The sequence below is a fragment of the Tachysurus fulvidraco genome, chromosome 5, assembly GCF_022655615.1.
Source record: "Tachysurus fulvidraco isolate hzauxx_2018 chromosome 5, HZAU_PFXX_2.0, whole genome shotgun sequence".
NCBI lineage: Eukaryota > Metazoa > Chordata > Actinopteri > Siluriformes > Bagridae > Tachysurus > Tachysurus fulvidraco.
The window spans coordinates 10,022,524-10,166,702 of record NC_062522.1 but is presented as its reverse complement, the minus strand read 5'-3'; the positions used below and the strand labels follow the sequence as shown (position 1 = coordinate 10,166,702).

Sequence of the window (144,179 nt, the reverse complement as noted above, 5' to 3'; positions counted from 1 at the left end):
GTGTTAAATTTGGTGTTCTCTCTCTTATACTGGTCACTGAAAGTTCAACATGGCACCTCATGGCAAAGAACTCTCTGAGGATGTGAAAAAATGAAGAGGACTCCAGTGGCAACCTGTGACGCTCTGGTGAACTCCATGCCCATGAGGTTTAATTCAGTGCTAGAAAATAATGGTGGCCACACAAAATATTGAACTTTCCCAAAAAAAAAAAAGGTCCGTACTGAACTAGAGTCTGTAGGTGTGTTGAACTGACAGTAGTGTGAAGTGAGTGGTGAAAACTATTCTGTGCTGTGGGGGCGGTGCTTTGTGTTGGACTACTGCAGAGACAGATCATCATCCATTGGCCTGTAGGCTGCCCACCCAATCAGAAGTTAGAAAACATGCTGGTATTTTCTGTGTTATTTTTCCCTTTGGCTAAAATAAATTAAAAAAAAAATCTACCTTTGATCGAGTGGGCAAGACCTAAATTTGAGTGGCTCACTGCTGCTGATGGCCCAACTTTTGCCTCTCAATTTTGGCTACTTTGGTTTTAGGAGGACGTGGGACAAATACGATGTAGACTTGTACAGACTAGTGATGTGATCATATCAGCAAACATGCAGAGTCAAAATACAAGAAAGCGTGAACACAAACATTACCTGTGAGGTTACACAACAACACAAACAGAAAGCAGTAAAGGCTTATCTCCTCTCATTCACACGAACTGGGATGTATCCTAGAAAAAATTCTTTCCATAACATTGTTTTCTTTTTTATGTCTAGTGTTATGTCCATGTTTCATAACACAACTCAAACTTTCAATCCCTCGTCAAACTCTTGTAAAAATCACTCGAGAAGCCCCTCAATAAAATAAATAAATAAAATGTATGTTTTTGAATGGGAGCATAGTATTGTCTTAGATGAACTGAGCACTCTTGATCATCTAGCTTTCCTGTTCTCACTCTGATTTTGCCCCTGATTCTCTCAGAAAACTTGTATTTTTATTTTCTCTTAAGCTGGTGTGTGTTGTACATTAGTCCTTTCTTTAAACGTGCTATTTAAGAATAATTACAGGTTACTCCTGAGTAATTACACTGTCCTCAATCCACTGTAATTTCATCTACAGCGTTCTCAGCAGTCTCGCTTGTATAGCTCATGTTTCTTGTGCAGCTCCATTTGTCTTACTTTTTTTTTTTTACCACTTGGTAGCCTGTGATCTGGAAAAAGGCACTTTACAAGCCACCTGAAGAAGTTTGCTAATAACCAAATCACGAGGATTCAGGACCACAAATCCTTGTAATAAAAGGTTTCGTCTAGTTTAAATCGCATGATGATTAGGACTATGATTATAAACTGCAGTGCTTGGCTCCATCCTATGCAGTATGAAATTTCAAAGCAAGCAGCTTTCGAGTTCTCAGTGTTCAGTAACTTAACAGCAGTTCTCACGGTTATATTACTGTGTAGTATTTATTTATTCTTTATTCTTTAAGTACTGAATACAGATTGAAAAGATGTTTTTTGACAAAAACAAATCTGTAATTGTGAATCTGATGATGATTGTTAAGGAGATGTAAGAGTCTTTATCGTCAGTGCTTTGTTTTAGTCAGAGATAAAGCTGTAGCTTAGTTTTCTGACACAGAAATGTTTTTACGATGGCAGACATTGCATTTTGTGAAATTTTTAAATTTTTGTTTATCTTTTTCCCCATACTGGTTTCAAGGGCAAGACTGTCTGTTTTACAGCCACTGTAACTGATAATAGGAACTAACCTGTTTTTCCAGACATCCCATAACATGAAATGTAACTAGATGTATAGAGTGCCATTCTTCAGAGGTGGGGTCTTCATTGTTTGAGAAATGCTTCAGAAAACTGCGTTGAGCCGCCAAACAAAACGACCGTGTAGCCAATGAGCAGAAAGGGGCGTGTCTTGTCAATATGCTGCGGAGAGAGTGTTCAGTGCGCATGTGTGACATTAGCAGAAAGCGGTTTTAACATTGACATGGAGGATAAAAACAAAGACAAAATGCGAAGAAAGGCTTACGATAAGGCAAGAAGTAGGACTCGTGTTAATATAGGATCAACTTTCCAGCGCTAGAGAGAACTGAACGTCTTCTGCGTGAAACGGAGATAAATGTTTCACAGTACAACACACAGTACTACAAAAACACATTTGTATTACTCATTGAGTTCATTTATTGATAAAAATATCCCCTCGGTCAGCTGCCCCAACAGGTTCTGCCACAATACTTGTCTGGTTTATACTTGGGTTATACTAGCCTGGTGTATATGTGGGGCAGAGCTATCAAAACAGGGGTGGGACCCATTTGGGTTAGGGGCGTGTTTGTTTTGGTGATTTCAAATGTCAACTTTGGCTTTCAAACAAAGGAGACCCTGCCTTTTAATAAGAAATTACAGAATTGTTGGCAAATTGCTGTAGTATAAGTGGACTAAAGGTCTTCAGGGTTTGAGAAAGATAAACCACATTGGGGTGATAACGGCATAACACTATCCCATATTAATATCAGTGCTTATTGACTGGTCCATTTTAGACAATATTAAGGGAAGTTATTATTATTATTATTATTATTATTATTATTATTATTTATTTATTTATTTTTTTTAAGATATAAGGCTCCATAAAAAGATTCTACCTTTTAGCGTTTAATGTAGTTTTTTTCTCAAAGTAATAGTTTTCTCTCAAACATTTTTGTTTATTTGTTTGTTTACACAAATAGGCTATCGTAGCTCAAAATAACATTTTTCACCAAGCGTCTAAAGTGTGATGTTAACTTCTGCCACAGGTACCATAAGCTGGGTACAGGCTTTAACCCCAACACACTGGACAAGCAGAAGGAGAGGCAAAGGGGTTTACCCAAGCAGGTCTTTGAGTCAGATGAGCTGCCGGACCCCAGCAGCTATCAGGACGATCAGGTAAAACACACACACACACACACACACGCAAATTAGCATACAAATGGGAATAGGGAATTATGAAAAACAAACAAATGTAAGAGGAGATATCTTGGATAATTGATCATTTGTGTATATTTTTACAGGATGATCTGAAGCGCAGGTCCATGTCCATAGATGACACTCCTCGGGGTAGTTGGGCTTGCAGTATATTTGACCTGAAGAACTCCCAGCCCGATGCTCTGCTCCCTCACCTGCTGGACCGAGTCCCGAACGAGGAGATCGACCGGCATAATGAGGAGCAACGTAAAGGCAACCGTCACAGAGAGCTTTTCGCTCTGCACCCGGCCCTCGACGAGGTGTTCTAATGATTTCACTCTTTACACCTGTTCACTGACACACCTTTAACAGCATAGTTAGTGACTAAACCTAGTCTAACTAGCAAGCTAAAATCACACCTGTCACTTGTAGATTGTCTCTTGTAGTCAGACTGTATCAGCTTTATACAATCTCCAGAGGCACTAACGATCTCCGCTACGTCTTTTTTTTTTTTTTTTTAAGAAGTTGTATGAAATTGTAGCTTTACTTCTCTTCCCTCTTTGCTGCTGTTGCTGAAATCGCAGACCTCTGTGACGCATAAAGACCTTTACATGTTGAACAGAAATAATTGGCTTCTGTTTCCTGATCGCACATCACTGATTGAAGGCTATTCCATATTCTGCACATTTTTGCGGAATATTTGGCTGCTTATTTGTTTTACGCTCCCATTTACTCTCTGACTGGGCCCTTACATCAACCGGCTCACCGCAGGGGTGTGTCCTTTCCACCCCCTTATTTATATTCTGTGCACTAACGACAACTGATACTTTGTGAAGTTTGCTGATGATACGGTTATTGTCAGCTTATCGAACAATGAGGAAACTTCACACGGTTCGGTCATTGATCGCTTTGTTACATGGTGTCAGGATGCCTTTCTTGAACTAAATGTCTCTAGGACCAAGGACATGTGTATTGATTTTAGGCACAATGTCTCTAACACTGAGAAAACTAGTATAAATGGTAAAGAAATAGAGGTTGTTACAGAGAGTAAGTACCTAGGATCCATTACTAATGATAAGTTGTGTTTTGACTCAAATACCAGTTTGCTTTGCAAGAAAGGCCAGCAACGCCTGTATAGTTTGAGGAAGCTGGCAAAGTTTAATGTGGCTTTTGTTGAGTCAGTTGTCACCTTCTCCTTAATCTCTGGTATGCGCCCATCACTGTAAAACAAAAAACTCCCTTTCGAGGTTAATTAAGGTGAGCAGCAGCATCACAGGTAATAGACAGAAAGGTCTGGAGGAACTTTAACAGAAGTAGATGTTAAGGAGGGTTGAATCTATCCTGTCAGATAATTCTCATCCCTCATAGGCGGAATTTCAGATGTTGCCGTCGGGGTTACGTTTTAACCTCCCAACATTCAGAAAGAACAGATATACGCACTCTTTTGTGCCTGCAGCCATTCTGCTTCTCAATTCTACAACGAACCATAGATAACTTTACTATTTACTGATTGTTTATTGTTTTTATTATTTTAACTTATGCCTGCATGGTAGACAATTTTTGTATTGGTATTGTGTGTGTGATTTGTTATACTGTCTGTTATACTATCACAACGAATTGCCCCATTGGGGGACAAATAAAGAATGAACTTGAACTTGAACTATTTCTTGATACTTTTTTATTTTTATTTTTCAGGAAGAGCCAATTGAGCGTCACTGTGTTCCTGATGTTCCAAAAGAGCACTTTGGACAGAGACTGCTCGTCAAGTGCTTGTCCCTGAAGTAAGTAAAGGACAGTGTGTTAAAAACATCTCTATTTTTTTACAGCACTATATTATGCTTTCTCCTCTCTGTTCTACCTTTTAAGGTTTGAGATAGAGATCGAGCCAATATTTGCAAGTTTGGCCTTGTATGATGTCAAGGAAAAGAAAAAGGTAAGCTGTGATACCTGTGCTTTTAATGAAAACATTGACCCTGATGCAAAGTTGCTCATACTGGCCTTTACACGTTTTCTAACACTAGGGGGCAGCAGTCATCATTTAAAAGATGTCCTTACAGTGTGCTTCAGGGCCTTACAGTGTGCTTCATTTGTAATTCTATATTGTTTGTTTGTTTCTTTTTTCTTTTCGTTTTTCTTCAGATATCAGAGAACTTTTTCTTTGACCTGAACTCCGAGCAGACCAAAGCAATGCTGCGTCCTCACATCCAGACAGCTGCTATCTCCACCCTGGCCCGCTCTGCCGTCTTCTCCATCACCTACCCCTCCCAAGACGTCTTTCTGGTCATAAGGGTTAGTTTTTCCTCTTCTCTTTTTTGTTATCTTGTCTTTTCATCTTTCTTATTTTGTCTCTTCTTGTCTTTTCTTCTCTCTTATCTTATCTTGTCTCCTCTTCTCGTCTTGTCTCTCTTCTCGTCTTCTACGTTTACATTTGCAGCATTTGGCAGACGCCCTTATCCAGAGCGACTAACATTTATCTCTCTTATTTTTATATGTGTTGAGGGATGTGGTATCTCAGTGGTTAAGGTGTTGGGCTACTGATCGGAAGGTCATGGGTTCGAACCCCAGGTCCATCAAGCTACCACTGCTGGGCCCCTGAGCAAGGCCCTTAACCCTCAGTTGCTCAGTTGTAAGTCACTCTAGATAAGGGTGTCTGCTAAATGCCGTAAATGTAAATGTATAATATGTAAATATGCATATATATTATTCTCTTCTATTGTCTTCTATTGTCTTTTCTTCTCTCTTGTCTTGTCCTCTTTTCTTCTCTTCTTTACCTCAAGTTGTGAGCAGATACAGTTTTTAAACATGTGCACAGTGGCTTTGGATTTATTTATCTCAAAGAACAGAAAATCCCAATTAGAATTGAGTATTCAACTGTAGTATAATACGAGTCTTTGTTTTGTTATAGTTAAAATGATCCATTTCAAGATTTATTTATTTCTTTGCTTACATCAAGGTTTAGTTTCTTTTTAGCCTTCATATTGTCATCTAATTGAATGAAACCGAGCAATAGACGAACTGCTGACATCAACATAGTGTGCAGAAAATGAGACTTGAAATATGCAGCAGGTTTAAGTTTTTAATTTTTATTGTTCTGTGTGTAGCTTGAAAAGGTCCTGCAGCAGGGAGATATAGGAGAATGTGCAGAGCCTTACATGGTCTTCAAGGAGTCGGATGCTGCAAAAGTAAGAATTTTTATTAATAAATCCACCCGCGTCCTCTACCTCTTTGTTTGCAATGATAACTTCATTTGCTACAGCATGATTTGTGATCATTTCTTTGCAGAATAAGGAGAAGCTGGAGAAGCTGCGTGGTCAGTCGGAGCAGTTCTGCCAGAGGCTCGGTCGCTACAGGATGCCCTTCGCTTGGACCGCCATCCATCTGATGAATATCGTCAACAGCGCTGGTAGTCTGGAGAGAGACACAGAGCTGGAAATGGGACTGCCAGGTCAGCCTACTCAACTGCTCAAAATACTTTCTCTGCTGGTGACAACCTCTGGAATTAGAAAGATTCATTTAGATGTAGTTACTTCATGGACATTCACATGCAAGCTTTAAATGTTGTATGAAGGTACAGTTTGTAATGTGTACAAATTTATTCTATACATTCAGTACTCAGTGCTTTATCAGAACTGTGATTGATGATAATGCCATGTGACGTTTTCTTTGATAATTCCATAGACATTTTCAGCCAATTGCATAGTGTTGACTGAGGGCACGGGCCCAGTTTACACCATCAGTTGTAGCCTGAGTAAAAAATGCTTCTTGAATTAGTAAAGCCCTGTGCATATAAATATTAGTTTTGGCACAGCAGGAGCATTCGTGCTTCACACCTCCAGGGTTTCCTCCCTGACCCAAAAAAACATGCCAGTAGGTTACTTTAAACTACAAGTAGGTGTGAATGAGTGTGTGATTTGTGTTTGCAAGGTATCTTGTAATATATCGGCATCCCATCCAAGCTATATTCCTGCCTCACATCCAGTTTTCCTAGGCACTGGATCTTCTGTGACCCTGATTAGGATAAATCACTTGCAGAAGACAAACAGCCTCAGAGATACATTTCTTTTATTAATTTATTTGTTTTTAAATATTTGGAGAATTGTGCTGTTATACTGAATTACCTCTTTGCATTTAGAAAGTATTTTTTTTCTCCTTTTAAAGATCTTAAAGAGACCTATTATCAGTGGCTATGTACTAAATAAGTGGCAAGAGGAATGGAAAGCATGGTCGAATAACAAACTGTTTGAAATACACCCAGAAAATACTAACAGGTCTCTAATACCTATGAAATCAAGGTTCGATCAGGTGACCTTAACCAGATGTAGAATCGGGCATACAAGACTGACACATAAATACTTGCTGAAAGGAGAAGACCCAATCCAGTGCTTGTACTGCAGCATTCCCCTTACTGTCAAGCATATTTTGTTGGACTGTCCGGCGCATAATGACCACAAAAGGTTATTTTATGAGGCCGATTCATTTAAAGGGCTATTTTACAAGGTCTCATCAGGAAAGGTTTTAGAGTTTCTGTCATATATTAATGTAAATAATTTAATTTAAGTCATCTATATTTGTCTATATTTATTTCTTTGTGATTTTAGGTTATTTTAGTTCTTATTAACCGTTCTTGCCAGGAAGATAGCCTCAGTAGCTGACATGGCAGTAAATTATAGCAACTAACTAGCTAAAGGTCTTAAAGACAACAGACAAGAAAGAATGAAATAATGTCGATTCAGTTTTATCTGTATAACATTTTTAACATCGGACATTGTCGAACACAACAGCTTTAGAGGAATATAAAAATTTTGAATGGAAATGGCAATGTTTATGTTATTAAAAATGTTCATTAGGTTTTAAATTTGTGTTAAATGTTCTGGCTTCATACTCAGTAAGGACAAAGTAACTTTGCTCTGTTTTAACGTGTGTATGTGAGTGATTTTGCGCTATGTTAATACAGAGCGGAAGGGTTCCTGGTCTGAGCGGAGGAACTCCAGCATTGTGGGCCGGCGCTCTTTAGAGAGGACCACCAGTGGGGATGAGTACTGCAATCTGACCAGCTTTAGGCCTGCTACACTCACCGTCACCAACTTCTTCAAACAGGTCAGTCTTCCCTGAGGCCAGTCAGCAAAGTGTGCATAAAGAACTTGCTATAACTGAATGACATCAGTAAAGTAAAAAGGTTCAAAATATGCTAAATACGTTAAAGTGCTAATATTTGCTGACCTTGTTTTATTATTTATGTTAACTGTTTCTTTGTTTTGCATTAGGTTTACTTTTAAAATGCTGAGTAGCAAGTGGATGAAACATGTATTCTTCATAAGTCATTACATTTACAGCATTTGGTAGATGCCCTTATCCAGCGCCACATACGTTTTCATCTCATTTTTTTTATACAACTGAGCAATTGAGAGTTAAGGCCTTGCTCAGGGGCCCAGCAATGGCAGCTTGGTGGACCTGGGGGTTGAGCTCGTCAAGTCAAGAAGCTTTTATTGTTATTTCAACCATATATAGCTGACGCAGGACATAGTGAAATGAGACAACTTTTCTCCAGGACCGTGGTGCTACAAGGAACAAAGTCAGAGCTCCATAGAGCAACACAGAGCTAAGGACTTGTCCTAGATACATTAAGTGCAAACAGTGCAAGACAAAATACAGTGCAAACAAACGATACAAAACACTACAAGACAAGTACACAAAAGCAGCACCGACCACCACCTTCCGACCAGTAGTCCAACACCTTAGGGCACCACATCTCATAACATTATAAAGATGTCATCTGTAGCATTAATTTATACTAATTGCATGTTTTTGCTCGTTGTAGGAAGGCGATCGGCTAAGTGACGAGGATCTCTATAAGTTCTTGGCCGACATGAGGCGACCCTCTTCAGTGTTACGCAGACTCAGACCAATTACAGGTGACTACAGTTTAAGACGACTGTACGGATATCCATTTTTATAACAGAGCCAGAGGAGCCAACATGTGTTTGTGAAATGCCAGATAGATTTCCTTAAGCGAGGTCAGGCTACAAAGTCTTTGCAGGATTTATGGCTGTTTTAGCGTATTCTTAATATTATAAATCAAACAGCTAGACTTATAATGAATCATTAACCTTCTGCCTCGCTCTTTAAAAACAAAGGTTTTTATTCTGTTCCATTATTTTCTAGATTCACTTTGTTTTATTTTGTCTCCTATAAGGTTAAAAAAGCAATTTACAGCAAATATTCAACTAACTGAATGAAACTCAGCAACTGTATAATAGTAGGACAGACAGCTGCCACGAATCATAAATAAGTGCCTTCAGAGTATATGAGCTATTATTATATTATCATAGGTCTTCACTTGCGAGTGATGGTTTAAAATTATACCCCAATTAAAAGAAAGCATTAAGGCATAAGCAAATAAAATTAAAGCATTAAAGCTGTGGTAAGCAGGTAAGCAGTGTTGGATGAAGGAATTTATTCCCTTTCCTGCAGTATGTCTCTGTCCATAGAGACACACAGGCAGTGTGCAATGATCTCTCAGGATAACATTCAAATAAATACAATGCAGATTTTAATTTTTTTTCCTTTGCATGCAAGCGCACACCTGATTCCCGATCGAGAAATATGATAGTGATTCCACTGAATATGATCTACATTTCCTTAGACTGCACTATTTGTTCTCTCGAGTCATTGCCATTATTATGTTGGCTTAGTGGAAGCTAACATTCTGTTTTCCTATTTAAGCTTAGACAAATATTTATCAAGAGTAACTCCTCCTAGGGCTTTCGAGCCACATGCACCAAATTCGGATTTGTTGTAGACCCTGGTCTGAAGTTTGTTGCTATTACTTTTCTAAGCGGTCCGAGTACCGGTACTTCGGTAAATTGGCCTTTTTTCCCCATAGACTCCCATTATAAACTTTGGAGGTTTATAACTCGGCAAGCTTTCAAACTGTTTACACCAAACTCGGCCAGCTCTGTTAGGGTGATACTCTGAACAAAGTTTTAAATTGGTGTACCGACTGGCCTTTCGGTTGTCCCACAGCCCTGCCCCCAAAATACGCAAAATCAAAAAACTTTCTACAACATGGACATGACATCAAAACACTCAGAACAATGAGGGGAACTTCCTCACGGGTATTTTGATGTCACGTGACGTCATGCGAAAATAAAAAATTAGCACAACATGGGCATATCATATATCAAAACACTCAGCCCAATGAGGGGAATTACCTCACGTGTATTCTGGTGATGTCACGTGATGTCACGTGAAAATCAAAAATTAGCACAAAATGGACATGTGACATATCAAGACACTCTGCCCAATGTGGGGAACTTCCTCAAGAGTATTCGGATGATGTCACATGCTCATCTCCACTTGCCTCCAAATGTTTTACCACCCTAGCTTTCTGTCCACTTGCCTCCAAATGTAACACTGATCCTTATGTCCACTCGCCTCCAAAAAACACCGGCCTTTGCGGATATTTGCTTTGTCAAAGCCAACAAATCTAGTTATTATTTTTCTCCTTTAATATTAGAGCACAATGCTGTTTAATATACCGCAGCTTTGACACTTTCCCAGCACAAGGTTTATGTTAATGTGATCACGCTAATGTTAGTGTTTATTCAGTAATTACTCTCTTAGTTTCTAAAGTTTTGTCTACACCCACACGTTTATTCTCAGTAATGCATTTGTATTTAATGTATTTATCAGACCACCTTTTCAGAGAGACTCACAGGAGAGCTTTCTGGTTTTCATCCAAAACATACGCTTATGCTTGTACAAAGTCTAAAAATACCATTTAAGTTTTAAGATTTAAAATCTTGAGAGGAATAATAATAATAAAAAAAACAAGTACAATATACTCAATTAATTACATATATTTTCAGGACTGTTTAGCTTATCTAAAGTATTAGTTTTAAGACTTTGTGGTATAATTAATAGTTATCGGTCTCACTAAGTGCATTGTAGGAAATTTCCCAGCATTTGAACCGCTGATATTACACGAGTCAACTAATATCTTTGACTTCCTATAAACCTGCTAACTGGAGGCTGATTATTATTATTATTATTATTATTATTATTATTATTATTTTATTTGTGTTATAGCTCAGCTGAAGATTGACATTTCTCCTGCTCCTGAGAACCCCCACTACTGTCTGACTCCAGAGCTCCTCCAGGTCAAACCTTATCCTGACACTCGGGTACGGCCCACCAGGGAGATCCTGGAGTTCCCTGCCAAGGACATTTATGTGCCCAACACCACGTACAGGTACAACAGCCGAACTCAGATTCTTCCAAATATAGAACGATCACGTAGATTTTGCAATCTGTTTAAAAATATTTACACGGTGTCTGTTAGAAGTGAAGTACCCCTCTGTGGATTAACACTTAAATGTCAAATGATTCCAAGTTCAATCCAAAAGTTGAACAGTACTTTGTGTAAAATTATGTGCAACAAAAGTCAGTACACCTTTTAGTACTGAGATTCAGTGCCTGTATTTATGAAAGTGTTACTCCTAGTGATAAAAGTCTAAGAAAATTCTTAGAAATATGGGCGGTTCTCCTAAAAGTTAAAGAGAAGGTTTTCTTTCTTCAGCATGCTCTGTAACAGTGTTCTAATAATTGCCACCTGATGTGATCCACCTATAGGTAATTTTATAAATTATATATATATATATATATATATATATATATATATATATATATATATATATATATATATATATACACACACACACACACACAGTACAGACCAAAAGTTTGGACACACCTTCTCATTCAAAGAGTTTTCTTTATTTTCACGACTTGTAGATTCACACTGAAGGCATCAAAACTATGAATTAACACATGTGAAATTATATACGTACATAACAAAAAAGTGTGAAACAACTGAAAATATGTCATATTCTAGGTTCTTCGAAGTAGCCACCTTTTGCTTTGATTACTGCTTTGCACACTCGGCATTCTCTTGATGAGCTTCAAGAGGTCGTCACCTGAAATGGTCTTCCAACAGTCTTGAAGGAGTTCCCAGAGATGCTTAGCACTTGTTGGCCCTTTTCCCTTCACTCTGCGGTCCAGCTCACCCCAAACCATCTCGATTAGGTTCAGGTCCGGTGACGTCAGGTCCGGCGACTATAGCATCCTTCATGGTCAAATAGCCCTTACACAGCCTGGAGGTGTGTTTGGGGTCATTGTCCTGTTGAAAAGGTGGTGTGTCCAAACTTTTGGAAGGTGTGTCCAAACTTTTGGTCTGTACTGTGTGTGTGTGTGTGTGTATATATATATATATATATATATATATATATATATATATATAAGAGAGATAGATACAGTCATGTGAATAAATTTGGACACCCCATGAAAAACTGATTTTTTTTTAAATAGCAATGCATATCACCATTTTATGTTTATTTTAACAATATTAGAAGATCCAAGTAAATAAATAAAACCAAAATCTTTTTCAAATGATCTATGAAATTAAAATGTTTTTAATGTGTATATATACACATGCTAACATCTCAGAAAGAGCCAAAATGCCATAGTAGCAGAAATGATGTAATTTAAATCTATGAATTTTCTTGCACACATTTCTGCAGAGCTGTTCTGCCATTTTTCTTATTATCTTTTTCTTTTTTAAGCTGCTCTTTGCTGGAGTGGTTGTGTTTCTTTGCCTTTGTTTTTAAGGCATTCTGTTGGAAGATATACATTGCCAGGCCACTTTATTCTTCTTTGGAAACAGATACATGATTTTTAACACCATGCTTTAGATCATTAACTTGCTGGATTATTCCTCTTTTGCCAAGCTTCTGGAGACTAGAAGCCAGAATTTTTGGTATATCCACTGGCATTCATGGTGCCATCTATAAACATCTTCTCCCCAACTTGTGCACACAATATATACAGATATATAATATATACAGAGTCCCAAGTTAGATAGCTGAGCTACACATTTTGTCTTTCTAAAGCTTGTTTTATTTGTCGTAAGAGAAAATACTCTCCTTGTCCACTTAGAACTATTGCAATTGATGAGAGATGATCATTTTGACTCATTTGTCATTTAAGTGATCTTACACGTGGGTGTACTCGTGTCTGTTTTTTGCTGTATATTATCAATTGTTTAAACTCTAAAGGTTTTATTTATTTTGGACTGAGAGTACAGGATCAGGCACAACATGGCTCAATCAGTGGTCCAGCAGAGGGGCATCCTGGGACTGTGTGGTCATTAGCCCAGAATTGTGACCACTGAGCAATATTTTAATTCATCTTTTCAAATACTGTTACACAACATCATGGCCTTGCTACAGCTTCCAAACTGACTGGTTCAAACTGCTATTTTAGTCAAGGCCTCATATGGGGTTATGTTGACACAGTCATCTGCAATGCTTGTCCTTGTTCGGCGGTAGATAGCAAAGCTGACAGTCCGCTCGCTCGGGCATGCTAAAATTATATAATGTTATATTCATTATGTAATATATAGAGTTACCCAAATATGGCAGATGGTGTATAAATGTAGTATATTAAATGTATATGTAAATAATAATATAGCCATTGATTAAAAGTTATTCAAATAATAAATTATTAACGTTATTGGGGCTAATAGTATATAAGCTTTTATTTTGTCACATATACATTAAAGCACAGTGAAAGTCTTTCTTTGGGGTCAGAGCGCAGGGTTAGTTATGATACAGCACCACTGGAGCAGTGAGAGTTAAGGGCCTTGCTCAAGGACCCAGCAGTGGCAGCTTGGCAGTACTGGGGCATGAACACTGATCATCTGATCAACAACCCAAAGCTTTATAGTTTTTTTTTTTGTTTTTTTTTTGTAAGTATGGAATAAAATATTTCCTGCTGTAAAAGAAATCACTGCTGGGGTGCTGGAATCCAGCCTGACAGAGAGAGTTACCACCCAGAGGTTGATTATTTTAAATTTACAGCAAATCCCAAAGTGTTTCTTTTCTTTTTGTCAAATTATTTTTGAAAAAAACAAAACAAAACAAAAAAAAACTTCTTTGTTCCATAAAGAGCAAAACATTACACTTTATATCCACCTTTACATCCATTTATTATTACACATTTACGGCTGTGGAACATTCATGAAGTCCTGTAATTAGTCCTTAAACAGCTTCAGTTTCAACACTTCAAGACAAAATTTTTGGTGTGGATTCATTTATTTCGTTATGAAAATTGTGCACCTTACTGTTTTTCAGGACAAATCTGTAAACAAACATTTACTGTACAGTTGTGTACATTATGTAACCAGGAGTCAATATGACTCAGTAACGTAAAAAGAGCACCATGTTTCTTGACTAGCACAAAACATAAACATGGCTTAAATATGGTATTAAGTTAAAATGGAGTATAAAAACGAGAACGTGAATTATTTAACACGGATGCTTTGTGAAACTAGTTTGATTGTGCGGGTGTTATATAGAGTTGCAAAGATAGGTTACAAAATTTGGCACGATAAGCGTAAAATGTGTTCATTTTCCTAAAGTATATTCAGCTCTGTTTAAATTCTCCACAAGCAATTTTCTAAATAATTTAAAAAGTAAAAAGCTGTAGCAAAACTACACATGCAATATCTGTACATTGCACCATGCTTGAACGACATGCTCCAGCACCTTTGGACAAAGTGTAGGAGAAAGGCGTAGCTTGTGTCGGCCAAAGTCATTGTTGCTTATGTGATCATTTTGGTTGGTTGAGGGTCGCCTTAAATTAGTCAGGTTCACTGGAACTGGGATGAAGGCCTAATGGAGATCTTTGTGGATTTGATGGTGTAATTGCTTCCCTTGCCAGGTCTCCAGTAGATCCCTTTTCTGCGCAGAGTACGGCTCTTTGTCCGCATCCAGGTGTAGCGGCCGTTTAGATTGGTGCCACCGCATGCGTCAAACCACCAACCACCTGAAAAAGGAAAAATCAAGTTACTTTAATGTTCGACATTGGACTGCTGCACATAACCGGGACACTTTGAAATCCGTAAATCTTCGTGTCGCTACCTGAGTAGTTGCGAGCACAGCTAAACTCCTCAAGATTATCGTTGTCTTTATCTTTGGTTGAGAACATCATGCCAGTGTGGTTGCTCATGGCATCAGGCAGGTTCCCAGACAGATGCGTCAGATGGATAGTGTAATGAGATGCAGGACCTTCCAGAGTGAACATGTACTCAATGAATCTTCTCTCATCCTTCCAGTCCTCCAGCTCAATGCTGAGAATGTATTCTCCCTGTCTGGCAATGGAGTAGATCTTTGCCAAGCCAAGCCAAAATTCATCTGCAGTGCATTAAGAGAATTGCAATCTTGATCCAAAAAAAAAAATGGTTTAACAACAATTACTGATTTGTTCGATTTCTTTCTGTATATCAAGTGGACTACTTACTCTCCAGATTTCCAAAACCAAGCTCATATTTGTCCCAAGTCTGATCAAAGTCTACTGCACCATCCACTCGCCGTTGAATAACCGTGGCTGCTCTTCCTGCAAAAACAGTAATTTAGGGTAAAGTCGTAAAAATCATTTTAGAAAGAAAATGTTTTTACAAAAAAAAGTGTTTTACACTTCTAACCTATTGCTGAAAATGTTTATGGTGCTAACTAAAGATTATTAACCGGTTTCTTTTTTTAGGTAAAGAAGTAAAAGCCTAAATGTAAGCTGTTTAGTTTTGCATGCACAGAAATGAAACCACATGTAAGGACAATAGTATAGAAAAATATTCCTACTAGTGGTGTTGGTTGAAATGTGTTTGTTCTCCTACCCGAGCTGATCTCGCAGTACACATCGAATGGCTCGGACTCATTGGGTTTGATTGGGTAAACTCCACTCTTTCTCTGGCCTGTATGGAACACTTCACTGCAGTCTGCGGGAAGATCTGTAACAAACTCGTTATTAGTACACCATGCCGAACGGCACGAAAGGTGAACCTTCAGTGAGTAGCAGCCCCCGACTTACCATTCGTGTTGGTACTTGTGTTTGTTGAGTTACTTGTCAGATATTTGAGAAGGTTTGGAACCTCTTGGAAGGAATCTGCAATTTTTTCAGTGGTGTCTTGTAGCAAGTCGTAATTGATCTGGAAGAAAGCATAGCAAGATTAAGTAAGCCTCGTTCGCTCAGCGGAAATAAGCTACATCTCTTAGATCAGATTGTTTGGGTTGTTTTATCTTTTCTCTACCTTCTCCTCCAGGCTTTTGATTTTGTTTTGTTGTGAGCTAAGCTGTTCATGCTGTTCTTTTACAGATTTCAGTAGGTCTTTGATGGTTTTTTCTTGAGTATCAATCACATCCTGTGGGGGGAAAAAATCAGTTCTCTTCAATTTACAATTTGGTTCGCATTTATTATTCTTTTTTTCTAGCAACTTGCAAATTATGAAAACAAATGATAGACCTACCTTCAGAGCAGTGATCTCTTGGAGCTGTTCTAAAGGGACTACGCTTTGGCTCAGGCCTTGCAGCTTTTCTTCCAGATTCCCGACTTGGCTCTGAAGCTGCACACGCTCCTGCAGAATGTTGTTGACCTTGGAGTTGATTTCCAGTGACATGTTCCTAATTTCGTCGTTGTTGGCCTTGAGGAACGAGGTTGTTTTTTTGAGCTCTTCTTCCTCCTCTTTGATTTCACTGGTCACGACGGAGAGCTGGTAGAAAGAGCGGTCGAAGATGTTCAGCTTTTGAAAGATGTCGTTGATTTGCGCCTTGGTCTTGTGCACAAACTCTCGCAAGCTTTGCCCCAGTTGGAGGAGACCGTTAGCCAGCAGCCGCACGTCGTCCAGCATAGCAAAGCTCGACTTTGCTTCGGTCGGCTGTGGATTGTGAAGAAACGGCGGCTCTGTGGCTGTTTGTACACGACGAGCCGCATTAATGGTGCACATGCTCCCCAGGAAGAACAAGCAGACAAGCTTCATTTTTGACTATTTGGCACTATCTGATCTACTATCTCTACTTGAGTTCTCTCCCTTGCTTCTTTTGCTTTTCCTCTCTCCAGGAGTGTGCACGACAGAATGCAAAGCCGGGCGACCTTCAATTTATACCCCTAGCCAAGAAGGGGAGGGAGAATTTGTTGATCATTAAACGGATTGTGCAGCTGTATCTGACCCCGACAATCAGAGGAAAAAAACATCCCCAGAGGGATGGAGCAAACAAATTATAGCAGGCATGCACATCCACCCCCCCTTATAGCCCACCAAAACCTGTCACCACACATCCATAATCCATCTCACTGATCCTGAGGCTCCACTGCAGCATCAAGCAGTGCCACAGGAGCACTAATGAATCATCTTGCTGGTCGATCTCATCATCACAGAGATGGAAGTCGGGTGGAAATTAATAATAAAAGTGCACACTTTACATCTCTTTGCTTGATTTAATGGCCTGCTGAATCAGCATTCCACATGCGTGTGAAGATCCTCACCAATGTTGGAGGAGAGAAGTAAAAATAAAAGTGCTGGGGTAGTTTAAGGAACTTCACCAAGGTTCACTGAGAGTTATTACAGTCTTAAAGTAAAAAAGGAATGTTTCAGTGGTGTCTGTGTGTTAAAATGGGCAGACTTTTGGGGAAAGAAAAGTGGTGTCGCTGACTCTCACGGTGTCCTTATATCCAACAAGATTCCAGCAGTCCAAAATATGAAAGAAAAATCCATAGAATAGGGAAAGGATTGGCTGTCACACTAAATATCTTGGTTAACATTAAATTTCTTTGTCTTATTTAGCTTTTCTTTGAATTAGAAGAACGGTCTTCATCTGTCAGACTGTATATTTATAATCACACCTCCCAGTGTCACCCATATGAGGATGAGGTTCCCCTTTGAGTCTGGTTCCTCTCAAGGTTTCTTCCTTCATCATTTAAGGGAGTTTTCCCTCCCCACTGCTGCCTGAGTCACCTCAGACTTGCTCATTGGGGATATATACATACATATTGTGAACTATATCCATCTAATATTAATCTTGAATTTTATATTCTATTAATCTTTATATTGATCTTTATATTAACCTTTTGTTCTATGTTTATGTTCTGTAAATTTGCTTTGAGTATCATATTAGCTCTCAATTTACTCGTCTGTGTGTCTGTCTGTCTGTGTGTCTGTCTGTGCGTGTGTGTGTCTGTCTGTGTGTCTGTCTGTCTCTGTGTGTGTGTCTGTCTGTCTGTGTGTCTGTATGTGTGTCTGTCTGTCTGTGTGTGTGTCTGTCTGTCTGTGTGTGTGTCTGTCTGTCTCTGTGTGTGTCTGTCTGTGTGTGTATCTGTCTGTGTGTCTGTCTGTCTGTCTGTGTGTCTGTATGTGTGTCTGTCTGTCTGTGTGTGTCTGTCTGTCTGTGTGTGTGTCTGTCTGTGTGTGTCTGTCTGTGTGTGTCTGTCTGTGTGTGTCTGTCTGTGTGTGTGTCTGTCTGTGTGTGTATCTGTCTGTGTGTGTATCTGTCTGTGTGTCTGTGTGTGTGTCTGTCTGTCTGTGTGTCTGTCTGTGTGTCTGTCTGTCTGTGTGTGTGTCTGTCTGTCTGTGTGTGTGTCTGTCTGTGTGTGTGTGTGTCTGTCTGTGTGTGTGTGTGTCTGTCTGTCTGTGTGTGTGTGTGTCTGTCTGTGTGTGTGTCTGTCTGTGTGTGTCTGTCTGTCTGTCTGTCTGTCTGTCTGTCGTGTGTGTCTGTCGTGTGTGTCTGTCTGTCGTGTGTGTCTGTCTGTCTGTTTGCGTGTCTGTCTGTGTGTGTGTGTGTGTCTGTCTGTCTGTCTGTCTGCACGCGTGTGTGTCTGTCTCTGTGTGTGTGTCTGTCTCTGTGTGTGTGTCTGTCTCTGTGTGTGTGTCTGTCTGTGTGTGTGTGTCTGTGTGTGTGTCTATCTGCGCTCGTGTGTGTCTGTGTGTGTGTCTGTGTGTGTGTCTGTGTGTGCTTTCTCTGTGGCCTAACTTTGGATAGACTTTTATCTCTGACTAATAAGAATGCGTCTGTCAATAGAGGAGATTAAAGTATAGAAACCTGACCTGCATCTGAGGGCCTTTTTACACCTTTTAACATCTGATCCGATAGCTGTCTAATTTGTTAAAACTGTTCCATTTACATTAGGCCACATAATGCGTGAGGGTTTTTACACCTGGTCACTTCATGCGTTTTCTGTGATCAGATAGCTATCCGATCTTAAAAAGACGGATATAAATCCGATGGTTCAAACCACTTCAGGAGGAGGTCTGGGACGCATTTCAGATGAAACTGGACAGGTGTAAATGCATGTGGATGTTCAAGCCACATACGTCAGCACTTTACTCCTCCCAAACGGAAGTACAGAAACAAATATGTTTTCCCACCAGCGCTGGCTCCGATCTTACACCCAGGCGTCTCGTTGGGTCTTAAAATGCACTGCTGCCGCCAGCGAAAATGCAGCAAACAGTAAATGCTGTTTTTTTGCAGCAACCGCACACACCAAAGCGTGTTACATTTCAGTTACCCCGGAAATGAGGTAAAATATATTTGCATTTTGGGCGGGAGTAGAAAGATCGGATTGATATCCGATTCACCGAGACGCATTTATGTGGCCTAATGTAAATGGAACAGTTTTAACAAATCAGATAGCTATCGGATCAGAGAAAACACATGAAGTGACCAGGTGTAAAAAGGCCCCATCTTATAGCACTGACGTATGTGGCTTGAACAACCACATGCATTTACACCTGTCCAGTTTCATCTGAAATGCGTCCCAGACCACCTCCTGAAGTGGTTTGAACGAGCGGATTTATATCCGTCTCGAAAACGTTTCGGAGGGCATTTACACCTGGTCTTTTTACCATCGGATAGCTATCTGATTAAAGAAAACGCATGAAGTGACCAGGTGTATAAAGCCCCCTGAAAGACTACACAAAGAACAGATTATGATAAATATAGTGTTTGTTTAATTAAATCTAGTCTTGTTTAAACAGCTATAACTATAAACTAACACAAACGTTCCTCTTGCTTTTGGAGCTTCCAGAGCAACAGATCAGGAAGAGCGTGAGATAGACATTGAAGTGGTTAGCAGCATCAGATACAGGGAGAGCGAGAGACAGTGAGTGCATGGGAGACGAGTGCTTTGTGGAGAATGTTTATGACCCTTTTGCTCCCAGAGGGATGAGCTTCATGTCATTGTGGTTTCTGTGACCTGTCACCCAATGTATACATTCCTGTATAGTCTGATCTGAAGCAGTCTTAGGTCCTATGTTCCACTAAACCACAGTCTATTTTGAGTTTTTAGTCACTTTCCATTTCCAAAGCCGCTCCCTCTCTCTTTTTTTTTTTAAAGCCTTTTTCAGGGATTTATCATTGTTACAAATGTCCTGATCATAGAGCAATTTTTGCAATACATTAAAGATCCAGTAAAAGCTTGTGCTAAATATCAAACTCGTGTATATATGAAATTATTCCACAGCATTGTGGAATAAAACAACAGCTCTGACAGGTGTACTGATTTAAATCAAAGCTTCATCTTAATCCGCTTTATCTTAAACTGCTTTTAATACATTAGTGAAGGCTCAACAGTTAAAGCTCTGGGTTACTGCCCCTGTTGGGCCCTTAAGTCAAATAAAAGCCTTTTATTTTATGACATATATAGTACACTACAGTACAGGGAAGTTCTTTCTCTGCATAGCATATACCAACTTTGGTAGCAGTCAGGTAAGGTGTCAGAGCGCAGGGTCAGACATGATGCAGCGCCACCGGATCAGTGAGGTTTAAGGGCCTCGCTCAAGGGCCCAATAGTGGCAGATCCTTGAATCGGCAGCCCAGAGCTTAGCTTGGATATGCTGAGAAATGATTTTCACTGGACAACAATGTGTAGGTGAGAAATAAAAGCTGCTTCCTATTATTCCTATTATTATTATTCCTATGGTAAAAACCCTCCTTCACAGATTGTACAGATTCTGTGGGTTCTTGCTAATAATCTACATATATTGTCTGAGTGATTATAGCTGCATGTGTGTAAGTGATAACCTGGAACTAATAATGCTTCTTGCATATAATGTGGGATCTTTATTTAATAGTAAATTTAAATAAAAAATGATATGATTTGATATAAGTGGAATAAACACTTCAGGACACAGTCATAGTAATTAAGCATCGTTCTCCTTTGTTTTTGTTTTTTGTTGTTCTTATTAGGAACCTGCTGTACATCAACCCACAGAGTCTGAATTTCGCCAACCGCCAAGGCTCTGCTCGTAACATCACAGTGAAGGTGCAGTTTATGAATGGGGAGGACCACAGCAATGCCATGCCTGTAAGTGATGATGCACAAGCTGACTAGATCGTGTACATCTATATTGAGTTGTCTTGTAAGGAGCCTTCGTAAATTATGTCAGGAATAAAAGGCGACATGTCCTGCTGTTATAGGAAAATATTCTGCCAGATGTCAATTACAGCGTGTTTTATTTCTTTTATACCACAGTATTTTGTTAATGATTTTTTTTTTTAATTAAAACATCATACTTTATATCCATTTGTAGTTTCCGAGAAGCATTTAGAAGTTAGTTTTTCTTGTTACACTAGTGATAGTCATTTCCTTGCTGGAATAATTATTATAATTATTAATAAAATAAATAATTACAGCTTTTTACAGAGAAAACTCTAAAGTGCAAAGTTCCCTGTCTGTAGACTTTCCAACGTTCAAACATGTTTCCAGTGAAATCACAGACACCGAAGACTCCTTACCGTAATCATCACCATATCGATGTCTTTTCTCTGTTAAATAACACCACATTTGTATTGCATCATTAACTTTAGATGCGGCGCACGTACTGTACACTCCCTGGGAATGAGTTGTTGCTATAGAAACAATAATGAGCGCGTTAATACAGTATAAACCTGTGCTCTGGATTGTGGTTGAGATACTTTTATAGATAACACTGCGTATTATAACCGTTACATAAAGCACCATTAGTGAATTAATAAAACAAACAAAAATTGAAATTTCATGCTACATTAATCCATACTTACTGCTTTCTTGTTGTGTAGGTAATCTTTGGTAAATCCAGCTGTGGAGAGTTTTCAAAAGAGGCATACACTGCGGTGGTCTATCACAACCGGTGAGTTACAATCAATGAATATCGAGCTGCTGTGGAAAAGAGATTATTTAATGACTGTCCTCGTGTTCTGTGCTGTTCTAGTGAACCCTGTCATCTTTATTTCACAAGACCCAATCACAGAAGATGGCACTAGGTTTTAAACTTTATCAGCTGATATTACACTCAGGAAGCTATTGGAAGTTGTGAGAGCGTAAATATTACAATCTCTCTCACCCCAGCACACACTCTGAACCGCAGTTCATCTGAAACAGTTCATGACTTTTTCATTGCTAAATTCTTTGCATTTATTGATTTACCTACATTCCTTTCCATTACATTATATTACATTGTATTGAACCGAAGCAGCCATTTTGGGAAAAGGTTTTATAGTTAAATATTTCCGGTGAAATTTTTTTATTATTATTATTATTTATTTATTTTTCTGTGTGTGTCTTGAATTTTTTTATTAGCCTTTTTTCCCCTTCTTTTTTTGAAACGTAATGTCACTTGCAAATAAACCAGAGTTGTATATATATATATATATATACAGTAGATATTTGAGGCTTTTCTTTAATTCTTACTTGTTGATATGTCTCTTATACTTTTCCAGCTCTCCAGATTTCCATGATGAAATCAAAATTAAGCTGCCAGCCTCCCTGAACGACCACCATCACATCCTGTTCACATTCTACCACGTCAGCTGTCAGCAGAAACAAAACACTCCTCTCGAGACACCCGTCGGATACACGGTACGCACATCATCACTCACATCTACATGGTTGAAGCATGTTTGACTAAGTTTAATTGTAAAACCCGTTCTGCCGTTACTCCTTTTCTTTTCCAGTGGATTCCTATGCTGCAGAACGGACGACTAAGAACGGGCCACTTCTGCCTGCCGGTGTCACTGGAAAAACCCCCACAGTCTTATTCTGTTCTGTCTCCTGATGTAAGACTCCTTCACATGCTCAGATAGGGCCTTTTTACACCTGGTCACTTCATGTGTTTTCTCTGATCCGATAGCTGTCTGATCTGTTAAAACTGTTCCATTTACATTAGGCCACATAAATGCTTCTTGGCGAATCGGATATCAATCCGATCTTTCTGCTCCCGCCCAAAATGCAAATATATTTTACCTCATTTCCAGGGTAATTGAAATGGAACACGCTTTGGTGTGTGCGGTCTTCCGAATGCAATCAAAAAGAAGACGAAAAAACTTGTTACAACAGTTATTCAATTCAATTCAAGTTTATTTGTATGGCGCTTTTTACAGAACATAAACATAGAACAAAGGGTTATTATAAGTATAATATAAAGATTAATAGAATACAAAATTCAAGATTAAATTAGATAGATTTAGTTCACAATGTGTATGTATTTATCCCCAATGAGCAAGTCTGAGGTGACTCAGGCAGCAGTGGGGAGGGAAAACTCCCTTAGATGGTAAGGAAGAAACCTTGAGAGGAACCAGACTCAAAGGGGAACCTCATCCACATATGGGTGACACTGGAGGGTGTGATTATAAATATACAGTCTAACAAATGTTGTATAGATGCAAAAGATCACATGGAGTTCACATCTTTTTAGTATAGCAGAATCTAACTGTTGCTGGTAGATGTCTGGATGCCTCAGGGTTCGCTGGGTCGGCCTCATCTCAGTGGTCCAAAATCTTCATCGCACGGAAGACGATCAGGGCTGGTATAGTTTCTGGATGCCTCAGGATGGGTAGAACAGAGAAGCAATGGAGAGGGATTAACATATCTGCTGTCTATAAAATTTGCAATTCTGATATAAATTTATGATACAAAAAACAGAATTTACTGTTTGCTGCGTTTTCGCTGGCAGCAGCAGTGCGTTTTAAGACCCGACGAGACACCTGGGTGAAAGATCACCGGCGAGTGACGTACTTCCGTTTGGGAGGAGTATAACGCTGACGTATGTGGCTTGAACATCCACATTCATTTACACCCGTCCAGTTTCATCTGAAATGCGTCCCAGACCACCTCCTGAAGTGGTTTGAACGTTTTGGAGGGCATCTAGACCTGGTCTTTTTACGATCAGATAGCTATCTGATCACAGAAAACGCATGAAGTGACCAGGTGTAAAAAGCCCCTTAGAACAGGCTTCCAAGAGGAACTGATGCTTTTTCTAACCAGCTACTTAGTTCTGCTGTTGTGGCTTCTCTATTCTGAATTATTAACAATCAATGTATAATTAATATCTAAAATGCATTTTTATTGCTACACCTCTAGCAGGTGTTGCAGCTTGTACACCAAAAATGTGTTTTCTTCTTCTTTAAAGTAAATGAATACAAATTTAAAAAACACTTTTTTATATGTCAGGTTTTCACCGATTTTTAGTAACCAGTTTAGTTTTTTTAATTTATGGCAAATAAAATTCATCAGCCAAATACCATGTTCACATCATACTTTTATACCTTCATCTTGATTTGTGTACTATTTATTTATTTATTTATTTATTTATTTGAAGGTTCCTCTCCCTGGTATGAAGTGGGTGGATAACCACAGAGGAGTGTTTAACGTCGAGGTTGTAACCGTGTCCACTGTCCACACACAGGTACTCTTAGTTCTTACATTTTGTTTTCTCTAGTTTGCGTACATGACTAAGAACACAGCTGTACCGACTCTTCTCCACTCAGGACCAGTATCTGGATAAGTTTTTTGCGCTGGTGCATGCCCTGGATGAGCACATGTTCCCAGTGAGGATCGGAGATATGCGCATCATGGAGAACAGCCTGGAAGCGGAGCTGAAGGGCAGCATAGCAGCTTTGAGCTCCTCTCAGCTGGAACCAGTAGTGCGCTTTCTCCACCTGCTGTTCGACAAGCTGGTGCTACTGGTGGTGCGGCCGCCTGTCATCGCCGGACAGATCGGTAACAGCGGTGTACTCCTAATCTTCAAATTTATATCTTCTAGGATTAGCAGACATAGAAATCTACCATTTTCTCTTCCTCTTCTACTCCTTCCTTTATTTCCTTCTTATTGCAGTCAATCTTGGCCAGGCTTCTTTCGAGGCAATGGCATCCATAGTAAACCGTCTGCATAAATATTTGGACACCAGCCAAGACATGCACGGCCGCAACAGCCTTCTCTCTTCCTACATTCACTACGTCTTCCGTCTGCCCAACATGGACCCTAACTCCCCTTCCCCAGGTAAGCCTTCTTTCTGCCCTACGGGAAATTCACCAGTTATTATCAGGGTTTCCCGCCGCACTTTGTAGTTCGGGCGGCCCGCCTAAGCTGGGAAACCCTACCGCCTTAACTAGGTCGTCCAAAAAAAAAAAAAATTCCGCTGCACAAAAGGCCGTCAAGTGCATCTTGGAGAATAGCGCGGACGCGCTTCACACCGCGAGTGGGCATGCGTGCCGCACGGCCGAAATGAGAGAAAAACGTGGTCCGTCACTGTCTGGAGGATAACTAGCCCGTCAATAAAACGCATGTCTATGAGAACTGTAAGTGGACTCATATTTTGGGTTTATTTAAGCCTGTTATTGTATTAGTCAATAATTCTTGCAAATTTAAAGTAAGTTAGCTGTTGATTTTGTTGTTTGAGTTCTTCACCTGCTAGCTAGGTTGCACGTGCCTGTTTTTAATTATTGTTAAACGTAGTACAGAGAACGTGGTCTATCTCACAAAGAAGACCCCCCCCCCCCCCACAAAAAAAAAAAAAAAAACCCTGCCGCCTTAACTAACAAATTTTCTGCGGGTAACCATGATAATCATTTACATTTTCCACTGAATGATATTTTCCATGGTACAAACAGCTTCCGGATGATCTTTTGAAGTGAGTGGACATTCGACCATCATGCCTTATTTCCAGATTTCCTCCTCCCCGGTTATAATAAGCTCCACTTTACTGGGAATGCTTTCCACTAGATTTTGTTGCGTGGTTATGGAGATTTGTGCTCATTCTCACACAAGAGCATTAGAAAAGTCAGGCACTGATGTCAGGAGAAGAGATGTTGGGTTGTCAGTCAGCGTTGCAGTTCATTCTAATAGTGATAAGTGGGTTTGAGGTCAGTGATCTGTGCAGCCACCTTGAGTTTTGTTTTTAAAACCATGTCTTTATAAACCTAACTTTGTCCACAGGTACTTTGAAACCGGTTTGGGTCACTTAGTTCTGGTGAAAGGAAATCATATCTTATTGTATGCCTGCACTGTCTCTTGTCTTGTGCTATTTGGACTAGGTTGCACCCTTAGACACTTTGTCTTTAGTTCTGTGTTCTATGTAGTTCTATGTATTTTATGTAGCACCAAAGTTCTGCAGGGATGATGTTGCATTTCACTGTGTACTGCATCAGCTATATATAGTCAAAATGAAATAAAAGCCACTTGACTTGACATTCAGTTGCAATTCTATGCCTACATATTTGTGGTAACTTTTGTGAAAGAACAAAAGCGCTTTCTGTTGCTTTTCTTCCCTTTTTCACCCGTAATATAAATTCTTTTGGTGCTTTTACTACTTTTTGCCAGTTGTGGATGTTAACAGGTTAAAGGAAAAATAGAAGCTTATATATTTTCGATCTTTTGAAATATTTTCAATTTTTTTCAGCATCACAGACAAAAGCATGTTGAATATATGCAAAGTTTTATAGAAATGGCTGTTGTTAAGATGAGATTCTCCTAACGCTCTTGTTCTCATGTATTCATGCCAACAGGTCCTGGAGGCCTGGGCGGCTCTGTACATTATGCCACTATGGCTCGTTCTGCCATCAGGCCAGCGAGCCTCAACCTCAACCGCTCCCGTAGCCTTAGCAACAGTAACCCCGACATCTCCGGCACTCCCACGTCTCCCGACGATGAAGTTCGTTCCATTATCGGCACGAAGGTAGGAAAGTCTCGCGTGTCCGAACGAGTTAGTTGATCGACTTAACCCAGTATCCCAGTATGCCGCATAATGCACTTTATAACACAGATCCTACTCGACTGTCTGCATTTTTTATTAGCCTTCTAACATCAACTCGTCAGCATCATGTTACCATGATTTACAAATTTCATTTGGTAGGAATTACAGTTCATAACTTAGTCCAGTAGCGTTTTATGGCTGCTGGAGCTGAGTTTATTAATATAGGATTGTTGTGCCGAGGATGAATCACTGCACACGGTATCATTACAGAATGCCGTAGATATTCCTGAAGTGCTGACTAAACTGGCAGCGTTTATCATCGCAGTCACAGTTCAACACTATAGTTCACTTGTATGGCAAACAGTCAGCTGGAACATCTTATCTGTATAACTGCTGTACCGTTAACCTGGAAGAAACCAGGAAATTGTAGACGTCATGTGTGGTGAGGAATAAATGTGATTCATAAAGCCCTTTTACATGCAGAAATCTAGGTTATCTGTGATCAGGGAAATAAGATGAAGTTTTTATTACATGAAACCTTAATATTAGTCTTTGGAATGGCAAGAAATGCTCATCTCATGTTGTGTGATGTCCAGTTACTGCTTATGCATGCTCCACTTTTATCCTCATAGGTTTGTCTGTGATGAAATGGTATTATCTCAATGCTGTTACATGTTTCCAGTTAGCCAAGAATAGCCAAATTCAGCTTGCTTACTGTTTTAAATGGAAACTGTGATCGTACAGCCACAGAAAACAATCTAACTTCTTTTTTTTTCTGCACTGTTGACTTGCAATGTATGAATCTGACCCTGTTTCTTTCCAAACCCAAATCTGTAATCCTGTTTAATCTCTGACATTCTAATCTAACCTACTTTCTGACAAAGCTCGGTGTCGGATGTTTGAAGTGCTGACTTATAAGAGCTGATGACTTATTTGAACTGAGTGACTTTTATCCCTTTTATTTACCCATGGCATTGAACTGTAAATTTTGACCTGTCACTGTTCCCTTGCTTGCTTGCTCCTGCCTGTGACACCTTTGCTTCCCTCCCCTTTGGCTCGCAGGGCTTAGATCGCTCCAACTCCTGGGTGCACACCATGGGCTGCAAGAGTGGCCCTTGGGGGACCAGCCCTGGCTCGGCATCCGATACTGTGCAGGTCATTAAAAAAAATAATCCAATCCCGTTAAAACAAAAAGAAAAATAAATCACCTCACATACCTCTCCAATACACGAAAACATCCCCATTTATTTATTTATTTATTTATTTATTTATTTATTTGTTTTTATGTATTTTTTTTTTAAGGTTTTATGTCCTCATCCTACAACAAAAATCTGTAGATTAAATCCAGCACAGCCCTCAACCAGCAGCCTGGTAGAAAAAGTACGGATCCTCACAAGCCTTTAACTTATTGTGAGCTGCTTATCAGAGAGCCATACACTTATGTAGCAAGCAGTATGTTTTGATGGATTTAATCTTAGCAGGTCATCAAGAAATACAAACTGGAGCTCTAAAAAAAAAAAAAGTCTTTCCAAGAGTGAATGCTTTTGAGGTTCAGAATCTTTTTACCAGGCTACTCCAACTAGTCAGTATGAGTTAATCAGCTTAATAAAGAAAGACTTGTTGAATAGTTTTTCCTGCAAACATACAATATGAGGAATGTCATGGAAGATGGCTGATTTAGTTTGAAATGAAATTTAAATGTAAATCGACCTCCGTCGGTCTAAACCTAAGCAAGTTTAAAACTAACCAGCAGTATGTTATGCCTGGTTTATGCTTCGTCAGAAGTGCTTCCGAGAGCAGCCTTAGGAAGACTTCTCAATACCATGACCATTCATGACCTTACAGGATAGTTAAAGGGTATTTGGTGGAATATTATACAGCAGGTATTATAGGGGAAAAAGCTCAGTTGTCTTTGTTGCCGTTGCTTCAACTGAGATAATGATGTTGCTCAAACATATTTAAAAACCCATCCTAAATCATTAGAAATAATTTGATGGCCTAAAGCCAATTAAATCCCTAATGACATAAAATTCTTTGGTTACAAACAACCAGATGAGCAAAAAAAAAAAACGTAACTGATTGGCCACCCACCAGCCAGATCTCCTCTATCATGCAACAGATAACAGCTAGAGAAGGTGAAAGTTAACTCTTACTTCCTCTGAGACACATGAAGCCAATCAACTACAGTTTTTCCAACTCTACTCTACCTGCCCACTTTCCCAGGTTTGTTCCCTTGACTCATGGATAAATGAGGTGTGAAACATTAACAGGTTATAATTTAAAAAAGGATGTTTTTTGTTAGTGGTGCTTTAAGTTACGTTTTTGTCTCCATAGACCCTTGGAATTTGAACGGAGTAAAGAGGCACATGCTTCGTTTATCTATATAAGTTCTGTTTTGTTGATTTCAGTTAGCTAAATAGTAGCAGCGAGGATAAATATAATAAAAAAAAATCTGTGGGAATTAAGAAAAACCTCTCTCCGCTTTATTCGACGCAATACCTCTAGTTATTTTCTGACAAAACGCTGAATAATTTTACATAAATGTGTGTGATTGCAAAAACCACAACAGAAGATCTGTTACTGAAGTCTGACTGGTTTAAGAAACAGCTTCACTGCGTATCTGAAAGAGAAGAGCGTATTAACCCTAATGAAGAGCAATCCAGGGTAGGTTCATCTATTTTAATGATCGATTAGTGATCTACAGAAATAAAATTATTCTCTTTTCAGATCGTAGTGTACAAGCTGTGTGAATAAAACATCATAAATCTCTTTTAAATACATTTACAACATTTTGGTGTCCGCTAACAGAATTCTTGAGAAATGAAGTGATGATGTGGTAAATCAACTGAAGCTAATAGATGAGTCATTATTACTAAGATGATGACAGCTGCCCAGCGCTGCGCTGCCAAGATAAAAAAAAGAGATTGTCAGAGATACAAGGTCAAGGTTTGTAACATGGGGTCGCTGTAGAGTTTGTATGACGTAATTTTGGAGAGTTTTTTTCCCCCCAGAGCTTTCACAGCACTTCGAAGGCTTCGTCCAACTTGTTCAGAAGGAAGCATAAATCAGGCTTTAATCTGTAGCCGGATATAATTAGCACGATTGGGTTTCTTGGATTTGCGTTAATCGATTGTAACCCAAAGTGGTTGAGCGGTTCATCCATTTCCTGCCGTTCCCTTCATTCATATGTTTTCTATTCTTCTTTCATTTTTTCCACTGCTAAATACTCCCATTTTCTCTCTCTACATTGCCTTCCTCACACTTTGAGCACTGCATGGCCACAAAAGCACTAATCCAACTTTCTCTCTCACTGCGGCATGTCATGAGATGCTGCATGTAAAGTGTGGGTGTGCGTATGTGTGTGCGTGTGCGTGCCTGCCCATGTCTGTGTAAGTGAGGAAATGATAAATACTCTTTTTTATATATATATATATATATATATATATATATATATATATATATATATATATATATATATATATATATATATATATATCATGTGATTGTGATTTTTGTCCTGTGAAATTTAGTTACTTACTCACTTTGTCCTGTGAAATTTAGTTAGTTACTCATAGTTTATTCATATTTCCGTTTGTTTTGTTTTTTTAGTTTTTATTGAATGATTACATAAAGCTAGATTATCTTTACTGCACAGTATAAATCTGAGTGTACTGTCTTACTAGTAAGACAGTACTACTAGAAGGTGTAGTAATTATTTTACTGTTCTTTTTACTTTCAGTGTATTATTATTATTGTTATTATTATTATTATTAGCAATATTACTAATATTATTATCATTATTAATAATAATGATGATAATAATAATACTTTAATTGATTATTATTATTATTATCATTATTATTAATATTATTATTATAGACTTTGCAGTATGTTAGCGTACAGAATTAGTCTGCTTTACCAGGTTCTGTTTTGTCTCTTTGTGCGTGTGTGTGTGTGCGTGTGTGTGTGTACGTGTGTGTATAGTTGTGTCTATCTGACTAGCAGATAGCACCACACTCTCCTGTCCTTCACACTAATGTGTTGTCACCCTTCCATTCATCCCCACCCATAGGCCATGGAGCGCAGTGGCAATCGCATGTCATCGCACACTGAGAGCACCAGTTTCTTGCAAACTTTAACAGGACGCTTGCCGACCAAAAAGGTAGAGACCCGACACAGTGGTGGGAGGAGCCACAGCCGCTTCCTCGACCGCCCCCTCCGCCAGTGTCTTGTCTGTGGCTCTTGATTGGTGTTTGTTGTGGTGGTTGTGGTCTTGTGGGATGCTGATTTTGTGTCTCCTTGTGAATGCTGTATGGTGATGGAATGATGTAACACTCCTGCTGTTTGGTGAAACCAAGTGTGTGAATGTGTATGTTTTTTAATTTTGGTTTGTTATTTTGGTTTGTTTGTTTTTTAATTAATCCACTTTTTTGCAGCAGCCAAAAGGATTATGTCAAAGGCCTGTTTCATTTCCTATAGTAGTGTTCTAACCAAGTAGCGTGTTAATTAGTTGAGGTGATGTTTATGGTGCACGGCTGGTAGCTGATGTTGTTTTGATGCTCTGCTGGTGTTCTTTAGCTCTTTCACGAGGAACTGGCACTGCAGTGGGTGGTGAGCAGTGGCAGTGTGAGAGAAGGAGCTCTTCAACAGGCCTGGTTCTTCTTTGAGCTCATGGTAAGAATGATAATAATTGGTGATCATAATGCGGAAAATAATGATCACATGATTTTGTATAAAAACCATGATGGTTACTAATAATTATTAGTTTTATTGCATTTTATTATTTTAACTTAAGCTTTATATGGATTCTTACAGATTATTCTCTTGCTTAAGAGTAATTTATTTTCACATTAATTGAATGATAAATGAATTGAATCTTTTACATACAAATTCATGAATAACATAGTGTGGAAACGAACCCTTCTGGACACCTCGGGACATTTTCGTCCATTAGGGGACATAGTTTCCCAATTTTTTGCCTATATCTTTCTCTGTGTATATACCATGTACTTTGGAAAGCCGATTTAAAATTTTTCAGCAGGTCTATAATTTTTTGTATTCAAATTTTACACTCTTACGTTTAGTTTGTGGCTGAAAACAGCCACTAAATTAATTTTATATAAAAATATATCAGATTAATTTTTTTTCACATTTTTTGCATAAATCTGTTAAACCTCAGTTCTAATCAAAACTACTAAGTAGTAACAAAAAACTGTTTTTACATTTTAATTACTACTTTAGTTAATGACTAAGTACCACTAATTATGTACTAATGCACAATTATTTATATTAAATGTAACTAGATTTTTTTTTTAAACTTTTATCACAGTCTTGGAGATTTTATATATAATAAAATATTTGGCTTTTATGCATTGTTAGTTTTTGTACATCATCAGATTTAAAACGATTTCTCCCTCATTTACTTTTCACAACCCCGTTGACTGACATTATTTTTACCACATTTTTTCGTTGCATGGCCATGACATGAATAAACCATGCACTCTTGCTTGTTTATGGTTCCCTCAGCTGGGAAGAGGTAAAATTTGTAATTCTTACTGTTGCCCAAAAGGTTGTGTTATTACTGATATACACAGGGCTGTGCAAAAAAAAAAAAAAAGAAGAAGCTTATTTTCAAGCTTTTTACATTGACTTCTATGGAGGATATCAGCTTAATATTGTGTGTGTGGGGGTTTTGTGTGTGTGTTTTTTTGTGTGTGTTTGTGCAGACACAAGCAACACACACACACTAGAATATAGTAATATAAGAATAAATAGTTATCAAGCTGTTCGATAGGTTTATTTTTAAACGCTTGAAATTTCAATGGATTACATACATGTTCTTGGTCTCTGTCTTCATTATGTTGATTATTTAATTATATTTCCATGAGATCAAAGTTCTTGACTTGCCTGTTGTAGAGTCCCTTTTGGGTCATTTAAATCTGTTGCTTTGTCACTTTCAGGTTAAAAGTATCATCCACCATTTGTACTTCACTGACCGTCTGGAGTCTCCCAGGAAGAACCGGTTTCCTGAGCGCTTCATGGACGATATCACCGCTCTAGTTAGCACCATTGCAGGAGACATCGTCTCACGCTTCCAAAAGGTAAGTGGATATGCTATTGCTGTATTTTTTCTTTAGCATATTTGCCTCCACCCTGTGTGCACAGTTTGCATGGTCTCCCTGATTATGTTCCTGTAACAACACATCCTATTGTGTTATATTCTTCACATAATAGTTTTTGCTAAAATCTGAGCACAACAATGTTTTATCTGTTTGAAAGGCCATTCAGGTTAAATACTGAATGGTTCTAAATGAAGTCTTGGGTTGTAGACTTCTTCAGGATGTTTACTGTACAGCATTTCTTTCTGTTTCTGCTGTGCCAGGATCTGGAGTTGGTAGAGAGGCTCAACACAAGTCTGGCCTTCTTCCTTAATGACCTGCTGTCTGTCATGGACAGGGGCTTCGTCTTTTGCCTCATCAAGACGTACTGGAAACAGGTACTTCTTTTTTTTTTAAACTGTTACTGATTCTGGTTAGAGCTTAAATGGAAATGTGTGTGTAATCTTTTGAGGTCACAACCTCCTGTTTAGTAGTTCTAGTTCACAATTTGTAGCATCTTCTATTAATTCACTATTATTCCCTTTCCCACCAGGTGTCCAGCAAGTTATATGCTCTGCAGAACCCCACCCTAGAGTCTCTGAGGCTTGACTTCCTCAGGATCGTGTGTAGCCATGAGCACTACGTCACGCTGAACCTACCTTGCAGTCTGCTCACTCCTCCAGCCTCGCCCTCTCCTTCCGTCTCATCTGCCACCTCACAGGTAACGCAGCCACAGGAAGATTCAGCGGCAAACACAAACACAACATCAACAATGGCGGATGTTGCTTTACTGTTAATGCTCATGGCCTTGTGAACCTACATTGGCATACAAACGTGGCAAATCCAACGTCTACGTGCAGCTCCATGTAATCTGTATAAACGGAGGTTGTAATCGAGAAAATACATAACATTATTTTATGATTAACACAGAAAAAAGTTAGCCTTAGCATGTAGCTACCTACTATCATGTGTGCTGATAATTGATCCTATTGCATTAAATTAAAAGTGTATTAAACATTAGTATACTTAAGGTACATTATCAAAGGTGCTAACAGTAGCCCCGCCCCAGCCCCGCCCACAGCCCCTGACGCAAGCGGTTCTTAAGTCTAGACCAGCAAGGTTTTGGTGCTACTTAAGAACCACTTTTCCTGGTTCAGAGCCGGTGCTTTGGCTGTCGAAAAAGAAAAAAACTGGTTCTAAATTAGGCTTCGAACCTGCACTCAGACTGCCTCGGTGGAAAAGGGGCATCAAATATTCCATCTGAAAGTTGGGTCAAACTAATGATCAGAGAAATAAATCTTTTTTTATTTAGCTTATTTTCCCCCCAACTTTTCTAGATATGAACGACATGGTTAATGTACCAGCCAACAATAATTTAACAGCTACATCTTTTTTCTCTTTTCCCTTCCAAGAGCTCTGGCTTCTCCACCCACGTGCAAGACCAGAAGATTGCGAATATGTTTGAATTGTCGGTACCCTTTAGAGAACAGCACTACCTGGCAGGTTTGGTTCTAACTGAACTTGCCGTTATTCTGGACCCAGAGGCTGATGGGTCAGTACACTGGTGTGTGTCTCGCCTCGTCTCATCTCATTTCATCTCATCTCATCTCACCTCACTTCATCACAGTGCTTTACATCCTGTCTTGTCTGATATGCGTAAATATGTTGTACATGACTTATCACCAGTTTAGTACTAAAGGTTCCGGTTTTTTGTTCTGCTTATGATTGGCCCTAATAGAATCTTAGGGATTGTGGGTTTGGGGATAATATAATTCAGTGCTTAACGGTTGCCTTGTAACTACACACTCACATACACACACAAACACACGCATAGGCTGGTTGATTCACATTGTGCTTGTTCAAAAGCAAAACTGCTGTTTTCCTTTGCATATTTGTATTTGAGGCATAAATTAGAAAAGAGTATATACTATACTTTTTTCTTGGCAGAGAGGCACTGCTTTCAATTTCTATACTGTAGCTTTTGTTCAGTGTTAAAACCACTTTTTGGAAATATTATCAGCATGAAAAGAGTTTATTGTAGCGTGTGTTGTTTACAAGTGTTTGGAAATCAGTGATTATATCCAGCAGGCAAATCATGAGAACTTAATTATTTCTGTAAATTTCCTGTTAATGAAAAGTGTTACAAACTGTAACGAATTACATTATAAAATATAACATTTATTGTATATTAAAATGGACAACTTTGCTTGAAGGATGTTTGGCCTGCATAAGAAGGTGATCAGTGTGGTCCACAACCTACTGTCCAGTCATGACTCGGACCCACGCTACGCTGACCCTGAGGTTAAAGCCAGGGTTGCCATGCTCTACCTACCTCTCATTGGCATTGTCATGGAGACCTTGCCTCAGCTCCATGACTTCACAGGTACGTTTAAAATCCTTTTATTGACTGTTGTATTGTCAGATATCCAAGATGACCTGATTAATCTGACATGACTCAAGCTTCACGATTTCCATGCCACTGCTACTCAACCTGGATTAAACAGCTGAATGTGTAGAACATGGTGCATCGGTTTACAGAGTACTGAATCTGGTCATGTGGTTTTACTCTCTTCTTCTCTTATAGAGTCTCATAACCAGTGGGGTCGTCTTGGAGTAGACGAACAGGAAGCTGAGGGCAACAGCATGATCAGTCAGAGCGTAGCCATGGCAATAGCAGGCACCTCTGTTCCTCAGATGTCACGGCCAAGTAGTTTCCTGCTGAACCCACAGGTAGATAAATATCTGATATCTGCTTGGTTCTAGAATTGTGTTGTCAATCTCAATCACACCACACTTAGAGCACACACATCATTCCTCTTATACTAGTAATTTACCGACGATTACTTTAAAGGATCATGTCATTTATTTTGCTTATAGTATATAGTTGTTTTCTTCTGTTACAAATGCTGATACTGGAGACTTCTTCAAAAAATGTAAATTTTTTTTTTTTTTTTTTACTATTTGAGCAATTACACCTACTTTTGTTTATGTGCAGAGTTTGCTAGATAAGTCCCTGTCAAGTAGCTGTGGCTATAGAAATGATGACCTATTACAACACATGCATTCATACACACCAGTGACTTGCCTCGAAGAGCTGCTGTTATAGAAAATTACTATAACTATAATTACTATAACTATAAAACCAGACAGTAGACTACAGACAAAATACAGTCATCACCAGTTATTTATTTTATTTTTTTTTTAACACGGCCAATATACATAATTAAATAATTAATTAAATTTCAGTCACTATATTTAGAAAAGAAAAAAGGCAGACCATCAACTTTGATGGTTTTCAGCATCCTGCATCACTCTCTGTCTCTTATCACCCAGGCCACCCGTCAGCATGGTACCTTCTCTCCCGAGTCCAGTCGCAGTCTGCTCATCTGTCTGCTGTGGGTGCTGAAGAACGCAGACGAGCTGGTGCTACAGAAGTGGTTCACTGACCTGTCTGTGTCTCAGCTCAACCGCCTGCTGGACATGCTCTACCTCTGTGTCTCCTGCTTTGAGTACAAGGTGAGGTTTCATATCACTAAATCTGGAAATTGCTGCAACAGCATGTTTTATTCAGTCAGAAATGAAGTCGGGTTGTAAATGTGCATTATTTTAATACTCGTAACGAGTAAATGAAATTAACCATGTTTTTTTCCTGTTTATCCATCTCATCAAAAAGGCCCATTTTTTATTCATGCAGGGAAAGAAAGCGTTTGAGCGCATGAACAGTTTAACCTTTAAGAAGTCTAAAGACATGAAGGCCAAGCTGGAGGAAGCCATCCTGGGCAGTATCGGAGCCAGGCAGGAAATGGTGCGACGCAGCAGAGGACAGTTAGGTTCGTGCTGGATGTTTCTCATCACACCAGAGTTAGGAAAATATTGAATAAGGAGTCGATGTAATTGCAAACAGAGTTGGTTGAAATGAATGCATTATCAAGAGGTCTGATTAGGTAATATCCAATCAGATATAGATAGAATATAGAATCATCTATTCTAACTCCCTGTAAAAAAACAAGAGCATTGAAATTTTTCATTTATTTATTTCAGCATTGAGTAATAGAAATAACCAGATGCCTAAAACATCCTATGCTCTTGTTTGCTTTTTTTGGATCTCTGAACCTCGTAGGAATAGGGATTACAATCGTTCTCATCTTAATTCATCATCTTTATGAAACCAAAAAAATCTATAATAATTATAATGTCACATTAAGTGCCTGATGCACAATCACTAGGCAGCTGCATCGTTTGTTCTCATTCGTTACAGTTGTATTTATGTAGTAATTCGGCAGACACAGAGTTTATATTAAATTGTTTCTTTCAGAACGAAGTCCATCAGGCAGTGCGTTTGGTAGTCAAGAGAACCTGCGTTGGAGGAAAGACATGACACACTGGCGCCAGAACAGCGAAAAGATGGACAAGTATGAAGGCTCAAAGCTTTGTTCCTTTTGCTCATTTTACTTTCCATCCCATGTTTAGTCACATTCTATACACACAATACAACCCAAAAAATCAAATCAGATCGAATTTAACAAATATTAGATTAAATTCATCTTGACTCAAACGTATTATTCCACATCACTGCTGAATTCTGGAATTTGATTGGTCAGAAGGTATGAAGACAAATTTAAGGGCAGATAAGTCAGATAAAATTATGAGTCTCCAGACTATTTTTTGAACTTTGATATTATTATAAAATTATTATAAATAAAACATGATCCATCTATAAATTAATTAATCTTGGAATATATATATATATATATATATATATATATATATATATATATATATATATATATATATATATATATATATATATATTAGGCCATCCTTAAAAATATTCTTGTTTGCCGTAACCCGACCGACCCTGTTAATTTAGGACTGACTCAATTTTTAATTTTTTTTTTTGCTTTAAGTTTGTGTTAAGACCGACGTTTTTGTTTTTTTTTATTCTTCAAACAACTAATATGTTTTTTTTTTTTTTTACTGTTACTGCAAACCAAAATATTTTTAAGGATGGCCTCATAGTCATTTATTATTTTCTTTTATTAAAAAAATAAGAGGATGACTACCTGTAGCTATCAAATGATATCAAATATAACTAGAAATGAATCAAATTTTGTTTTTTAGTAAATAAAAGTTCTAATCATTTGTCAGTTTTGCTGACATGAATGAATGAATAGTAACTAATCGTAAAGTTAATCAACTCTGGCACTGATTACTTTTCCTTCACATCATACTCGTCATAATAAGTAAACATTTGTATTACTTGTGTCAGAGTGCTGAACCATGTACTTCTTCTTTACCCTTATTTACTGCAGTTATTTATTATTTTATAATCGTGGTCCACTTGTGTCTATTACACGTTGTACTCCCTTAACTTTTTTTTTTGTGGAATAACCCCTCCATTTGACCTTGTTCTTTCCTGTACTGTGTGTCTAGGAGCCACAGATCAGTCAGGTATTGTACAACTGAAGTGTGATCTAAACAACCTCCCTCTGCTAACCCCCTCGAGTATAAGGACCACCCTCCTCTCTCCCTGCCCCTTGCTCTTCTTGTCTCATGCTGTAGCTGGACTGCTGTGTATTTGTAACTGGTGTGTGCTTGGAAAGGTGAAAGGTGGCTGCTTGTGTGTTGTGATTGTCATTTTTTCCACATTAGAGATGATCCCAATGTTTGAGTTCAAGAACTGAATTTCAGTAAATTTGTGCTTCTAATCCATCATTAGATTACAGCCACTGTTACAGAGTACAAAATCTGAAGCTGTGAATGTAGAAGATTGTTGAAATCAGGAAATATACTGTAGTAGAAACATACTTCATTGGCTGGTGAGAGCTGACTCTCCTTCATTTTATTTGTATAGTGGTTTTGACTAGGGATTTCTTCCAAAAAAAATTAAAGCTTTACAAAACCCAAGGTCAAGATCTTGATCCCTAATGAGCAAACCAGACACTGACTCTAGATGAGGGGAAAACTTTGAGGAAGCAGATATGAAGTTGAAGGTGTCCTCTTCTGAGTGACACTGGATAGAATGATTATATGCTAACATTGATACCATCTGCCAAAATAGCTTTGGCCCATTGAGGCATCATCTCCACAAGACCTCTGATGGCGTCCTGTGGTATCTGGCAGGAAGACATTATCAGATCATATAAGTGCTGTATGTTATGAGGTCTGGCCTCCAGGGATTGGACTTGTTTGTCCAGAACATTCCACAGACGCTTGATCAGAGCGATCTAAAGAGAGAAATCTCTCAGTGGTTGTAATGTTATGGCTGGTTAGTGCAAATCATTACAGTTATAAAAAAACAAAAACACTAATTACAAACAAAAGAATTGATCATAATTTATACCATGGTGGTGTTGAATTCCCGATCCTGATTGGCCAGAAATAGTTAATTCATTTTCTGTAATAAAGTGACGTGACATACGGCTAAGTACAGTGACCCATACTCAGAATTTATTTTCTGCATTTAACCCATCCAAAGTGAACACACACACCCGGAACAGTGGGCAGCCATTTACTGTATGCTGCGGCACCCTGGGAGCAGTTGGGGGGATTTGGTGCCTTGCTCAAGGTCACCTCAGTCGTGGTATTGCCGGCCCGAGACTCGAACCCACAACCTTAGGGTTAGGAGTCAAACTCTCTGACCATTAGGCCACAACCGCCCCCCCCCCCCCCCAAAAAAAAAGCAGCTCTGACTAGTGAAAGCTGATAGGTGACGTATATGTTTTTAATAATGTGCTTGTTCCACACAGTGTTTATTAACACCTACACAATTATTGCAGATACTCTACATAAATCAATTAAGGAATGTGTTGTCAGTGCTACGTAACAGTCTGAGGTAAAGGAACATCAGGTTTTATATGTTAACAAGCTGAATTTTTTTTTTAATCTAGATTACTTCAAGAATGAAAAAGAGGATAATGAGGGAACAAGAGTTTATAACTGCACACAAGTGTGCTGTTCCTTTCATTAATAAATAAAATGTTGTTCTTGGCAAATTGCTGTGGTATAAAGGGAATGAAACACTTATTGGAAAAGTATGACCTTCAGGGTGGCAACAGTAACACTGCATTACTTTCCTCTTCTCTTAACATGTTCCCATGCGTTAAACTAGCTGTAGTCTAGTTGCATCACTAACCCTGGTTTCTTTATTAAACCCAGTGTGAATTGCTGGAATCCAAGTCCAGCTTTCACATGTGCAGAGTATTAGCCTATTGATTTTTCCCCCCTGCAAACCCTACCCTACTCCTGTAACCATGGTCAATCTGTTTGCTTTATATGGATGCCTCCTGTGCTGGGGTGCTTGGTTGGGTGCTGGCTCTGCCCTCGCTGTGTTGCAACCTTTATGCTGTTGGTTTGTGTGTGGCTTGTTTTGAATGAGCGGTGTGCTGTGCAGGTTTAAAGAAAGCCTTCCATGCAGTAGGAGGAGCCAGGATGCCTTATTAGATGTTAGGTGTGTAATCATAGATAAATCCATACAAGTCCTTACAAACCACTCCTTCCCTTTAGGCCCATTGTACACCAACTACAATGAAAGATGCCTGAGCAGGCTTTTGTGCCTGTATTATGTCAGAATGTCTATAGTGTCGTTGGACCTGTATACAGAGTGAAACTTCGTCTATGTCCTTGAATGCTCGTGCAAGATGATATAGCAATCAAGGGGTCCTTTCCTTTTTTTTTTTTCCACATACAGAATAAACTAATTCTTAAATGTGTTATCTGTCTTTTGCAGAACCAGGGCAGAGCTGGAACATGAGGCACTAATAGATGGCAATCTGGCAACCGAGGCCAACCTTATCATTCTTGATACTCTGGAAGTTATAGTGCAGGTATTTAAAGCACAGAAAACTAAATTTAGGCTCTTAATTTATTGGGCTGTAATCTATAAAAGTAACGCTTACCTTCTGAATAGACTGTATCTGTGACCGAGTCGAAGGAGAGCATTCTCGGAGGCGTCCTCAAAGTCCTGCTTCACAGTATGGCGTGCAACCAGAGCGCCCTCTATCTTCAGCACTGCTTTGCGACACAGAGGGCTCTGGTGTCAAAGGTGAGTTCAGGTCTAGTGATACAATGCGTATGATGGCATAAGCACCGTTGTTTATGCTGATATTTCTCTGGTGGGTTTTTAGTTCCCAGAGCTGCTGTTTGAGGAGGAGACGGAGCAGTGTGCTGATCTGTGTCTGCGTCTTCTGAGGAGCTGCAGCAGTAGCATCGGCACTATTAGGTCACACGCCAGCGCCTCGCTTTACCTGCTAATGAGACAGAACTTTGAGATTGGAAACGTGAGTTCAGCAGTTTATTTCATTCATTATTCTAACTTAAGAAATGTATTGAACTTGACTAAATGATGTGAATTTTTATGTCCTGCAGAACTTTGCCAGAGTGAAGATGCAAGTGACCATGTCTCTATCGTCTCTGGTGGGCACATCTCAAAACTTCAACGAGGAGTTTCTGAGACGTTCACTCAAAACCATCCTGACCTACGCTGAGGAGGACCTTGAGCTCCGAGAGACCACATTCCCTGACCAGGTCCGTTCTAAACTATCGTCAAAAGCCAAACTTTAAAGCTTTTGCTAGAGATAGTAGTACTTTGTACTAGTAAGTTTGCAAACATCTGCAAATGGTGTTCAAACATTTTTCTTTGTTGGACATCAATGAACAAAATGTGTTGGTGTGTGATTTCCCATGGAAAAAAAACACTTTAAGATTCTGGAGATTCTTGCTTTGAGATTCTAGCTTGTAGACAGAAAAGTATTTGAAAGTGGAAGCTCGGTGGTTAAAGTGTTGGACACTGATCGGAAGGTTGTGAGTTCGATTCCCCAAGCCACCAAGCTGCCACTCCTGAGCATGTGAGCAAGACCTTTAACCCTCAATTGTTCAGCTGAATAAATAAATTGCTCTGGATAAGGGCATCTGCTAAATGTAGATTTACATAAATGTAAATGTAGTGTATAATGTAAGAATAGATTCTTACAAAAACACCTCTTTGTACTTTTGTTGTAGTATTAGAACAAGCTGCATGACTTGTTTTCACCCTTCAGACTAAGTTCTCCCACCCCCACCCCACTACTACACTCCATCCACCGGTTTCCTGTAGCTACCCCATCAGATATAAAAACACTAATGCTTGCCTATAAAGCAAACCGTGGACCAGCACCCACTTACCTTAAGACTCATATCAGACCCTGCACCATGAATATTCCTGCAACGATTTTCTAGCCTGCTCAACTGATCCCAACATCTCCTAGGGTGCAAGGAAGGCATGCCTTAAGACACTGACTGTTGTGGAGGAAATATAGCAAAAAATGCAGTTTTTAGACTGATGTATTTTTAATCTGTGACCTAGTGGATCAGGATGTATTCATTGAGAATTTAGAGCTATTCTGTAAGTTTGCCGTAAATCTTATAACACGTACATTCTTCTGATTTCACTCCACACTTTTTTCGTTCATAACCTTTATGATGGAACTAGAGAAGTAATCATGTCACCTGATATTAATGAAAATTGTCTCATGCAATAATATGCTGTTGTGCGTTTTAGGTTCAGGACCTGGTGTTTAACCTGCATATGATTTTGTCAGACACGGTAAAGATGAAAGAACATCAAGAGGATCCAGAGATGCTTATTGATCTGATGTACAGGTAGGGGTAACTGGCTTTATTTGTTCAGTTCTCTGGAGAAGCTGTAAATTCTGGGAGGTTTTACTTTGTCGTGCAGTTTGAAATATCTGCAAATAACAACGTTCTTTTAATAATCGAGAGAAAAACTGTCTAACAGAATTGCTAAGGGGTATCAGACATCCCCTGATTTAAGGCTGACCTGGCTACAGAACATGGCAGGGAAGCACTCGGAGAGGACTAACCATGCAGAGGCAGCTCAGTGTCTGGTCCACAGCGCTGCCTTGGTAGCTGAATATCTCAGTATGCTGGAGGATCGCAAATACCTACCTGTTGGCTGTGTCACCTTCCAGGTACTTCATCTAACCCGAGAGGTTTTTCTGCATGCCAGTGTTCTCAAATTCTTTATCAGTGCTGTTCCCTCTGTTCTGCGGCAGAATATCTCGTCCAACGTACTGGAGGAGTCTGCTGTATCTGACGATGTCGTGTCTCCGGATGAGGAGGGCATCTGCTCGGGAAAATACTTCACAGAGGCTGGGCTGGTGGGGCTGTTGGAACAGGCTGCTGCCTCCTTCTCAATGGTGAGGACGTGCACATCACAAAGTGAACCCGCAGCCTGCGTTCGTACTTTCATTCTATGTCCTATGAGAATAAGGTCATTCCGTGGTACAAACAAGACAAATAAATACAAGACTGTTGAGATGAAAATGGTGCTGGTTGTTAAATGATACAGTACACTGACAAAGATCAGGATGCTGTCTAGGAATTTTTTTTACTTACTAACTGACCCTAGCACACAGTATTCTTTATCCTGTGTATTCTAGGTTGTGTGAAATCTGTACTGGATATCAGTTAGTTCAGTGACCTTGTATTCTCTCTGTCTGTCTGCAGGCTGGCATGTACGAGGCAGTGAACGAGGTTTACAAGGTGCTCATCCCCATCCATGAAGCGAACAGGGATGCCAAGAAGCTGGCTACCATTCATGGTAAACTACAAGAGGCCTTTGGGAAAATAGTGCACCAGGTAAATGCTCTCACTGTCTGGTAGCAGCGTGAACCTCCCCTCTAGAAGTCAGGTCATTGTACTCGCTGATCTTTTCAGTTAAATACAACAGGTCTTTGACTTGTTTGTGAGATGTTTTGATGATATTTATAAACAGTGTCAGTGTAGTAGTGCAGTCTTTCTATCGTGTTATCTGTGTGTCCTGTCTTGCAAGGTACAGCTCACAAAAATATTTTTATATTAGCACAGTATAGAGTGTTTAAGTGTCTAGAGGAATAGCATACTTATTGTACACTGTTTAAGCAGGGCAGAGATTTATTCATGCATGAACATGTACTGTAAATGCAGGTTTATATGCCTGTCTGTTCCACCAGTGTGCACACAGCGGGTGTTACCACGTTCAGTGTCAACCTCTGAGTGACTATGCAAGTGGCTTTACATGTGTTGGGACAAAATCACAGTTTCCCACGAGAAGACGGGAAATCTGTTAGGCCCTGCATGCCGTACAGCATCACTTATGGGGTTAATAAAAGAAGTGTACTGTAGCAGGGGTGGACAAATGATACATGTATTAGCTAACCCACTCTGCAAATGGAAACTCCAGATCAATTTGTTTTGGTTGCCCAGAAACCAATTTGATTATTCCAGAAAATATGGTGACTAACATGAAATACATCTGTACAGACCCATGACTATGTAAACCAATCTGGACAAAAAAAAAGTCTGTCAGTGATAGCCTCAGATTCCTGTATTCTTATCTGACAGGAATAAAACCCAACGTGGTCGTCTTCTGCTTCTAGATTAGATGTTTTGTGCGTGCTGAGATGCTTTTTCTTGTCACCACAGTTGTAGAAAGTAATTGTATTTGTTGCTACATGTTTCCTGGCAGCTTGAAGTAATTTTTTCTGACCTCTTATCAACAAAGAGTTTCCACACTATCACACTCTGTAAAATTCCCAGAAGATTGGCAGTTTTTCTGAAATATTAAAAATAGCCCATCTGACATTAACGACCGTGCAACAGTTAAAGTCGGTGTGTACAGATGTTTTCTAATAAAGTGAACAGTGAGCGTATTCTTATTAGAAAGTGAGGTCAGGTCCTATAGTCAACATCACTGCAGTTGTGTCACTGCTCAAATGGTGTAGAGATTATTCAGATGTTATCACACAAGCCTGATGCAAATCATGAAAACTTTGGTCTTGCAAAAGACATTAGGCTGTAGGATGTATTTTCTTTCTGGTCATTAAAAAAAATACTAAGAGAAGGGATCCAAAATCCACTTGTCATTGGAACCCAGGCTAGTGATTTGTCCACCCCTGAATACTGCATGTAATGTTGTGGGGAAAGAATAATGGCTTCCCGTAGTGGTGAGGGAATCCTGCTGAGCTTATAGAGGGTGTGACTGTGACCTGTGTGTGTGTTGATTTGTCCTATATTCTTTCTGTCACACAGAGCACTGGCTGGGAGGTAGGTGGTAAACCTCATGCTTAATGCTTGACCCACATGTGCAAGCGGTGGGCATTGATCCTGGCTCTCTCTGCTGTGAAATCGATCCATTAACCTTTTTATTGACGTGCTGTTTTGTTCGTACTCTTTGTTTAGTCCATCCTTCCATCTCCGTCTGTGGCGTGCAAGCACGCCATGCATTCTGTCTTTTTTTCTCTCTTACTCCTGTATTTTTTCTGAACAGAAGCAGTGTTAACATTGCTTGTTTCAGCAGGCCATATGCATGGGAGCCAGTGTGCGACACTAACGACGAGCTGACAATGAATGCGTCACTTCACATGTCTCACCTTTCTCCCTCATTCTTTCTGTCTTCCATTAGCGCTGGCGTCAGTTTGATTTCATGACAGTCATCCTAAAGCACAGGGTTCGATTTATTACCTGGTTATGCAACACTAAATTTAGGAACAGTGTCAATGAAAAAAAAAATTTTTTTTTTAATTTTCTTTTCATTCTGTGGAAGAATTGGATTTTTCACCGATCGTCATTTATTTTAGAACTAAATCGACCCCTGAGTATTTGTGTGAGTTGCTATGTTAACACATCAGACCCATGGTTCTCTGCATGACCTCTTGACAGTTTGGCACGATACTGTTTCCTCATTTATCAGGATTTTGGACTGTTCCTGAATCCCGTCCCATACTCACCCAGTCTTTCCTGCTTGCTTTGTTCCTCAATCCCTCTCTCTCCATCCTTCATCATGCATGTGTCCTGTTTTTGAGATATTTTGTGTTTTCGAATTTTTTTAAGTATCCGTTATTAGTTAATGTTATGCTTATTTATTTATTTGCTTATTTGCTTATTTATTTATTTTTATTTTTTTTGCCTTTCCAAGAAGTTGATGGTTCCCTGATTAAAATATGTTCTGTTCTCTCCTTTTTTTTTTTTTTTTATCCCCTTCCCCGGTTGCCGATCCCTCCTCTTCCCACTTTAATTATAATGTCTTGTGGTAAGTTCCTGGTTTGAGGCTTTATTTCTATTGCTTTAATAGTGAGGCGATCAGCCGAGGAAATAGATAGCTGACGTTTCATATTTTTATTGCCTGATCTTTTTAAGCAGAATGAATTTATGACGTGTGATATTACAACACTGGAGATATGTGATTGACAGAAGTTCAGTAAGGCTCTCTTTTGCAAAATACTGTTTTTTTTCACCAATGTGTTTGGCTCCTTGCTCATTCAAGTGTATATCAGAGACATTTCCACATAGATTTTGGTGAAATATATTTATTGATTTGTTCTTCACTGCAAATCTGTAACTCCTAAGCATGCTGCTCCACTGCCTTGTTTCTCTGTGTCCGTCCTCTCCAGCATCACTTCCTACACTTGATCTCTCTCCGCTCATTTCTGTCTTCTCTCTCTCTCTCCTCTCTCTTCTCTTTCCTCTCTCTCTCCTTCCTCTCTCCTCTTTCTCTCTCCTCTCATTTCTATCTTCTCTCTCTCTCCTCTCTCTCTCTCTCCTCTCTCTCATTGTTTTCTCTCTCTCTCTTCTCTCTCTCTCTCACTCTCCTCTCTCATTGTTTTTTCTCTCTTCTCCTTCCTCTCTCCTCTTTCTTTCTCTCTCTCTCTCTCTCCTCTCTCTCATTGATTTCTCTCTCTCTCTCTCTCCTCTCTCTCATTGTTTTTTTCTCTCTCTCACTCTCCTCTCTCTCATTGGTTTTTCTCTCTTCTCCTTCCTCTCTCCTCTTTCTCTCTCCTCTCATTTCTATCCTCTCTCTCTCTCTCTCTCTCTCTCTCCTCTCTCTCATTGTTTTTTTTCTCTCTCTCTCCCCTCTTTCACTCTCCTCTCTCTCATTTTCTCTCTCTTCTCCTTACTCTCTCCTCTTTCTCTCTCTCTCTCTCTCTCTCTCTCTCTCTCTCTCTCTCTCTCTCTCTCTCTCTCTCTCTCTCTCTTCTTTCCTCTCTCTCTCCCTCCTCTCTCCACTTTCTCTCTCCTCTCTCTCTCTCTCTCTCCTTCCTCTCTCTCTCCTTCCTCTCTCCTCTTTCTCTCTCCTCTCATTTCTCTCTCTCTCCCCTTCCTCTCTCCTCTCCCCCGCCCCCCCATTCACATGAACTGTATATATTACACGGATGTTCTAAATACAGCCTGGACTCCTAACTGTTTGACTCCTGTCTGTCTCCTTCCTTGTACCGGTGCTCATTACCTACTCTGTATGTATCAGCTTTATAAAACTTCAGGTGTTTTTTTTTTAATAAGTAAATTTCTAGATGAAATAGGAGCATTTCAGTGTTTAGACTGTAATCGAGTTGCTTTAGGCAGCTGGTGGTGAGATAAGTAACTTAATTAAGATCTTCATGTCCATAAAGCTTTTGTATTTACCGTTACTGCATTGCTATTCGTATTTTAATAAAGCACTTAAATGTGCTGTGAAGCTTGTTGGGTAGTTAGTGATTTTAACCGACACGTTACATAACATTCAGTAACTGCAGTTGGCTTAAACAAACAACCATCCATCACCTCTCTTTTTGTACAGCAATGTCAAATCTAATTTTTTTTCTTCATATACATATTGTTATACTTTAACATTTTAATATCAGATGCTTAATTTTTTTTGTGTTTTTATGTTTAGGTGCATGATATTTCTCAATGTAAACCAGCCCCAAACATCAATAGTCAATACCTTTTACGTGCACAATTAGGTTTGGTTAGTGTGTGTTAGTCAAACAGACAGTTCTGAATCCTGTAACTTATGAGTATTTCACTTTTAGGGCCTTTTTACACCTGGTCACTTCATGTGTTTTCTCTGATCCGATAGCTATCTGATTTGTTAAAACTGTTCCATTTACATTAGGCCACATAAATGCGTCTTGGCGAATCGGATATCAATCTGATCTCTCTACTCCCGCCCAAAATGCTAATATATTTTACCTCATTTCTGTTTCTGGCACGACTTGTGAGTCACTTGTAATCACTTGAGGAGTTTAGCGCTGACGTATGTGGCTTGAACAACCACATGCATTTACACCTGTCCAGTTTCATCTGAAATGCGTCCCAGACCTCCTCCCGAAGTGGTTTGAACCATCGGATTTATATCCGTCTCAAACGTTTCGGAGGACATTTAGCCATGGTCTTTTTACCATCGGATAGCTATCTGATCACAGAAAACACATGAAGTGACCAGGTGTAAAAAGCCCCATAGACTGAGTAAAGCATGTCTGTAGAGGGACTAACAGCTGAACCATCAGAGAGCTGAATTTTATTCATTCTAACTTTTCTCCTTCCTTCTGCCTGATACAGTATACAGGTCTATACTGTACTGAATGAGTTGCGGAAGCTTCACCGTGTGCATATGTTTCTGCTCCACATTGCATTCAGTTATTCTAATGAACTGTCTGTAAACATTTTAAATGATTCATTTACCAGACAGCGGTTTATCTTGCATGTTTACCAGGGATGATAACTTGGTGCCAAGTCAACATGAACTTTCCCTCCCTCAATTAAGTTCACTTTACACTGCCCCTGGCCCAGGGGTTACTAGAGTTCAGCTTTTCTCATAGAAATATGACCGTTTAGTTCGATAGACATGCTTAATGTAAGAATATAGATAGATTTGTGCACAGCTCATGTTGTGTTTGCTGAATTTCTTGCAGGACGGAAAGCGCATGTTTGGTACTTACTTCAGAGTCGGATTTTACGGGTCGAAATTTGGTGACTTGGACGAGCAGGAGTTTGTGTACAAAGAGCCCGCCATTACCAAGCTAGCTGAAATCTCTCACCGGCTAGAGGTACAGCATCACTGGAAGCTACTCGGTTCTCTTTTTTGTGGGTGTGTGACTGCTCGAGTTCCATTGGTCCACAATGTCCGGGTTTAGACCTCAGCTGCAGTTGCCAGAGATGTACATGGAAGGGGAAATATTTAACCTGCCATTGTTTATAATATAGATCTCTTTATATAAAATTGATTTATGGAATATTCAGTAATATTTGTGATTGTACAGTATATAGTATTGTTTGTATACAATATTTAGAATACATTCAATTCAAGTTTTATTTGTATAGCGCTTTTTACAATCGACATCGTCACAAAGCAGCTTTACAGAACATAAACATAGGACAAAAGGTTAATATAAAGAATAATATAAAGATTAACAGAATACAAAATTCAAGATTAGATAGATTTAGTTCACAATGTGTATGTATTTATCCCCAATGAGCAAGAGGAAAAACTCCTTTAAGGATTAGTTGTACGTGGGGACGTGGGGGTAAAGTAATAATTACCAGAGCTTCTCGGTGATTTTAGTCCCGTCCAAATGTGCCATCTCGGTAATCATTACGGACAATGTCAGTAAAGATTACGGCGACTTTTACCTTCTGTAAAAAGGTCCGGAAAAATTACATCAGGTAATACTAATCCCGTCCGGATCTACCCGCTGTAAATATGTACGGTAAAATTCCGTCATTTCTATACTAAAATTTGGCGCGTTTTGCAAGCATGGAGGCGCTTGAAACAGGAAGCAACGTCGTACGCTCATAACGACAAGGAGGTTACTGTGGTGCGTAAAGCGAGTTACCCCTCCCACTTCTGCTAGTTTTACTGAGATGTCTTGTCCTGTGCGAATTGGCCAATTAATATTACAGACGTCCTGAGGTAAAATTGTATTACTCCACGTCCCCACGTAAAACTAATCCCGTCCGAATAGGGCTTAGGGCTATAGACGGTAAAGGAAGAAACCTTGAGCGGAACCAGACTCAAAGGGGAACCCGTCCTCATATGGGTGACACTGGAGGGTGTGATTATGTTAAAAATACAGTCAAACAAATGTTGTATTAATGCAAAAGATCACATGGAGTTCACATCTCCTCTTTAGTATCGCAGAGTCTGTCTGGAGCTGGTAGATCTCTAGATGTCTCAGGATTCACTCAATATAACCTTAGTATAGAAAGAATGCTAATGAATGTTCCATGCATCCAGTTGTGTGAAGTCTGTTATGCATTTGGTGTAAAACTTTAGCCAGAGTAACTTGACAAACCCAGACATTTGCTAGGAACTATTTACAGGACACAGGGTACACAGGATACAGTACAAGCTCAGTCCTGTCATTGTATTCTGCACTCGTGGACCTCCTTACACACTATGAGTCTTAGAAACATCGTTAAACGTTAAAACATCCCATGTTCTGTTTTTCCTTTTTGATGTCTAACACCTAAAATCAATTTTAATGTCTAAATAAGAAAGCTAGCTATCATTGTCAGGACTGTGCACTTATTTTTCATTCAAATCTAAAGACAGTTGTTCCTAAACGCCCAGAATCTTTTCATTGAGGTCACTATTTAAAAAGGTTTTCAGTGGCCCTGTGTTCCACTGAAGTTTCATTAGACTTTGTTGTCATGTTTAGGGTTTCTACGGGGAGAGATTTGGGGAGGATCAAGTAGAAGTCATTAAGGACTCGAATCCAGTGGACAAATGTAAACTGGATCCAAATAAGGTACGTGTGTGTTGTGTATCATCAGCTTTATGAGGAAACGGTGGTGTTATTCTACAGTCGAGTGCAGGAGTTTGCATATCCCTAAAGCTTGTGTGTATCCCTCTCCTGATAACATTTACGTAAGTGTGCTACAACACGGCTAGATTTCATCCATTACACAGAGCCTTGACTTTTGCCTCTTTAAACCATTTACTGTTGTGGAATTTATACAATTGTTAAAAGTTCAAAATGTTTTCAGCCAGAGACTTTTGCATTTTAACCATATGCTTGTGTGTGTGTGTGCATGTGCATTTATATAATATGGTGTATATAATATCCTTTATCTTTATTAAAAATGGGCAAATTAATTATCAATATTTTTGGTACATATATTTCTCATGAGTAGTTATTATTATTATTATTATTATTATTATTTAAAAACCCGTTTCTAATTAGAATTCATTTTTGTTGCAACATTTTGTGTTTTATTTATCGCATACACAATTTTGTGAAGGTTATCAATAATTCCAGACTGCACTGTACAGTATATTTACATACTCAAACCAAATTGCGGACGTTACAGGCATTCATTCAGATCACTTATGTGGAGCCGTACTTCGACACATACGAGATGAAGGACCGCATCACGTATTTCGACAAGAACTACAACTTGCGCCGTTTCGTTTACTGCACGCCGTTTACGTTAGATGGCCGCGCACACGGAGACCTGCACGAGCAGTACAAGCGCAAGACCATTCTCACCACCAGCCATGCCTTTCCCTACATCAAAACCCGCATCAACATCATTCACAAGGAGGAGGTAGGACCCGAGTACAGCTCTGCTATTTTAGCTGTTCGAAAAGCCGTGAAAGAGCAAGAAGTGGATTTAGTTCTCACGGCTTAGCGATCCAACTTTTTGTCCAATAGTGATTGTGCGACCGAGGATGTTTGCCCTGTCGAACCCTGTCACCCAGAGGCTCGTGTCTCGTTTCTTTTTATCCCCGTTGTGCTCAGATCATCTCCATGCCTATTGAGGTGGCCATTGAGGACATGCAGAAGAAGACGCAGGAACTGGCCTTCGCCACTCACCAGGATCCAGCTGATGCCAAGATGTTACAGATGGTGCTGCAGGGGTCTGTGGGTACCACAGTCAACCAGGTGATGATCTACACTCAGATCAGCATGGTATCATCCAGTTAAAACTGTTTTTGTTAACTAAGCTCTACATAATCTGTATTATGACTCTATATAAACTTTATCCTCCATTAATCATAACACTGTAAAAGATGATGATTACAAATACTACAGTGCAAGTGCCAATCACTGCAGAGTACAAAGTCCATGCGGTCAAGTTTGACCTGAACTAGCGCCAGGTTGGAGCTGACCCAAAGGTCCAGGGGTAGAGGAAACTCACGTGGTGTTTTGTTTTGTACGGCGTTGTCTAGGTTAGGGATTGGGGGTTAGGTTTATTGAAGCAGATCTAGCTCTGGACTTTTGAACGTGTGGTGAAAGATTGCTTGAACACTGTAGATTACACTTCACTCATGTGCACAATTGGAAATAAAAAAAAATACCCAGCATGGCAGACAAGGTGGCATCATGTCAAACATCATGCTGTGGCATAAGAAGAATTTAACAACATTTTATTGTTGGAAAATAATCCCCTTTATCGTTAACTAATTTTGGTATCAAGTCAAGCATCCCACATAACGTAAGATCTATAATGTACTGACTTTATTTATATTTTCCCCAGGGTCCACTTGAAGTCGCTCAAGTCTTCCTGTCTGAAATTCCAAGTGATCCAAAACTCTACAGACACCACAACAAGCTGAGACTCTGCTTTAAAGACTTCACCAAACGGTATAAAGGCTACATCTCTAATATTCATCAAATGTTATGTTATTGTCTACACAATCCAGAGGTGAAATGCACCTATTAAAGGTGCCCTTCCACACTAAACCGTTTTTACTTGTATTTTTTGATACGTGTTAGGTCCATATGTGTTTGTGTTGTGTTGGGAATGTGAAAATGAGCTGCTACCTCCCTGGTCTGTTCTAGCCACTGAAAAGAAATAAGCAGAGAAATCAGGTGAGTTAGAAAAGCTGCTCAGAGTGACGTAGAAATGATGGAGCTCATTACTATTCATGAGCTCTCCCACTTGAGACCATAGATTCGTGTAGCTCAGCGAGTTTCCTATACAGCAAGGATGGCTGAACATCAATAAACCCTTTAGAAGCCATTCTGCCGCAATTCCAGGTGATTGTAAACAAAGTTCCTCTATCCTAGACTACTTGTTGCGCTGGGTGAATGAATAGTCATGCGCTCATATCCTAGCGGTTAGCCAATCGGAGCCAAGCAAGATATAGCTCATTGGATATTAATGAGAACTGGCGCAAATCGAGCTGAGTCTTCCTGCAGGCTTTCTATACCACACTAGAATGGCTTGAAACAAGGTAACCAAGCCATTTTTTTCCACAAAAATGTTAGAGTCCATGGTAAACTTCAGACATTACCACAAAAGTAATGAAATACGTGTGGCAGGGCACCTTTAATGTTTTTGTTTCTTTCTTGTGTAACGTAACCGAACACCATCGGTTCTGCCTGTTCGTCATTAGGTGCGAAGACGCCCTCCGCAAAAATAAGAGTTTGATAGGTCCTGACCAAAAGGAATATCAGCGGGAGCTAGAGAGGAATTACCACAGGCTGAAGGAGGCTCTTCAGCCGCTCATTAACAGGAAGATCCCGCAGCTCTACAAACCTGTGCTCCAGGTCAACTCTCACAGGTTAGAGACCCGAACCTGGGAATGTTTAAGACTTGTTGAAGAAAAGTGTCATGTTAGATTGTTTTAGAGAGAAGGGCTTTATATAATTCAGGAGATTTGGCAGATGCCATTACCTAGAGCACCTTACCAGAAGTAAAATATGAAAATGCAAATAAACGAAAATGCAAATCTCTGCATCAAACTGTGGCAAAATTGGAATATAATTTTTTTTTTTACTATTTGTGTGTTAATCACAGCTGAGGAATCGGATAGGAAAAGGTGTGGACACTTAATCCGATAGTGTGTCATGGAAAAGTCGGTGCTAGTCAAACTATAGCATGTGGTAGCTTGGGGGAAAAAATAAGCTTTCATAGGGCTACATTTTCTATTGTATATAGTTCGGTACACTGCAGAACTAAAATTAGTTTTAAATTTATGAATTCTACAGTTCACTCCAGAAGTAAAGACCAAATTGCATTTCACTGCATTCAAGACAAATTTTTAGAGAATTCTACATTTCCAACGGGAAATGAGTTCAAAATGAACTGGCAGCGTTTACATGAGCCTCAGATCATTACTGGTTAAATCAGTTCTGTTGGCTACATTTCTTCTTATCGTCTTTGGAGGTCATGTAATGATTTTAATAGTTTCAATACTGTTGTCTGTACAAAGTCCATAAGCACTATTCTTTAATAAGGATATAATCACACATGAGCATGGCTGACATTTTGACAGTCAATATCAGACTAATTTATATCGATTTGGCTTATGTCCAGTTTCACTAGGACCCCAAGCATTCCAAGGAATTAAACGAATCGTGAAATTCACTGTTTGAGGAAATGTTTGAGTTTATATATCTTTAGACCTTTAACTGGATTTGTTAAACTGCCTCCTTACCAGGGTTGCAAAGGGGCGGAAGGTTTCCGGTAAATTTCCGGAAACTTAATCTGGGGAATTTTGGAAATATTCCAAATTGGAAACTTTATGGGAATTATTTGGAAATATAGGGAAATTTATATAAACTATATCATATACAAACATAAATAAACATTTTGTTTGGTCATGAGCAGGTAATACAAATTTAAAAAATGACATCTTGACTGATTTAATTGTAAGTAGAACTTCCCAATCAAAATGTAAAATGAAGCATTTTTTCACAAGTGTGTGTGGGGGAGGGGCATCAAATGATCTGTGCATGTGATAACACTCCTAATTTACTGCTTATTAAGAAGGTAGTTATTAAGTTTAGGTATTGGGTACAATTAAGAATGTAGAATAAGGTAATGCAGAATAAGGCATTAATATGTGCTTAATAAGTACTAATGAATAGCCAATATTCTATTAATATTCATGCTAATAAGCAACTAGTTAAATGCAGGGGGTTTGGCCTCAATGGCCCTCCAGTAAGCATTGTGCTGTGTGCAAGTGACCGAGGAATGAAGGGTACAAATTTAACTTAATTTTTTTTTAATTCCCAGTTAATTACAATATATTCCCGTTAATTCCCATGGAAAGTTTCCAGCCTTGAACATTCCTGGAATTTTGCAACCCTACTCCTTACACAACAAGCCAAGGCAAGGAAGTTATTTTATAGGCAGAAAAAACTCAATTTTTGTCACTGTTGGTCATCCAACTGCCACACACACACACACCACTAGTTAGTCATTCAAGTTTTGACCTGATCTAATAAGTCATTAACATATATGCTGCATTTCTTATCCGTCTTTATTTTGCCAATTTGCCAAGCAGCAAACGGACAGCTTGACAAGGTAGAGCATCCAAATAAACTTTTGTATTTCTTGTAATTTAGGCGGAAATTGAATAAATGGAAAGCAATATTTATTAATGCAAGTCTTCATCATCGAGACTGTACTGAACAGATTTGTCCTAATCTGCAACATTTATCTTTTTGCCCCTACAGAGACTCCTTTAGCAGAATGAGCCTCCGTAAGCTTGAGATGTGAGGAAGACGAGACCATTAAAAGAACGGCATTTTATTTATTTGCTTGTAAATATTCAACTGTTCTTGGGGGGGAGAAAAAAAAAAATCAGTGTTTGCCAGAAAGGAGAACGCTAAAGTAAGTGTTATGGTAGTGTCATTCCACTTTTGTATGGGTTTACAGAGATGACCTGTTACACTCTTTCAGCCTGTGTCAAAACTCTAATATATTGTGTGCACTTTTTTTTATTATCATGTCCTCAAACGTTTTATCACAAATGGTACGACTTTGAAAGTTTACTATTTAATCCAAACGAAAAGCAAGCAAAAAAACAAAACGTACCATTATTTATCATGGATTTTTTTTTTTTCCATTTTTTTTGTTACATTTGTTTGAAGTTATTGAAATGTTTTAAACATTTGAATAATTTTATGTAGCTTTTGTTTACCTTGAATATTTTACTAAATAAATATTTTAATGCACAATGTCAAATGGATTGGGTGACTGAAATAAGAGCACTAGTTGACTTTTAATACGCTGGTGTTTAATGGGTGTACAAGAGAATCTACAAAAACGCACAGATGTAAAAGAAATTTACACAAAGCATTTTACCCCGAATTTAATCTAACAGAGATTTCTGTAGGCACAGATGACGTCTCGATAAGAAAAAATAAAGTCTGTAGTTATTGCTTATAGGTAATGGCTTTAGCTCGGTGTTGGAGATGAGGGGCTTATTTCATCGTGCAGCTCCTCTGTTCTGGAACTATTTACACATCCCTAACATTTTAGATCTACTCTCACTTCTGACTCAAAATGTAGCTTGTTTCAGAAATGACCCAGTGAGTAGAGCTAGCTGTGAAGAACAAGTCCTTGATCTCACAACACGGAGATGGCAGTTTTCACTGGAATGAGGTACAATAGGATAAAATCTACAAAAATATGGTTTTTCTATTCGTGCTGTTCCCTATAGACAATATGAACAAGAACTGAACTTTCATCTATACTCATGTGTGCGCGCGACTGGATCATCTCAGCTCAGAGCTGGCTTTCATCTTTTCTAGCTTAAATAGAAAACTGTCACTCTGAGACTTAACACTTTACTGTGGTATATTTACACCCTAAATGGAACATATATCCTCCAAATATGAAGCTGTACATCAAGAATAAATTTTAAAAAAAAAATCACAATAGTATCCTTACAAAAATCTAAATATTAAAAAAACAACAACAAAACAGTGCATGAGCAATTTTCCCGACTTGTTATGGGCCACTGTTAGTGCCAAGGTGCATTTTGTAAGGGCCTTTGAAAAGTAGGTGCTCTCGTGTCAAGTTCTGGAGAGGGAATGTATCTAGGAAAGAAGCAGAATGTTCGGGACAGTATGGAATATACACATATACACACACACACACAAAATGAATATCAGCTGTTTAAGGAATGCTCAAGAATTTTGAAGCACATGGGCGATTACCACAGACAAGAATATAACGAGACTGGACACTAGGAATGATGGCACATAAATGTGTGAATGACTTGTCCAGCATTGTCACTACGGTGACTATGAAGAAATTCTCGTCTGAGGTAATGACGCATGCTCCGCATATTCCCTGGAGTATTCCTTTCAACCCTAACCTGGTCTTCAGCAACCATGACAGGTGAGTTCTTTCTGGACATTAGATATGATCCAGTTGTCCTTCAGTTCATTTCCCCGGAGACCTTCTTGTAGAAGAGAAGGTAAGGTGTGGAGGTGGAACAGGTCACAGGAGAGCATGCATGTAGGAACTCTTCTTCCTCAAACAGCCTCACCTCTGAGTCATCGAACAGCACCCACTTCCCTTCGTATTCCAGAAGGTTCTGTAAAGCAATGTTCAAGCTCACCTGACTCTCTTCTTTCACACCATCTCCTACTTCATCTCTCTCCTTTTTCAGCACACCTATCGGCACAGGAGAACTGGCATAAGCAGCCATGTTAGCAGGTTTCTCTGAAGCGGTCTGCTTACTGGCACTGATCTCGTAGCTCGAGATGCTTCTCTGACCTCCCAGTAGACTGACGCCTTCTGTAGACCTCTTTCCTCCAGCTTTGCTAGACAGATTCGTTCCGTTGGTCGTATTCTTCATTTTGGAGCTTACATTGAAGGACACCTCACCATCATCATAGTCAGGTAAAGAAACCACTTCCTTTTTTAGTGGTTTCGTCTCTCCGTCTTTCTCTTCCGTGCTCTCCTCCTGAGGCTGAAGCTCAAGCTTTGTGCGATGGAGGTCCATCATGTGGACGTAGGTGGTGTAATGGCCGCTGTTGATGGTCACTCCGCTGTGCATGACCACAGCGAAGAGCCTGTAATGGTGCTGCTCGTGCGGCGAGGAGGGCCGTGTGCTCCACTCCTCCAAGGAGAGTTTAAGGGGAGTAAGGAGAGGCGTGTTCACCTTTGACAGTCCTGCATAGGGGTCCATCCTGTCCAAAAAAAAGGAAGTAAATAGTTCAATTGAAAACTACATCTACATTTTTATAGGATGCACTACAAAGAGGATGTAATTAGCTATTTAAGAAATAAAACATGGTGAGTTTGTTGATTGTCTTGCAGTTATGTACAGACGTGTAAGTTGGGGTAATGCATCACCATCCCAAATTTGTTCATCTTCCTATAACAGCTGCCACTACAGCCAGAGCTGCTGCTATAGAGAATGAATCAACACCCAACTCAACTGATTACAGAAAAACAAGTGGTGTGGAATAAATGAACGGAAGTGACGTGACATACGGCTAAGTACAGTGACCCATACTCAGAATTTGTTCTCTGCATTTAACCCATCCAAAGTGCACACACACACTGTGAACACACACACACTCACACAGTGAACACACACACCATGAACACACACACACCGTGTACACACACACACACACACACACCGTGTACACACACACACACACACACACCGTGTACACACACACACACCGTGTACACACACACACACCGTGTACACACACACACACCGTGTACACACACACACACACACACCGTGTACACACACACACACCGTGTACACACACACACACCGTGTACACACACACACACACCGTGTACACACACACACACACCGTGTACACACACACACACACCGTGTACACACACACACACCGTGTACACACACACACACACCGTGTACACACACACACACACCGTGTACACACACACACACACCGTGTACACACACACACACACCGTGTACACACACACACACACACTGTGTACACACACACACACACACACACACTGTGTATACACACACACACACACACACACACACCGTGTACACACACACACACCGTGTACACACACACACCGTGTACACACACACACCGTGTACACACACACACCGTGTACACACACACACCGTGTACACACACACACACCGTGTACACACACACACACACACCGTGTACACACACACACACACCGTGAACACACGTGAACACACACACACACACACAGTGAACACACACACACCCGGAGCAGTGGGCAGCCATTTATGCTGCGATGCCCGGGGAGCAGTTGGGGGGGTTTGGTGCCTTGCTCAAGGGCACCTCAGTCGTGGTATTGCCGGCCCGAGACTCCTTAGGGTTAGGAGTCAAACTCTCGAACCATTAGGCCATGACTTCCCCCTTCCTGAACGGCATATCAAATCCACCTTGACTTAATAAATTAGTTAGAATGAATTAATAATAATAATAAATTAGGGCTGCACGATTTAGGGAAAATGTCATATTGCAATTATTGAGGTCAATATTGCGATATAATAAACAAAAGGTATCATGAGTCAACTTGCTTGGTTCTCAAGGAAAATGCACACACAGATTACTGATAATGCTGAAATTTGTATTTCTAAACTCAAACTAGCAACAACAACAAACAAATGCAAAACGTTTTCAAATTAAAATATAAAATAACACATTAATGCTGATTAATGAAAAGCCTAAGATCAAAATTGTAGGTGTACAGTATGTGTGTGTGTGTATATATAAAGTAAATTACCAACTTAATGCAAGTTATACATGGTATTGCACACAGCATTATTGATATTTGGAGCAATATTACATGTAATTATTAAACTTGATTCCCTTACATATACATTTGCTTTTAAGCCTGATTATGATGTGATGGGGAAGAGGTTTCAGGTTGGGCTTAAAGAGTTTTTCTGTCACCAATTTTGAATAAGAAACAATATCAAGGCTATAAAACTTGTCAAAACTCCGCGAATCACAAAAGTATCAGTGAGAAGTTGAGAACACTCGTTTAAACAGTACATAAACTCGAACTTGATTGTACATCACATTTTTTACTTTACTGATACTGCTTTTAATCATAATGCAAAGACGGGTCATCGTGACAAACTGTACATGTACAATAAAAGCGCCTGCGCAGCGACAGGAAACATCATTTAACACAAAAAGCCTAGACGGTGGACTTGCGCTCAGGATTTTTTATTTTATTTATTTTTTTGAGCGGCGCGTGGATGAATTTTTTCAACTCAAACTATTTTATTTCTTGATAACAGACCGCTGCTAACTATAACACACATCTTTGCCATGGACACAGGATTCTAACCGTAGAGACGAGCGCACTACTTTCTTTAGTGGAAGCAATACAATTGTTCAGCAGTTTCGTGTTGCAGCCACAGGCGTATGAGACCTGTAACGAACAACAGCGCAAAGTCACGAACTCGTTCTGAATATTTTAAAGGCGTAACAGCTGATGAAAAAAGCAGAGACAATTGTAGACGAAAATGAAGAGAGATTTTATCTTAGTTTTTATTTTATAAAAAACATTTTCGTCTCGTCTTTTTTCGTCAACAATAATGCATGTTAATTTAGTCTTAGTCAGCGTTTTTGGACAGTGGTGCAGTCTTGTCAACGTCTGGTCTTAGTCTTAGAAAAAAAAGGTTGTTGAACATATTTCGTCTCGTCTGGTCTGACGAAATTAACACTACATATAACAGAGGTAGCATTTTTTCTGGCCACCAGTTCAGTGTCCGTCTGCTCGGCATCCATCTTCACCCGTTCCGCGCTGGACGTGTGGACCTTACGCATCACACGTGCCACTGCCTAAACTGAAACTCACTGGTCTATTTATTTTTAATAGCGGATATATATTAGCATCATATAATCGCACAGGCTTGATATCGCGATATGATTAATCGTGCAGCACAAATAATAATGATGCAATTTTAAAAAACTTACTCTGAGCCACTGGCTGCAAAACACTTGAGGTGAATGGTGACAACATCAGGCGTCTTGTCAAACAGAAGACTCCTCTCTGCCTCAGTGTAGTGATGACAGGTCTCACAGAAATATTTATCCTGTCCAACAATCCGCTCCACTGACGCAAACTGAGAGATAGCCCACCTCAGAGTCTTCTGATCTGGCTTAGGATCTGGGGAAACTGAGAACAGCAAAGCAGACATTGAGCATAGATTCAAACTGACCTGCAAAAGAAAATTAAGATTTAAATGCTCGGCTATATGTAGTCTTTTGTTTGGCTTATAAACACACAACTGAAAGACCATAATAGATGTTTTGGTTTCGATAAGGCCTTATTCTGAATCAACAATCCTTTTAATTTTGACCAAAATTTTGATTATCTCCACTATCTCACATTTATCTGGCTGCACTCACTCTCTGAACTGGCCTCTGAGCAGCTGGTCTCATCCTCTTGCACTGGTACACTTATGTCTTGAAAGTCCTCTCTCCTTTCAGTGTAACACTCGCACTCCAGGCAGCGTGTCCTCAGCACCAGCTGACCTTGGAAAAGCTGCTTCAGCATATCCAAGCCCTGGACCTCTGCTTCTGAAAAATGGTGTAGTGTAAAGTTGAGCTAAGTTCATAAAGCTCTGAATGAATTGTACATTTTTAAAGCTTTATGAAATGTACTTCTTTTTAAATCTTAAGAATCAACTGCTTCCCATTAGAGATTAGTTACTACTTTAAATGACACAGCAGCTACCTGTCATTAGATTAGCATTTAACTTCTGACACAAAATACTCTGAGTCATCAAGTTCTCCACCAGGCTGTTGATAGTGAAGTTACCTTCTGTTTTTGGTGCGGTTTGATTTTGTATGGTCTTCTCACTTTTGGGAGTGGTTTTGTCCTGGGGCTGCTCACTGCTACTTGTGTCCTGGTCCTTGCTGTCTCCTCTGTCTCCCACAGAAGAGCTGATTCGACCCATGCTGCGGAATTTGGAGAAAATACTGGGCTGCTTCCCTGAAGGTTTCAACCAGTTCAGTTTTGCCCTCTTCTTCCTTTTATTTGTGTCCTTTGCGGTTCCTTCGTTTTTCTCTTCCTCCGTGTTGCTTCCTCCCTCTTTCTCCTCCTTGCCCTTCTGTACCACCTCTGTCTGGTCACTCGCTGAGTTTCCAGCCACATCACTGTTGGATTTTCTCTTTGAGCGGGTAAAAGGTCTGCTTTCCTCGTCGCTTTTCTTGGGTTTGCTCTGTGACTTGGGCTTCTTCTTGGCATTGCCCACTTCTGTGTCACTCTTCCTCTTCCCATTCAGTCCATCAGAGTTCTCCTCTTCCTCTTGAGTAAGCATCAACCCATCTGTTTCCCCTCTCGTGATCTGCTCGCTTTCTCCTGGTTTTTCATCTGGGTTGGATTTCAGTTCTTTCTTAATGGTGTCACAGGCCTCCTGTATATATGCAAGGATGCACTGCAGTACCTCCTGAGCATCATGCTGCAGATAGCCCTCATACATAGGATTCAACTGTCTGTATGTGTACAAAGTGAACAAGAGTATTAGTGTGGATCAATAAAAATACATTCATTCTGTGGCCATAACACTAACTGAATATGATTTCATGGTGTACTTTATATGGTGACCACGTGACAAGCTACAACTGCCCCGATTTGTCTTTATTGTGGTTTTGATCATCACAAAATGAATGAAACTCAAAAGTCTAATCAGGATGTAATAACATAATATTTATTATAATCATCACATCACCCAGCACTTTAAATGTTTCAGTGGTACCTGAGAGTATTGAGTATTCTGCGTGGGGGCGTGGCCAGCTCTCCTTCGTTATATTTGTCTGGGTTAAACAGGAAACTCGACTGCAGCTGCTCCACTGAAGATATTAAACTCTGGAAGCTGTGCAGTAATTCCATGTGAACAGGTATAGAGTCTTCACACGAGTCTCCCTGCTCAGGATGAAGAAAATAGATTTTAGTAACGGTGGCAAAAATTTTTTTTTTACACATTTACGATCACGGCATTTTAGTAGATGCCGCTATACAGAGCAATATGAACAAGTCACTGACCGCGCTAATAGATAAATACTTTATCAGGAACTTTACAATCAACAGAGTACATGCTTTATTTTTTCACATTATATTTTCCATTAAACAATACTACAAAACGTTGACCTTTTCCTTATTCACATTCAATAAGAAAATGATGTAGTAATATTAATATAGTACTTTGATTATATAAACATCCTCAAATTTTATACAAGCTAATATTCGGCAAATGACTACATCCCAACAGCCTTATTTACTCTGTGAGAAGGACTCCACAATTTATTTGACTGAATAGCAACTTATAGTGAAATACAAACAGACCTTTTCACTTTTGGCATCATCGTCTTTCTGTTTGTCCTTTAACTTGGACATCCGATATAACGTCTTAACAGCATCTTTAAAACCGGGGCAATAGTACAATACCTGTAATGTTAAAGAGAGTAATTAGTGATGACATGCAATTATATACTGCATTATAATACAATATGGAAGTCAAGTTTTTATTTTTTTGAACAACTTGGTTTCATATGCAAAAGTTTTCATGGTACTAAAGATGTCTACTAAGCAATTAGTAATGTAATGTTCATAAATCTCTAACAGCAGTGTTAGAGATTAGTGTTAAAAATTAAACTATGTAAATGCTAGAAAAGGTTGGAGGGTGTGTCAGATCACAATGATAGTCAGTGGCATTTCCCTGCCATCATAAAAAAAACCTTGTAAACAGAGTGCAGGAATGAGGCACGGCAGGTCTAGATTTACTTTTGTTTTCATCTACATGAATGTTGTGCAAGTTGATGTACTTTGTACATACACTCACTGGGCACTATACTAGAAACACCTACTGTACTCATTCACGCATTTTATCTAATCCAGCCCACTGTCGACGAGAGAGGTCGACTAATAATGGCCAGGCTGGTTGGTGATGTCATGAAGGCTACAGAAACTCTTATAACCACCCCATTATTGTGGTATGCAAAAAAGCACCCCACAATGCACATGTTAAACCTTAAGACATCTGAGCTTCAATGACTGTTTTATTTTGAAAAGTAAATAATCACGACATGACATGACAACACTTAATGTCAAGAGCCATGTGTGCCATAATGTATTCTGTTACAGGTCATCCCCAATTTTTGTGTGTTACAGTACTCCCTTGCTTGCCTTTATACTGATTTTCATTCACATTGTACTTGCAAATTTCCAAGATCAAGAAGTGAATTTCCAAATGACGTGTGACGGGAAAACCTCAACCAACTGTGGTTTGAATCTGAATAGGAAAGAAATGTCTTTTAAAAGCCTACGTAACACACCTAACATTTTAAATGGTACATACCTGAAGGATGCTGTTAAGGTAGCAGGTGTTTCCCAGATTGTTAAGGCCAACAAAAGGTACAAAGCTCTCTCTTTTTTCACAGGAACCAGATGAGGCACAAGGCAATGGCACTTCCTGATCACAACTACAGAGGGGGAAAAAATCATTCTAGTTCTCCATTGTTTGCATGATTTCAGCAGTCTTTCAACATTATTACTGATCACACTGCATAAGATGCATTTTTAACAGACTACATGGTAACGTGTCCTCCATGATCCTCCAATGCTAGACTCACTACACTCAAGTCAACAATCAGCTCAATCCTGGATTGTAAAGAGTTTTTGTAAACAAACGTCCTTGACTGTAAGTTTGAGGTAATAAGGGTATTTTCTCCTGTCCATTAACATGTTTTGTTTATGCTTTTGCAGTGATACTACAGAATTTGGAGCTGGCTCATGGGTTTTGCATAATCTATACCATGCAGTATTGGTTGTGTTTAGACAAGCACTGTAGCATTTCGGTAGCATTTCTGTAGCAGAAGGTCTGGACTCCATAGCAGTTTTATCGGTTAAGGACCGATTAACATTTCACATTTCGTTTTGTTCAGCATCACGTTGAGGGATGTGAAAATAAAACAATGTCTATACTAAAACAAGCTGATGTGCAACCACAGACTGTTCATTAAAGAGCTCCAGTCTATACTGGTCACATCATTTGGGAAATCCAGAGTTTAGCTGACCATCTTAAAAGCCAAGTAAACAGGATGCATTCCTTTTTAGATGAGAAAAATAGAGCATCATGACAGGTTTGTTTCCAAGAGGATTGTTAAAAAACCTGACATACACGTCTCCTGGAAATCCTGTAGAATCAAACCCCCATATGAGGACTTCAAAACTCCTGAAGTGTATCTAGTTTTGTGTGCCATATGCATCAGACCTTCAGCCAACGGTTTATGAGCATGACACGTGAAGTGGAGACTAGTCATTGGTTGTCTTCTGATAAAACACCCATGTCAGGTTGATATCAGGACAGTAGTGGCTTCAGAAAATTGGGGTTCAAGCCTATAAGTAAAATGTATGTTTCTTCTTCTTCAGTCACTACATCACTCTAAAATAAGCATGTCTCATTAGATGTTCTAAGACAGCACAAAACCTAAGAATTATTTTACAATGTGTAATATTTGCCGGTAACAGAAAACCAGACCAGTGTAAACTAAGTCTAAAGGACTAAAAAGCTGCTTGAAGTGGTGATGAAAGAAGAGATGAACTTTTCCTCATCATGAACTTATATGGCAATATGAATAATGTAGAAATACAGGACTGAGACAACAGAGTCATAATTTCACGGAGGGGTTTTACACTTTTTTTTTTTTTTTAAATAGACACAAGCTGACAGCAGTGTTACGAGTTCTCCCACCTTGTGGTGTCTGCTGGTTCTGCAGTGTCGGGTTCCTCAGCCTGAGGCTCGGTGAAGTCAAGTGCACGCTTGGTTTCTTTCCTTTGAAGGAACTTTAGAGATAAACGGTGTTTTCTGACCGGACTCCCCACACCTACTGCAACTCCCTCCATCTGCACACCTGGTATTTTACTGATCTGACAACAAGATAAAGAGAGAGAGAAAGAGAAAGAGAGTGAGAGTGAAAAAAGAGTGAAAATGATATGCCCATAAGGGTATATAATACACTATAGCATCAACCCATGAGGGTATAATAATACACTATAGCATCAGCCCATATGGGTATATAATACACTATAGCATCAGCCCATATGGGTATATAATACCCTATAGCATTAGCCCCTATGGGTATATAATACACTATAGCATTAGCCCCTATGGGTATATAATACACTATAGCATTAGCCCCTATGGGTATATAATACCCTATAGCATTAGCCCCTATGGGTATATAATACCCTATAGCATTAGCCCCTATGGGTATATAATACCCTATAGCATTAGCCCCTATGGGTATATAATACCCTATAGCATTAGCCCCTATGGGTATATAATACCCTATAGCATTAGCCCCTATGGGTATATAATACACTATAGCATTAGCCCATATGGGTATATAATACACTATAGCATTAGCCCCTATGGGTATATAATACCCTATAGCATTAGCCCCTATGGGTATATAATACCCTATAGCATTAGCCCCTATGGGTATATAATACCCTATAGCATTAGCCCCTATGGGTATATAATACACTATAGCATTAGCCCATATGGGTATATAATACACTATAGCATTAGCCCCTATGGGTATATAATACCCTATAGCATTAGCCCATATGGGTATATAATACCCTATAGCATTAGCCCCTATGGGTATATAATACACTATAGCATTAGCCCCTATGGGTATATAATACACTATAGCATTAGCCCCTATGGGTATATAATACACTATAGCATTAGCCCCTATGGGTATATAATACACTATAGCATTAGCCCCTATGGGTATATAATACCCTATAGCATTAGCCCCTATGGGTATATAATACACTATAGCATTAGCCCCTATGGGTATATAATACACTATAGCATTAGCCCCTATGGGTATATAATACACTATAGCATTAGCCCCTATGGGTATATAATACACTATATCATTAGCCCCTATGGGTATATAATACCCTATAGCATTAGTGTACATACACTGTATATAATACCCTATAGCATTAGTGTACATACACTGTATATAATACTATAAAACACAAACCTCTCACAGCAGCGCTTGTTTTTGACTCTTACACACCATTTAGGTTACATCTTCATGCCCAATATCCACTGTAGCTTTGTGAATAAACACCTTGACAACTTCGATGGCGCGATATCATTTCCCACACTCCTTTTCCGACACGACACACCTTCTTCGTTCTGATTGGCTCATGTTCACCCCATAGTAGGTTTTCTCCCTAGGCAGTGGATTCCTAACCAATCACAGTACAGAGGTGGGATTTATCAGAATACGAGTAGGGAATAAAACACTCGTGTGAACTGCACGAGCTACAGAACTTGGCGCTTTTTTTCCAGGGCAACACGCGAAAGTGCCTTTTTTCGCCTACGACGAAACGGATCCGATTGAAACAGTTTTTTCTGTTAAGACTTCGAGTGTATTCTTAAAAATCGACTCGTGTACTACACATGTGCTGTGTCTAAATTTTTAACGATATACTACTAATTAAAACAGGAAAACTGTGTGCAATATTACAGGCGAAATATGAGACAACCCTGTCTGTCACGTGACCAGTGTTTCAAGCCCCCTGGTAATGTAACAGAATAATAAAGTAACGTGACGGTGAAACTTCACTCTGTTGCGGTTGTTGTCATTGGGTTAAATGTGTTACACGTTCAGAGGTGTTTGTAATGTTTATCACGATCAGAATTCAGTATATCTTACCTCACCAAGGCTCTGTGGTTTAAGGAGCACAAATCCACACAGCCATGTTACACAATGTAGAAGAAAGCCATTAATGTTAGTGTTAATGTTGGGATGTTCAGGAAGCACAAGTCAAGTCATGAAGCTTTTATTGTCATTTTAACCGTATATAGCTGTTGCAGTACACAGTGACATGAGACAACGTTTCTCCAGGATCAGGGTGCTACATAAAACAAAGACAGGGCAATAAGGACTTAGTAAGTTAGTCCTAGATACATAAAGTGCATCTGTGTGACCTGGTGCAAACAATGCAGGACAAGACAGTGCAGGACAAAAGACAACAAGAACAGTGCAGTGTAGGACAAAAGACATAAAAGAGTGAAGGACAAAAGACAAAAAAGGAGTGCAGGACAAAAGGCAAAAAAGACATTACACAAAAACATCACAGACTAGTGTAAATACTGTATGTTCAACCAATATTGCGTGTGCAGAAATACTGGAATAAACACAGTATTATAGAAGCAGTTACATGTATTGTAAAAAATTGTGCAAAACAGCAATCAACTGAAATGTGAGACAGCATGTGCAAAGAGCAAAAAGAGTGTGCAAAACAGTATGTAAACAGTTTGATGGATGTATAATGGAAGAGTGTGTATTTGGTGTAGGTCTGTGCAGTCCATACAGTCGTGTGTGTGTGTGTGTGTGTGTGTGTGTGTGTGTGTGTGTGTGTGTGTGTGTGTGTGTGTGTGTGTGTGTGTGTGTATTGTGCTCAGTACAGTTCAGTTGTTAAGGTGTCTGATGGCTTGTGGAAAGAAACTGTTCGGTGCTTCGGTACCTTTTTCCAGCAGGCAGGAGGGTGAAGAGTGTGTGTGAGGGGTGTTATTGGGTGTATTTTATTATACCAAGATTGAACATGCAACTGTTTTTACAATTACAAGTGGTAAATATATATAAATATATATGCTACAAATAATAATAATAAAAAAAACCCACAAATATATTACAATTAAACCAATAACCTTAAATCTATTTATAATTAAAATACAAAATGATTGATTTTTTTAAGAACATAATTAGAATAGAATATTTTTAAATTGGGATTTGTGAAATTTCCTTGAACATAAAATTTGGATTAAAAATAACAGAAAGTTATTAATATGCAGAAATAAATATGCAATGTTCAAATTTTACATCTTGCCAAAAAAATCTTTTGCTTAACCACAAAAAATGGAACAAAATAAAGTTAAACAATGTAACGTAAATATTATGCATGAAATAAGTATAAAATGTTTTATGAAATAAATAAATAAATAAATAGATATTTTTAATATAAAAATATCTTTTAAAAAAAGACAAATAAGTGTAGCAGTTAAATAAAATTATTCTGCACTCTTTGTCCAGCAGAGGGACTCATCAACTGCATAAAACTATTAAAGAGCTCACTGGGGTATTATAATAACACATAAACAATAATTATGATGTTAGTTAAGAAAATCCTCTTATTTTATAATATTTGTTTGCATTGTATTTCTACATGATGTTGCAATGGGAAATCCACCATGGATTTAGACCACATGCAATGTTATGTGCTATAATTAGTTTCGGTAAATATGATATTTTTGTAGTTAAATGCTAATTGATAATAATAGAAATTTAAACCATCTACACGAGTTATGTATTAATTCCCCAAGCCGTTATCTCGCTTAACACGAGCTAATAACTCTGGGGCGTGGGAAGGGCGTTGTGCGCATGCGCGTTACCAGACAATACTGAAGCACATGCGTGTGAGAGAGTGAGAGAGGTGTGTGTGTGTGTGTGTGTGTGTGTGTGTGTGTGTGTGTGTGTGTGTGTGTGTGTGTGTGTGTGTGTGTGTGTGTGTGTGTGAGAGAGGTGTGTGTGTGTGTGTGTGTGTGTGTGTGTGTGTGTGTGTGTGTGTGTGTGTGTGTGTGTGTGTGTGTGTGTGAGAAAGGGAGAGAGAGAGATGTGTGTGTGTGTGTGTGTGTGTGTGTGTGTGTGTGTGTGTGAGAGAGAGAGAGAGAGAGAGAGAGAAAGGTGTGTGTGTGAGAGAGAGAGAAAAAGAGAGGTTTGTGTGTGTGTGAGAGAGAGAGAGGGGTGTGTGTGAGAGAGAGGTGTGTGTGTTTGTTTGTGTGTGTATATATGTTTGTGTGTGAGAGAGAGGGGTGTGTGCGTATGTGAGAGAGAGAGGTGTGTGTGTTTGTTTGTGTGTGTATATATGTGTGTGTGTGTGTGAGAGAGTGAGAGAGAGGGGTGTGTGCGCGTGTGTGCGAGAGAGAGGTGTGTGTGTATTTGTGTGTGTATATATATATATATATGTGTGTGTATATATGTGTGTGTGAGAGAGCAAGAGAATGGCCACTTCTCCTGCTGCTTAGTTTCATTTCATTAAGCCTAACGCTAAAGCTTTCCGTGTCCTCTGTAGGAGGCAAAACAGTAGAAAATATAGAGAAATATGTCCATGCTCTATGAATGACTGGCATCTCCTGGAATGTTTCATCCCCATTCATTTTTTTTCAATCACTGCTAGCATTTTTTTTGAATAGCGGTTTTTTTAGTTATAGAATGTTTCTTTATGTTCCAGGATGATCACAAGCCATGGCTTTATGCGTTCCATTTTTTGCAGATTCACAAATGCAATTAAAAAAGAGGCATTTGAATGCCTGTTTTTCTTCTCTCACTCCTGTTGTGTGTGTGTGTGTGTGTGTGTGTGTGCGTGCGTGCGTGCGTGCGTGTGTGTGTGTGTGTGTGTGTGTGTGTGTGTGTGTGTGTGTGTGTGTGTGTGTGTGTGTGTGTGTGCCAGTCAATCAATTTTTAAGAAGCAAAGTGCTGGTATTGGTGTGGTGCTTGGCTAGTGTGTGTGAGTGTGCGCTTGCATGTATATGTATGTGTAGTGAACCCTTAAGCTGCTATTGGGTGAACACCAGGGGAGGAGGTGTGTTCAGTTTCACAGTATAGCACTTGTGTTATGAGAGCCTTCTGCCATCCCCCTTCCTAGTCCTCAATAGCGAGTGTGCTGCAGCTCTGGATGCTGTGTATGCATGAGGGGAAGAGAGGAGGGACTGCCATAGATTCTCTGAGCCCGGGTCTGCAGGTCTGCCTTGCATCTGCAGTGGAGACTGAAAGAAAGGTGAGATAAGGGATTGCTTTTCTCTCCGCTCCATCACTTGGCTGCTCTGCTATCTTGTCTTTGATGAATGCCTTTTTATTACCTCTCGTCTGTCTCGTCGTTTTTTTCTCTTGTGGCAGCGTGACTGTGTATAAGGTTAGCATGGGAGATGAGGCAGTCAGACAGACATCAGTGAAGGTTTAGCTCAACCTTATCTCGCATATCCCTCTGCATATTTCACTATCTAATTTCATGTCCACATTTCATCGTTTGTAGGCTTGTTTTAACATGTTTTTTAGACATCCCCCCCCTTCCCTCCCTTCCTTCTTTCAGTTGGGCTGCAGTAATATCATCCAGCTGGTTGTTCCCGAGCCAAGGGTCACCCAAGCCCAGAGCGGTGCGTTTGATCAGGTTTTAGTGCAGCACTGCTCTCATTATGCTGGATTGCTTCATCTAGTGATGACACTCTTTACTGCTGCCCAGAAAATGACAGATAGCTTGTCCTGTTGGATTCAGAGCTTTACGGTGAGGAAATGAGGGAGGTGAGATTGCACTGCTCTCCTGAGGCAGGGGGGGGAACTGTAAAGGAGGTCCTGTGGGAGTCTTATAGCTGCTTGATTCACAGCAGCTTATCAAGAGCAAGCACGATTGCTTTTTGGTTTCAGCCTATGAATATAAAAAGCTCGTTTCAAATCCTCTAATACTGTTTTCTTAAATGACTAACACATTTCTCACACTTAATGTACAGTACTTTCATTTCCAATGCAGAGCAAGATCTGAAATATACCAGCAGCTTTCAACCTAATCTCTGTTTAAGGCATCTGTGATATACGTAGGTGGAATTGTGATACAAACAAATCCATTTCAACACATTTCCATGTACTGGGAAAAAACCTAATGACATGATATACAGTTCCCGTAGAAGTGAAAAGGCAAAATATTTTAGTAATATATTTAAATCTACACAATTCTTGTGACTACGTCTTCATGTGGAAAATTTGAGCTTCAAAGTACTGTTGAATTCTTGATTACATCGATAAAATTAAAGCTGGCTGTAATACAAACCGTAAGTGTATATTAATGCACTCATTCAAGTACATTATTATTTCTATACTACCTTCTCGTTCCAAGGTAGATGCTTTAAATAATGAATGTAGATGCGATCGATTCTATAATCGACGTCTAATTATAGAATAAATTATAGATAATTTATGCAAAATGTCTAATCTTTGAAAATAAGGTTTATACTAAGAAGGCATTTAGTTAACATTTGGAAGGATTTCAGTGATTCCAGTGTTATTGCTTCCCAGAGTTTACAACCCAAAAAACAAGACAAGACAACAAGACAGATGACTTTTGCCCTTTTGGCTGAATTTTAATATAATTTTTATTGGATTATGATTATAACCATCAGATGAACTAGATTGCTGAACTGAACCAAACAGGAAAAAAGTAACAACATGGCCAAGTGTTTCAATTAATATCTCTTCAAGAGCTTTACAAGTATGTCAAACGTACACATTAGTAAAAAAGTTCATTTTGGTGGTAAAGGCATCACAGTTGGTGCTGTTAGTGTTTAAAATCAAGAGAAAAGAGATAGCTATCAAAGGAGCTATTGTTTATTATGTAACTAGTATCAAATTGCTATGGTATAAGTGGAATAAAACAGCTTAGGAAATTCTGTTCTAGTTATATAAATATGTTATATGTAGACATAAAAACAGAGAAATGTATCTATTTCGGTTTGGATAAACCTCATTAAGTTGACATTCAACAACTGCCCTTATACTTTGACTGTATGTGAGTTTTTGTGGGTGAAGAGAACAAATTTTCCTTTTTTGCAGAATTCCTTTAAGTTAATTTCAATATCTAGTTAATTTTCTATAAGGAAGTGTGTTGTATCCTCGAGTTGTAGAAGTTTGAAATAGTGAGGCATGTGTTCCAAGGGGCCACCAAGAGGTTCTGATATAATCCACAGCATGATGACTAACTTCTCTGTGCAGTCTAGTGAGAACTTTATAACGTTGTTGTCCTGAACATAAAGATGTGCTCCTTGTTAATGTCTGTACAGTACGTAAATGTGCCATTGGGTTACTTAACAATAATCTGTAAGAGTAGTAGTAGTTGTAGGGTTAGAACCATGCATTTAATTTCATGGTTGACTGAAATCTTCATAGACATGCTGACAGAGTAACCAGACTAGAAATTAGGAAATTATTATCATTTCTTCCTGCATAAATATGTTCATTTGACTCTCATTGCTGGTTAGACATAACAGTTATATATGTATATATTTGTTTGTCTTCTACATTTGATGCCTTTGTTACTTTAAATAATTGTCTTTTCTGAGCGTTTGGCGATGCAGCTGCACACCATGCGCTCAATTACTATGTTTCCAGGCAGAATCCTGAGCAGCTTGTATGTTACATAACCAGAAAGACGCCACCATTCTTTACATTCTGTGACAGCAGATGGCAAACACCCAAGCCACATTTATCCCACTGTATACACTGATATGATCAACCGATTCTTGAATCTCATACTTTATACTGTATATTGTCTCATTTTTTGTGCTTTTTTTTAGTTTATATGGGTCAATTATTAGAAAAGCATAGGTACAAATGTGGTCTATCTGTAAGCGGTGACATTTGAGTGTATCGTGGCATTTAAAATCTGGGTCGTAAATGACCCAAATGTAACCAGTGTAACCTCTAATTCTGTGTCAGAAATGGGTCAAATGTGTTCTGGTCCATGTCATCTGCTGAGATACAGTGGATGTGCTGAGCCTGTTTTCAGATACTTAAATTCAACTGAGATGTGAGACTTTTATTTTAGAATGATATGTAGGCCAAGTAAGGAATAAAACACTTGGGGTATGAGAAGGGTGGGTCTGTTGGGTCTGTTATAGGAATCAGCAACAGGGTGATGTGATACAAAACCGAGTTACTGTTACCACCCTGTTACTGTTACCAGGAGTTGATGATAGTCCAATACCAGCAGCACCCCCCCCCCCCCCCCCAATTTTACACCACACCACAGTTATTTTCCCATTTATTCATTTGATGGTGTGGGACGTCTGTGAAGTGTTATCACTTATCAAATAACATCTATGAACTGTTGCTCCTGCACTTGTTCTTGTTCTGTTCTTTTTAAGTTAATGAAACATAAACATCACTTTTTCAAGTTACGGAAAACCGCAAAGCACAAAATATCCTAAAGATATTCCGAAATCTTACAGCTTTACCTCTGACTGTTAAACAGCACATATACTGGAGACTCTTTCCAAACAACTCTCCTAACCCTTAGCACAACTTCAGCATATCAACAGTTGTATAATTACAGTAATGTTATTTTTATTATTGTTAAAGCTTTGTGTTCAAGTTTTCAACCATGCTGCTCTTTTGCTATTAATTATAATCGTGTATGCTTGTAATGCCTTGAAATCGAAGGTTGTATTACACAACATTATGCTGATATCCTATAGAGATGTTTTATTATGGTTTGAGTATCACAGCGCAGTAACACTTTATTTGAATGGGACCTATGCTGAGTTTTCATAACACACTCATAAGCACTGAAGCATGCTGTAGGAGGATTATAAGCTTTATGTCAAAACTCATAAGTTGTAATGAAGGATTATAGACTGTTGGACACTAATGTACCTGTAATTTTCTATCTTTTCTGGTGAGTTATTAATTTGTTCTGTAATTGACATTATATTCCTGATGCTTTTAAGATAATCTTACATTTTGGGAAGTATACAGTATGTAGGAGGAGTATGAAATGTGATTCTTTGACTGAAGCTGTGGTCTAGTTGTACTAAATATTATTATGAACCACCTTTTCACTACAGATGCAGTTATATTTACAAGTGTATATGGCATCTTTTTAGCATTTATAAGATGTTTATGTGTTTCTGGAGCACATACGTGTAATTTATACACACACACACACACACACACACACACACACACACACACACGTTCATTCATTCATTCCATTCACACACATTACAGACAATTTAGAGATGTTACCCAGCCTACAACACGTCTATAGACCGGGGAGGAAACCTGAGGCAAGCAAGGTACAGGGAGATTAAGCAAACTCCACACATGCATGGCGGAGACAGGAGTCAAACCCCAGCCTTGGGGGTGTGAGGCAAACATAAAGGCACCAAGCCCCCTTTAAATTAGCTATTATCTGTAAAGAGAGTGCTAATTAGTTTGTTGCTATGTTTTCATCATTTTAGTAAGAAGTCATCCTAGGGTGACTTTCCTAGCACAAATATAATTCAATTGAATTGGAGAAAAACATTTCAACAATCGCAAAACATACAAGATAACAGTCAGGCTTCTCTGTTGGCTCCTAAAAAATAGCTTATTTTCTCACTCACCAAATTTTACTGATGTTCAGTGTTGTATTAATGAGAAACCTAACACAGAAATAGTAGAAAAGTTAATTCTTAAACTTACAGATGAGCATTGCAACCATATTTGTTTGTTTATTCCTTACTTATGCAGTGGTGGCTCAACTGGTTAAGGCTCTGGGTTGTTGATTGGAGGATCAAGGCACAGCTAAGCTGCCACTGCTGGGCCCTTGAGCAAGGCCCTCAACCCTCTCTGCTCCAGGGGCGCTGTATCATAGCTGCCCCTGCACTCTGATCCCAATCTCCTCAGTTGGGGTATGTGAAGAAAAGAATTCCACTGTGCTGTAATGTACATGTGGCGATAATAAAGGCTTTCATGCCCCGTCCTATTCTATTCTAGGCTTTCTATTATGCTATAATTAAGAATAAAAATCCAACGAACATACATCTAAAATAAAGTGTTACAAAGCAGGCATTTCCAGTTCTTCTAATGTAAACCTCTGTACATGTGTGAAAGGATGTACAGGATGTGCGGTTGTCCCCCTGTGACCCACATTGTAGGTCTCATTGTTATCGTAGCAAAAGGAACAACAAACCTTGTTACTGTGCTGCGTAGCTCCATGGTGGAGTTTCAGTACAAATACAGCCATTGTGGAAAAATCAGTGTTAGAATCTACAAAGCAGGATGTAATGATATTTTTTTCTTCTCATATTTGATGTTATTTATGTCTCGATTGGATTCGTAGGAATCGTCAGATTCGCACAAATGCAGTATTTATATTCTAGTCATTATCGGAATTAAAACGAGGTTGACCCCTGTTCTGGTGCCACGGTAGTGGGCGTTAAGGCACTCAGTCACTGAAGAGGCTTTCTGTTGGAGAAAAGAATGTGATGGCTCTTGAAGGTCACTTGCAACGGTCTGTAAGGGTGATCAGTTGTCTCCTGTTTCCTTGTGAAGGAAATTTCTCAGGATACAGAGACAAAAACAATAGATGACATCACCGGTACAGCTCCCGGTGGATTTGTTTCATATATGAGCATTAAGGATCAACAATACAGCTGAGGAAGCACATGGATTAGCAATTTGGTCTCAGGACTTTCACCTCCAGCTTGTTTATATAAAGGGATTTTAGTTTAAGGGGAAGCGTGGGGTTTATGGTTGTAAGTTTCTTCCTGTGCAATCTCTCACAGAACATTTAGATAAGGTTTTGTTGAAGAGTTTTCTAATGTCTTCTGTATTACTAGGTCCAAGCCTAAATGATTTTAGTGTTCACTTTTGTGAATTTGTCATGAAAACACTACACTCTGAGGCTCCAGTGCAGTTTGGTGATTGGTTTCAGGTGTGTTTGGTAGGGAATTGTGTTGGACTGTATCCAAACAGGATCATATCTTTGCTACCACTGATTTAGCCAGTCCTGAAATGGAAGAAAACTAGCGTAGTAAGTCTGAACACAGCAGTGCTTTTAGACTGCTGTGTTGTTGCTAAAGCATACATCCATGCCATTTAGAAATAGTGTAAGTTTCATTCAAGGATATAAAATAGTATAAAGTAGGTTTGTTCATTGTATGTCTTATTTATTTAGATTATTTATTTATTAACTTCCAGCTATTTCAAACATTCAGCTCGTGTCACTCCTAGCAAATTGCTTGTGTTTTCGGGTTATGCTTCACGCAGGTAACCTTGCACCTGTATGTCAGATTAGTTTATACTATCTGCTTCATTCTGTTTCCTAATAACCAATTTGAAGGATGCCATAAACAAATGAGCAGCAAATATGTTCAAAGGGAACAGATGGAAGGTTAAGAATTAGAAAGTGATTAAGCGTTTCAGCCTGTTTGAAGTTAAAGAATGTAGATAAGCTGTACAGCATATCAGCTGATGGACTGATATATCAGTACGTCATAGGTGTACAGTATGTGGGGTTGTGCGTTTGTTTTGAGAAGACCAAAATATTCGGGGTTATGTAGAAAGTACCAGACCTTTATAGCTGTTTTTTTTACTGACGTTAATTGAGGGTGGCGTCAAATTTGAAGTTAGGTGTAGAAAATCTTATTACTTATAAATGATTACATACGTAAAATATGTACAGACCCTACATACATGTATATACTCTATGTTCTCTGTCTCTATAGAACATATATTTCCAATGACCCATTAAAAGGAGTGTGTTAATGTGGGGAAGTCGTGGCCTAATAGTTAAGGAGTTTGACACCTAACCCTAAGGTTGTGGGTTCGAGTTTCTGCAATACCACGACTGAGGTGCCCTTGAGCAAGGCACCGTACCCCCAACTGCTCCCCGAGCGCCACAGCATAAATGGCTGCCCCGGGTGTGTGTTCATGGTGTGTGTGTGTTCACTGCTGTGTGTGTGGACTTTGGATGGGATAAATGCAGCCATGGGTCACCACACTTAGCTGTATGTCATGTCTCTCTCTCTCTCTTAATTTAAAACCAGTGATTTGGCTCAAATCTAACAAACACCTGACTAAATAGATAGTTATAAATACTTATATTAATTGCAATATAGAAATAAATATATACACCTCATTTTAATTGATACTGAATACTGTAAACTTAGATCATAATGGTATAAACATGTCATCAGAATGCTGTGGATTTGTTGTCGTTGGTCTTCTTGTTCAGTTTCTGTTAGGATCTAAGGTTTTATACGAGGTTTTATTTATAAGGTTTTATTATAAAGCAAACTGCTGTGGCCCATAAGTGCAAAACACATTAACCAAATGAAAACACTAGAATAAATGTGAAATCAGAAGCACTGTTTACTTTAAAATGGAAAGAGAGAAAAAGGAGAGAATGAGAGAGGGTCTTTACTACACCGTATACCGTACTATACATATCGTAACTTTGCATTAATATGAGTACGAGAAAATTTTCATGTCCAATCTTCATTAGTCATGTCCAATCAGCAGAGAAAATTAGACTGATGTCCAAAGATTTGTGTTTGAGGTAATGAAGATGTGCTTCTGAGTTTGTTGCTGTGATTTTTGTTGTGTTGTACAGTACAGTCTGCTTTTTGTGAATGGGTTAAAGAACAACTTCACAACCCCATCTTCAGGTATGCATTAGTGGATTAGGTACTGTAGGTTTTACAGATATCACCTTTAGTTTAATTCCCCATTTGTAGAAATGCCACAAGTCTTAGTTTGATGACAGATGTTCTGCTCAGGGGGAAAAACTAGGAAACATGTTCAAAGGGCTACTTTGTCTACTCAGAGACCTCAATTCTTCTATACAGTCATCTGTCCAGTTCTGTAGGGTCTTTTTGTCATCATCTATTCAGAAATTTGTGGTATTTGACCGTTACTCTAAACCGAAAACTTGCCTTAGGGATCAGAAATGTAAAACTCCACACTTGGCTTATGTTCAGCACTGATGGAGTCAGTTATTGGTTTCTTAGGACACGGTAACCAAAATTGTAGCACTTATTCCACAGAAATAACCTACAGCTGTTTTAACTGTCATTAAAAGTCATTATGGTGGGTTTACCTGCTCATAAAATGGCAGAGAGATGCCTGTTCTTTGGCCTCATTACTTGTTTTTTTCATTGCAGCATTACAAATAGCTAGAAGCTTGGGGTGAGAAGGCTGTACCTGTTGTGTGAGTGATGTCAGAGTTGTAAACCCTGTTTGTTTTAAATTAACATCATGGCAGTCAGCGCCCATGACTGGGAGTGAACTTGTCATGTCTGTGTGCAGCAGAAGGGTTTAGCATGGACGCTGATTAGTAACTAATGCAAAACGATAAGCCTGTGTGATTACTCTCATGCAGATGGTGGCTAGAATTTCAAAGCAGTTTACATTTCTTACAATTTCTAAGCTGCCTGCATACTTTCCTGTGCAAAAAGAAGTTACTTAAAGAGCTAAGTACTGGGGCAGTGGTGGCTCAAGTGGTAAAGGCTTTGAGTTATTGATTAGAAGATTGGTGTACAAGCACCATTACTGCCAAGCTGCCACTTCTGGGCCCTAGAGCAAGGCCCTTATCCCTCACCGCTCCAGTGGTGCTGTATCAGGGGTGCTGACCCTGCGCTCTGACCCCAAGCTCCAATGTTGGGATACGTGAAGAAAGAATTTCACTGTGCTATAATGTATATGTGACAATACAAAGCCTTCTTGGAACTTGGCACTGTAATCACAGAAGAACGAACACTAAAGAACCGCTTGTGATTTAGAATGTAGTAAAATAGTCATAACAGTACTGTGTTAGTAATAGTAATGATCATTTCAAAGAAATCTTTTTCCTTAAGTCGTTCCTTTGCCCAATTTTCCCAGACTCTTCCCTTCTCCAGTGGGATTTATAACAGTTTTTTTAGTCATAAAATGTGAGACCTCACTTCAGGGTGATGTTCTTGTTGAAGACTCACCGCAGCTTGAAGCTGTCACTGCATCAACACAAATTTGTGGCAAAGTGAGGGAACGCAATGCAAGCAAAGTGTAGCAATAATAATAATACAGATAAAGAAGAACCCAGTGCCAAAAATGCACTTAAGAATAAAGCTATGATAGGAGTGAGCCAGGAAATATGGGCATAGCTCAGAGTGAGAAAATAAATGTTTAAAAAAGCAGAGCTACACCCCGGCCTCGGCCAATATGAAAGAAACATTTCTTGTTGTATCTAACTTACGCAGCCTTGTAGTGCTCATTTATACTGCAGAACTACACTAGCCATTACCCCAAATCACATGGTCCTGTCACATATCTTGATGACTTGCACCTGTTTCCTCTCACTCACTCACTCATTCATTTTCTACCGCTTATCCGAACTTCTGGGGTCACGGGGAGCCATTGCCTATCTCAGGCGGCATCGGGCATCAAGGCAGGATACACCCTGGACGGAGTGCCAACCCATCGCAGGGCACACACACACTCTTATTCACTCACGCAATCACACACTATGGACAATTTTCCAGAGATGCCAATCAACCTACCATGCATGTCTTTGGACAGGGGGAGGAAACCGGAGTACCCGGAGGAAACCCAGAGGGAGAACATGCAAACTCCACACACTCAAGGCACTGTGCCCCCCCCCCCCCCTGTTTCCTGTAACACCTAATTAATACCAATATGTACTGCAGTTCTGATATAGACACCACTTTCCCAAATTGCATACTTATGCACTATTCTGCTCCATTTTGTAGTAAAATAGCGTGTGTTCTTTACATACACAGAACCATGCAGGTATTAAACCATAAAAATTAATTATGGAATGTTGAACACTTCCTGCATTCACTGCTCGTGTGTTTGTTTACATAGAAGAAGCGTGCCAAAGCTACCATGTGCTGATACTGGATGATAGAAATTTTCAAGATGGCTGATGACAAATGTCTTCCACAAATGTTTTAGCTCACGTTGTCTGATTTATTTTTCAATATTATGAAAAATAATGGCAAAATTGCAAAAGTCAAGCATGATGTCGACTGGGTCATTGACTGGGAAATTGCTTATACTGTTAATAAAAGAATTCATGAAGAATTTATATATGTATATACATATATAATAAATGTAAAAAACAGAGATAGAATTGTTAGCACTGTAAGCAAGGTCTGTAAATTTTGGCACCTCATTCATAATTCATTCTCAAGTTCATTTTGATCTCAATTTCGGATGTGCTCGATTTTTTTTAATAATAATGCAAGAGCTTCAGGTACAGATTACATCAAATATCAGAATGATGGAAAAACATGATCTCTGTGACTCTGATCATGGCATGGACAGATGGGCTGGTTTGAGTATTTCAGAGTCTACTGAACTCGGGGGAATTTTCACACAGAACAGTCTCTGGATTTTACACAGAATGGTGTTAAAAAACAAAAATAATAGTGAGTGAGTGACAGTTCACTCACTCACAGTGACAGTTCACTCACTCACACAGTGCAGTGTAGAGGAACCCTTGTTGATAAGACAAGTCAAAATTGGCAGATCGTTTTTCATCTACCAGAACAGTAGCTCTTTACAATTGTGGTGAGCAGAAAAGGGTCTGTTTAGGGTTGATAGACTACAACTGCAGAAGACCACATCAGGTTCCACACTTGTCAGCCAAGAACAGGGAAGCTACAGTATCATGGACACCTATCATGGACTATTACCAAATATTAAAAAGAATTTCTTTATGTCAGCTCATCACCAAGGTGCTTTAGCCTGCAGACCTCTGCTTACTTACTTACGTATTTTGCACCATTCTATGTAATTTCTATAGAGTTGTGTGTAAAAATCCCAGGGGATCGGCAGTTTATTAAGCCCTCATATCAGCCTTTCTGGCATCAAAAACAATGCCATGGTTAAAGTCACAGAAATGACACTTTCCACCATTTTGATCTTTGATGTCAAGATTAACATTAACATTAACATTAACATTAACTCTATCTGCATGATTTTATGCTCTGTGATGTTGCCGCACTATCGGCTGATTGGACAACTGTATGAACGTTCAGGTGCACAGTTGTTTTTTAAGATAATTGCTGAGTGCGTGTTAACTTTGTAACACGTAAGCTTTCTGTCATGTCTGCTTGCTAGGAGTTTCTGGCACCCATGCAGTTAAATACACAGCTTTTACCTTCCTGTAATCCAAACAGTTTAACTCTTGGCATCTGTGAAAATGAATCCCATATTTTACAGAAGATCCACCTTAGAATATCCAAAAATGTATACATATCCTGTGCTTTAAAATAACTAAAGTCAAACTGGGACATGATTTCTTTGTTTACATCACCTTAAAGGCAGGGTCTCCGTTGTTCGAAAGCCAAATTTGACATTTGAAATCACCAAAACAAACACGCCCCTAACCCAAATGGGTCCCACCCCTGTTTTGATATACACACATATACACCAGACAAGTATAACCCAAGTATAAACCAGACAAGTATTGTGGCAGAACCTGCTGGGGCAGCTGACCGAGGGGATTTTTTTTTTTATCAATAAATGAACTCAATGAGTAATACTATGGTAATACAAATGTGTTTTTGTAGTACTGTGTGTTGTACCGTGAAAGGTTTATCTCCGTTTCACGTGGAAGAAGACGGTCAACACCTAGAACCCGAGGCAGAGCCAATGTTAGAGGCAGAGGTCGTAACGTTGCTGCCGATAACATGTAAACAGAAGGCTTGGAGCATGTGCGCATGTTTCAGGCACAAAGACTTGCAGTAACGATTGATTTAATATTCTGAACTTTACTACTTCTTGCCTTATCGTAAGCCTTTCTTCGCATTCTTTCTTTGTTTTTATCCTCCATGTCAATTTTAAAACTGCTTTCTGCTAATGTCACACATGCACACTGAACACTCTCTCCGCCACATATTGACAAGACACGCCCCTTTCTGCTCAATAGCTACACGTTAATTTTGTTTTTGTGTTGTTTGGCGGCCCAACACAGTTTTCTGAAGCATTTCTCAAACAACGGAGACCCAACCTTTAATTTACATTTATTATGATAATGTCAGGATATTATTTGTCAGTTTTCATTCCTAAATGTTGAAGCTGAAATCGATCTGAATAAACATGTGTCTTTCTTCACAATGTAAGCCTGATGTTTAAGAACTAACTTTTTGTTGTTGTTCACTATTTGACAAAAAGTGGTTTTCTATTACATAGTTTTAAAGAGCCTTCTCCTACTACACTATAAAACATTTAGCTCGATTAAGGTATGGGTTAAAAAACTTAACGTAATCCGTTGTCTTGGACTTCTTGTGAGGTAAAACAACACGTTTTTAGGCAGCAGATAAACTTTTGTTTCTCAGTTTAACCATCTTGAAATGTCTTACTGTAGTAAATGCAGCTAGATCTCAGATGGATAAATTGTGAAAAATGATATAATTTAATGTGATTATTACAGCTACCTTCATGAATATATTGTGGTAAAGTATTTCATTCACCATCATCTGATTGTTAAAAGTTCCTGATAGTCATTTTTTTTCAATATGTTCCTTGCTTTTAAGTAGCGGTTGAAATTAATGAAATGTGATCAGAGTTATCAGTCTTTCGGACATTTTGTGCATCTTAAAAGCAGGACCAAAAGGCTTAAGCACCAAAATAAGTCAAGTACATTTTTATTTATAAAGCACGTTTAAAACACCACAAGGCCTCGCCAAAGAGCTGTACAATAGAATGAATAGCACAGCAAATATTTATGCAGAGATATGAACGAATAAATTAAAACTAACTAACTAAAAATAAACTAACTAAAAATAAAAGTTTATAAACACACAAAACAGGAATGTAGGCTTATAACGTAAAATGAAAAGAGAATAAAACACAGAAGGAAAAAATAAGCAGAATATATTGTTTCTAAAATTCACGAAAATGAAGAGACCAAAATGTTTGGTGAATACAAATTTATTGAAGATTTACTTAATTAAATAAGAAAACTGAAATGAAGAACCTAATGAGCTAAAGGATTTCTGCACAAGCCAACTCTAAATACGACAAAAGCTGTATTCTTTTTAGCATAATCACTGTTTTCAGGTCTTAGTGTCTTACTTTACTTAATTATTTCAGAGTATTTTCATTCATGCATTTATTCGATTAATTCAATTTCAATTCAGTTTATTTGTGTAGCGCTTTTAACAATTCACATTGTCTCAAAGCAGCTTTACAGAAGTATAGAAACAAAAAAAAAGAATAAAAATAAATAAATAGATAAAAACATAAATAAATACATCTAAAGTTTAAAATTAATTCTAACTATTAATAAAAAAATTAATTACTATCTATCTCTAATATCTATCCCTAATGAGCAAGCTGGAGGTGTCGGTGGCAAGGAAAAACTCCCTAAGATGATATGAGGAAGAAATGCTGGCCTTGTCCTTCACAACGTATTGTGCACTTCACAGTGGTAATGTAAAAGAAACTGCCCCATGACTCCCTAGAGACTGATTTTTTTTTATTTACAGTCATGAACAAGTGACCTTGGAGGTTACCGTATACATGCTGTTCTGTCAGCTTTATATCTTTTGTATGCTCATTTTTTATGTAACATTCTAAACACATTGGACAGAAAATTCCCAAAATATTTATTAAATTGTTAAAATAGTTTACTTTGAAGTGCTTTTTAAATATTTATTAAATTATTTTTTCCAAAGGTGCATAAAGTATCACAAGAAATGTCTTCGTGTGGAAAGTCTCAGTGAAACGTCTCACTCGGGGGAAAAAAGTGAAGTGAATTTTGTGCACACGTTTTCAAGGTTTTCTCAGTTAAACAGCATGCCATCTCTGGGGAATTATCCCAAATATTATCTCTTAAAACTCTGAACCTTATCAAATCAGATTCCGTAGAAATGCACATGTCGGATAAAAGCTAGTTTGACCCAAGTTCAAACTAAAATGGTGCCAGGTGAGGAGAAAAAATGACATTAAAGGAATGCAGTTTTCCTGCAGCTGCTACCTCTTAAACATTCTCCTGTCTGGGAGATCTAAAGGCTGGAGAGATTCACTGTTGGAGGCTTCTCAGTAGGAAAATTCAGATAACCATAAAAAAAAGCAAGAAAACTAGACGGCAGATCAAAGAGGGATGGGAGTACATTATTGTTTTTCTTCCAGAGGAATGAAAGAAGGCAGAATGTAGAGCAAAGGCCCACAGAGAGAGAATTTCCTCTTTCGAAATATGTGGAACATCGAATACAATCTCTTAAGCTCTTTGTGTGGAAGCATAGACATTATTTTAAGGTTGTTCATTTTAGTGAACTAGAATTAGTTCGACATTTTATTTTAATTCTTGTTTTTATTTTATTTATTTATTTTTCAGTACATCACATCAATTTCATAAATAACCCATTGGCATTAATGTTCGTTTGACTGGTACAGCTCACAATGTTTAGATTTTAGTTTTAAGATTTCAAATCAAATCAAAATCAAATTTTTCAAATCATATTTTATTTGTCACATACACATACATACGGGGTACGATATGCAGTGAAATGCTTTAAAGAATATAAAAAAAGTATAAAAAAAAAGCCAAAAAAATAAAATGAGAATAAAATAATAAGAATTAAAAAAATATGAAATATATGGAGAATATGAAGAAATAATGTATATACATATACATAAATGTGTAAGCATTTATTGTCATATGCACAGTAAGGAAACAAGTTTCCTAGTACAATGACATTTTTGCTTTGCTGTCCACAGTGAATGCTTGACAAGTACAAAAAAGAAAGAAACTATGTAAAAATGAAAAAACATTTTCACATCAGAGGGATGAATTGGAATAAACATAAATACAAACATAGTTTTAAAAAATAATAAACTATGCAGCAGATAAACTATGTAAATAAAGAAACAATGTGCAAAACAATGTTACGGTGCAAAAATTAAATACCACTATAGATGTAATAGTAATATAAACAATGTACAAATTAAATGCAACTGTGGATAATGATAGAAATGGCATTAAAATGAACAGTATACAGTTGCTTATGTTGCTTATACAAGAAAAAATAGCCACTATATTATTGAGTAATTATATTATTTTTAGACTACTACAAGATTGACTAACATCCAGATCTGAATTTGGGGCTGAGTTACAGGCCTTTAGCAGACGCATACAAAGTATTTAGTACGACCTTTCCTGTAGTCGTTGCTTCAGAAGCGAAGATGCACAAGCTGCTCTGAATAAGTGAGAAAATGTATTGCAAAGTATATTTTTAAATGATTCTCACTTTATTAAGGTCATTCAGTTAAGCTCATATCCTGTAGCGTTGAGGTTGCTGTTTGTGGAAATGTTTTTGATGTTTTTGTTCTTTATACATAGAAATAGTGCAAAATTATATAACACTATATTGTGCCTTATTGAAGAGCTAGCTAACATTTTTGGACCTTAGTCAATCAATACTCTGAGCATGGAACATGAGGCATGGGGATCTAATAAATTACACATAAAGATAAATACTAATATTTATCTTCTTTGGTAATCATTAACCAGTGTTGCCATGTTTAAACAAACTGTCCGTCACAAATAAATCTCAAAAACAAATAAAAAAAAACAAAAAAACGACACCCCTGAAACTAGCCCAAATAAATTTAGTACCCGCAGATGTTTTTTTTCTTTTTCTTAGCTTTTGTGTGGGAAACGAGGTCACTGTGGTACATGCATAAATGATGTACAGTACAGACATTATCCACTCCATAATCTCACTTTCTCTCTCCCAAGCTGCAATATATCTTAAAATAGTTCTGTACGTCTAAGACACACAGTCTTGCACTCACACTTTACCTTCGTTTTTCTCAAATGTATTCTGATTATTTTCTATAAAACAAGATCTTGGTTGCAGCAGGGTTTTTTTTTTAACATTCCCAATTTGATGTAAAAGATAGCAACCTTAGTAACCCTGTTGTTTACTGTCTTTCCACTGCTCCTGCTCCAGTGAAAATATTCACAGTACAAATATAGAGAGATGTGATTCCTGCCCCAATAAATCTTTGTTTGCATTCATTGCAGTTCTCCTTTTGACCAGTAAATCCATTAAAAAAATTTATCGATCTAGAAAGGAAACTACCCCACGACTGAATAAGATCGAAGAATTTGAGCAAATCAATGCAAATTCAGCTTATAGTTGTTATATAAAAGGAATCAGGGAAAATAGGCAAGCCTAAAGATCTGAACAATTCTGACAATTTGGCCAGAGCATCTCAAAAACAGCAGGCCTTGTGGGGTTGTTCACGGTATCCAGTGACAGTACCTACCAAAAGTGGTCCAAGAAAGGACAACAATGAAGAGCAACAGTGTCATGGGCACCCAAGGCTCACTGATTAGCATGGGGACTGAAGGTCAGCCCGTCTGCTCTGATCCCATAGAATAGGCAGTGAAGCACAACATGGCATCATGATAAGCTGGTGGAAGCAGTGTAATGTTTTGGGCTGGATGTTCTGCTGGAAAAAAAAATGTGTGTCCTGGCATTTCTGTGGATGTTCTTTTGACACATATCACCATCCTAAACATTGCTGCAGATCAAGTACACCTCTTCATAGCAACTGTATTCCCTAATGGCAGTGGTTTCTTTCAGCAAGGTAATATGCATTGGGCTCTAAATCAGACTGAGCGTCTGTGGGCTGCGCTGGACAAACATGTCTGACCCAAGGAAGCCCCAACTCACAACTTACTGGATTTAAGGGATCTGCTGCTAAAGTCTTGGTGCCAGATGCTACAGCATCAGAGGTCTTGTAGAGTCCATGACTCGATGGGTACACAGGTGCAATATCTGTGTGTATATATATATATATATATATATATGTCACGGTGTGACAAAGGCGAGAGGGATCCAAATGCAGTAAGTAATCCGTTTAATGAGCGAACACAGATGACCAGGCAGACAAACACAAGGCAGAACACTCAGAGAACAGAGAACCAAACACCAACAACGACCAACAATAGGGAAGTGAACAGACAGAGTAAATATAGTAGACAGGAGCCAATCACAAAGCAGAGACGATTAGAGACAAAGACAAGACACCTGGGGAAGTGATAGAATGTAATTAGAGTCCGTGGTGAACAATGAGTGGGCAGAGCAAACAATTAACATCAGGGAGAGACAGCAGACAGAAACAAGGGGAAAACACGGACAGACACGTTACAGAGCCCCCCCCTACGAGTGGCTTCCAGACGCTCCCAAGTACACAAAACCCAGTCCAGGAGGGTGGAGCGAAGGCGCCACCAGTGTGGGAGGGCGGGTCGGGTCCGTGTAGTGGTGGCGCCAGACGAGCAGGAGGCCGGGGCGGAGCCGGCAGAGCAGGAGGCCGGGGCGGCGCCGGAGGTGGAGCCGGAGACCAGAGCAGGACCGGAGACCAGGGTGGTGCCGGAGGCGGAGCCAGAGACCAGAGCAGGACCGGAGACCAGGGTGGTGCCGGAGGCGGAGCCAGAGACCAGAGCAGGACCGGGGACCAGGGTGGTGCCGGAGGCAGAGCCAGAGACCAGAGCAGGACCGGAGACCAGGGTGGTGCTCTGGGCCTGTGAACAGGGACAGGAGGTAGAAGGGCTGGCAAGTCCAGCGAAACAAAACACAGGAAAAGAGAAACATGCATAGGTTCAGGCCAGGCAGAGAGTTCAGGTAGTTTGGGTGTCATGATGTCGACCGCGTTCTCCGACTCAGTCATTTCAGTCGACCCGGCCAATTCGGCCGGTTCAGTCGACCCGGTCGGTTTGGCAGGTTCCGTCGACCCGGTCGGTTCGGCAGGTTCCGTCGACCCGGTCGGTTCGGCAGGTTCCGTCGACCCGGCTGGTTCCGGCGACCCGGCTGGTCCAGCTGGCGGCTTAGGGATGCCGGCCGCCCGAGCCGACCTCATTGGGGTATCCGCCAGTTTGGAGACCAGCCGGTTAGCACGGACCTCAGCCGAGCTTGCCGGTACGGTAGCCATGGGAACTGGCTCAATCACGGGTGTGCATGGGACTGGTCTGGGCCGAGGCACTGTGGAGCATTCGGGCGTCCGTGGCTGATTCCACTCTGTGGCCCACGGACCCCGATGCTTGCTGCCCCCCCAAAAACAATATTTACGGCCGGCTTCCGTCTTTACACTGCTCAAGCTTAGCGCGGACCCGCCCAAGAGCAACGCCAAGTTGACAAAGTCCGAGAATGACTATCTCCCGGCTAGATGGCATTAAATGGCATACCTTGCTCTTCAGTCCATGCCTGAAAATGTCTTTTAGGGCCTTCTCCCCAAAGTTGACCTCGTTGCACAGGTCCACGAATACCTCCGTGTATTCCTCGACTGGGGCGTCCTCCTGACGTAGGCAAAACAGGATTTCTGCTGGATCCATGTGGTTGGTCGTTCTGTCACGGTGTGACACGGTGAGGCAAAGGTGAGAGGGATCCAAATGCAGTAAGTAATCCGTTTAATGAGCAAACACAGAAGAACAGGCAGACAAACACAAGGCAGAACACTCAGCAGAGAGCAGAGAGCAGAGAACAGGGAACAGGGAACAGGGAACAGGGAACAGGGAGCAGGGAACAGGGAACAGGGAACAGAGAACCAAACACCAACAACGACCAACAATAGGGAAGTGAACAGACAGAGTAAATATAGTAGACAGGAGCCAATCACAAAGCAGAGACGATTAGAGACAAAGACAAGACACCTGGGGAAGTGATGGAATGTAATTAGAGTCCGTGGTGAACAATGAGTGGGCAGAGCAAACAATTAACATCAGGGAGAGACAGCAGACAGAAACAAGGGGAAAACACGGACAGACACGTTACAATATATATATATATATATATATATATATATATATATATATATATATATATATATATATATATATATATATAATATATTTCTTTATTTTTTTGTGAAATGAATTGTCATTATTTGAGTACAACCCAGAGATCTTGAGGAAATCACTAGGTATATTATCGTATAAATGACATATCAGCGTTGATATTTTTTCAGTGCAGTGTTCTTTATGAGATATATTTGTTGTGGCTTTAGAGACAAGTATCAACAGCATTGTTATAGAAACCATATTCTTTATATCATCACACATCTCTTTCCTCAGCAGTGTGCTTCACCAACCACTAATGACCCCCCATAGAAGCAGAAGCTTTTCTTTTGTTGTAAAAACAGAACTGAGGATAAAGAATATTTCCAGTTGTTGTGAAGTGTGCATGGTCTGTGTTTTTGATTGAAACACAATCCTTGACTACATCATAGACAGAAACGCCCGCTTGTCTTTCACATCTTTGGGTCCTTTCTTATGTTTTTTTCTTATCAAATGTTGTCTTTTCATGTTGGCTTTCTAATATGATCTGTTTGAATTCTCCAAGGTTGTTGTGGTTATTTTTGAAGCATTCTCTCTCCATATTGAACTAGACTGAATAAGAAATTGCTCTGGGGCTTTAGGATCTATTTATTTATTTATTTATTTATAATCATCGTTAGCTTACAGAATGCTTGTGTAGGTTTTGGTGAAAAGAATCAGAATCTATAATAGATTGACGATTGTCTTTGAAATCACTTTATGTGCTGAAAGCTTGACATAAAGCTTTATGAGGTGAAAGCTTGATAACAGCTAGCTGCTGATTAATCGATTAAGTATTATGGAAATAGGAAGATTGTACCTATTTTTTCCCACCTGATTTCTGAATGTTGTGCTGCGTTCCAATTCGCTTACTTATGCTTTGCACTGAAAGTATGTATTCCGTGTATATAAAAAGAGTATACATCTACTGTGGCATACTAACATGTCATGTAAACGTTTTTGAATTTCAGCTTTTCTTACATAAATGATTTAATTTAACATTCACATGGTTTATTTTTTTGGTTCTGCAAAATGGTGCTATACTCCTCCTCCCTAGTGCAAGGAGTTAAGGACAACATTAGCTGGAAAAATAAATGTCCACGGTTCCACCCTTTAAAAATCTTTTAGGAAAAGCAGACCATCTGGGTATCTTTGGGATATTTATTTACTATAGTATTAACATACTACAATATGGGACTCACTAATTCATATCTAAAATGCAGAAACGAAGTTTCCTTTTTGAAATAATAACCCAAAAAGACTACATATCTGGGCCTGTACCAGCAGTGAGCCCATTTATACTTGGGTCTTTCCCACCCGATCAAAGTTAGATTTTTTTTCATTTATAGCCAAAGGGAAAAATAACAGTAAATACCAGCATATTTTCTAACTTCTGATTGGGTGGGCAGACTACAGCCAATGGACGATGATCTGTCTCTGCAGTAGTCCAACACAAACCTTGACCCCACATCACAGAATAGTTTTCACCACTCACTTCACACTACCTTCAGTTCAACACACCTAAAGGCTCAAATTCTGTGCTTCCATACTTTTATTTTTATGAATGCTAATAATTGACCGACATTTTATTATGTTTATAAGATTGATGTTGCAACATGTGTTCTTCGTCCACTTAAGTCTTTTCCCACATCGAATCATCGGTTTCCACCTAACTCTATCCTCGGCATCCTCTACTCTCACACCAGTTACCTTCTCGTCCTCTTTTATCACATCCATATATCTCCTCTTTGGCCTTTCTCTTGACCTCTCACCTGGCAGCTTCATCTCCAACATCCTTCTACCAATATAACCATCTCCCTTCTCTGTACATGTCCAAACCATCTCAATCTATCTTCTCTGACCTTGTCCCCAAAACAGCCAACCTGAGCTGTCCCTCTGATGTGCTCCTTCCTGATCCTGTCCATCCTCGTCGCTCTGTAAAACAATACTAGTGCTGCCTGTGTTGGTGGTTAGTGGACATTGTAAATATTAGATATTGGAACAACTTGATTAGTTGTTAGAGCCACTACCACTCATTGCCCAACATTATTTGCACCAGCACACCCTAATATAATTGGCTGGAACCGGCCCTGCTACATATTGAAATCGGTTGTGATTTATCACATGAAGTCAAAATGATTGTTTATAGAAGTAGATGAGGACCAAACAATTGTTATTCAGGCACGATAGCTAAAAATGTAGAACTGAAGGAGGTTGTACTCTTTTCCATGATTGTACACAATATGGCCAAATGTATGTAAACACCTTTTGGATGAATTGGAATGCAAACTGCACCCCGAGTCTCCTGGAATAACATCATTCCCTAAATTCACTAGTGCTCTTGTGGCACTGTGAGCAGAAATCCCCACAGCCACAGTCCAAAATAACTAAAAAAATAAATAAATGGAAAGCCTTTCTGAACGAGTGGAGCTTTTTATAAGAGAAACGAGAAAAAATCTTGAATATGATTTTCAAAAAGCAGATATGGACATGATTGTGAGGTGTCTACATACTTTTGGCTGTTTATGTATTTATTATATTTGAATTACTAGTGCATTAGTATTAAAGATATCGACCTCACTGGCGCATTACTGCAAAGAATCATAGATATGTACTTCATTACAGTAAAAAGGGGTTTTCTCAGTCACACATCTGCAAAATTATATTCTTTTCTTTTCTTATATCTTTTTAATCATCTGTTTATTTTCCTTATTCGGCACATTCCACATCTTTATGTGGGTTCTATTTTCCAAAATCTTAGTTTATCGTGAATTATCTCGTTTAGCATACCCTTCATTAAACTTCTAAAACAAAAAAGGCTTCATCTTAGTCTTTACCATTTCGCCATGTGCAGTCCATCATTTTGTACACATTTTCATTCCTCATATAAATAAATCAAACCAGAGAAAGCAAACACACATTTACCCATGTGGGATGCTTTAAACGGTCAGAAACAAAGTAATTGTATGGGACTTTTAAACTTTTACCAAATTATGAGTTTTGTTTCTTTTCTTGTAAAAAAAAAAAACCCCACAAAGCAAACAAAGGGAATTCGGCTAAGGATGATAAGTACAGATAAGGTTTCGCTGTATCTTGTTTGGCCAAAGTCAGAAAGTTTGGAGACGTAGGCTAAGCTGCATACTTTCCAAAACCATACAGCCCAGTTATGCTACATTAATCTCTAAATAATAGTCTGCCAAATGGCACTTCTCTTGGACTGATTGAAACATTGCTGATTGTTAGATAGTGTAAACACATAGCACACAGGAGACTAACTTCACATTCAATATTTTCCTTAATTAATGAATTAATTAAACATTTGTCTCATTAGAGTGGAATTTTTATCAGATGGTTCTGAGCTTTTAATTGTGAAAGTATGTATGTGAAAGCAAATTCAGAACGTTTCTATTCTATTTGAACCCTCATGCATAGTCTCAGTGTGATCACATATCAGATGACTCCTGTAGTCAGTATCAGGCTACTAGCTCCTCGGCTGGTTTTAGACACAGTGAAGTACGTCGCATGTGTTTTACACCTGCATGCAGGATAACACCTGTGGATTAGCATTGACTCCCGTGATGTACTTTTTACTTGTATTTAATATGTAAGTGTGAATTGTTCCTGAAGCTGTGTTTGTTTTCTTTGGTATTGCTCATTTAACAAACTAACGAAGGCAGTCAATTAGCTGCAAAAGAAAAAAATGTTTAGATCATTTCATTTTGAATGATACTCAAGGCCCATTTTTTGGTCTGAGATCATTAAGGTGTGTCTCACAAGCCCGCATTTTAGATTCGTTAGAGAGCATAATACATTAAGTATGCAGAGAGCAACATCTTGTTACATTTCCAGCACTTAGCAGACACCCTTATCCAGAGAAACTTACATTATTATCAACTAAGCAATTGAAGGTTATGGGACTTGCTATGGGGCCCAGCAGTGGCAGCCTGGTGGACATGGGATTTGAACTCACAACCTTCAGATTGGTAGTCCAGCACCTTAACCACTAGGCTACCACATCCCCAGAACAAGCTACTGTCACAGAATTTTTTTTCCTGTTTTTTAGGAGCACCGTTTTCAGTTTAGAAACTATATCTTTTTTCTTTTTTTTTTATAAATTGCTCATTGTGTCTCTGTGTTTTATTGTGGAAAACTATAACACATACTGTATGTGCGTTTAAATATGAATACGTATGAATCAGATTGCAGCCTTCAACATTCTGAAGGTTGTGATCATGAAATATACAGAAGATATCATGGGTGAAACTTCTGGGGTTCACACTGCTTGTTGAAGCCAGTTGACTGTTTGTGTGTTGTTGACTTGACAACCGATCACGTATTTGATCAGTCTTTGGTCATTTCATAGAAAAAGAAATCTTTGGTGTTGATCGATGCCATTGTTCGGTTGATAGTCAGTCTACGGTGCAGTACATACTCGAAATCATACTGAATCGATCATGTTTATTAAACAGAGGATTATTGAGGATCTCTGTGTAACTCATGATGATAGAAAGGGTTAAACATGGACAGGTACAATATTTTCAGAAGGAAGGCAAATCCAAAGAGTAAACATTGTCTGAGCAAAAAAAGTCTAAACCTGATAAAAGCATTCAAAGTAAATATAGCTCAGAACATTCACAAACTCTAGGACTGCAAGGTTTTGCAATAGTGCATACCGATGTTTAGACTTTATTTATTCTGAAAACAAGAAATTGCTGTAAGAAATTACAGATTGTTTGAACCCAGAATCCACTCCAAGATACAGATCAGAAAGAACTCATTCCCAAAAAGGCTTAAATATCATAAGACAGTACTTGAATTGTCTTGATTAAATGTTAGTAAGGGAGCAGCAGCAGGTCATCACGGACTGTCACTACAGAAAGGGTAAAGGTGACCGTAATTACCGTTTAAAGATATCTGGCTAGATGGTAACATCACCCAGACATTTGGGAGACACACAGTTCTTACACTCAGTTATATATTGCAAAACCCCATTTAAACTACAAATAGGAAAAAAACATTTGAAATGTTTGAGCAGGATTTGTCCTGTGTTCTACCTATCCCGGAAACCTATCCCAAGTGTAGACCTCACCTGTCCTGGTCTGCTGTGATGTATTAGTAATAGTAAAAATATCTAAGGACAAGAACATTGAGTAATATTTGTGATTAAATCTTTGACATTCATTCATTCATTTTCTACCGCTTACCCGAACTACCTCGGGTCACGGGGAGCCTGTGCCTGTCTCAGGCATCATCGGGCATCAAGGCAGGATACACCCTGGACGGAGTGCCAACCCATCGCAGGGCACACACACACTCTCATTCACTCACACACTCATACACTACGGACAACTTTCCAGAGATGCCAATCAACCTACCATGCATGTCTTTGGACCGGGGGAGGAAACCGAAGTACCCGGAGGAAACCCCCGAGGCACGGGGAGAACATGCAAACTCCACACACACAAGGCGGAGGCGGGAATTGAACCCCCAACCCTGTAGTTGTGAGGCGAACGTGCTAACCACTAAGCCACCGTGCCCCCCCCCTTGACATGCATTAGCAAAGTAAATTTGCTTTATTTCTTAATTATATTTGTTTGTATCTGCTGTCAAATTTTGCTTGAACATATGGCTTCTGATGTAGCATTGCTGCTTTTTAGCCTTCAATAATTATAATCATTAGACATCTTAAAGCATGTGTGTGTGTGTGTGTGTGTGTGTGTGTGTGTGTGTGTGTGTGTGTGTGTGTGTGTGTGTGTGTGTCATGTCATGTCTATATTTTTTTCTGTTGCAATTAGACACACATCAGAATCTCCTCAAAAATAGCTTTTTCCTATGGGAAAATCACATCGCTGATACACAAATAACCACGCATTTGCACACGAAGACAAACAGCAGGCTTCTCTTGGGCTTCTTTGTCAGGCTGATGATGATGATGATGATGATGATGATGATGATGATGATGTGGCATACTGAGAGAGGGCTGTGCTCACATCTTCATTTTCTCTTAAATACAGCATGAGAATAAAGAGATAACTGATGAACAGCTGGAGAAGTATTTTGTGGTCAGGAAAATGGAAAGGATTATTAAAAAGAAGGAATAAATGAATAAGTCTGCAGCCAGGAATAATGACAGAGTTCATGTTCATCTAAATGGAATGTTTTGTAGATTTTTATATCTATTCTATCTAGTATATTTAAACATATGAAGGGATATTTATGACTTACAAAGTGATATTTCTACTGTCTAAGAGCATAAATTCAAATTCAAATAAAATTGTATTTGTATAGTGCTTTTAACAATGGACATTGTCTCAAAGCAGCTTTACAGAACATAAGAAATATAATACAAAAAGTTTAGTATTATACAAAGATTAATATTACACTTATATTTAAATGTGTTTATATTTATTCCCAATGAACAAGCCTGAGGTGACTGAGGTGACTGTGGTGAGGAAAAACCCCCTTAGATGGAAGAGGAAGAAACCTTGAGAGGAACCAGACTCAAAAGGGAACCTCATCCTCATTTGGGTGACACTGGAGGGTGTGATTATAAATATACAGTCCTACATTTGTGTACTGATGAGGAGGTTGTTGTCCTCAAAGACCACATGGCATCTCCTCTTGATCCTCTTGACATTTGATCAGGTTTCAAAATTGATTGGATTTATTATGTATTAAATAAACATCAAATACACGCTCTTATTTAATTGTGAACATAGTTTCATATGCAATATAATAATAATAATAATAATAATAATAATAATAATAATAATAATAATAATAATAATAATTATTATTATTATTTTTTTTTTTTACAGATCACTAGTGGATTCGTCAAATTATTGCCAAAAAGCTTTTCTTAAACAATTTTTTATCAGACATTTAGGCAGGATTTTAACTGATTATTTAGGCTCGTTTGTATTCACTTCATATCTTTCCATCTAAAAAGTTGCTATTTGCTAATAGACTGTACATCAAAGCTGTCTCGATAAAAATGCTCAAAGGCATCCCTGAAAGCTTTGTGCACTTTTTGGGTAAATCAATAATACCAAATCACTTTGCTTATTAAGGCAGCATGCTGAAATGTTGGGCTCCTATTCTTTTTTTTTTACACAGTGTATCTCAGTTTTTCTCATTGCGTGGGTGGCTTTGTTCTCTGGACTGTTGCCCTGATTTAGAGGTGGCAGTTTAAACCTAAGTTACCCTAAATAAGAGCCTTATCATCCTCTCTCACGCGGCACTTTTCCTCAGGAAGACTATTCAGACTTCCCGTTATCTCACTTTCTCCTCTGCACTCCTCTCTCCGTCCCAGTGACTCTATCACAGCTGGACACTGCACATCTTTTCTCTCACGCTTTCATTCCTGGCATTCTTTCCTTCTTTCCTCCTCCTCCTGGCTTATGTTTTGTTGTTGCTTCACATCACATCATGCTGTTCATGCTGTATGCTGTGATAGTGATATTAGACTTAACCTTTATTGTCCGTTCTCTCAATTATTTATGACTCTTGCTCACTTCACAGTTAGTTACTGTTATCATCCTCAACATATCCACTAAGTGCACCCTAATGATCAGGCAGGTTTAGTAGGAATAGTTTAGGTTTTATTTGTCACTGAATTAATCTACAAGTTAGTCATCATGTTATATGACGATATGCAATACCTTTATGCTACCGACCAGAGAGCGTAAACATATCTTCTATACTCAAATCCTAACTCAAAAGCCATGTACTGGGTGTCATAGCTCAGTAGGAAAGGGTTTGATTACCAATCAGACGGTTGTGAGTTCAAATCCCTGGTCCACTATGCTGGGGCTCTGAGCAAGTCCCTTCATGATCAGCTGCCTACTAATGTGAACTTGTTAAAAAATATGCATTGCTGTTTAGCCGGATTACATGTGAACAGAAAACATGGTATGAACTGGAATATAGAGCAATTACATGTCTTTGTACTTAGTAATGGGTGCTTTGTTTTGCTGGGTCATATTTTTTTTATTTTTCTATGTTACTTCTTGGGGGGCACGGTGGCTTAGTGGTTAGCATGTTCGCCTCACAGTTTGTTTCCCGCCTCCGCCTTGTGTGTGTGGAGTTTGCATGTTCTCCTCGTGCCTCGGGGGTTTCCTCCGGGTATTCCGGTTTCCTCCCCCGGTACAAAGACATGCATGGTAGGTTGATTGGCATCTCTGGAAAATTGTCCGTAGTGTGTGATTGCATGAGTGAATGAGAGAGTGTATATGTGCCCTGCGATGGGTTGGCACTCCGTCCAGGGTGTATCCTGCCTTGATGCCCGATGACGCCTGAGATAGGCACAGGCTCCCTGTGACCCGAGAAGTTCGGATAAGCGGTAGAAAATGAATGAATGAATGTTACATATTTAGTTTTTATGTTTTTTCACCCATTACATTATCATACACATAGGCTGTCTTATTTATAATCACTATTTAGCTTTTATCTTAATCTAAGCCCACTAAAAATAGAATTGACCCAATATAACTCACACACACACACACACACACACACACACACACACACACACACACACACACACACACACACACACACACACACACACACACGTCTCTAAACCTGCTATATTTCCCATGTCTTATAACAGATTCCTGACTGCTCATATAGAAAGAGTGACACAAAACGGAGAAAGAAAGACAAACTGAAAGATCGGTGATGAATATGCAGGCTTTCTCTAAATATAGCTGTGAAATGTTTCCACAACTGTAAAAGTGCCAGTGCACACGTTTTCTGAATCATGTATCCCTTAGAGGCAGGAGTGCAGTGTACAATTCATTTAGCATATTTTTGCACTGAAATTTACGACATTGCAAATGCTAGACATTTTTCTTCTTGTCATTTCAGTCTATTTTGCTTGGGTCTTTTTTCATACTCTGGTATTGTGCAGATCGCCTTTTACTATTTTTCCATCTTAGCATGAACAAGTGAGATGTCAGGGTGTCTCTTTCGGTTTTGGCCGAAATGATATGTTATGCTTAATAGGACGTGTCACTGTAAACCTCCACGAATGACCCACGGATGACAAAGATCTGGTTGTAAAGATAGAAGTAGAAGCAGACGCCATACATGGAACTTTATATAGCATGCACAGGAAATGTGGATAAATTATATCAGGGACGGTAAGTGAAATAACACACGGAGCCACATGATTAATGCATGTGGGTGTGTTATGTTTGTGCTATGTGAAGATTTTCACATGCACTGGATTTTGCCTGTTTTCTGAAGAATGCAAAGCTAGACCAACCATGTGCTCTGTTCCAGCTTTCTTTATTGTCTCTTCTGTTTAGACGATTAAGAAAACAAGCGGTCCTGCTGATTTGTTTGTGTGTGTGTGTGTGTGTGTGTGTGTGTGTGTGTGTGTGTGTGTGTGTGTGTGTGTGTGTGTGTGTGTGTGTGTGTGTGTGTGTGTGTGAAAATGAGTGTCAGTAGGGGAGGAGGTAGAATTGGTGGTAGGTAGTGTTGTCTCAATTTAGCTGAGCTAGCCAGATAGCACAGACAAGAGGAATGCAAATGGACTTTCATTAGTCAAATCAATCCTCTGGTGCAAAATGCAGTACATGCAAAAGCAGTTCTAAAAGCACTGCACCTGAATATGGTGTGCATTACGTCTGTGATCAGTCAGTGTCTGTATGCACCTCTGCGATTCGTAAATTTACAGATGATGACTTGAGGAACTGTGTATGTCTCGGCCGTTCTGTACTCACCACCAATCCTTCACTCCTGTCCTGTAAAAGCACAGCACTGACACCGGCCTATGACTCACTCAGCTGCACTGTGAAATATAACCACAGCAAAGCCATCGCGAGTCTGGCATCGGTAAATCTCCCCACTGCTCGTCTGAATTTAATAACCGTCTCAGGATGGACGGACCTGCAAATGGAAAAGAAAAGCGTTGCTCTGAAGCACAGCTCCTGATAAAGTCGGCCAGTTTGACTGAGCCATGGCTGAGCAGAGGTTTGCTACACTACAGGATTTATACAGAGATTAGTTACTACAAATAAAAGGAAGAGGATAAATCTGGTTAAAAAAAGTAGTTCTTGTTCACTGATAATAATATATTTTATGTACGTGTGTTGTCCTTGATGACTGTTGATTGATTGATTGACTGAATGATTGAACCAATAGTTCTTGTCCACTGATTATTTTTTATTTACGGGTAGTAATTTGTGCCTGGTTTGTTATTGAGTCTTGTATACTGATATTAATGTTATGATGTAATAAGGCAGGGTCTCCGATTTTTGAGAAGTGCTTCAGAAATCTGAGTCGGGCCGATAATAAACAAAAATCAAAACAAAAATCAAAACAAACGTGTAGCCAATGAGCAGAAGGGGCGGGCTTGTCAATATGTGGCGGAGAGAGTGTTCAGTGTGCATGTGTGACATTAGCAGAAAGCGGTTTTAACATTGCAATGGAGGATGAAAGTGAAAGAAAGTGAAGAAAGGCTTACGATAAGGTAAGAAGTAGGACGTGTTAATATAGGATCAGCTTTCCAGCACTGGAGAGAACTGAAAGAGCAGGAAGTTGGAGCATATTCACAGATTGGAGTTTCACGCGTCAATAACTCCTGAGCTAAATGCTGTTACTACACAAATAACACCTCTTTTCTATCGTAGTAATGTAGAGAGGCAGCTACAACCGCGTTTTGTGTAGTAACAGTGTTTAGCTCAGGAGTTATTGACTCGGGAAACTCAACTTTACTTAAGATGCCGAGGCGCTTTTTTCCTTCTCGATAGGTGAGTAACGTTGGTTTTGCTTTGTTACACAGAACTAATATATGCCTTTGCCCTTTACATGATTATGCTTGTGTGTCATTTTTGCTTGTTTGTTTATCTGCAATCGTATTGTTCTTCCCTTCAGCTATGATAAAGACACATTTCTTTCCAATAGTTGCCTGGGTTACGTATGTATGTGTGGGCGGAGCTATAAATACAGGGGCGGGACCCATTTGGATTAGGGGTGTGTTTGTTTTGGAGATTTTAAATGTCAACATTGGCTTTCAAAAATCGGAGACCCTGCCTTTAAGGTCCTTTAACAACATCAGTTATCAGTTAACATCAGTTAATACCTTTATCTAAGCTAACCCATCAGTAATAGTAAATATGATCTAAACTCTTACTATTTGCAATAATATAACTGTACTAAATATACTTTCCAATCCTGTTACACATAATTATTACTAACTATAAAATGCTGTAGTTTTTGTGAGCGAAGAAGACGTGTTTTGACACATATACAGTACAGTGCAATATGATGAATATAAACCTGTTCACTGTAAAAATTTCAACAAAATTCATTGATGTGCTTTAATAACTAAGGGTAATGTACTGTATATGAATTGCTAGACTACTGATATGACAATGTCCTAGTCAGAGAAGTTAGTGTGGAGGGATTGATAATAGGGTGTGTGTGTGTGTGTGTGTGTGTGTGTGTGTGTGTGTGTGTGTGTGTGTGTGTGTGTGTGTGTGTGTGTGTGTGTGTGTGTGAGAGAGAGAGAGAGAGAGAGAGAGAGAGAGAGAGAGAATAGACTTATCATAGCATGGTTAATGATTGCCCCTCCACCCAACACATGATTACACTGTTGAGTGGTGGGAGTTCACTCAGAGTTCAGTCATATTTACAAGCTATAGAGCTGACCGAGGCAGAGCAAGAGAGATTTTCAACTTTCTCTGGGTCACTGCATTTGAGGCAGCAGAACATGTGAGTTTAACTGACATAAAAACAGGGGAGGTGGTTGTCAGGGTGGGATTGCAATGCTGCAGTGAACATTCCAGAGAGTATGAGCCGCTGTTTTCTTACCTTTCTGCCCAATGCATTTGTTAGTCTTAGTATTGTTATGGTTTGTTTTTATCAGCCTGTGTATTGTGATTATGAATCACCTGACCTCTCCCTCCCTCTCCCTCCCTCTCCCTCTCTCTCTCTCTCTCTCTCTCTCTCTCTCTCTCTCTCTCTCTCTATATATATATATATATATATAAATATAAATATATATATATATATATATATATATATATATATATATATATATATGGTGTCTCCCCCTCTCCCCCATCACTGTCTTTTTGGCTGTCTTTTTCTGTCTGTTTGTTTTTGTCTGTCTCCCTGTTTCTGTATCTCTTTCTCACTCACTTTCTGTTTGTCTCTCTGCCTGTCTCTCACTGTCTGTTTCTCTCTCTCTCTCTCTCTCTCTCTCTCTCTCTCTCTCTCTCTCTCTCTCTCTCTCTCTCTCTCTCTCTCTCTCTCTCTCTCTCTCCAATCAAACCCGACCGTCTCATCGTCTCATCCCACTTTCCTTCCTGTATTTTATTATCAGGTTGAAACTGGAAGGAAGGAGAAAAGCGACAGTAAGAAAAACATTCTAGAGAGAAGACGAGAGTGACTACATATTTTTCTACACATGACAGGTGAGAGAATTCCCATCTCTCTCTCCCTCATCTCTCTCTCTCTCTCTGCTTGCCTTCACATCCCAGGTGAACACCCTGTTTGTGTGTGTATGTGTGTGTGTGTGTGTGTGTGTGTGTGTGTGTGTGTGTGTGTGTGTGTGTGTGTGTGTGTGTGTGTATATATGTATGTATATATGTGTGTTAGTGTAAGACTATGACCCTCATCCAGTGCTGCACTTTCACTTTTTTCCCCTCATCTTCTGAGTGGCTCAGTTGCTGCTGCAGTGCAGGAATAACAGAATAGCAGACAGGCTTTATCTCCAGGCACAGAGGCAGCCTGCAGACAACGTCGATTCTGTCTGGCACCCAGCCAGCTTGTTTTGTATTTAGCTGTGGATATGTGGGTCTCTATATCTGCTGTGTGCATGTTTACTGTGCATTCTTTTTATTATGTTTTCGTGTAGACCTCCCTACTTTCAGGATCTTTGCTAAAGTCTAGTGGTTGTTACCATGCAGACGTTCAATTCCCTACTGAGCTGCTTCACCACCCTTCAGTGCACAATGAGCAGGAAGGTAGAACTTCATAGAGGATTTTTTTTCAGCAAGGAAACGTGATTTGGGGTTTTCCCTGAATTTTGTCTTTTTCCCTACATCACATATCAATGATTTGTAGGTCTGGAGCACAATGAATATCCATATAATGTGTATTTGTTATCTCTGTATGAATCTACAAGCCTGTGTGTGTGCTTCACCTCTGATGTTGTATCTTGTTAATCTGAGACGACGCGATTGATCCACACACACACACACACACACACACACACACACACACACACACACACACACACACACACACACACACACACACACACACACACACTCACACACACACACACGCACACACACACACACACACACACGCACACACACACACACACAAAGAGAAAGAGAAAGAGCTAGTGTTGCCACTCACTACCTCTGGATCTTGACTCCCCTCAACCATCATACTTTACAACACCTCCCAACCCCCTGCCCACCCCACTCAGTGTCATCATTCCTGTCATCACTCTGCATCTCTCTCTACTCCCTGTTCTATTTCCACCCATCTTCCTGTCTCGACGATATATCGCTGAATTCACATTTAACTAGCCTTCTCTACTAATTAACCAACGCTCTTTTCTCGCCGTTTACCTCTCTGCTCTACTGCCCCCCCCCACTCATCCCTTCATCTCTTAATTCCACAGAGAACTAATGGAAAACGGTTTCTCATTGTTTTCTTTACCATCGACGCACTGGCTAGCATTAGATACAGGGCTGGAATAAATAATTTATAGCCAGTCGCCTCACATGAAAGCATGCACACTCTGGATTCTGTGTCTTCTTTTCCTGTTTTGGCTAGTGTAGCTGATTTATGTGACTTTAGCTGTCTGTTTGTATGTTTGTGTGTGTGTGTGTGTGTGTGTGTGTGTGTGTGTGTGTGTGTGTGTGTGTGTGTGTGTGTGTGTGTGTGTGTGCGTGTGTGTGTGTGTGCATATTTGCATGTGCTCCATATACACACATTCATACACTCGATATTTCATATGTGTGATGTCTTTACAGTATTTTAATGTACAAGCTTCAAATAATATGTCATGAACAATCTTGGTGGTCCTCTTCTTTTTTTCTTAGGCTTCTCACGTCTCTAATAAACAGATATACTGTGTTCGACTCCCTCCTCCAGATGTCTGTACCGTGGATTAGTTAAATCTGGAAATTGGCATCAAGAAGAACAAGACCTGTAAGCAGAAAATTTTGTTCATTGTCACTGGTAGATGTAGAGAGGGAACGAGGTGGAGAGAAAAATAAGAACAGAAGGAACAAGAGAAGTGGTGAAAAGAGTGCTAATGATGGTTAAAGAGGTAATTAATGGTTTAAGTTAATGCTAATTGTATAGTGAATCTTACAGGGGACAGATGAAAAGCTACATAACAACAGCTAGAAAATTGTGTTCAGTAAACTCAAGCAACAAGCCTGGGAAAACCTTTAGATGATGAAATGGTCATGATCTCGGCAACACCCAAAGCTGATACTGATACTGACATGAGTCACCTATATATTATTAAGCAAACGGTGCAGCATGGAACATTTTATTTAGCACTGTTATTGTGTGTTTCTACAATTACAATGATCTCCTCATACTGAGTTTTAATGTTTAACAATTCATAACGTTTAACATGGCTTTTAAACAATAGCTGGAGTGCGAAAGACCCGGAGCAGGCATACTGTATCTCAGCGCACAAAGTGCTCAGTTCACACTGAATTGAACTGCTCTGCTCCTTCATGTGTGACGGTTTCTCTGCACACTCACTTCACTGTGTTGATTTTTAAGGACCATGGTCACTGATACAGCTCTGCACACTCAGATCAACAGCCCTTGTGTCCTCTGGTTAAGATTCTGTATAAATACTATTAGATGTTTAGTCAGGTAACTTGTATGAAGATGCTTTAGTCCTTTTGATATATTTGCAAAGCTGTGTTTGCTGTTTGTTTACTTTGCTTTGCTTTGCTTTCAGTAGTTAATTGTGAAATACTTCCTGTCATCTATTCAATGGTGTAACAGCCCACACAGACATCACTATTGTCACACATTATCGTGTGGTGTCAGAATCAGACCAGTAACGGTATCAAAAAAAACTGTAGATTTGCCTGAATTAAAACATGTTTCCTATAAAATCTATAATACTTTAAAATCAGGTTATCTTTAGAAAAGTGAAATGGGAGAAAACTTCATTTTATATGCTGCAGGATCATGAACTCATGACTGAACTCAAGAGCCTAATGTGTTGGTTTCCGATATTTCACGTAGTTATCCAACAAACTTGATCAAAGCCTGATAATTAGAATGTGAGGAAATCACAAGATTTTAGACACCTTTGAGCAGACTGACTGCTTTCACCACTGCGTTTCTTAAACTGGCTCCATAAACAACATGACCTTTGAAGAAAGATAGTATAGAGAAGATGATTAATATAACAAAGAAATAACTTTCCATGAGGTACTGATCTAAAATGATTTTATTATATTTTGAATCTATATTATTATATTATATTATATATTATTATATATTTTGGCGGTTTGTCAGAAATGATGACATGAATGTGGATGAATGGGGTCTTCCACAAACAGCATTGTGGATGACCTCACACACCCCTCACACAGACTTTTCACTCCACTGCCATCTTGAAAAAGGTACTATAGCATTCGGGCCCTCACAACCAGACTGTGCAATAGTTACTTCTCCCAAGCCATGACTTCTCAACAAGCAGAACTGAACTATACCGAACTCACACACACTCACACCCAACTGTGTGAACTGCACTGGACTGTACAAGTGTCTCATTCACTCACTCAACACATTTCAATGCCTTATTTAACTGCTTCTACATACTGTAAGTTTGTAAAAGTTTCCAATTGTTGCGCAATGTACTTTATAATACAGTATGCACACTGGTCAGCGCTGTTCTGTGTACTTTGTGTATTTGTTTTGTATTGACTGTTTGCACTGTCCTTGTCTCGCACTGTTGCACTAGGTTGCACATGTTGCACTTTATGTGGCGGTTTTTTGTAGCACCATGGTGCAGGAGAACGTTGTTTTATTTCACTGTGTACTGTGTGTATAGTTGAAATGACTTGACTGGACTTGACTTGACTTGACTTGACTGATCAGTCACATCAGCAATAAAAAGGATTTCCCAGACTGCCGCATATACATACTGTATATGTAACCAGACAATCATGATTAAGGCAGTGGCAAAGATTAATAGTGTAGGGGTGTTAAATGTAAAAATGTTTAAAAATCTTTGGTTCTGTCTGTCTGAAAGGTTTATATTTACAACACTGTGCAAGTTTTTACTTAAAGACTTTGAGGGAAAAACCCAAAGAATTCTCAAGACTAATATTATGACCATGTGTGTTTTTCTGGTAAAATGCATGATGATTTAATAGACCTATTTTGTAGTTGGCTATTTTACCACACAGCAGAAGTTAATGAAGGTAGTTTTTGTTTGACATTCTCTGGAAATCAAGCATGCGTGATTATTCAGTGCAGAATCAGGGTCAGAGTAAGGTAAACACTGATCACAGGCATTGGGGAGTTTCTGTTTGTTGCTTTTGTGTTGCTGAATGAATTTGTTTCTTTTCCATGATTTAACAAAATGGATGAGTGGTCAGTGTTGCAGCTGCTAAGCTTGTAGACCTGCAGATGCAAGTGTGTGTGTGTGTGTGTGTGTGTGTGTGTGTGTGTGTGTGTGTGTGTGTGTGTGTGTGTGTGTGTGTGTGTGTGTGTGTGTGTGTGTGTGTGTAATGCAAGCCAATTTCTCCCCTCTCTCACTCCTCTGATTTTCTATTCATTATTTTAATTCAGTTTCATCTGGGCCGAAAAACAAATGTCTCTCATTGAATATATACAGTAGTTCATATGTGGGCCTGTGGGATACGTCATCCACAGTATAATAAAGATACACAGGCTTCAGATGATGTAATAATTAGATTTCAGCTGATGAACTACATTTGCTTCCTCAATGTGACTTGACAGAAGGTCATGCACAGGCCTCATCATTAAAGGCAGGGTCTCCGATTTTTGAAAGCCAATGTTGACATATGAAATCACCAAAACAAACACGCCCCTAACCCAAATGGGTCCCACAACTGTATTTATAGCTCCACCCACACATACATATGTTTCCCAGGCAACTAATGGAAAGAAATGTGTCTTTATCATAGCTGAAGGGAAGAACAATACGATTGCAGATAAACAAACAAGCAAAAATGACACACAAGCATAATCATGTAAAGGACGGCATATATTAGTTCTGTGTAACAAAGCAAAACCAACGTTACTCACCTATAGAGAAGGAAAAAAGCCCCTCGTGGTCTTAAGTAAAGTTGAGTTTCCCGAGTCAATAACTCCTTAGCTAAACACTGTTACTACACAAAACGTGGTTGTAGCTGCCTCTCTACATTACTACGATAGAAAAAACTTCCTGCTCCTTCAGTTCTCTCCAGCGCTGGAAAGCTGATCCTATATTAACACGTCCTACTTCCTGACTTATCGTAAGCCTTTCTTCACTTTCTTTCTTTGTTTTTATCCTCCATGTCAATGTTAAAACCACTTTCTGCTAATGTCACAAGCCCCGCCCCTTTCTGCTCATTGGCTACACGTTTGTTTTGATTTTTGTTTATTATTCGGCCCGACTCAGTCTGAAGCATTCCTCAAAAATTGGAGACCCTACCTTTAAGGTATATTCTTTCCATGCCTGCATATACAGTATGTATGCTCGCCCTCGCCCTCTCTCTCTCTCTCGCCCTCTCTCTCTTTCTCTCTCGCTCGCTCTTTCTCTCTCTCTCTCACTCACTTTCACTCTCTCTCTTACTCTCTTTTACTCTCTTTTACTCTCTGTCTGTCTGTCTGTCTGTCTGTCTGTCTGTCTGTCTGTCTGTCTGTCTGTCTGCCTGCCTGTCTGTCTGTCTGTCTGTCTGTCTGTCTGTCTGTCTGTCTCTCTCGGTATTTAATTAAACAGCAAGTACATTGGTACTGGTAATTGACCATGGGTGGTGGGTGGTGTCTAGGGTCCAGCTTCAGCTAAAAACACTAAGTGTGTGTGTGATGTGTGTGTCAGAGGTGATCACTTTTCCCTTCTGAATGCTCCATTAGGAGATTTTTTCCTGTATGTTTTTAACGCTTGTTGCAGTGTATAGGAACATGGCAATTTAGCCATCAATCAACTTCATAATCGCATTACTTTAGAATTTGCCTTCAGCAAAGTCATGATAATTATAAAATGTTTATTCTAATTAGCAATGACTATAAGACAGTTGCTGTCATATACAATGTTTGAATGTTTACACTGAAATAAAGGTGGTGTTTTGGCTGCGGGTTTGTTGGTTGATGCTGAAATTTTGTTTTCCTGAACCTGAGAGGTTATTGGTTGTCTGTATTAGTGACGTTATATAATGACATTGCTAATGCAGTTACATTAGTGGTTACATGTCATTTCTTGTTTCCTGTGATAGCTCCAAAAAAACAAACAAACAAACAAAAAAAAAAACTGGCATTGTGGGTCAAGAAGAAAACAGTGAAGATCATTTCAATTAGTCACATTAGTCACATGTATTCTATTAATAAGACATATCTTTCCATAATAATACATTTAATAAATTCTCTTCATTTTCACCTTCGTTCCCAAAGTATTTCATTTGGCATGGTAATCGTTCCAGTTTGAGCAATTGCTCTTCACCACTACCACTAAAGATGTTGGTGTTGTTACTTGTGGGAACTATATTTTCTGTCACGTTATGATTTACAGCTGGTAGGCTAAAAGCTGAGAATTCAATCAGCTTTTCTTTCAAGATGTTTGGTTGGAGTGCAAGAACATTATGTTGCTAGGTTGATTGATACCCTGCTCACCAGCTGCAGCATTGGCATCCTGTAGTGCTTTTTTGGCACTCAGGAAGATTTCTGAGAGTGTTTGGCCTCTCAGTTGAATTGTAGCATAACAAAAATCAAACACAGCTTATATTTCTTTGCTTATATGTTCCATTCTAAAGAGTAGACTCTTCACTGCTGTCAATAACTGTTAGAAATCATATGAAAATTTGAATAGATTACAGTATATAAGCAATAGTTTATATATAGACAAAGGTTATGAATAGGTTATGAATAATGGTGTGAACGGTAAAATTCGTTAAGGACTTGATTTATATCTACAGTACATCAATGGCCTCAGGTCAGGATCCATTTTGTGAGTCATAACTCTTTTGTACCTTTGATTAAAATCTCTTTCCCCAAAATGATCAGATCTTCTGGTTAATTTTCAAGCCTCTGGCTCAGACTGTAAAAATCAAAATCAGTCCCATGTGCAGCATCGGCATGAATTCTATCTTTCATGAGCACAGATGGTAACATGCCTTCAGGATTCTCACCTTTGTTATTTTACAGCAGTTTTCACAAGAAATGATCTTCACATGTCGATGCTTCATAATTTGTTTCATTATACAAAATCTTCAGGGCTGTGCTGGAGCTCCCACATTACACTGGACACATTAATAATTGCAATGCTAATATGTTTCATTAAAATAAAATCCCATCCAAGTTACATCCATTCTTCAGACTTCTTCTTCTTTTTCTGATTATATTTGTAATTAAATCACAACCACATGTGCTCAGGTCCTTTCATGTCTGAATATATTCATATATTACTATTTTAAAATGTTTCTGATCGATGGCCATGTCATTTGACATAAGTGTTATTACGATATTTTTATGACACAAACTTTTTTTCTAGAGAAGAGCCTCATATACAGTACAGACCAAAAGTTTGGACACACCTTCTCATTCAAAGAGTTTTCTTTATTTTCATGACTAAATACTTTTTCTTATTCTGCTAGATTTTACACAGACATTTATTAAAGGAAGCAAATGTCTCTGAACGCCACATGTTTGTGCTTTGTATGGTAAGGTGCTTTGTTCCTCTTTCCACAGTCTGCTAACATTTAGAACAGAACGAGAGACGGAGAGTCGATGACACTGAAACACACAAATGATGGACAAGAAAAGTGGTAAGAATAACTGTATTTTTTTAAAGATACTATTAACGTAATTACCTAATTAGAGTTTATTCCTTAAAGCCTATGGGATGACTTTGATCCTGATTACAGTCAAAACTCCTAAAGGTGTCTGGATTTGTATTTCAGCAAATGGCTTTTCCACCAAGGCTTCTGAGAGTGGGGGGCAGAGGAAACAGCTGCCATATTCTGTGGAGACCCCCTATGGCTTTCATCTGGATCTGGACTTCTTAAAATATGTTGATGACATTGAGAAGGGTAATACCATCAAGAGAGTGCATATACAGAGAAAGAACAGGGGGCCAAAATATAGCACACTGCCACGCAATTTCAGCCTTCCTGGACATGGTGCAAGACCTGCAGCTAAAGACACATGGTCCAACACCTCCACCCTGGGGTCCAAACCCAAGTCGCGTGTAACTGAAGTACAGCAACTTTTTGATTTCAGAGCCAGCACTGACAATGCTAGCAGCAGTAGCAGCCAAAGCACCCCTGCTGCTCAATCAAATGTACAAGGTAGCAGCTACCTCTCTTCCCTCAAAACTGTGGAGAAGGCCCATGTTCAGGCTTCCCAGGACCATCAGGCTTCTCTGAGCCTTAATGTGAGGCCTCACTTGTTTCGGGCATCCAGCATGCCTGTTAATGTGCCGCACAGAAAAGCTTCTGATGCTACCGAAGAGCAGAGCTGTAAATCACAGAATAGCTCGACTGAAAAACTGTTTCGCCCTGTGGATGGTAGTGACAGAAGAGGGAGTATTCCTCAAGACAGGGCCAGTCTGCATCAACAGATAACAGCAGCACTGAAACGGGTGCGGGAACTAGAGGAGCAGGTCAGGACAATCCCTGAGTTAAAGGCTCAGATTTGCTCCCTAAGAGAAGAGAAGCAACAACTTATTCAGAGTATTCAAACACAGTCTCATGTCAAGAGTCTGTCAGAGAAAGAGCCAAGTGAAAAAACACAACAGGAATCCCAAGAAAGTACTAACCTTCCTTCTGCAACAAAACAGCAAGAGGGTCCATCACTTTCCCAGGATACTGATAGTCACGCTAAAATTCCAGAAATAGAGGCAAATGTAGATAAGCTAGCCCAGAAAATCGAAGAGCCGCAAACTTGTACAGCTTTGGCAGAAGGACCAACTCTATGTGTGGTCTCTATTCCAGTGATACTCATTGATAAAGTTGAAAGTCCAACTGATTCAGAAGGATCTGAGAAAATGTTTGAAGAACCTGAGAATGGGACTGAAGTATCTTTTGGAACAGGGATTTCGGAACATGGATTAGAAGATCAAGAGGAAAAGCCAGAAAAAAAAGACTCTGACCTAACATTAGGATTCTCCATAACAGAAGAAAAAGGAGATAAATCTGAAAAAACAGAAACAATTGATCAGTCTGGTGAAAAGGAAAACATGGCCTGCACAATAAATGAACAAGATGTTCTCACTATCCAAGAACTCCAAGAAAAAGTGAAGACATTGGAGGAAAGATTACGGCAGGTCAGCTGTGACCTAGAAACAACAAACTCCCTACTGAATGTACAGATGGAAGAGAATAGACAAAAGGATGTAACAATTCAGGAGCTAAGTGAGAAAGTAAAAGAACCCATTGAAGACATTGTAGAGCAAGAGCCGAAGGTTCCACAAGAGACTGAGCCGTTTCCTCAGCACGTTAGTACTCGTGAGGCATCAGTCAATACCGATAGCAAGCATGTGCTAGAAAAAGAAGTCCTAACAGATTTTGACCTTCAACCAATTGACACTATCAAAAAACCTGACCTAATTTGTTGTAGTACTCAAACAAGTATAGTTGAGATGCGAGAAATTGAAGTCTTAGCACAGGTGATGACATCTGAAAAAGTTGTTGGTGTGGAAATTGTAACACGTGACCAGGCAGTTGAAACAGATGAGTACGAAAATGGCATAAATGTCAAAGAAAGAAAAGAACTTGAAACTGCAGAAGAATTACCTGCATACGGTGTAGACAGAGATGATGTAAATAAGGAGAAAATGAATGAAAGCATGGTCATTGAGACTGATGTGGCTGAAGAGTATGTTATAGTAGAAAAGACCGAAGATGATTTGGTTGATACAGTACCCAAGGATAAACTAAATCTCAAGACCATGGTTTGGGAAAAAGAATTGGTGGAGAATGTTACTGTGATAAAGGAAACCATAAAACCAGACACTAGCACAGATGAACCATTGCAGCAAGACCAAAAGCAACCTCTAGGACAAGACATTCAGTCTCAACCTCAGAGACCTGCTGAAGCTTCAGCCTCACCTGCAGCCATAGGCCAGGTTGTCACTCGGATCCAAGGTCTCCTCAATGAACAGTGGGCCAGTCTGGGGAGTGGGAGCCAGGAACCAAAAGCAGAGGGCTCTCAAAAACAGCCAGTCTCAAAGATAAGCTCTATCCAAAGTCACCTCCGAGGCTCACTTAGTGCACTTTCAGCCTTCTATTCTCCTGTTCAAAAAGGAAGTGCAGCAAAGCAATCAGGTATAGTCCCATTACAGTACATTAATCACCCACAAACATGCTAGACACACTGGTGTTGAAAATAGTAATGGCCAACACTCTATTAACTGGTGCACTACTTCCACACATGAACATTTATACACTTGGCAGATGATTTTATCTCCAAAGGGGAAAGACAGATATATAAGCATAGCTGAGCTGGATATTCCTTAAACACCTAAAAATGGCTCTCAGGTAACCCTGGGATTCGTTTGAATAACCATCCAATTGCAAGAAATTATAGATCATATTTTCCCAATCCTTGTCTCAGAGTACCCCATGTCCTGTACATATTTGTGCTTTCCAGCGGTAGCTTGTGACCATGGATTTTGAAGGGGCAGGACAACATTTGCAATAACAAATCTTTGGAGTTTAATGGGGCAAGGCAATCATTGCCCAATTTATCATGACTAGTGACAAATCAATGGAGCACTGGTTTATAATCCTCAAACAGCTGCATTTTTTTTTTTCCGAATCATTGGTCACCCACAATAGATTATCAGTATTTCAGTGGAATTTAAAATTCACAGAGCTGTGAATGTGGGACTTCACTAAGATTAATGGCTGATACAGTGCATATGGTACTGTTTTCCCAGCTTCAACTCAGGGATTAATTCTGATTTCTCAAAATTTGCTCATTTGCCAATTCCCACTGTTTAGCTTGCTTTCTCCATGTCATACAAGCTCTGTCAACCAAAGAGTGTGAAGGCTTGTACAGTACATGCTTCCTTCAAGACACTTGAAGCCATCCAGTGCAACTTTTTGAATTGCTGATCAAGCTACACCATGGGCAACTAAACACATTTCAAGAGACAATCTTATTTGATCTTTATTAAAACAATAACTAATATATTTCTTGATGGTTTATTTTTTTACTCAATGAATGATCTGTAGCAAGCAAACTTAGCCATACATCCCATGTCTTCAGAAAAATGTTAAGCTTTTAAAGTCTGCTATTTCTCAGAAAATGTAACTATTACGAGACCTTATTTTCTCCTGAATAGTGAATAGAATATCAATTTAATGACATATAATGTTGTCATTAAAGAGGTGGTGTAGGAATTTTAAATGCACATGTATACAGTGATAGCAAACGTGCTGCTGCAAGGTTATGGTCATGTAATGTTTTTATTAAGTTTTATATACTGTCGATATATATGGGTTTATTTGTAAAAAGAAGCCTAATGCCTATTTCGATTTTTAACTGACCCTACGAAATGCACAAAGAAAGCCATGGGGCAATTAACTTTTATTTTTTATTTTTAATGAACATTATAATAAGAAGGGGGGCACAATGGCTTAGTGGTTAGCACGTTTGCCTCACACCTCCAGGGTTGGGGGTTCGATTCCTGCCTCCCCTTGTGTGTGTGGAGTTTGCATGTTCTCCCCGTGCCTCGGGGGTTTCCTCCGGGTACTTCGGTTTCCTCCCCGGTCCAAAGACATGCAAATTGTAGAATATGGTGGAGAGATGGCAAAAAACTTCAAAACTGACCACACTTCACATTCCCTTTCCAGGCCTCAAATCTATCATGAAGAAGAATGACTGTTCTGATAAGCAGAGGACTGGAGGAGCCAAGAAAAACCTGAAATTTGTTGGTGTAAATGGAGGGTAAACAATTTTTTTTGCTTATGCTAAATGTATGAGAATCTTAAAGCAAGAGAATAAAATTATTGATTTAATTGTTCCAGTTGCTTGTTCTGCTGTAAAATCGATAAGGGTATTTATGAAAAAAGCCACGTAAAACTCAATACAATTGTGATGGAGAAAAAAATGAGTCAGTGATGGGTTTCCATATTGGTACTGTTAAGTGCTCCATTTGCTGCAACTGGCAATGTTTTTTCTAAATAGATTTCTAATGAACAGGTTTATAAACATCGGTCAGTTTAGACAAGTGCTTAATAGACAGATTTTTTTGCATTAAGACTAATTTTCAGTATAAAAAAGTACAGCATATTGTCCCACAACAATACGTTTTATGTACAGGCTCTTCGACATATAATTTATGTTGGATGTTGGATATGAGCAGCGATACAGTTGTTCCATTGGATGATGGTGACATATAATTGTAGATAAATAGAAATGTTTTCCTTCTAAATTCTGGCAAAACAATGATGTTGAGTACGGTGAAGTTTATTTGCAGCAGAGATGCTGATTTTACACTCTAGAACTTGATGGTTATTTTGTATTTGCCAAAGTACGGATAAGTTATGGATTTGTTTAATTCCTCATTTAGGGATGCAGTTTCTACAGATTTTCTCATTACTAATTCATGGTTACTCTGTCTTTTACCTTAATAAATGTCATGATTTATAATCATTTTTATAGATTTATAGTTAATTATTCAATCATTCAACTACACCTGATTTTTCCTGATCAGATTCATGTGATAGTTAAGTTGATTGAAATTGAATATTAACTACTTAATGAATGGTCCTTGTTATAAATATTTTGTTTTGCCCTTTGTCCTTGTATATCTAAATCTCCTAGACCTTGTGCTGTGTCAAAATAATATTTTAACTAATACCCAAGAAAAACACTGTATGATTGTACAGTCTGTACATGCACAAACCTGAAAAATGCTATTAGATCTAAAAAGGTTTTCTGGTTTAGTTTTGAGCTTAAAAGTTCACCATGTGCTAATTTGGATACATTCAAATACTGATGTAGATTTATTTTTTTCTGAGAGCAATTTTATTGTGCTAAATAAGCCAAAGTCATTGTACAAACAATTAACTATACATAACCTCATGTCCACTAATGCAGATGGAAGTGCAGTGCATATATAATCAGGCTTGTATGAATAAACAAGTCACTGCTTATTTTGCCATGAAGGCTAATGTCATATTTTCATCTTTGTATCCAAAAAGGTCAATGTCATTTTCATCAATCAAATTAAATCGGCTCTGTCTTAACTATTCCCACTTTGCTTATTTCATCCATCGTCCCAAAGATCAGGTAGAACTATAGGCCTTGTAGATGTCAGTTTTGTTTGCTGCTGGTGATGTAGATGAAGAGCTATGAGTGAAAAGTGGATAAACCTCAGCAATAACAAACGGCTCTCTGCATTTTGGATCAGGTCAGTGCTGGTGGAGGCTGTATCTCAGCTGTGTTTGCCCGTGACTCAGCAGCAATATAATTACCCTGATAGAGCAGATCTGATAGTTGATCATCCTGTACAGTCATTTTCTCTTTGCAATCATGCTATTACTCACTTATTCATTGTTTACTGCTCTATATAAATCACTACAAACTAGCAACAAATAATAAACAAACAAACAAACAAACAAACAAACAAATAAATAATAGCATTTTACAGTGTTTCAGTAAAATAATGGGATACCTCAAGCTATCAGATCAGATTTACTGGTACAGATTCTACAGGTCTCTGGAACAGCAGAGGAGGGATGTTGAATCAGCTGAGATATCTCAACCCAATTTAACACTGCTGGATGATTCTGGGGCACTCTTCACCACCATCATCAAAACACCATCTGAAAATAAAACGCTGTTCAGTGCTCCAGTACAGTTCCAGACACTTGTAGAACTGGTGCCAAGGTGGCTTTTAGTGCTCATCTGCTTATATGTTTAGCAGATGATTTTATGATTGTTACTTTAAGACTGGATTCATTCTAGAAAAAAAAAATATATATATATATATATATATATATATATATATATATATATATATATATATATATATATATATAAATATGTGTTCTACTAACAACTGTTGTCAGCAGTTGGCATTGGTATATCGTGCATATTAGTGTATAAATTTACATTTACATATGGATCTGGCCATTCATGAGTTAATTTCAAGTCAGTAATGACTGTGCCTTGTGGTGCCTTTTTGCTGTAGTAGTAGTTATATATTTTATAGGGGATGGGGGAAAGTTTATGGCTATTGACTTTTAAAATGGGTTGAACTTGGGATCCTCTCGGAAAAGAAAACAGTCTGCTGTAGCGCTCGACATGAAACATAATTGGCATCCATGGCTCTAAATGTAACCCTAAATAAAACTAAATAAACATCCATTTATATGCATTAATTCCAAATGAATCTGCAGGTAATAGTGGTAATAATATTACATGGCATTGCAGATGAAGCAATTACTGTTATCCTGGTATAGAGGTGATATATTTGTGTACTAAAGCCTGTAGATCAGCTAGGATTATCTTAAGAGGAGTCTGGCAGGGCTGTTGTTAGAGATGACAGCTAGTAATTTCAGAATTTAACCATGCAGCTATGATCCAGGCAAACAATACAGCACAGAGTGACATTCAGATAACCACAGCTCAGTTAGTATGAGGTTTCTATACACAGCTTTGTTTCTCTGATCTAAAAACTGTCAGCAAGTTATAGATATTATTATTATTACACTAATAATCTACCTGGAAGTCCCCCCCCCCCCCATGTGATATTGGGGTGGAAAATAGGGCTTTTAGTTCAATTTAGTTTATTTTAGAAAGAAAGTGGTTAATAGTTTAGGAGGATGAGGATGAAGAAGAAAGAAAATCCATTTGATATGTGAATAAATATCTGCTGTGAATTGTTAATACTAAATATTAGATACTAATACTATAATGCAAAAGTTCATGCTTATACTGCCTCATGGGGAAAATACCATACTTGCCTTTAGATTAGTTGATTTGTATAAACTGCAACAGAAAGACAGTTTTTCATGAATATTAAAAAATAAAGTTTTAAATTATTATCTACTGCACAGTGACATTTGTATGTATTGGATGTGAAATTACTTTTGCAGTAATTAAACCTGGCAAATACATGAACACCACTTCACTGTGTTCATTGTGGAATTATGGGAATTACCTGCTTCCTGATATGATTTTAATGAAAGGGCTGGGTTTCTCAAGCAGGTAGAAGAGTCTCCTATCTTATAACACAGATTAGAATCATACTCTCTCTCTCTCACACATACATCTATACACACAGACACAGACACACAGACACACAGACACACAGACACACACACACACACACACACACACACACACACACACACACACACACACACACACACACACACACACACACATATCTATACACACAGACACACACACGTACACACACACACACACACACACACGTACACACACACACACACACACACACACACACACACACACACACACACACACACACACACACACACACACACAGACAGACACACACAGACACAGACACACACACACACACACACACACACACACACACACACACAGACACGTATACACACACACACACACACACACACACACACACACACACACACACACACACACACACACACACACACACACACACACACACACACTTCCTTAGTACATTCATAGCAGCCTTCTTTTCTTTACGTTCTGTTTTACACATTGTAAAACTTCAATAAATAAAAGTACTTTTAAGTAAGACACAATAAACCAGACTGTCTGTAATGGTTTCTATCTGTTACTTGATGTCATTCTGTTCCATAGCTGCTAGGTTTGCCGATTACTCGTATAAGCCAGTTAACCTTAACAGAGTGACATCGATAACCAAGGCTATCTGTGTTATTCAGCTATGAGACAACATCCAGTGAGGAGTCCAGTGGGGAGGAGAATGAGGACGAAAGGGAGAAAGACAAAGAGAAGGAGGAGTTGGAGGAGGAAGTGGATAGCTCGGAGACGGAGGAACAGGGAGAGGAACGTGGAGTGGTCCCAGAGGAGGAGAAAGAGGATGCTACTGCTGGGGAGCAGGCTGAAGAAGCTCAGGCAGGGGGGTCCCAGGGTTCTGTGGATCCTAAAGACCTCCAAACTGGTGTTGATCCCCAGGAGGAGCAGCCCAGCAGGTGAGAAAGAGGGGCCAGGAGAAAAAAAAGAGAAGCCATGTTAAGCAAAGTCTGAAAAACACCCATGCATACTATACATAACATTGTGCTTCTAGGATGCACAGAGCTTGATCAGTTTCATACAAAGGGAATAAAGCCTGGTAATAATAATAATAATAATAATAATAATAATAATAATAATAATAATAATAATAATAATAATAATAATAATAAAAAAAGAAAATCACTTTCCTTGTCATCCAGATATCATGTGATGTATCACATTAAGATATCATCAGAAAAAACAATGATCATTTCACTAATGATGATCATCAGATGAGATATTTTTTGCTCATAATGGCTGAACTAACTCAATCTCATTATATTATCATTTTTTAGCCATTATTCTGTTCCATGAATTGTTTAAACCACAGTATGTAGAATACGCACACACACATTTATGAACAAGAATGTTGACCACAAACTTCCTTCAGGTTCAGTTAGTTTAATTATAATATACTTTTTTTATTATATGTCTTTTTGTATATGTATTATTGTACTTTATATTATATAAAAGACTTTGAATAAGAAAACATTACAAATAAAAATGAAAAATAAATAGTTTAATTTGTTTTAGTAAGGGTTTGTATTATATTCGTTATATGTTTACGTTTATATTAATATTCTGTATTAATATTAAGGTAATATGACTATATCTATTACTAGTCATTTACTATAATAAAAGTCCTATGTGACTGTGTGAGCACGATCATCTCAGATTTTAATAATGTGAATTATCTTTATAGTCACCTCTGACTTGAGGTAGATTATTTCACTTACGAAATATGTTTGTATATACGTATATTAATACAGATTTCTGAATGAGACTCCACAGAGGATTCTAGGATCATAACTTGTATGTCATGTGTGTTGATGCATATCGACCCATTTTCTTACACACACAATCCTGGCCATTGTCTTACCAATCTTCAGCCGAGAGATAGAAAGCAGACAAATGCTGAGTGACAGGTTTAATAAACTTACCCATGAGAACAAGCTCAATAAGCCAGGAAGCCACATATAGTTCTAGCAGAGAGGAGATGAGCATATGGATGTCTGGAATTCTGTTCTAAACATAAACCACAGCTCTAAAGAGAAAGACGTGCGCTAAATAGAGCATGTGCTAGACAACATCCTGAGAGGTGGTTAACACAATACACAGCACATTCAGTATTCTTGATTTCAGGCTTTCTGGTTTTATTATATATATATATATGTGTGTGTGTGTGTGTGTGTGTGTGTGTGTGTGTGTGTGTGTGTGTGTGTGTAAAACGGTATCTACATTAAAATACCCTTATAAGTCACCCAACCTTCACATGTTCATACAGTAAGCGTATAATGCAAATTTGCAAAAATACAAAAATCACAGTTTTTTTATTTTATTTTATTTACACAAGATCATTTTTCACATATAGATCATTTGGTTTTATTTTCAGAATTGTTTTTCTCAAAAAAAAAAAACATTATTCTTTCAAATATTGTATATTTACTTTTCTTTCTTTTTTTTTTTTTTACAGTATATTTACTTTTCTTTTTTTTACAGTATATTTGCTTTTTTTTACTTTATATTTTTTTTTACAGTGTTTTCTTTTTTTCTTTTCTTTTTTTTCTTTCTCTCTCTCTTTTTTTTTACAGTATATTTACTTTTTTAAAATTTTCTTTCTTTTTTCTGGTATATTTACATTTTATTTTGTGCTTTTATGCGATCATATGCACTTTTGCCACTTTTGTATGTTCATCACCTTTAACCACACCGCATTCACCTGATCACATGTGAAATGTGTGTGATTCTTCAGTAAGGGTATATAATAGGCTCAGCTTTAAATAAAAGTTTCTCTGATGGTTGTTTTTATATTTTGTCTGTAATGCTGATGCATAGCATTATTATAATAATAGTAACAATAAACAAGCAATATAATATAAGTAATATAAGTCTTAATATAAATAAGTAATAAGTAAGTCTTAGCACCCTAATTTGTATTCAGATTTTTTTTAGAAGCTTATTTCATATTTTATTTATTGTATTATTCTACAATTGTAGCCTCACAATCCAGTCTGAACATGCATTTTACATGTATTACTACTTTCTGTATTTATTTCATCAAAAGATTATCACAAGTTTTATTTATTAAATAACAAAGACTTGTGTAGAACATGTGTCTTATTTTAATTACTACTGAGCTGCTGATTATGTTCTCGCAGTGAACTTGTAGATAAAAACTTCATGGCAGCTTGTCACTACCTAAAGGATCGAATGGCAGAAGTTGCTGCACCAAGCAAAGATATGGTAAGAAATCCAATTGTTTGGATACAGTTAAAATGACACTTGTCTATGTCTATGTGTATTTGATTTAATGTGAAATTGATTAAGTATAATATGTTAAAGTATTAAAATAATGCCGATATTGTTGTTTATCCAGTGTTCTCCTGTTAAGAAACTTTTTTGGTGATCATAATTTAAACCAAAAATAATTCTTCTTCTGAGATAAGCAATGTCTCCGATTGTTATTCAAATGAAATTTCCAATGTGTCAAAAAAACTTTTCTTGTGGATTTTAAAAAGGATGATAATTAATAAATAGTGCCATATTAACATATGTTATATTATCCTCAAATAGAGATTTATATTATGTGTATATTATTATATTATATTATATTATATTATATTATATTATATTATATTATATTATATTATATTATATTATATTATATTATATTATATTATATTATTACTTTAATATAATATAATATAATATAATATAATATAATATTATATTATATTATATTATATTATATTATATTATATTATATTATTACTTTAATATAATATAATATAATATTATATTATATTATATTATATTATATTATATTATTACTTTAATATTGCTCTTTGTTTGAGACACATCTCTGTTCGCAGGAAACTCTGCCCATGTGTATAAGTTTCATCTGACTTCTGAATAACACTTAAGCTAAAGTCACTTTTTTCTTTTTCTCACTTTCACTTTTTTTTTAAAAGCCTATTTCCCAGAGAGCAAAAAGAAAATTGAATTTTGGCATGTTTTGGTTGTGTCCATGTTCATCATCGGTTTTTCTTTTTGTCATTTCACAATCCCCATTAATGGTTAATGACTCATATGAAAGTAGACATTCAGAGCTTCATACGTTTTTAAAATTTTTTTACCTAGCCTGATAGGGGCAAATAATGCTGATATCCAAACCATTTCTACTCACTGAGATTCCCAATGAGCTTGTTTATAAGAATCTAAAGTCTTCAACCACTAAAATTCTGTGTAAAGAGGCAAAAACATCTCACACTGGATTGCAATGATAATTAAATGGTTTATACTGAATGAAAATGTCTTATTAAGATGATTAAAATTGTTCTTGTCGATGCAAAAAGAAAACCCAAAAAGAGCAAAGAGGAGATTTCAATAAATGAGAAGAGAATATTGATTGCTTTTGTGGTGTCTCTCGATTTTAGAGGCAGGTTCTGATGGTGCTTTATCAGGAATGGTTCCGTGTATCCAGTCAGAAAGAGTCCCAGGCAGATACGGTCACTCTGTATCTGAGAGAAGTTGGAAATCACACCCCCACTCTCCTGCGCTATATAGTAAACCTGGCTGATGGCAACGGCAACATGGCCCTACACTACAGTGTCTCCCACTCCAACTTCCAAGTAGTCAAGCTCCTGTTGGACACTGGTGAGATGAAGCATCAATTTTAAACACCATTCTAACAATGGCTCACCTCTATGGTTGAAATATGACTTGTTATCTCCCTTTTTCTATCTTTATTTAGTGTTGTATGTAAATGTTCTTGCATGTTTTATGTATAATGTTCCTAAGGGCTTTGTGAGGTGGATCATCAGAATAAAGCCGGCTACACGGCGATCATGTTGGCAGCTTTGACAGCAGCAGAAGGACCTGAGGACATGGAAGTGTCCCAGCACCTACTGAGCCTGGGAAACATCAACGCCCGGGCAGGCCAGGTAGGTACATACTTGTATTAGTTCTTTCCAGTAGGTACAAATGACCCGTAATCCAAAAATACAAAGTTAGACTAGTACTTTAACACACACACACACAAACACAGCTCATGCTGTCATGTACAAATTCTATAAATGATCATAACATAAATTCATCTTAGACTCTTTCTGCTTTCCGATAAGAATTCTTTCTAGACTTTAGTACTAGTATTTTCCAGGATCGGAGATATCTAAAAGAAAATACCGGAATATGTTTGTCTCTCTAGCTAACAAAGTATTTCTGTATACATATTATTCTTAAAAGAATCAGCAATTTACAGTACCTTGTGAGCTGACTGATTCATCTTAATGCTCTACGTCTGCTTGCACTCGTGACTTTACATGAATACCCCAAAGATTTGCACTTCCGTAAAAACATCATTAAGACTGTTCTGTGTTCTGCATCCCAGGGGTTTAATACAAAATATTCTCAGACTGCACATCCTTTTAGCACACAATAATGCTTGACTATACTCTCTTACTCCTGTGTACAGTAAAGATTTATAATCCCACAATCCAGTGACAATCCCAGAAGAGAAGGGGTTTCCTTTTGAATCTGTTTCCTCTCAAGCTGTCTTCTTATTCTTCTTCATGTTGTCTCAGGGATATTCTTTGTCACCGTGACCGCTTGCTTACTCAGTAGGGATCTACATTTCTGCAGAATTAGCTTTGTATCCATATCTGTCACTAACTGTGCTGTAATAATTTTGATTAGTCAGCCACTCGTAGTCCTCAGAAACAGTTCCATCTGTGTCAGTAGGACACGTGTTACACCAAAACCTCCCTGCTCTCTAGAGCCTTTATTCCATTTACAGTGCTAAGGTTTATCCTGATAGCAACTTTTTTTTAAAAAAAAAAAACAAGTTCATAAAAAGGAATGTCACAATGTTGTAGCATTGCCCTGGTCGCTGGTTCCCTGGTTCAATCCTGAGCTCAGTTTTTTTTGGGGGGTTTTATGTTCTTCTTGTGTCCTCTGGGTTCTCAAGTTTTCCTTTCTAAAAGCATACAGGTTGGTAGGTTGGTTAGAGTAATTATGGAACTAGAATCTCATCCAGAATTTATCCCTTACTTGGGTCCATTGTTCTTGTGTTAAGCTCTGTAACTACTGTGTCCCTACAATGATAACTCTGTAACTACTGTGTCCCTGAATGTGTCCCTGACTGTGTCCCTAACCATGATGATCCCTGACCATGATTCATGCAGATGTTTAAAAATGTTTAAAAAAAAAAAAGATTTTCTCTTAACCACGATACTCTTTTTTTCCTCACAGTCTGGTCAGACAGCATTGATGCTGGCAGTTAGTCATGCGCGCACAGCGATGGTCCAGGTTCTTCTCAACTGTAATGCCGATGTGAACACACAGGACCAAGATGGCTCCACGGCGCTGATGTGTGCCTGTGAACACGGCCACATTGAGATAGCCAAACTACTGCTAGACAGAACAGAATGTGACACTAGCCTGAAAGATAAAGTAGGTGATCCACACACACACACACACACACACACACACACACACACACACACACACACACACACACACACACACACACACACACACACACACACACACGGAGAGAGATAGAGAGAGTTCAGTGCAGCCAGCAGCTCAATTTACTAAAGCAAATTTTATTTGCATTTCTTTTTCATTTAGAGGAAACATTAAATGAAACATCTTAAGTTCCTTATGAGCTTTTAAAAATACAACACTGCCATCACATGGTAAAAACCCAGTAGCAACAACATTTGGAGAGAATTATTTCTTTTATCACAACTGGTTCAAGGTATAAAATTTTAAGCTTTAGATGTAGTTCTCTAGATATTGCAGCGAACTATGCGGTGAGAACAGACAAACATGATGAAAGAATAAAATAAGATCACATGATCACACGTCTGTACAGTACGTATAGTATGCGTGTTTGTGTATGTACACACACACACACACACACACACACACACACACACACACACACACACACACACACACACACACACACACACACAATTCAGGGTGATGTTTTCTTTTGTATATTAAAAAAAACATTAATTAAACATTGAAGAACCTTTTATTTCTAATAGTGTAATTTTTTTAAAATAGGCACCTTGACCCGATTTTGCTCCACAAAATCAAAATTGCCGTTATAAACGTGTATATCTATGTATGTTTTACTTTGTAGCACGGGCACACCGCACTGTCCCTGGCCATCAAGTTCTCCCACTCTGAAATAGTCGACCTTCTGAAGGCCCACGCTGAGAAAGCTGGAGCTTCACACACTACAAGTCTTCTCTGAGGTTGCTTGTACACTTCCTCTGCAGTAGCAACAGTACCTGCATTCACCCTCAAGCTGCCTCAACCAGACAAACTGACCAGTGAGACTTATTCAGGAAAGCAAAAATGGACTTTCCTCAGTGTGGATAAGCAACAGGCCAAGTATTTACAGCTCTCTGAAGCGCAGTTAAACAAAGCTCTTAACTTAATGTGGATGAAGCATGGTACATTGTTACATCTTGTGTCCTGTTTTTCAAGTAGTATTATATTTTTGTCAGCAGACAGTAGACAGCATTATACATGAATGTTACTATAGAGTCTAACAGATACATACTATATTTATTTTATATTGCACCTTGCTATACTTTTTTTTTTTTAATTCTCCTCTGAAATATACAAGGCCTGTCTGAATATATCCTGATGAGCAAAATTGTGTCTTCCATCAAGAAGGTTATCAGGTAATGCTTTTCATGTTAAAATGTAAAGGGTTTATTTTCTCTTCAGCATGAGGATAATAAAATGGCAGGATAGCTCCCATACCAAATACATTCACCCAATAAAATGCAACAGAATACAGAAAACGTTAGGTCAATGCTGGACTCTGTGATGCGCTTCACACGATATGGTCGGGTGTTTTGAAATAATCATGATTTATGTTGAGCTTATGTCGAGGATAGGATATGCCGAGGTGATATAGAAAAGCCCCATAAAAAATTTAAATGAATTTAAATAGGTATAGGTGGGAAAATCAATATTCTGGTTTCCACTACAAACACTGGCTTTTATAGCCAAATTAATTAGCAAGCATGGATGACACACAATCTTTCCAGTCAGAAACATTAAAGAATAACTGACAAATACTAGCAGAATAAAGTCAGACATAAATCTGCAGTCACTTTGTGGTTAAACACAATGAAGCTAAAGCAACAACAGCTAAAGACTAGCCAGAATGGTGTATTATTTATAGTGATATATCACAATGTCCTTTATAAATATATTTCTCTGTATTGCATCTGTTTGCACATAACTAACTCATTGTAGATTTTTATTTTATATTTTACAGCTCCCAAATTTTAGTCAAGTCACTTAGGCTTCCATGAAATCAAAACACAAGACTTGGCAACATTTACTTGCCCTGGAGTCTAGCTACAGTAATACATGTAAGATTTCTCCACCCTGACAACATTTATGTCCATCATTTGCTGAAGCAAACACTTGAATCGAATAAGATCCGAGGATCATCAGTATTAAGTATTTAATGCATGCTGTTGTATTAAATGCTGAGATAATAATAATAACCCTGGAAATCATATAAATAACAGAGAAAGCAATGTTGAAGCTTTCTGCTAGACTTTTCAATAGTGCAAATTTGATCTGATTTTTAGGGTCTCTTACTGGTGTAAAAAACAGGTCTCTTACTGGTGTAAAATTGGATTCTTGTACAATTAGATGCCATATTGGACTGAACAAAATGTTTATTTTTTGGTAGCACCAAAAATGCTATTAGACATTGACCAAAATGTTATTAGATGACAATCAGAAATCAAACCAACATCAACATCTACATGTACAAATGGACTCATTTTTTAGCTATTTTCCAGTTTTAGAAAAACAAGCTAAAGACAATTTATTTGGCAATACGGAAAAAAGAAAATCCTGTGGTGTATAAAGATACCAAGATGACTTTTATTTGGAAAGTTTTAGGTGTGACTGAGTCAAGCAGAGTCTCACAGCATCATCTGTGACACATCATTTCAACAGAGATTTTTAACACAGTCTTTAAAGGCACTTTAACATAAATTGAAGCCTTGGTCTTGTACATAACGTATCAAAAGTCTAATATTATAAGGGTAAAATGAACCAGAGATGACACACAGGGTGAACCAAATACGTAGTAAAGGACAAATCATGTTGTTTTGACTACAAATACTATAGAAAGCGGTACTTTATCGTAAAAAGCGCTCTACATTGGACCCTAAAGTCTAATAATTATTTATTTTAAATGCTATATTTTACAAGCTGCTATATCTATGGATAGAGTATTCATATATTATCTATAAATTCAATATGTTTTGCTTATGTGTCTTTAAAACATGTTTGTATGAATATATCTTTTTTATACACTGGCAATTTTTTTTTAACTAATTTCTCTAAGAACAATGTGTGTCCTGACCTCTGATCCCAGTGATTCCAGTACAAGAATTTAAACATCTTGTTTTTTTTCCAGCAAGAACATGAAAACTAATCCATTTCTTGTTTACTTTTCAAACAGCTAAAGATTTTTTTTCCTCCATTGTATTAGATATATAACTAAATGCTCTGTCCCAGGACTATGATGTTTCCCCTACCTTATATTCTTCCTCTACTAAAAGAAATATAAATAAATGATAATCTATATATATATATACAGGGTTGTTTCTGAACCTTTGTCGGCTCTAATTGGCATCCGACATATAAGTAAACACTTGTATTGTTACGCCGGGTGAAGCTTTTATTCGAGTGCATTATGGACTTTGATTCAGTTGATCTGTACTTGTGTTCTGAATAGCAGTGCTCTATGCGGGAATGAAAAATGGAAAGGCCAAAAGCACATTATACGTATATGTCGAATGCCTATGACAGAAAAATGAACGTTTATTTTGATAAATGCTTCAGCGCCTGGAGAGTTATAGGGACGACGCAGAGAAAATGCAATAGTGACGTGAATATACTCGATTTAATAACAATATTATATGAAATATATACTGTGTTTGTGATATTCTATACATTTATGAAAACAATACTTCTCAATAAAGTTGCAGTTGTGCGAAAGATAGCGTGTATGCATTTGGGCCCGATTACTTCCTCACGGCTTCTTTGTGACCTCAGTATTAAGAAGTTGTTTTTTTTTAACATATTGGACAAAAATTAATAGAAATGGATAGCACATACGTTACTGATGAAGTGGTTTGTTTGTCTATCTATCTATCTATCTATCTATCTATCTATCTATCTATCTATCTATCTATCTATCTATCTATCTATCTATCTATCTATCTATCTATCTATCTATCTATCTATCTATCTATCTAGGTTGCTAAAATATGCTAGCTGCACTTTCTACAGTTGATGTCATTTATACACATCACAATCTACAACCCATTTAATTGGTGATATTACACAGAACAAGATCAAGAAAATAAAGCAACTATCTTTTCTATAAACATGTAATAACATATAATCACTCACTCATTTTCTACCTGCTTAATCCGAACTACGACAGGCGTCATCGGGCATCAAGGCAGGGGCAGGCATACACCCTGGACAGAGTGCCAACCCATCGCAGGACACACACTCTCATACACTCACGCAATCACACACTACGGACAATTTTCCAGAGATGCCAATCAATCTACCATGCATGTCTTTGGACTGGTGGAGGAAACTGGAGTACCCGAAGGAAACCCCCGAGGCACGGGGAGAACATGCAAACTCCACACACACAAGGCTGAGGCGGAAATGGAACCCCGACCCTGGCGGTGTGAGGCGAACGTGCTAACCACTAAGCCATAATTAATCTGTTGGTGAAAAATTGCAACACTTTTTAGAGTTCTGTAAGACTATAAATTTCCCCAAGGGAGTGCATCAGTCTGATCTTGATTAGATTTAAATTGAAATTTTTTTTTAACTGATTAAAGAGACTCATTTCAATGATTTTAATTCAGCCAGTAAACATTATATAAAGTCTTAAGATTTAGACTTTACTTTACAGTACTATTAAATCATGTTTCACCAAAAGCAACTCATGGACGTTGCATACACTGAATCTTCATGTCTTGCTAATAAACACTGTGACAACATCAGGCATGTAATGGATTTGGACAGCCAGTGACTCATGGGATTGCTGTGGATAGGGATGCGCCTGGAGACTGTTACGCTTTCTTGGAACTACTGTTGCATCAGCCAGCTTTATGGTCGGGTCTTCATCTACGATCACTTGAAGACTTCAAGAAGAAATTCTGTGTTGGATCTGTGTTTAATTTGGAGATTGCATTGACCAACTAATTCACTCAACTACAAACTGAAGTTATTTAGATTTACATTATTGACTGTCCAGTTTCCCCTAAATGAGAATGGGTTCCTGACAGAGCCTGGGAGCTTTATCTTGCCATCATCGTCTCCGGCTTTCTCATTAGGGACAGATGTAGTAGCCTAGTGGATAAGGTGTTGGACTACTGATTGTAGGTTGTGAGTTTGAATCCTCAGGCCACCAAGCTGCCATTGCTGGGCCCCTGAGCAAGGCCCTTTACCCTGAGCTGTATAAATTAGATAAATGTAAGTCGCCTGGGATAAGGTTGTGTGCGAAATGCTGTAAATGTAATGCGATATATAGTAACTTAATATTAAACTTTAATATTTATTTATTTATTTATTTATTTATTTATTTATTTATTTATTTATTTATTGATATTCTGTTTCTATACTTCTGTAAAGCTGCCGTATGCTGTCAAATAAATATTTAGTTTTTTTTTTATACCGTCCATCGGTACACTGCTGTGTGTGTGCACTTTGGATGGGTCAAATGCAGACAACGAATTCTGAGTATGGGTCACCATACTTAGCCATATTTCATGTCACGTCACTGTCACTTTCCTTTTTCTGTACCTCTTATCTTACACAGAGTTACAGGAACCCTGAAGCCTAACCCAGGGGACCCAGGGCACAAGGCAGGAGACACACTGGATGGGATTTTGTAAAAGACCATAGTAAACAATCGCATACACACTCGTTCACACACTACTATCTCTCTATAGGTACAGAGTATAGATGTGCGTATAGCTGTGTGTAATAAGTGTGTAATAAGTAACACTAGTGAGGAAGGTCCTTCCCCTCCAATTGCTAAAGGTGGCGTAGTCACCGATAGGCTCAGATGTTTAAAGCACAACATGAGCAAAGTCGACCCTTCGGCTTTAAAACTGCATCATTAGTCTCAGGCAGATTTCATACAGCTTTATGAGGAGGTAAGATGTTCTTAGTATCTTGGAGAACCTGCTTTAATTTATGTCCTGTTTTTGTCCTGTATGCCTATTTACATTATTTACTCTCAAATGATATGGCCTGTTATGTATGTTATGCTAAAGATCTAGATTTCTTTCCCTTTCTGATGCAATAATGCATCGAATTCACAGCTAAGAAAAAATGTCATTTAAAAACAAGCTACCAAAGACTTATAGCTCATTCAAGGGTATTAAATCACAAAGGCAGAGATAATCTTTTCTTGGACGTTTTCTTTTTTCTCTGTATTTTATTTCATCTCTCAAAGTTTGTGTATTGTGTACATATATACATTGAAATGGCATAATATTTACCAAGAGATTCTTCTATTTACGAAGCAGGTGTTCACTCCTACGAGTGTACATCTCACTGTGGCACGCCGTCTATACCTGTGTCCTGTTGTACAGATCTTCTCCTACAAGATGAATACAAAATGTGTTCAAATGTAAATTCAAAGCGTCTATGTCTGTGCTAAAGGTATACTGTTTACACTTAGAATCGAAGCTGCAAATTCATATACTCATAATATATGCATTTATAGCTCTTTAGGACACAGATTGTTCTTTAGGCAAAAGATCAGTGTCTTTTTTTAGTATCAATAAATACGGGTGTTATTGTAATAATACAACAAAAAATATTTGTCTCCCAAATACTTCCCAAACAAAAGGATTAAGCTTTAAATCCCTGGGTTTATCTGTAACCCTATCCTGGGTGAGCAAGGAGGCAGGACAAGGACAACCTTTCTTTATTTTCCATGTTTTGTAGAGTTGATGAACACACTTGGCTACTACTTGGGAGAACATTTGAATACACATAGGAACACACACGATTAAATGTGGTTTGATAAGACATTGGTGAGACTCATCATGTGATCCTTGTTGGTTCGACCTGCCTTCTTTTCACCCACAGCTCAGTTACATCCCATCTCTGCCACAGACTTCTTCCGCAAGCATCTGGGATGCTGTATAAACATCAAAACATTAAATAACATTAAATAACTGTGAACAAAATAAAAAATAAACTACGTCTTTGTTAAACTACTCTGAATGAATATTACTTGTTGGTTCATTACTTCTGTAATGCAGATGATACAGAATGTACTCCATAACTAATTCAAGTGCGTCATAACTACTTATAATTTGTTTACAGTAGTAAGACTAATACACAATAATGTGTCTTGTGCCTTAAAAAAACATGGGCGAGGTAAAAGAGAATATCGGTTATAGGTAATGCTTGACCTGTTTCAACCTGATGTAAGAGTTACTTCTATTCGAAATGTAAAATAAGTGAATTTAATCTCTTTTAAGGAACGTGCCATATGAGGCCACCCATGCTTTATAAACAATCACGTAATGATATAACTCATTGATGTTTCCTACACTGTTACTCAGGTTGGATAAATGAAGGCATTACATGACTCCTTTGGGGTTGAATAATGAAGGCATCACTGTCTGTGTTCATTTATTTATCCTAAGTAAGCACTTTATTCTGTTCAGAGAGTGTAGTGGATCTGGAGTCTAGCCAGTGATCATGTAAACGCTTGGTGGAAGAAATGCGTTATTCAAACCTAGGGGTTAGTTAGCATAACCCAACAACATACTGACATGTTTTCTGGGAGGTGGGAGGAAACAGAAGAACTCAGAGAAAGCCCACAGGCTCGAGACTGGCACCAAGAGTTTAACTCTTTAGTAGCTGGGTTAGAGACCTGTCCAGGAATCAGGCAATAAATATATTTATTACTTTTTTATATTATATTTATATATATAATATTTTATTTTCTACATTTTAATATCCATCAATAGATCAACAATAAACTTATTACACACATTTAACCCTTCAACTTCTACACAATGGATGTCGAGATGTCCTCTTTCTTAATTAGAAAAAAATTAAACAATCTATAAGCAATCTAAAACAAATATAAGAGACACTTTCAATCAGTTTTATAAGCTTGGGAACCTTGTAAGCAATGTCTTAGAGAACACGTGTTATTGTCCGACCTGGACTGAGTCTCATCTCCACACTCACTTCGCATGTCGTTCAAACGGTGCACTTTAATTACTATGTTAGGACACTCTGTTTATTTTATTCTTTCTTTGGGCTTTGACTAGTTTTTTTTTTTGGCCTGTTAATATTGGACTAAAACTCATAAATACACTTACAGGTTATGAAAAAAATAGAATATTGTGGTGCAAATTATTACATATACACTTTATTAAAGCAGATTGGCAGCATTTATTATTATTATTATTATTATTATTATTATTATTATTATTATTATTATTATTATTATTATTATTATTATGTTTAATGTCTTTAATGGGTTGATGCCATACCAAACAAAGTAACACAATAACTATTGCACTTTTACTTAAAAAAACATAGAAAAGAAATGATTAAAGTTACAATTTTGTCATCATTTTGTGAGATGGTGAGAATTTTAATCCATGTTTTCAAATTCATTATTATTATCTGTTAAAAAACAGGCTGAGAAAAGGAGATCTGATCAAGCTGGTGTTTCATTTCTTATACTCACATGACACAACTGCATGAATCTACAGTTTAGACTTTACAGTTGATTTTTGTGTTGGTTTCGATGTTTCAGTGTCGCTTTGAATGTAGTCGCTTAGTGGATAAGGTGTTGGTTTTCTAAACTAAAGGTTGTGAGTTTGAATCCCAGGTCCACTAAGCTGCCACTGCTGGGTCCCATGAGCAATGCCCTTAACCCTCAGTTGCATAAAATGAGTTAAACGTGTAAATTGCTCTGCCTTGTTCTGTAAATGTTTCAGTATACTGTAGCTTCACTTCCCAGTCTTGCTTCTTCATGTCATTTGCTGTATTTTTACAATCATTACCGATGCTCCTGCTCTTTGTTGCACAAAAGTCCAAATGAACCAGACAGTTTTATGTTTTTAACTTATGACTAAAAGTAACTTTTCATATTTTCAGATGACATCTAAAGACCTACAGTACCTGTTCCTTCCTGCTTGTGTTGTCTGTGTGCTTTTCTTGCTATTTTACATCCCCAGCAGAGTTTTTAGTCTGATTGTATTCTTAATAAATCAGTATGAATCTAGATAACAGAGTCTGCCAAATGCTGTAAATGTAAATGCATTGGCCTGCTATTTCATTGTCTTTTTTATGTTTGCCCTGCTACATGTTATACCAACCACCCCTGGTATATAGGCTGTGCTTATAAACAGGTATATAGACTACTGTATGTCTTAAAGACTGTCAGGCAGTCAGTGCTGGGCTCTTGTGTGATATCATATATCACTCAGCTTTCTATCCATCCTCACATGTAATCTGCTTTTGACAAAGGTGTCTGCCAATAAAATCCGATAATATATATTTCAGCAAATGCTTTGCATCAAAATGAGTTTAGTAATGATTGAGAAGGAAAAGTACTATTGCAGTGTATGTGTCATGTAATTAGATGTTATGCCATTTTAATGATGTTGATCTACTGTAAGCACACATTAGATTACTCATCAAAACAAACATTGCCAAGAACTGAGCCTTGAACCAGAATCAGCCCTGAGTAATAAGTAATGCCGTCTTCTTCCTACTAAATAACCTTTCCTTATGTTACACAGAGTCTAATCAACATTTATCCATTAAAATGAAGTTGCTTCTTGTCTTCTACTTCTCTTCCTCGCTCTTCTGCTCAGGTAATTATTTTAATATTCTATTTATTTACTTACCTTTGAACAAACCAGTATGTACAAACCAGGATGTTTGTTTCACGCTTAATTTAAGAACTAGAAACAATTAGCAGCAATCCTTATCAACAGCTATAACATTTTACATTCATGGCATTTTGACAGATGCCCTTATTCAGAGTGACTTACACTTTTTATTTCATTTCAAAACTGAGCAATTAGGAATTGGGGGCCTTGCTCAGGGGCCCAGCAGGCACAGCTGGGATTAGAACTCACAACCTTTTAATCAGTAATCCAACACCTTAACCACTAAGATACCACATCAGACATTTTGACAGTTTTTGTTTCATTGTAGATATCATAAATAGCTATTAATAAGTTGATTAAATAAGATTTAACTTTGCATTTATTCAACTATAATTTAAAAGTTTTGAGCATGTTTGTATTTCAAGCTGCATGTTGTGTACCCGCATTATTAGTGCATTAAATTTCTGTTTGTTTGTTTCAAGTAACCATGCTGGATTGTTTAAGATACAACAGTAATTCAGGAGTGTGGAGTGCCACATTTTCACAACACTGTCCACCAGGCAACTTATGTGCTGCTTTGATATACAATTATTCTGTGCCAGGTAAGCATAGGATAAAAGTCCTATGTGAAACTTTCTCTTGTAAAGCAAGTAGAACATAACTACAAACTAAACAGTACATGGCGTGATATGGACTTTATGTTTAAATGTCTGTTTAAGGGCTGAAAGTGAAAATGATTGGAGAGATTCATGACTGCCTTCCACAGGCTGTCTGTAAGCATGCAAATAAAAGTGGATTGGAAACCACTTACACAGCTAATGTTGGAGTAGCAATGGGTTTTCTCTCCCTCTCTTGCTGTAAGTCTGATAACTGCAACCGCTTCATTATTCCTGGTAAGAAAACATATATTCATATATTATAAAAGTTTTCATTTTGATTTTTCTCTCTACTTCAGATAATTGTATTTACCAAATATGTTCATTACCACTAATTAAATAATTGTAAATGGAATTGTTTAGAAGTAAACTGACAAGAATTATATGATAATATAGTATTTACCAGTTCATTCCAATTGAATCCCAGTAGATTTTAATCATTGTAGAGCTGAAGCTCTCCATAGCTTCCACTTACAAGCAAGTCTGGTCCCTGCTAATGTTACAGGGGTTTGATGTATGAAATAAAGTCCAAACAGCAGCTAATCCTAATCTGGCTTTTCTAAAACCTATGATGGTAATTTACATCACCATTTTGAATGACATGCTTATCATTTTAAAGATTAGTAAATACTCAGAGGTCTCAGAGAATTTACTCATAAATAATCACACTGAACTTTTTTTTAATATGGAGCTTTAGGGAGTTTTATGGATTTGCGGTATTAGAAATAATGGTCCAATCTACCTACCTTCCTATCTATCTATCTATCTATCTATCTATCTATCTATCTATCTATCTATCTATCTATCTATCTATCTATCTATCTATCTATCTATCTATCTATCTATCTATCTATCTATCTATCTATCTATCATCTGTCTGTCTGTTTATCTATCTATCTATCTATCTATCTATCTATCTATCTATCTATCTATCTATCTATCTATCTATCTATCTATCTATCTATCTATCTATCTGTCTGTCTGTCTGTCTGTCTGTCTGTCTGTCTGTCTGTCTGTCCGTCCGTCCGTCCGTCCGTCCGTCCGTCTATCTATCTATCTATCTATCTATCTATCTATCTATCTATCTATCTATCTATCTATCTATCTATCTATCTATCTATCTATCTATCTATCTGTCTAACAGTCTATCTATCTATCTATCTATCTATCTATCTATCTATCTATCTATCTATCTATCTATCTATCTATCTATCTACGTATGTATCTGTCTGTCCGTCTGTCTGGCTGTCCGTCCGTCCGTCCGTCCGTCTATCTATCTATCTATCTATCTATCTATCTATCTATCTATCTATCTATCTATCTATCTATCTATCTATCTATCTATCTATCTATCTATCTACGTATGTATCTGTCTGTCTGTCTGTCTGTCTGTCTGTCTGTCTGTCTGGCTGTCTGTCTGGCTGTCTGGCTGTCCGTCCGTCCGTCCGTCCGTCCGTCTGTCCGTCTGTCTGTCTATCTATCTATCTATCTATCTATCTATCTATCTATCTATCTATCTATCTATCTATCTATCTATCTATCTATCTATCTACGTATGTACCTGTCTGGCTGTCTGTCTGGCTGTCCGTCCGTCCGTCTGTCTATCTATCTATCTATCTATCTATCTATCTATCTATCTATCTATCTATCTATCTATCTACGTATGTATCTGTCTGTCCGTCTGTCTGGCTGTCCGTCCGTCCGTCCGTCCGTCTGTCTGTCTGTCTATCTATCTATCTATCTATCTATCTATCTATCTATCTATCTATCTATCTATCTATCTATCTATCTATCTATCTACGTATGTATCTGTCTGTCTGTCTGTCTGTCTGTCTGTCTGTCTGTCTGTCTGTCTGTCTGTCTGTCTGTCTGTCTGGCTGTCCGTCCGTCCGTCCGTCTGTCTGTCTGTCTATCTATCTATCTATCTATCTATCTATCTATCTATCTATCTATCTATCTATCTATCTATCTATCTACCTATCTACCTATCTATCTATCTATCTATCTATCTATCTATCTATCTATCTATCTATCTATCTATCTATCTATCTATCTATCTACGTATGTACCTGTCTGGCTGTCTGTCTGGCTGTCCGTCCGTCTGTCCGTCTGTCCGTCTGTCTGTCTATCTATCTATCTATCTATCTATCTATCTATCTATCTATCTATCTATCTATCTATCTATCTATCTATCTATCTTTAAAATATTTTTTAAATATTAGTAAGTTTTAAAAGATTAGTAAAAACTCAGAGGTCTCAGAGTATTTACTCATAAATAATCACACTGAACAGTTTTTATATGGAGCTTTAGAGAATTTTATGGATTTTCAGGATTTTAGGGAATTAAAATATTATAGAAATAATGGTCCTTTATGATTTTTGAGCTTGTCACATCTAGAATAAGAAAAAGATGTTGTACCCTAATTAAACAATTCTCACTGTCACAATGTCCCTTTAAGTCCACGAAAATCCACAGACTGCCTATAAACAATAAATCATGGCTCAGAGTCATGATTTATTGTTTATATGTGATGTCTAAGAGTCCACTGGTGCATCAGTAAAGCACAGCCTTGTGTTTGTAGCACCCCTTAGTGGTGAAAAACACAATTTTCCATTCATTCCCTTCTCTTTTTTATATGATTGTTGGGAATGTTACAGAGCTGCTAACACCAGATGTAGTAAATAGCAATATTTACACTCACAGCACTCAGGAAACTCTGTTATCCAGAGAGACTTACAGAAATGCTTTGTAGTCTGTATAGTCTGTATCTGAAACATATGCTCATGTCAGTTCACTAGGTCACGGACCAAGAACAAACTCAACCTAAAACGACTCAACAAAAAAAAAAAATTTAAAAAAAAAAATGCGATTTTTTAAAATAAGAAAGTAAGTATTAATGAAAGTGGTCCCATTGTCTCTCAGTATGCATCAGGACGTTTCTTTGAGGTGGTGAAACAAACTGCAGAACAAAGTCAGAACAGCTGAGTCACTGGCTGTCTCTTCCTAAGTTATTTAATAAACATACACTTTAATTATTAACAACAAGTATATTATTTTATTACGTATTTTTTATTTTATCTATTTGTTTAATACATATTTATAAAAATGTCCGTCAGTCTACAACATGTCTACCCATTTTTATATTAAACATTTTCAGCTTGTTACGTAACTGTTGCCTCAACTAATTTCAGAGAATTTCTATATCTATCTATCTATCTATCTATCTATCTATCTATCTATCTATCTATCTATCTATCTATCTATCTATCTATCTATCTATCTATCTATCTATCTATCTATCTATCTATCTATCTGTCTATCAGTCTATCTATCTGTCTATCTTAGTGAACCAGTATTGATGTGTTTATTGATAGAGACTTGCAAATGTCAGGACTGTAAATGTAAATAAAAATGCTTTATGAAGTGGCACGTCTTTAGATTTTAAAAACATATTAAATATTAAAGTTAATATTTCATATTAAAAATGATTAATAAATGGTCATGGTGTTTTTAGTAGTTGTAATGCAATTGAAAAAACTCCAGAGAGAAAATACTTTGATAAATGACATGTTCCACAAGCTTACCTTATTTCTTTAAGTTTCATTATGGTTTCAGTATTTATTTGGGTTACTGAGCGGAAATTCAGGAGATCAAGCCTCAATACTCCCATTCGTCCACTATAAGATCCTTGAGCTTGACTAAGAACCCTCTCTGCTCTGGGGTATGTGTCAGTGGCTGACTCTGTGCTCTGACCTCAATGACCTATAATGGGATATGTGATAAAAAAATTTTTTTTTGCTGTACTGCATTGTTTATGTGAGAAACAAGGTCTTACTTTTCATCGCTGAGTACTTTTTTCTGAATAATCAATAGCCATACTGAACTTTTGCCTACAGCAACATACAGTGCCTTGCGAAAGTATTCAGCCCCCTTGAACTTTGTGACCTTTTGCCACATTTCAGGCTTCAAACATAATGATATGAAACTGTAATTTTCTATGAATAATCAACAACAAGTGGGACACAATCATGAAGTGGAATGAAATTTATTGGATATTTCAAACTTTTTTAACAAATCAAAAACTGAAAAATTGGGCGTGCAAAATTATTCGGCCCCTTTACTTTCAGTGCAGCAAACTCTCTCCAGACGTTCAGTGAGGATCTCTGAATGATCCAATGTTGACCTAAATGACTAATGATGATAAATAGAATCCACCTGTGTGTAATCAAGTCTCCGTATAAATGCACCTGCACTGTGATTGTCTCAGAGGTCCGTTTAATGCGCAGAGAGCCTCATGAAAAACAAGGAACACACCAGGCAGGTCCGAGATACTGTTGTGGAGAAGTTTAAAGCCGGATTTGGATACAAAAAGATTTCCCAAGCTTTAAACATCCCAAGGAGCACTGTGCAAGCGATAATATTAAAATGGTAGGAGTATCAGACCACTGCAAATCTACCAAGACCTGGCCATCCCTCTAAACTTTCAGCTCATACAAGGAGAAGACTGATCAGAGATGCAGCCAAGAGGCCCATGATCACTCTGGATGAACTGCAGAGATCTACAGCTGAGGTGGGAGACTCTGTCCATAGGACAACAATCAGTCGTATACTGCACAAATCTGGCCTTTATGGAAGAGTGGGAAGAAGAAAGCCATTTCTTAAAGATATCCATAAAAAGTGTCGTTTAAAGTTGGCCACAAGCCACCTGGGAGACACACCAAACATGTGCTCTGGTCAGATGAAACCAAAATTGAACTTTTTGGCAACAATGCAAAACGTTATGTTTGGTGTAAAAGCAACACAGCTTATCACCCTGAACACACAATCCCCACTGTTAAACATGGTGGTGGCAGCATCATGGTTTGGGCCTGCTTTTCTTGCTGTTCTGCAAGGAGGAATGGGCAAAAATTTCAGTCTCTCGATGTGCAAAACTGATAGAGACATACCCCAAGCGACTTACAGCTGTAATCGCAGCAAAAGGTGGCACTACAAAGTATTAACTTAAGGGGGGCGAATAATTTTGCACGCCCAATTTTTCACTTTTTGATTTGTTAAAAAAGTTTGAAATATCCAATAAATTTCATTCCACTTCATGATTGTGTCCCACTTGTTGTTGATTCTTCACAAAAAATTACAGTTTCATATCAATATGTTTGAAGCCTGAAATGTGGCAAAAGGTCGCAGAGTTCAAGGGGGCCGAATACTTTCGCAAGGCACTGTATATTATATGTGTGTATCCACAGATTTAGCCAACAAGCCAAATGGACTTCATTGTTTAATCTGCAATGGATTAAGAAACACGACATGCAGCTCTTCCATTTCTTGTGTAGGAAATCAAGATCATTGTATGACTGGAACAGGTTAGGGGTATATTGTTACTTTCATTAATACAGCACTTGCTATTAATGCTATCATTTTGGAATAAAACCTTTATATTTTATTATTATTTGTTGCAAAGATAGAGATTCGAGTATTTTTTAAATAACCATGAGCAGTTGTTAAAGATTCCTGGTGGCCTGGCAGTAGCCTGGGTTTAATTCTGCACAAGCAAGTGCACTCTCAGTCCCAGTCCTAAATCTGAATGTAAATAGGAGGGGTTTGTTAGGAAAGGGGATATTGTTTGAAAATCTGTAAAATCAAATATACAGATCCAATGATTTGCTGTGGTTCACCCTTTGAAAGCTGTAGCCATAGAACAACAATCATGAGCATCTGTATGCAAATATAAAAATCTTTAGACAACACAGACACTGCATTGTTCAGGAAAGACTCACAAATTAACTTCCAGGAGTGGAAGAGCAAAGAGCACTCAACTTCTGATAGGAGGATGTGACATTTTTGAAAAAAATTCCAAAATGATTAAACTAAATGATCAACTTTTGTTTCATATCCATTTCTGGAAAGTTCTAACCAACTTTAATAATGTTTTTCTTTTCCCAGTTTTGACCTTGGCAAACTTAACAATCAAGGGATGTGCCTCTAAAAGTTTCTGTGATGCAAATTTTCAAAATTCCACGTTGGCAGATGTCCGCTGTTGCTCAGGAAACTTCTGTAACGGTGTAGCCTTGAATGAAGCCTCGAATAGGCAGGACGTCGGCCTGTTACTGATGATCCTAATTGCTACTGAACTCCTCCTATAATGATTTCATTCTATAGCTCTTTGTTTTAAATTGCACAATTTTGTTTCTCACATAAGCTGTTTAATAAATATATGAATATATTGTAATATGCTACCACAGACTCGTAGAACATCTTCAGCATTGTCCTGCAGATGTTAAAGGACTTCAGACTCCACAGAAAGTAGAGGCGGCTCTGGCTCTTGTTGTAGACAGATTCAGAGTTTTTATTCCAGTCCAGGTTGTTATTAATGTGAAGTCCCAGGTATTTATAATCCACCACCTCTACCATTGCGGGTAGGGACGAAATTTAACCCCACCTAAACTAATACGAGAGCAGTGAAATCCACAGCAGTGAAAGTGTTTAGTGTCAGACTTCTGTTTGACCTCTTTTCATACACTCTAACTCTAATTCCATTCATCTCTAAAAATGTATGACCACTGGATGTTGGATAAGAGCTACAGAAAATAGATGGATGAATACAGAAGTAAACCAGACAATCTATCTGGTTTTAAATTCACAGCTAAAAATGAAATACAGTACATTTGGATTGCAAACTTGCTTGGATATGAAATAAAAATAATACTATTAATTAACTATAACAATATTTATACAAGACAGGATGTCACAATGACTTTCACCATTTTAAAACAATTGATTGAAGGTATTTTTTGACTGCACAGATAAAAGACACCTTGAAAAGAAAGCCTTGAAATCCTGGATATGTGCATTGTAGATGTCCACGACTTTTGTTGAATTCTTTATTTCTTCACACACCCTTAACCTTGGCCCCATTCTCTTGCTCTCTTTGTTAGTCTTTCTGCATATATATTTTATGCCATACTCTGGAGGCTTTTACCATAAATTATACAGACTCACTAAGCTTTCCATTTGCTAGACAGATGTTATTTTTCTCGGAGGAAGAGAAAGAGGACTGCTTCATAATTTAGAGGTAATGCTGTCCAGTCCTGAGAATAAATAACACAAACAAACAAACAAACAAACAAACAAACAAACAAACAAACAAGCAGTTACGATACTACAGACTACAACATTTCCCTGCACACTGTTAAATACTGCTGAATAGTGTGAATAAACCATTAATAAAGCTAATTAAGAAGCTTTAATAAGCTTGAGGTGCTTGAAGTTCCTGCTCAGCAGTTTGATATCACAGGATTTGCTCCACTCTGAATCAGAAGAGAGGACAGATTGCCATAATACGATGGATCCCAGAGATTTAACAGATGATTAATATATAGATGAATACATCTGTCTCAATTCTTCTCTCATGATAAGTAGTGGGAATATAGCTAGGAAGTGTGTATATATATTTATATGTGCTTCTTTATTTGACGAGTTATGGGTGCTATATCAGACAATTTTTCAGGATATCTGCTGAGTGGTTCTGTTATTATTTTGGATCAAATTTAATCCAACAATAGAGTTGAAAGGCTGAAACACTTTGCTAAGGAGCCCACAAAGCCTGGATTTCGACTCTGCAGCATCCTAGTCACAGAGCTTATTTGACATTAATATACACTGCTCTTTTTGTTTGTTTGTTATTTTTGTCTATTTTTGTATTTTTATACTGATATTTTTCTTTAAAGGTTTGAATTATTAAATTTATTTGTTTAGTATTTGTTAGTTTGAATTATTTAGCACATTAATAATAATAATCTTTAACATGCTTATTAATAATATTATAATTATATATTATATATTTAATTATGATTAAATATATATTATATATAATATATATTTAATCATAATTAAATATATATTATAATTATATATTATATATTTAATTATGATTAAATATATATTATATATAATATATATTTAATCATAATTAAATAAGATCTTTTTCAAAGATGTTATTTATCCTAACTCTCCACATTGCATTCCTTTTTGACATTTTACCGTTATGTGTAACATAAAATGCATTCAAAATAAAACAATAACTGTAACAAAGTCATAAATCAATAAAATAAAAATAATAGATTTATTTTAATTATATTTCCTATACTGTAAGTATAATTTTTTTAACTAAATCATCTACTGACTCTATATTTGGATTATTTTTATCTATTGTACACAATGTATGTATATTTTCTTGCAAAGTTACTGTTAGCTCACTAGTTAATCTTCAACGTTCCTGTTTTGTTGAGCCTGTGCTCACTATAACTATTGACTGACTGATGAATCAGAGATGAATTTGGAATCAACCTTAAGCTTTGATATGTGTGTTTAAAATGCTTTTCTGCTTATTTTTATTTGCCTTCTTGTCAAAAATAAACAAACAAACAAACATTTTGCCATTCTGATGTTTGCTCTGACCTGCAACTACAGAAATGTATGCAACAGCAATATTAATATTAATATTAATATTTATTATTATTATTATTATTATTATTATTATTATTATTATTAGTAGTAGTAGTAGTAGTAGTAGTAGTAGTAGTAGTAGTATTAGTATTGTTATTATTATTATCATTATTATCATTATTATCGTTATTTAATAATAACGATAATAATGATAATAATGATAATAATAATAATAACAATAATGACAATAATAATAATAATAATAATAATAATAATAATAATAATAATAATAATAATAATAATAATAATAATTAGTTGATTGACTGAATGGAGTGTTAGAGTGGTCTCTGTCTCCACAGCAGTAAACGCTGCAGTGCGCGGTTGTGGTCAGAAGTCGGCGCTGTAGTCAAACTAACGCTGCTGAATGCGGCCCATTACGTTAAGTTAAAGGCCATTGGCTTTATTTCGACACATATCACTCTGAGTTTTCCAAGAATCGCTTTCATATCGACATATTTTTACTTTAATAAAAATCTTTTAATTTTACTGACAAATTTTAATTGTGTCACCCAAATGAGGATAAGGTTCCCTCCCTTCTGTATCTGAGTTTTTCCTTGAGTCTGGTTCCTTCCTCTTCCATCTAAATGAGTATTTCCTTGAGTCTGTTTCCTTCCTCTTCCATCTAAAGGAGTATTTCCTTGAGTCTGTTTCCTTTCTCCTCCATCTAAATGATATTTTCTTGCCACAGTCATCTCAGGCTTGCTCACTGGGGATAAACAGAAACATAAGTCTAATACTAATCTAGAACTTTTTGGTTCTATACTGTATGTGTTATATTCTGCTTTGGGAAAATGTCCATTGTTAAAAATGCTATACAATTGAATTGAACAAATTATGCATATTGAATAGTATAATAAACAAACAAACAATAAAACAAACAAACAAACAAAAGCGCTATACAATTGAATTGAACAAATTATGCATATTGAATAGTATAATAAACAAACAAACAATAAAACAAACAAACAAACAAAAGCGCTATACAATTGAATTGAACAAATTATGCGTATCAAATAGGATAACAAACAAACAAACAATAAAACAAACAATGAAACAAACAATACAACAAACAAACAAACAAACAATAAAACAAACAATAAAACAAACAAACAAACAAACAAACCGCTATACAATTGAATTGAATCAAATAGGATAACAAACAAACAAACAAACAAACAATAAAACAAACAAACAAACCACTATACAATTGAATTGAACAAATTATGCGTATCAAATAGGATAACAAACAAACAAACAATAAAACAAACAATGAAACAAACAATAAAACAAACAAACAAACAAACAAACAATAAAACAAACAATAAAACAAACAAACAAACAAACCGCTATACAATTGAATTGAATCGAATAGGATAACAAACAAACAAACAAACAATAAAACAAACAAACAAACCACTATACAATTGAATTGAACAAATTATGCGTATAGAATAGGATAATAAACAAACAAACAAACAAACAAACAAACAATAAAACAAACAATGAAACAAACAATAAAACACAGTAAAACAAACAAACAAACAATTAAATAAACAAACAAATGAACAAACAAAACAATATAAATAATAATCTGTTAGTTAATATAATTTCTAAAATTCATGATCAGTACAAGGGCACTCAATATAGTACTGGTACCCGAGAGCACGCACCAGTGCTGACAGCTGTCACTATAGAGACATCCCAAAGCGCACACTACCATGCTAAATAAATAACATGAGAAATACTGCTTTACTATAATAAACCTTGGCATACAATATAGTGAGGCTTGAGCCGTAGCTGTTTTGTCATTAATAACAGAGGTCTAATCTAAAAACAGACTAATGTCCTCATTTTTATTCTTCTAATATTTTAAATTTGTATTTATTATTTTAGCTTGTAATTACAGATCCAAGATAATCCATACTGTGAAGTGACATGTATAATATAATATAATATAATATAATATAATATAATATAATATAATATAATATAATATAATATAATATAATATAAAAACTAATATTAAACAGGAAAACAAACTTCTGACCATCATAATATAGTATTAATCATTTAACCCAAGGCTTATAAGGCTACAAGCATTTCTGACAACTTTTCTCAAGGCTCTTTTAAAAAGATTAATGCACACCATTTAGGTTTAATGATTTTACAAGAATTTTGCAAGTGCTTCACTTAAGAAATAGTTTTCTTTCAAGATTTATAACACTTTTTCTGTTCTGTTGCCTGAATGTTTTAGAGGGTTTGTGTATTTTTAAAAGCAAACTAAGTGGTCAGAAAGCTTGGCATTAAGGGGAGGAATTGAAGCGAGAGATAAGAGGAAGGATAGGGGAAGGGGTCATAGGGTCAATAGAGTAATGTGGAGCGACACACTACTGTGAAACTGATATGAGGGATGAGTAGGATAGTGTGAGGAGGACAGGAGCACAGACCAGATTGAAGGAGGGAACAGGATAAGGTGTAATCAATGGTGACAGCAGAAGTGTAATGATGGACAGATAAACAGAAATATAATGAAAATGGGTGCTTCAATGTGACAAGGGGAAAGGTATAAAAAAAACAGAAATGTATATTAGCAGAAATTACAAAGAACAGAGAGATTAGCCTTAGCATTTTCAGTATAGTGCATAATAAGATATAAAGAGGAAATTCTGATTTCTCTCTCTCTCTCTCTCTCTCTCTCTCTCTCTCTCTCTCTCTCTCTCTCTCTCTCTCTCTCTCTCTCTCTCTCTCTCTCTCTCTCTCTCTCTCTCTCTCTCCTGTGTGTCTCTGCTTAGTCAGCTCATTACCCAG

General features: G+C 38.1%; 5 protein-coding genes across 36 annotated transcripts in view; 3 read left to right on the top strand and 2 right to left on the bottom strand.

The window, feature by feature from the left end:
* dock7 (dedicator of cytokinesis 7) overlaps nt 1-55,578 on the top strand; it is a 68,671-nt gene extending 13,093 nt beyond the window's left edge. Inside the window, exons 5-52 of one of the 26 annotated variants that reach the window (XM_047813094.1) lie at nt 2,780-2,909; nt 3,035-3,247; nt 4,623-4,708; nt 4,794-4,860; nt 5,067-5,216; nt 6,029-6,109; nt 6,210-6,372; nt 7,882-8,024; nt 8,746-8,839; nt 11,016-11,178; nt 20,999-21,116; nt 21,851-21,921; nt 22,511-22,649; nt 22,745-22,846; nt 24,388-24,474; nt 24,557-24,788; nt 24,904-25,068; nt 26,574-26,743; nt 27,824-27,916; nt 30,834-30,923; nt 31,340-31,435; nt 32,722-32,862; nt 33,144-33,257; nt 33,413-33,580; nt 34,272-34,423; nt 35,073-35,242; nt 35,444-35,589; nt 36,193-36,375; nt 36,533-36,689; nt 37,175-37,271; nt 38,293-38,310; nt 40,589-40,685; nt 40,769-40,903; nt 40,986-41,138; nt 41,227-41,385; nt 42,398-42,498; nt 42,635-42,827; nt 42,912-43,055; nt 43,366-43,497; nt 44,929-44,943; nt 48,570-48,704; nt 50,316-50,405; nt 50,968-51,204; nt 51,399-51,542; nt 52,138-52,244; nt 53,000-53,167; nt 54,896-54,915; nt 55,068-55,578. In XM_047813094.1, the coding sequence (XP_047669050.1) occupies nt 2,780-2,909; nt 3,035-3,247; nt 4,623-4,708; nt 4,794-4,860; nt 5,067-5,216; nt 6,029-6,109; nt 6,210-6,372; nt 7,882-8,024; nt 8,746-8,839; nt 11,016-11,178; nt 20,999-21,116; nt 21,851-21,921; nt 22,511-22,649; nt 22,745-22,846; nt 24,388-24,474; nt 24,557-24,788; nt 24,904-25,068; nt 26,574-26,743; nt 27,824-27,916; nt 30,834-30,923; nt 31,340-31,435; nt 32,722-32,862; nt 33,144-33,257; nt 33,413-33,580; nt 34,272-34,423; nt 35,073-35,242; nt 35,444-35,589; nt 36,193-36,375; nt 36,533-36,689; nt 37,175-37,271; nt 38,293-38,310; nt 40,589-40,685; nt 40,769-40,903; nt 40,986-41,138; nt 41,227-41,385; nt 42,398-42,498; nt 42,635-42,827; nt 42,912-43,055; nt 43,366-43,497; nt 44,929-44,943; nt 48,570-48,704; nt 50,316-50,405; nt 50,968-51,204; nt 51,399-51,542; nt 52,138-52,244; nt 53,000-53,167; nt 54,896-54,911 (6,025 nt within the window). In that variant the 3' untranslated portion in view covers nt 54,912-54,915; nt 55,068-55,578. Of the gene's footprint in view, nt 1-2,779; nt 2,910-3,034; nt 3,248-4,622; nt 4,709-4,793; nt 4,861-5,066; nt 5,217-6,028; nt 6,110-6,209; nt 6,373-7,881; nt 8,025-8,745; nt 8,840-11,015; nt 11,179-20,998; nt 21,117-21,850; nt 21,922-22,510; nt 22,650-22,744; nt 22,847-24,387; nt 24,475-24,556; nt 24,789-24,903; nt 25,069-26,573; nt 26,744-27,823; nt 27,917-30,833; nt 30,924-31,339; nt 31,436-32,721; nt 32,863-33,143; nt 33,258-33,412; nt 33,581-34,271; nt 34,424-35,072; nt 35,243-35,443; nt 35,590-36,192; nt 36,376-36,532; nt 36,690-37,174; nt 37,272-38,292; nt 38,311-40,252; nt 40,539-40,588; nt 40,686-40,768; nt 40,904-40,985; nt 41,139-41,226; nt 41,386-42,397; nt 42,499-42,634; nt 42,828-42,911; nt 43,056-43,365; nt 43,498-44,928; nt 44,944-48,569; nt 48,705-50,315; nt 50,406-50,967; nt 51,205-51,398; nt 51,543-52,137; nt 52,245-52,376; nt 52,473-52,999; nt 53,168-54,895; nt 54,916-55,067 lie in introns of those variants that run through there. The other 25 variants (XR_007140505.1, XM_047813095.1, XM_047813092.1 and 22 more) reach the window with 25 other exon arrangements.
* On the bottom strand, nt 13,955-21,945 carry angptl3 (angiopoietin-like 3). 2 transcript variants are annotated; one of them, XM_027147377.2, is made up of 9 exons: nt 21,833-21,940; nt 21,548-21,661; nt 16,288-16,925; nt 16,072-16,182; nt 15,852-15,969; nt 15,658-15,771; nt 15,285-15,380; nt 14,906-15,178; nt 13,955-14,810 (listed from the first exon to the last, which is right to left on the bottom strand). In XM_027147377.2, the coding sequence occupies exons 3-9, from the start codon at nt 16,795-16,797 to the stop codon at nt 14,635-14,637; spliced, it is 1,398 nt and encodes a 465-aa protein (XP_027003178.1). In that variant the 5' UTR covers nt 16,798-16,925; nt 21,548-21,661; nt 21,833-21,940; the 3' UTR covers nt 13,955-14,634. The 2 variants fall into 2 exon arrangements, 1 of the variants encoding a protein (XP_027003178.1); XR_007140506.1 differs by having other exon boundaries at nt 14,330-14,810; nt 14,906-15,204; nt 21,833-21,945.
* A 30-nt stretch (nt 55,579-55,608) lies between the features above and the next one.
* Nucleotides 55,609-66,576, bottom strand: usp1 (ubiquitin specific peptidase 1). 4 transcript variants are annotated; one of them, XR_003440735.2, is made up of 10 exons: nt 66,450-66,576; nt 65,105-65,280; nt 63,710-63,833; nt 62,698-62,799; nt 62,111-62,277; nt 61,171-61,847; nt 60,759-60,929; nt 60,324-60,525; nt 56,717-57,536; nt 55,609-56,435 (listed from the first exon to the last, which is right to left on the bottom strand). XR_003440735.2 is itself a non-coding variant. In XM_027147373.2 (9 exons), exons 1-9 carry the CDS (start codon nt 66,450-66,452, stop codon nt 56,780-56,782), a joined length of 2,379 nt encoding a protein of 792 aa, XP_027003174.1. In that variant the 5' UTR covers nt 66,453-66,576; the 3' UTR covers nt 55,609-56,779. The 4 variants fall into 4 exon arrangements, 3 of the variants coding, with proteins under 3 accessions (XP_027003174.1, XP_027003175.1, XP_027003176.1); XM_027147373.2 differs by having other exon boundaries at nt 55,609-57,536; XM_027147374.2 differs by having other exon boundaries at nt 55,609-57,536; nt 66,414-66,572.
* Nucleotides 66,577-69,959: 3,383 nt separating this feature from the next.
* kank4 (KN motif and ankyrin repeat domains 4) lies at nt 69,960-125,090 on the top strand. 3 transcript variants are annotated; one of them, XM_027147006.2, is made up of 12 exons: nt 69,962-70,218; nt 101,135-101,225; nt 102,873-102,981; nt 108,724-108,800; nt 108,936-111,299; nt 112,833-112,926; nt 116,892-117,161; nt 119,403-119,487; nt 120,681-120,900; nt 121,045-121,187; nt 122,494-122,694; nt 123,398-125,090. In XM_027147006.2, the coding sequence occupies exons 4-12, from the start codon at nt 108,782-108,784 to the stop codon at nt 123,509-123,511; spliced, it is 3,510 nt and encodes a 1,169-aa protein (XP_027002807.2). In that variant the 5' UTR covers nt 69,962-70,218; nt 101,135-101,225; nt 102,873-102,981; nt 108,724-108,781; the 3' UTR covers nt 123,512-125,090. The 3 variants fall into 3 exon arrangements, with proteins under 3 accessions (XP_047669930.1, XP_027002807.2, XP_047669929.1); XM_047813973.1 differs by lacking the exon at nt 69,962-70,218 and adding an exon at nt 100,427-100,521; XM_047813974.1 differs by lacking the exon at nt 102,873-102,981 and having other exon boundaries at nt 69,960-70,218.
* Nucleotides 125,091-130,127: 5,037 nt separating this feature from the next.
* On the top strand, nt 130,128-140,587 carry LOC113642779. Its single transcript, XM_027146412.2, has 6 exons — nt 130,128-130,219; nt 132,073-132,194; nt 132,695-132,814; nt 132,932-133,105; nt 138,113-138,229; nt 138,810-140,587. Exons 1-6 carry the CDS (start codon nt 130,128-130,130, stop codon nt 139,007-139,009), a joined length of 825 nt encoding a protein of 274 aa, XP_027002213.1. The 3' UTR covers nt 139,010-140,587.
* Nucleotides 140,588-144,179: the final 3,592 nt, after the last annotated feature.

Coding starts and splice junctions, on each gene's coding strand:
- usp1 (XM_027147373.2), bottom strand. Junction 61,848..62,110: donor AGAATACTCAATACTCTCAG/GTACCACTGAAA, acceptor GTACACATACAG/ACAGTTGAATCCTATGTATG. Junction 60,526..60,758: donor CTCAGAGGCCAGTTCAGAGA/GTGAGTGCAGCC, acceptor TGCTGTTCTCAG/TTTCCCCAGATCCTAAGCCA.
- kank4 (XM_047813974.1), top strand. Junction 112,927..116,891: donor TTTGTTGGTGTAAATGGAGG/GTAAACAATTTT, acceptor TGTGTTATTCAG/CTATGAGACAACATCCAGTG. Junction 119,488..120,680: donor CTGCACCAAGCAAAGATATG/GTAAGAAATCCA, acceptor TCTCGATTTTAG/AGGCAGGTTCTGATGGTGCT.
- LOC113642779 (XM_027146412.2), top strand. CDS start 130,128: ATGTTTTCTGGGAGGTGGGAGGAAACAGAAGAACTCAGAGAAAGCCCA. Junction 130,220..132,072: donor TTTAACTCTTTAGTAGCTGG/GTTAGAGACCTG, acceptor CTGAGTAATAAG/TAATGCCGTCTTCTTCCTAC. Junction 133,106..138,112: donor CAACCGCTTCATTATTCCTG/GTAAGAAAACAT, acceptor GTGTATCCACAG/ATTTAGCCAACAAGCCAAAT.
- angptl3 (XM_027147377.2), bottom strand. CDS start 16,797: ATGAAGCTTGTCTGCTTGTTCTTCCTGGGGAGCATGTGCACCATTAAT. Junction 15,772..15,851: donor CACAAGTACCAACACGAATG/GTAAGTCGGGGG, acceptor AGTTTGTTACAG/ATCTTCCCGCAGACTGCAGT. Junction 15,179..15,284: donor TGGTTTTGGAAATCTGGAGA/GTAAGTAGTCCA, acceptor AATGCACTGCAG/ATGAATTTTGGCTTGGCTTG.